This window comes from Equus caballus, chromosome 21 (genome assembly GCF_041296265.1).
Source record: "Equus caballus isolate H_3958 breed thoroughbred chromosome 21, TB-T2T, whole genome shotgun sequence".
NCBI lineage: Eukaryota > Metazoa > Chordata > Mammalia > Perissodactyla > Equidae > Equus > Equus caballus.
Genome location: NC_091704.1, coordinates 46,457,693 through 46,601,550, shown reverse-complemented (window position 1 = coordinate 46,601,550; position 143,858 = coordinate 46,457,693). Strand labels below are relative to the sequence as shown.

The 143,858-nt window shown below is 43.1% G+C and overlaps 3 protein-coding genes and 2 long non-coding RNA genes across 8 annotated transcripts; 3 read left to right on the top strand and 2 right to left on the bottom strand.

The window, feature by feature from the left end:
• Nucleotides 1-6,190: 6,190 nt before the first annotated feature.
• On the top strand, nucleotides 6,191-12,748 carry LOC138919822 (uncharacterized). The gene is made up of 3 exons (XR_011430392.1): nucleotides 6,191-6,270; nucleotides 8,889-9,064; nucleotides 10,847-12,748. It is a non-coding gene; the product is annotated as an uncharacterized lncRNA (long non-coding RNA).
• LOC138919820 (spermatogenesis-associated protein 31E1-like) lies at nucleotides 8,414-12,735 on the bottom strand. Its single transcript, XM_070246353.1, has 4 exons — nucleotides 11,603-12,735; nucleotides 10,780-10,840; nucleotides 10,243-10,303; nucleotides 8,414-9,969 (listed from the first exon to the last, which is right to left on the bottom strand). The coding sequence occupies exons 1-4, from the start codon at nucleotides 11,786-11,788 to the stop codon at nucleotides 8,514-8,516; spliced, it is 1,764 nt and encodes a 587-aa protein (XP_070102454.1). The 5' UTR covers nucleotides 11,789-12,735; the 3' UTR covers nucleotides 8,414-8,513.
• A 2,857-nt stretch (nucleotides 12,749-15,605) lies between the features above and the next one.
• On the bottom strand, nucleotides 15,606-19,457 carry LOC138919821 (spermatogenesis-associated protein 31E1-like). The gene is made up of 4 exons (XM_070246354.1): nucleotides 19,151-19,457; nucleotides 18,326-18,386; nucleotides 17,811-17,871; nucleotides 15,606-17,541 (listed from the first exon to the last, which is right to left on the bottom strand). Exons 1-4 carry the CDS (start codon nucleotides 19,334-19,336, stop codon nucleotides 16,497-16,499), a joined length of 1,353 nt encoding a protein of 450 aa, XP_070102455.1. The 5' UTR covers nucleotides 19,337-19,457; the 3' UTR covers nucleotides 15,606-16,496.
• A 33-nt stretch (nucleotides 19,458-19,490) lies between these two features.
• Nucleotides 19,491-24,044, top strand: LOC111769812 (uncharacterized). The gene is made up of 4 exons (XR_002802621.2): nucleotides 19,491-19,614; nucleotides 20,810-20,876; nucleotides 21,694-22,371; nucleotides 22,878-24,044. It is a non-coding gene; the product is annotated as an uncharacterized lncRNA (long non-coding RNA).
• Nucleotides 24,045-67,539: 43,495 nt separating this feature from the next.
• On the top strand, nucleotides 67,540-138,328 carry NPR3 (natriuretic peptide receptor 3). Of its 4 annotated transcripts, none has more exons than XM_070246351.1 (8): nucleotides 67,540-68,422; nucleotides 79,962-80,084; nucleotides 90,299-90,465; nucleotides 122,663-122,798; nucleotides 128,504-128,598; nucleotides 130,568-130,703; nucleotides 132,176-132,263; nucleotides 133,291-138,328. In XM_070246351.1, the coding sequence occupies exons 1-8, from the start codon at nucleotides 68,401-68,403 to the stop codon at nucleotides 133,400-133,402; spliced, it is 879 nt and encodes a 292-aa protein (XP_070102452.1). In that variant the 5' UTR covers nucleotides 67,540-68,400; the 3' UTR covers nucleotides 133,403-138,328. The 4 variants fall into 4 exon arrangements, with proteins under 4 accessions (XP_070102452.1, XP_005604379.2, XP_070102453.1 ...); XM_005604322.4 differs by having other exon boundaries at nucleotides 67,590-70,151; nucleotides 132,179-132,263; XM_070246352.1 differs by having other exon boundaries at nucleotides 67,647-68,422; nucleotides 132,179-132,263.
• The last annotated feature ends 5,530 nt before the right edge of the window (nucleotides 138,329-143,858 follow it).

Below are 143,858 nucleotides of genomic sequence, written 5' to 3'. Positions count from 1 at the left end.
GCTGTAAGTGAGATAAGAGTTTATAGATAAACTTTTAGCAATAATTAGTACATGGCATGGCATGTAACTTCCAAAATCTGTTTGGTAACTGAAAATTTGAAGTACTGCTAGGTGAAATTAAATGATAAAAAATTCACTGCATATCTGGGTCATTTTTAAATAAGATAACATATAGAAACATTATAGCTAAACACATCTAAGTTTATCTACTTTTGGCTTCTTATTACAGAGAAACTAAAATATGTGTGGGTCTATTAGTAAATATGTCTTGTATTTTATTAAAGATTGTACTATGAAGTAGCATGTTTCTGGAAATTATGAAAAGAGTTTAGAATGATAATATAAAAGACAGTTCATAACTGATTACTTTTTAGTTTTCACTAAGGTGTGTAAGGGCTAAAAATTCTACTAAAAATTAGTAAGGAAAGCATCTTTGTATTCAAGGAAAGTAAGATGTATGTTTTCAGTAAAGAAGGTATAAAGAATGGAAATATTTTTGTTTGTTTTGTTAAGAAAGATGAATTTTTCCTAAAGTACTAGACGGGAGAAAGAAAGGCATGGGAAAAATTCTGAATATAAAAAGAAAGTTATAGAAAGTCGTGGAAGAGCAACCCTAAAAGGAGTTCTTTGTATGGTCAATTGGGCTAAGATTGAAGTAAATCTCAGTAAGTAAGTGAGGTTTTCTTTTTTTTCTTGATTTTTTTTTTTCTGAGGAAGATTTGCCTGAGCTAACATCTTGTTGCCAATCTTCCTCTTTTTGCTGAGAAAGATTAGCCCTGTGCTAACATCTGTGGCAATCTCCCTCTATTTTGTATGTGGGTCACCGCCACAGCATGGCTGCCAATGAATGGTGTAGGTCCACACCTGGCAGCCAAACCCAAGGCTGCCAAAGCAGAACGTGCTGAACTTAACCTCTAGGCCACGGGGCCAGCTCCTCATACTTATTTAATATGGAATATTTAAGTTTTATTGTTTCCCTCAACTCTTCTCATCTTCACTCAGAAAGAGTGACACAAAAATTTAAACTGATTTATTATTTAAAATAAGTATAATAAAAGTATAAATAAACTTCTAAATAATGTGTTTTATGTTAGTAGCAATTATACTTCTGAAGTTAGAAAAGCTGCACAAAGACTTATGTGACATGCTGTACATACACACACAAACACACACACACACACACACACACACACACACACATGCATGGACACATTTGAACAGACCCATTCAGTATTTTCAAACACAAGAAATAAGCATTTTCTCATTTTATTTAAATTTTTTGTGTTGTCTTGACCCTATTTCTTCTTACTCTGCCTAAAATAGACTCTTTACTCTCCAGAGTTTAGACACATGTGTGGCCTGCCCAGAAGCCAGGCATGGGTCAGGCGAGCTAAAAGTTCTGCTCGTTAGAGTGGATGTTGGGACTGGGTCCATGGCCTGGGTTGGAGTCCAGTCTTAAGCAGCCCTTTCTGGGGTTTGCCCTCCCTGGTTTGCCCTACACGTGTTCTCTTTCTCAGAGGAGGCCTCACCTTCTCCTTCTTGCCTCCTCCAGGCCCCTGGAACCCCAAGTCTTGCTTGTACCTTATAGAGAGGGCACTCTGAGTCCTAGAGGAATTCCCTGGCGACATCATTGGACATCTTTTTGGCATTGGGAACTGAGGATTCACTTAGGGATTGTACTTTTCAATCACTACGTGTTAATTGTTCTGACTACTTGGAATATGGGCTTGAGAAGACAGTATGTTCTCTGATGGTCATAAAGGTTCACATGACTGTAATGGGAATGAGAGCATTTGAAGTCATTTGCTTGCACTGTCGTCAGTGCACATGTTCAAGAGCACACCTTTGGCATCTACTATTGCTTTTATGTGTCTTCAGCCTCTTCACGCCTTATGATATTTTCACTGGGACATGACAGTCCCCAGTGTGAACAGCTAAGTTACCTGGGGAGCATGGAACATGCCAATCTGGACAACTAGGGGCAATGGGGACCATGATGGGTCCTGCTTTCTGCTTCATTTGCAGGAGGACTGAGAGGTGGGTCTCATCTTGACCTCAAAAATCAGGCTTGGGCATGCAAGGAACCACCTTCCAATATGCCTCTGTGAGATCATATGTATTGATCTCTGCCCCCACTTCCTGGCACAGAGCTCCCCAAACCCTTGTCATTTCCAAGGTTAGAGGACTGTCTTTTGTTCTAATGTGGAGACTCTAGGTGAGCTCCTGGATGAGCACCGGTCACCAGAAAGATCAAGCCATGAGTAGAAGCTTGAATTTTTAGTTCCACCCCTCATTCCCTTGACTAAGGAGAAGGGCTGAAAATGGAGTTAATACTGATAATGCCTACATAAGGAAGCCTCCATAAAATCTCAAAAGTACACAGTTTGGAGAGCTTCCAGGTGGGTGAACACCTCCGCATTCCAGGAGAGTGATGCACCCCAACACCATGGGAGCAGAAGCTCATGCACTCAGGACCCTCTCAGACCAGGCCCAATGTATCTCTTCATCTGGATGTTCAGCTGGATCCTTTGTCATATCCTTTAATAAACTGGTAAATGTAAGTGTTTCCCTGAAATCTGTGAGCTGCTCTAGTAAATTAATGGAACCTGAGAAGGGGGTCATGGGAACCTCCGATCTGTAGAGACGTCAGATGGAAGTTGTGGGTAACTTGGGGACCTACTCTTTGTGATTTGTGTCTAAAGTGGGGTGGGAGCAGTCTTGATCCCTTAACTTGTGGGATATGACACTAGAGTGTCAGAATCGGGTTCAAAGGTAGGACACCCAGCTGGTGTCATGGAGAATTGCTTGGTGTGGGGAAGAAACCCCACACATTTGGTGAATGTGTCTGAAGTGAAGTGTTCTGTGTAATAGTAAAGGAGAAACACACCTGAGGTGGCGAACTGAGTTTTTCTCTACCTAGGAGGGAAAGACTGGGTTTTTCCAACACAGACTCCCAGCAGGCTACTGCTCTGCCAGGTGGTGAGCTCTGTGCAAGAGAACAGGAACTGGAGAGCTGGGGGAGCTGGTCACGTTAGCTTCATAGTTAGGTAAAAAGTTTGTTTTAGGTGCCATGCCTCTTCAATACTTGGGCTCCCTTTTCTGGAGAAACAAGAGGACCACATGGTTCTGGTGGCTTTCGAGGACACATTCATTTTCTGTGTGTGTGTTTTCGTCGACATATGTCTCCATCACAAACTTGGCTCTGCTGACACAAATCTTAACTGCTGTCCTTCCAACCGCTCATCGGTGTGATGAATACAAAGACAGTGACTCTTCCCTGGGTTAGCCCCTGCCCCATGGGTGCTGCAGATGAAGTGGACTCTTACCCACACTGCTGGGCCCGTCATAGCTCCCCAGGGGCTGTTACAGGCTGGGACAACCTTTTTGTGAGAGCTCTGCGTCTCGTCCTAGATGGGAAGACCTGGGTGCCTTTTGGCTTCCTCGCTCTTGTCACTCCAGATTTTACTATCATTCTTTCCCAATCCTCAGAGTGCCAGGAAGACCCTTCTTCCTGCATTTAACGAGCCCCTGGTTCTTGGGCATCCCTAGGGTCCTGGAAATTTTCCTGGGCTCTAATGTGGGCTTGAGTCACAGCTTTGCTGTACCACATGTTTCCATTGCTGGGAAGGAAAAGAAAGAAAAACAGCCCCAGAAAAGGAGAGGGAATTTCTATTTGGCAGTGTAGCTTTTTTTAAATTGTATTCATTGATCAGCCTGAAGTACATAAAACAAACAAATATACCCACACAGACACTTCACCTCGTGAAATTGAAGTTACCACAAATAACTCTCACATTCCATACGCAAGAAGTTCACGTAACAGTAGCACAGCCTTCTCAGAGCAAATGTGTGTGTGTCTCATTAGAGACCCTGAGTTACATTTCATAGTACATTTTGGTTGTCAGCCTTTATGAACCCGCTGCCCATCCTCTTTCCTAATTTCTGTGGAAGGAAGGTAAGTGGGGTACTGTGGGCTGATGGGAGAGTGCTGGGAGTATGGATTCAGTGGGCACAAAAAGAGCCATCACTGTGTGTGGCTCGCCCTTTGGACTTAAACATCTAGAAATCCACCTGAGAACAGAGGCATCATTTCCTGACTACAAATGATTGATTCTAGGAACCCTTTGTTACGTGAGTGCTTAGATATCCAATTTTATAGTTATTACACAATTACACATGCACACACCTACGGAAAGATAATCTATTACTTGATGAAAAAATAATCTTAGTTATACCAAAGAGGTATCATATAACTTGTGCTTATTACCTTAAGCTGATAAATATCCTTCCAATTTATGAATAAGTTTGATCACACAATAATTTGCTGCAGTTAACTCTCTTAGAAGTCACCAAAAGAATCTTTAAAGTCTTACTGAACAGATAAAACAACTTTACTCTTCATAAGTCAAACAAAGACCTTTTTCTGGAGCTGGGACGGAAATTCAAGTCTGCTACTTGATTGTCTCCTATCATCAAATAATGTAGGGACAAATTAAGAAACACACGGAAGCACATGAACAAAGAGAGCAGGCATACTGGGAAGTTAGTTATTTATTTACTTTGTAATTACAAACACTTATATAGCAGTTATGAAGTGTCAGGCATGGTTCCATTTAAAATATTGACTCTTGAATAGTTTAATAGTTCAAATGCGGCAGAAACAATAGATATCTGTAGGATCTGACACAAAAAAGAGCATCACTAGCATGTCTGAACATGGAATTACTGTGAGCAGTGGGTCAACCTGTAGCTCTGCATTCTGTCCAGACATTCTTACAGCACGTTCCCAGTGGATCACTTCTCACCGATACAGTCTGTGCGCTCACCACTTCTCAAGGTGCTAAGCATTGCAACCCTACTTTCCTGTTCTGATCAAGGTTTTCCTTTTCTCTGCACCTTCTAACAGTTCTTTAACATCCTAACCATGACTCAAAATCCAATTCTATAAATGCCTCCTTTAAAAGAATTTCAGAGAACCTTGCAAAGTCGATATGTCCACATGCATCATTCCACTTCTAGTAAACCTCTTTTAGCATTCGTTTGGTAGCAGAATCATCTATAGCTATGTCTTACTTTTGTCCTGGATCGCAGAGTTTTGGAGAGCAGGAACTACTTTGGAAAGATACAAGCAAAATGGAGGAATTTTGAGATTCTGTGGGCCCAGGCATACCTCTTCCAGAAAAGGCCTATGTAGGGTTTGAGCCATGTGACTTACTTGCCTAAGGTCATATGTCTAGTTTGTGGCACAGGTAGGCCTATCACAAAGTCTCTTGACTCTCAGTCCTGTGTTCTTGACCCCACAGAGCTCAACACAATTTTGACCTGATTGTCCTTCTATGATAAGGATGGCCTTCCAGTAAGCCAATGAGTAGATACTGGGCACTCAAATATGCCTAGCGTAGCAAACATAGGACTAAGGAAGAAATAAGGGAAAACTAAAAAGAACCTATAATGTACTTATTAATAGGCCACCAAATAGAAGTTTTTAGCCTTCATCCTTATAATAAAGTACCATTTTGAAGAAATATCCTAGTACTTTTCCTCATTTATGAACTGTAGATGATACAGGCTGTCACTAGATCTGAACAAAACACATGTGTTCACTTTAGTATCATAAATCTCATCTTCACTGTGCTATATTTTGCTTATGACTCGTTTACGAGTTGTGCATCTATGTTCATGAAGGAGATTGTGGTTTTTCTTGAAATGTGAGGCTCCTGGTCTCGTTAACAGCAATGCCACATCCTCCACTGCAGTCTCCGAGTTTGCCCATTTCTTTGGTTCCAGCCTTCTCTGCTAGGAAGCACAATGCTGATGTCTGCATTGGAACGTGCGGTATATTCCAGCAAGGTGGAGGCAATGAAAGAGCATGAGAGAAATCCACCAGTGCTTCAGATAAAGAAATGAAAATTCTTGGGGAAATGCAAATGGACACAAAAGCCATTAAAGAGAGTTGAGTTCCTGAAGGCAAGGTTGTTTTCACATTCAAAAGAATTAACCATTATTACAGATCATGTTAACAGAATGAATGAGAAAATCCAATGATCATCGCAGCCTTGAAGAAACAGTTGGTGCAATTCAATATTTTAGACGACTTATTTTCCCACTGCATCATATTCTTGACAATCTTAATTTAGCTTTCTTATATTTCACCAACTTTAAAGCTAACCCTGTTCGGTACTTGTTCTAGACCTCCGTGTCCATTTCTTGTGAAGACCTTAGGCATCTTTTTGAAGACGCCCCACCATAGATTTCCTGAAGATTCTCTGGGTGAGTACAGAAGTCACTATCTTCTAGGGAAGAGTGTAAGGAAATGGGGCCTCAATCAGGCATTCCCAGGGAGGCCAGCTGTTGGACAGTCTCTGTGGCGCAGCCTGGGACCTCACGGTACTGCTGAGGAAAGCAGAAACGAAAGGAACACCACTCGGGTGGCCGGCAGCTACTCAGAGCAAGGGTCTCAGCAGCTGCCTCCTGGGATCTGCAGACCAGAGGGGGAGCCATTCCTCCAAATGGGGACCAAGGGCTGGGAGCCATGACTGTGATCAGTGAGTCCCGCTTTCAGGCACTTCCGCACAAGAGTTCTGGGTCTGTTAGGGCCTCCTCACAGCCAGCTGCCCAGGTCAGGGACTGACATGACTCAGGCCTCACGCGTGTTCCCTGAATTGGCCTGCCTGCCAGCTCAGAGAGAGGATGAGGAGCGAATGTGTTTTAAAATGAAAATCAATCGGAAAGCTCTTCCAGGAAACCTGACCCAACTGGAATAGTGTCAATAGTAGAGGGGAACCCCTGGTATTAAATAAAGACCGCCCACCCCAAATTTAGGGAAATTGGATTGTTTCCCTGACATACACGATGATTTCTATCTCTGTCATAGCAGAAGACAGAAGTACAGGAATTGCCTGCTGCTCCGATATTAAGACGAGTTTCAGAAAGGTTCCCTTTGCTCTTCTATTCAGTAGAGAAGCGATAGGAAGGCCAGGAACACACTGACATTTTCTTGCTCTGTTGGGATTCATTGGATTCCGTTACCATTTAATCTAGTGATTCTGCGCTAGTATTCAAATGAGAAACTGAAGTTGTCTGTTCATTCACAAATAATTTGAGTCCACAGCAACGATGAGTTTCTTCTTAATTCAAGTGGAAATCCAGTTCATTCAGGGGACCTGCTCCATAGGTGTGGCTCTCTGTCTACTTAATGTTCTCTGGAGACGAAGAACAAAGAGCTTGTGACAGGTTAAAGGTCAGGGGTCTCCTGTCCAGATACGTTCTGATGGTGTTTTATTAAATGTGGTGATACCTGTCCCTCCCACGTCCTCGGCACCTGTCGTGCGTTAGGTAACGGCATTTTTTTCCTGAGGAAATGGCTCAATCTAAGATATGGTGTTAGGGTTACTCTCTCTGCCTGTTTCAGCCTTTCAACCTCTAATGCGTGTTGCATTCTTTCTAAGTTCCTGGAGGCGGGCCCATTTTCAAACCTTCGTTACTCATTGCCATTGATATTTACTGTGCAGAAAAATTTAGGTTCACACAAAAACCTTCACCAGAAGTTCATAGCAGCTTTACGCATAGGGGACAAAATTATAAAAACCAAAAACTGTCCTTCAGTAGGTAAGTGGTTAAACTCTGGTGGCACTTTGTCTCCTTCTCCCAGGTCCCACCCTACGTGCACAGTGTCCCATCATCAGATCCTGCCGCCACACACTCACCCCCCGGCTCCATTCCCCAGGAGGAGAAGGCAGGTGCAGGAGAGCAGGGCCCTGTGCTCCTCTGGGCAGAGGGGACAGGCCCGCAGCAGCCTCTGTGCTCCCCAACCGCCCACCCTCAGAGGCTGGAGCTCAGTCGTGGTCGTCGCTGCTGTTCCAGACTGTGACAAGGACAGAGGGAGGGCGACGCTGGGCTGAGGGGGTTGCGCAGGCCCGTCTCCATGGCAGCTTCAGCAGGGACAGAAGAAGCTCCTGGGGCAGCGTCATCTATTCCCACCAAGAGCTCGGGGTGCAGGGCAAGCTTTCCCTCTCCGGACTCAGGGCCAGCACTGCCCCACACTCCCCTCCCCGCCCTGTGACCTGTGAATCTGTCTCTACACTTCCTGGAGCCTCTGCAAACCCCCTCCCTACAGCCCCAGAAGCTCAAGGGCCAGAGAACGCAGGAGAGGACGGGTGGGGCCCATCCTGGGCTGGGGTCTAGAGGTTTTGCTCCTCTGGAAATATCCTAAAGCTTCCATTTGTTTTTGTAAGGATGGCGTGATGGGTACTTCGCGTGCAATGAGGGAGTTGGGGTCAGGGCGCGTGAGCCACGCTGCAGTCAGCCTCCCCGCATGGCCCTGTCCCTTCTGGAAGCCACAGCAGACACTCAGGGAGGGCGGAGCCTGACCCTGCTTCTACCCCTAGCAGGGCAAGACGGAGGCCACCAGGTCTCAGGAGAAAAAACATGTATTTGGGGAAAATTGGGGTTGGAAGTCACCATCAGCACAGAGGGTGAGGTAAGGAGAAAAACTAGAAGTCCTTGGCGAACCCTCAGTCTCTCTCCCAGTGCCCAGATAAAGGATGATACTGTCGATGGCGCCTGAACAGCCCTGCCATCCGACGCCGAGCTGCGTGTGACCCGTGCCTGGCTCTGGGCGGTGGCTGACGCGGGCTTGCCTTTGCAAGGGGCTCCTCTGGTGCTTCCTCCTTCTTGGGCCTCAGGCAGGGCAGGAAGCGTCTCAACATTTTTCTGAAAGGGCTGACGTGAAAAACCTCTTCTTTTTCAGGCAGGGCCTGGAGGGGTTTGGTCCCGAGGGCGTCTCCTGTTCCTCCGACCTGGCTCCAAGACTGGGACCCTGACTCGCCCTCCAGTGTTGCCACCCCACGGCAGGGCTCTGGTGACGCCCCACCTCCACTCTCTTTCAGAGGCTCGTTCCTGGCCATTGCTGACCCTGGACTCAGGTGTAGACGGCCTTGCTTGGCCCCCACGACCGTCCCGCTCTGCCCATTTCTGTCCGAGAGGCTGAATGCGAAGCTCGGAGAAGGCGGCCGGCCCTGCTGTCCCATCAGAGAGGCCTCAGAGGGCCCACAGCCATTGCCAGGTAGGGTCCCTCCCGGGGCCTTCTGGTTTTCCTCACTCACAGGTGAAGTTGAAGGGAGGGGATGGGCCAGGCGCAGAACTGATGCTTTTGTGGTCAAAGTCTTATGTTTCTCTCCTGGGTGGGGCTCAAGAGGTTTTCCCGAGAACTCTGCACTGTCGGCCTCCAAGCGGGTGCCAGAATCACGGGTGGCAGAGGAGGGAAAAGTAGACCGTGGAAGGGCCGAGGGTTGAGCCTCACTTGCGTTCAGATCAGCCGACTCCAAGGACAGGAGGGGTGGGCGCCAGCGGAAATTCAGCCCAGACGTGATACTGGGTGCTTCGAGCATCTGAGGGCTGCCTGGGTCGTCTTGTTCTTCTTTTTCCCAGGCCTTCGTTTGTGTTCTTTTCCTGATTTCCATCTTGAGCAGCTTTGGCGCATCAGGGTTGGCAACTGAGGGGCTATCCGTCTCTCCCTCCCTATGTGTGGGGCCTCCCCGGAATGAGGCTACTGGTCGGTGGCAGGACAGGTGCCCTTGCTGGGACTGGAGGTGTGCTGACCCGGGGAAGAACAAGACCTTGATCATGTTCCACCGGGAGAGGAACTCGACGCGCCAGCTCATGCGGCCGTGGCCTGAGTTGGGAAATGGCCAACAGGAGTGAGCTGGAGCTGTGCTCATGGCAGTAGTGTCCAGTGGGATTCCGGTCAAGTCAGCTGGAGGTTCTGCTGGCAGGGTGGAGGCCAGAGGTATAGGGGTGTGGGTCAGAGGACTCAGGGAATGTGCTGGAGTCACGGTGAGAGTAGCACCTGCCACAGGCTTTCCGCATGGCTGCTGGGCTCTGGCGTATGCTGTGTTGCTCGCCTCCCCAGGGTAGTCTTGACATGATGAGCGATGGGAGCATCCCTTGGAAGACAGCCTCCCTGGGGAGCTGCGGGAGACAGGAGGCACCAGCTGCAGCCGGGAGCAGAGGGGCCCGGGACAGCAGGGCAGTCCAGGCGGGGGTGGCCCCTTGGGAGCCATGGCCCTCCATGGCCCCACCTCCACTTCACCAAATTCTCCTGCTCTCCCTCACCGCAGGCCTTTGGCCACCCCTGTCCCCATGGCTCCCCTCCCAGCTCTGCCCCAATCTGCCTGCAGCCCTGGGGCCACACCAGAGACTCTGGGAGCAAGAAGTCCGGGAGAGAAGGGCAAGATCCCTTACCTGTGCGAAAGCGACACCTGCCCCCGCACTTCTGCCAGGCCCTTCCCAGCAGCTCTGGAAGCTAGAAATCCGGAGACTGGGTCACAGCACTGAAAGCGGGGCGGGGGCGGCGGGGGCGGTGGATAGGGCTCTTACAGGAGGCTGCGTGCACTGTGCCTTTAGGGGAGTCTGTTGGGAGGTCAGACTGTCGAACCTGGGCACCAGTGTCCAAGGCCACCGGATCCCTGATGGGGCTGGCAAGGCTGCTGATGGGTTGAGCTATGTCATTGACCACGCACTTCCACCTCCACCACAGCCCACATGCCCCGGCTGGACGAGACCCTGTTCCAGGCCCCTCCTGGCCCGGGCCCTGGTTCCCAGCACAGAATGTGGCAAGTCCTCAGGTTTTCGTCTCCCTCCCGCAAACCTCCCTGAGTGTTCTGTTTCCTGAGGGACGGGTTCTGCCCCTGGCATCCTCGAGCCCGTGGAGCTGGGCACTCAGGGACAGGAGATGGGGGGGCCAGCTCTGGGGCACGGGGCTGAATGGCAGGAGCTTACCTTTCAAAGCTCCCCTTTTCTTCCTGCTCCTGCTGCTCTTCCCCCTTGGCTCCACTTGACGCTGAAGTGAGAGAAAAAAGAAGCAGCTGTGGGGGCTCCCTCTCCTGTCTCTGGACCAGCCGTGGACACTTAGCGCTTATGAGGAAGATGACTGCCTACACTCAGCTCCTGGCGCCCGGGGGTGTTTCTTTCCTTTTACTCATTTTTGAAGTGGAGACTAGAACATGAAACGGATCTTTGGTGTCTTCCTTCTTTGGAGAACGTGAGGAAGGATGATTTTCTGTGTGAGACCCACCATGGATTTCTTTCATCACTGTTCCTCTGTTCAAGAATCACGCACATTCGCAGACGTCCAGAAACTTCTGAGCTTCCTCAGGGAGGACTCTGCTTCCCGAGGCCCGAGCCCCACTCCAGACCCTGCCTGGAGGCTCTCGGGGGCTCAGCACTGCCCTCAGATCAGTCCCGACAGAGGAAAGGCCTGCTCAAGACGCCTGCCCCAGGAAGGCGGTGGGGGAACCAGAGCTCAAGACCTGTCCTCCCACACAGATCCCACTCAGCATCCCTTCCTCAGCCTCTGGTCACTGGACTGGGGACTTTCCCTGGAGCCCTCTACCACACCTGGACTCCTGCTCTGAGATCTTCCGAGGGAAATCCTCGTGCCCTCTCTAATCCCTGCTCGCCCAGCCTGGCTTGTCCGTGGAAGGATGATGTTGTATTCTCTGCCAGTTCCGGAGTCCCTCTACTTTGATTCAGAATCTTGGAAATGACAGTGGAACAGAAGAGAGACTCATCTTCTGGTGGGTCTCTGCCCAGGGTTTCTTACCTTCCTTATGTTTCTGCGTTCACAAGGTGGTCGTGAGGATGGATTCCTCTGCAGGGAGGGAAGGCACAGGAGGAAGAGCCCCAGTCCACACAGGAAGGGGAGGATGGTCCCAATCACCCAGGAAGTGGAACTGGAGCTCGGCCAGGTAGCAAAGAGGCTTTTCAGAAACATGAGAGGATTCTGCATGTCTGAAACGCAGTGCTGCCCTCAGGCGACTGAGCTCTGGGAGTGGCTTGGAGATTATTACCCCAGGCCCCCATGACAGAAGTGCGGCCTTGTCACAAAGGGCTCTTGAGGGCTGGGGAGGGGACAGCAGGGGAGCAGGCTGGACCAGAGCCCCTCCCCCACCCTCTAGCCTACGTCTCCCTCCCTCTACCCTCCTGGGCCTTCTAGACCTTAGCTAGTTTTCTATGTCTTCCCCCTGGAAGCCAGAGGTCACCGGGTTCCTTGCGTCTCCTGGATTCTTGGTTTGAAGCCAGCTATCTCATGGCCTTCGAAAGTCTGAAGTTCTCCCAGGAATTTGATCTAGTTCCCAGGGATTCATACCCTGATCCTGCTCTGTCCTCAACTCTGATTGCTGTTTTCACCTCACCTAGTGACTTTGCGTGTGTGTGTGAGGACACTGAAGTGCCAGTCTCCTAGCTGATTTCAATTATGCAATTCAGTGTTATCGACTGTAGTCACCATGCCAGACATTAGAACCTCCGACGTTTCTCATCTGAGAGGTGAAAGTTTGTCTCCTTTTACCTGCCTCTCTCTATTTCCCCCACGCCACAGCCGCTGGCAACCACTTTTCTATTCTCTGTTTCTATGAGTTGACCTTTCTTTTATAGTTTTTCGAGTTCACATGTAAGTGACCCCAGGCAGTATCTGTGTTTCTATGTCTGGCTTGTTTCATTGAGCATAACGCCCACCAGGTTCATCCATGTTGCACAAATCTCAACTCCATTTGTCCACATAAGGTTTTCGTTTCATCAATCTGGAATTCCCATTTTATTTTATACTTATTTGGTTTTGATTATTAACATTGTTATTTTTTCCATCAACGTTTGCCATCTTGACTCAGAACGACTCACCCAAAAATTGAAATGAATCATTTATTATTTAACATAAGCATAATAAATACTTAAGGAATTAAACCTCCCAGTAATGTGTTTTATGTTAGTAGCATTTCTACTTCTGAAGTGAGAAAGCCTTCACCAAGACTTATGGGACACGCTGGACACACACACACACACAGACACACACACATACACAGGCATGGACACATTTGCACAGACCATTTCTGTATTTTCAAACCAGAGAATTAAGCATATTCTCATTTTCTTTAATCCTTTATGTTGTCTTGACACTGTTTCTTCTTATTCTGCCTAAAATAGACAGTCTTCAGTTTCCAGAGTTTAGACGGCTGTGTGGCCCACCCCGAAGCCGGGCACGGCTCAAGTGAGCTGAAGTGCTGCTCTTTAGAGCGGACGTTGGGGCCGGGTCCGTGGCCCGGGTTGGAGTCCAGTCTCAAGTAGGCCTTTCTGGTGTCCCTGGTTTGCCCTCCCCATGTTCTCTTTCTCAGAGTTGGCCTTGCCTTCCCCCTCCTGCCCGCTCTGGGCCCCTGGAGCCTCAAGTCTTGCCTGAACCTGTAGAAAGAGGGCCCTTTGAGTCCTAGAGGAATTCCCTGGTGACATCCTCGGACATCCCTTTTTCAGTGAGAACTGGGGGTTCACTTAGGGATAGTACTCTTTTGGTCAACATGTTAATTTTTCTGACCTGTTGGACAGGTAGTGCTTAGATATCCGATTTTACAGTTACTACACAACTACACATACACACACCTACGGAGAAATACTCTCTTACTTGATAATAAGGTAAGCTTACTTACACCAAAAGAATTAAGGTATATGTTGTTCTTACTAGCTTAATCTGATTCATACGTTCCCGATTTATGAATATGTGCGATCACAGAAGAATTTGCCTCAGAGTAACTCTCTTAGCAGCCGCCAAAATGATCTTTAATGTCTTTCTCAACAGTTTAAAACAACTTTATTCTTCTGAAATCCAACAAAGACCTTTTTCTGGAGCTGGGACTCCTAATTGGGACCCTGGGCTAGGGTATGACTGAGACCAGAGTCCCACATTCAGGCTCTCGCACACAAGAGTTCTGGACTCAGGGCCTCCTCACAGCCAGCTGCCCAGGTCAGGGACTGACTCGACTCAGGCCTCACGCGTGTTCCCTGAATTGGCCTGCCTCCCAGCTCAGAGAGAGGATGAGGAAGGCATGTGTTTTAAAATGTAAATCGATCAGAAAACTCTTCCAGAAAATCGAATGCAGCTGGAACAGTTTGTATAGTAGAGAGGAGCCCATGGTGTTAAATAAAGACCGCCCACCCCAAATTTAGGGTCATTGGATTCTTTCCCTGACATACATGATGATTGCTCTCTCTGTTCATAACAGAAGACAGAAGCACAGGAAGCGTCTGTGGCTCCGATATTAAGACGAGTTTCAGAAAGTTTCCCTTTGCTCTTCTATTCAATATTCCTTATTTCAGTAGGACCAGGAGAAGCCATAGGAAGGCCAGGAACACACTGACCTTTTCGTGCTCTGTTCGGATTCAGGGGATTCCGTTATCACTTAAGCTAGTGATTCTGCGCTAATATTCAAATGAGAAACCGAAGCAGTCTGTTCATTCACAAATGATTTGAGTCCACAGCAACGGTCAGTTTCTTCTTAATTCAAGTGGAAATCCAGTTCCTTCAGGGCACCTGCTCCATAGGTGTGGCTCTCTGTCTAATTAACGTTCGCTGCAGACAAACAAAGAGCTTCTGACAGGTTAAAGGTCAGGGGTCTCCTGTCCACATACATTCTGACAGTGTTTTATTAAATGTGGTGATACCTGTCCCTCCCACGTCCTTGGCATCTGTGCCGTGCGTTAGGTAATGGACTTTTCCTCAGGAAATGGCTCAAATCCAAGATACGGTGTTAGGTTTACTCTCTCTGCCCTGTTTCACCCTTTCAACCTCTAACACATGTTGCATTTCCTTGTGAGATCCTGGAGGCGGGCCCATTTTCAGACCTTCATGACTCATTGCCATTGATATTTACTGGGCAGAAAAATGTAAGTTCACACAGAAACCTTCACAAAGAAGTTCATGGCAGGTTTATTTATAAGCGGTAAAATTATAAAAATCAAAAAATATCATTCAGTAGGTAAGTGGTTAAACTCTAGTGGCACTTTGTCTCCTTCCCCCGTATCCCACCGTAGGCGCACAGTGTCCCACCATCAGATGGTGACCCCACACACTCACCCCCGGCTCCGTTCCCCAGGACGAGAAGGCAGGTGCAGGAGAGCAGGGCCCTGAGCACCTCTGGGCAGAGGGGTCAGGCCCACAGCAGCGTCCATGCTCCCCACCCGCCTGCCCCCAGAGCCGGGAGCACAGTCATCCTTGCGGCTGCTGCTCCAGACTGTGACAAGGACAGAGGGACGGTGACGCTGGGCCGAGAGGGATGCGCAGGCCCATCTCCATGGCAGCTTCAGCAGGGAGAGAAGCAGCTCCCGGGGCAGCGTCCTCACCTATTCCCACCAAGAGCTCGGGGTGCAGGGCAAGCTTCCTCACCCTCCGGACTCAGGGCCAGCCCTGCCCCACACTCCCGTCCCCACTCTGTGACCTGTGAACCTGTCTCTGCACTTCCTGGAGCCTCTGCAAAGCCCCTCCCCACAGCCCCACAAGTTCAAGGGCCAGAGAACGCAGGAGAGGACAGGCAGGGCCCATCCTGGGCTGGGCTCTTAGAGGTTTTGCTCATCTGGAAACAGCCCAAAGCTTCCGTTTGTTTTTGTAAGGACGGTGTGATGGGGACTTCAGGTGCAGTGGGGGAGTTGGGGTGAGGGCAGGTGAGCCACGCTGCAGTCAGCCTCCCCCCGTGGCCCTGTCCCTTCTGGAAGCCAAAGCAGACACTCAGGAAGGGCGGACCCGTTTTGACCACTAGCAGGGCACACACAGAAGCCACGACCTCTAAGGAGAAAAAAAGTGTATTTGGGGAAAATTGGGGTGGGAAGACACCATTAGCACAGAGGGTGGGATAAGGAGTAAAACTGGGTTTTCTGTTCCTCCACTTCCCCGATTGGGGAGATAAGCGTTCCTACCAGGAAAGGTGTGTCAGGCACAGTCTACTAATCCCAGGAGACACATATCTGAGGACAGCATGGCAGGGAACGGATTGGCTGAGGCAGCTGCCACACTCAGCCCAGGCTGGCAGGGTTTGGCTGGGCACCGCGGCTGCCTGGATTGCAAGGTCCAGTTGCCACGCCTGTTCTGATCCATTCCCTCGTAGTCGGACAGTTGTGGTCCCTGGAGGTAGGTTGGGGACTGTCCTCTGTCATTGTTCTTCTCTGGTCTGGGGAGGAGGGAACGTCGTGGTAACAGGTATGTCCAGCTTCGGAGGCCTGAAATGGTCTTCATGATGCTTCGACTGGGAGGCCAGAAGTTCTCGGCAAGCCTCAGTTTCTCTCCGGGGACGCAGACGAAGGATGTCACTGTCGATGGCGCCTGAACAGCCCCGCCATCCGACGCCGAGCTGTGTGTGACCTGTGCCTGGCTCTGGGCGGTGGCTGACGCGGGCTTGCCTTTGCAAGGGGATCCTCTGGTGCTTCCTCCTTGTTGGGCCTCAGGCAGGGCAGGAGGCGTCTCAACATTTTTCTGAAAGGGCTGTCGTGAAGGACCTCTTCCTTTTCAGGCAGGGCCTGGAGGGGTTTGGTCCCGGGGGTGTCTCCTATTCCCCCAACCTGGCTCCCAAACTGGGACCATGACTCCCCCTCCAGTGTTGCCACCCCACAGCAGGGCTCTGGTGAGGCCCCACCCCGACTCTCCTCCCGAGGCTCATTCCTGGCCACTGGGCACCCTGAACTCAGCTCTCGACGCCTTGCTCGGCCCCCACGAAGGTCCCACTCTGCCCTTTCCTCTCTGAGAGGCTGAATGGGAAGGTTGGAGAAGGCGGCCGGCCCTCCTGTCCCAAGAGAGATGCTTCCGAGGGCCCACTGCCTTCCCCAGGTAGGGTCCCTCCCAGGGCCTTCTGATCTTCCTCACACACAGGTGAGGGAGCGGGGAGGGGACGGGCCAGGCTGGGAACTGATGCTTTTGTTGTCAAAGTTAAGACTTTGTCACCCGGAGGAGGCTCAAGAGGTTTTCCCATGAAGGGTGCAAAGTCAGCTTTCGAGGGGGCCCCAGAATCACAGGTGGCTGCGGGGGGCAAAGGGGACCGTGGAAGGGCCGAGGGTTGAGCCTCACATGCTTTCAGATCTGCAGGCCCCAAGGACAGGAGGGGTAGGCCCCAGCGGAAATTCAGCCCAGACATGATACCGTGTGCTTCGAGCATCTGAGGAGTGCCCGGATCATCTTGTTCTTTTTCCCAGACCTCCGTTTGTATTCTGTCCGTGATTTCCGTCTCGAGCAGCTTCTGGACATCAGGGTTGGCAAGTGAGGGGCTATCAGTCTCTCCCTCCCTGTTTGTGGGGCCTCCCCAGAATGAGGTCACTGGTCGGTGGCAGGACAGGTGCCCTTGCTGGGACTCGAAGTGTGATGACACGGGGAAGAACCAGACCTTGATCGTGTTCCACCGGGAGAGGAACTCAATGTGACAACTCATGCGGCCGTGGCCTGGGTTGGGAAACGGCCAACAGGAGTGAGCTGGAGCTGAGCTCATGGCAACAGGGCCTAGGGGAGTTCTGGTCAAGGCCGATGGAGGTTCTGCTGCCAGAGTGGAGGCCAAAGGTAGAGTGCGCTGGGTCAGAAGGGCCAGAGAAAGTGCTGGAGTGGTGGTGAGAGGAGCACCTTCCACAGGCTTCCCGCATGGCTGGCGGACTCCAGCAGACGCTGCCTTGCACGCCTCCCCAGGGGAGTCTTGAGATGACAAGCGATGGAAGCATCCCTTACAAGACAGCCTCCCCGGGGAGCTGCGGGAAACAAGATGCAGGAGCTGTAGCCAGGAGCAGAGGGCCCTGGGACAGCAGGGCAGGCCAGGTGGGGGTGGCCCCTTGAGACCCACGGCCCTCCCTGGCCCTCCCTTCACTTCACCGAATTCTCCTGCTGTCCCTCACCCCAGGCCTCTTGCTACCCCCTGCCCCATGGGTCCCCTCCCAGCTCAGCCCCAAGCTGCCTGTGGCCCGGGGCACATCAGAGACTGCGAGGAAGAAGCCCAGGAGAGAAGGGCAAGATGCCTTACCTTTGCGAAAGGGACATCAGGCCCCCCACTTCTGCCAGGTCCTTCCGGCCAGCTCTGTAAGCTAGAAATCAGGACACTGGGTCACAGCGATGAAGGCGGGGGCCCAGGGCTCTTACAGGAGGCTGCGTGCAATGTGCCTTTAGGGGAGACCGTTTGAGGTCAGACTCTGGAGCCCAGGTACCAGTGCCCAAGGCCACGGGATCCTTGATGGGGATGGCAAGTCTGCAGGTGGGTTGAGGTTTGTCATTGACCAAGCACTTCAACCTCCACCACAGCCCACATGCCCCTGCTGGGCAACACCCTGTTCCAGACGCCTGCTGGCCAGGGCCTTAGTTCCCAGTACAGAATCTGGCAAGTCCTCAGGTTTTCATCTCCTTCCCGGCAGCCTCCCTGAGGGCTCTGTTTCCTGAGGGACAGGCTCTGCCCCTGGCATCCTCGAGCCCACGGAGCTGGGAGCTCAGGGACAGGAGGTGGAGGCCAGCTCTGGGGCACAGGGCTGAACGGCAGGAGCTTACCTTTCAGAGCTCCCCTTTTCTTCCTGCTCCTGCTGCTCCTCCCTCTCGGCTCCACTTGACGCTGAAATGAGAGAAAAAACAAGAAACTGAGGGGGCTGAGCGCCAAGGCTCCCTCTCCTCTCTCTGGACCAGCTGCAGACGCACAGCGTTTGTGAGCAAGATGACTGTCTACACTGAACTCCTGGGGCTCTGGGGCATTTCTTCCCGTTTACTTCCTTTTGAAGGGGATAATTGAACACAAAATGGACATTTGCTGTCTTCCTTCTTGGAGGATCATAAGAAGGTCCCCATGTGGGACCAGCATGCATCTTCTGTCACTGTTCCTCTGCTCAAGAAACGCGCACATTCTCAGATGTACAGAATCTTGTGAGCTTCCTCAGGGAGGACTTTGCTTCCTGAGGCTACAGCCCCACTCCAGGTCCTGCCCAGAGGCTCTCGGGGGCTCAGCTCTGCCCTCAGGTCAACCACGACAGAGAAAAAGGCCCGCCTGAGACCCCTGCCCCAGGAAGGTGGCCGGGGAACCAGTGCTCAGAGCTTGTCTTCCCACAGATCCCACTCAGCATCCCGTCCATGGCCGCTGGTCACTGGCCTGGGGACTTTCCCTGGAGCCCTCTAACACATCGGGATCCCTGCTCGAAGATCTTCGGATCGAAATCCTCGTGCCCACTCTCACCCCCGCCCACCCAACCTGGCTTGTCTCTAGAAGGATGATGTTCTATTCTTTCCCATCCCTGGAGTCTCTCTAGTTGATTCAGAGAAGTGGCAAGCACAGTAAAAAAGAAGAGAGACTCATCTTTTTGTGGGTCTCGGCCCAGGATTTCTTACCTTCCTGACGTTTCTCCTTTTGTAAGTTAGTTGTGAGGGCAGATTCCTTTTGGGGCAGGGAAAGAAGAGGAGGAAGAGCCCCAGTCCATACAGGATGCGGAGGATGGTCCCAATCACCCAGGAAGCGGAACTGGAGCTCAACCAGGTAGCAACAATGCTTTTTAGATCTAAGATAGGAGTTTCCATATCTCAGATACAGTTCTGCTCTCAGGCAACTGAGCACTGGGAGTGACTTGGAGATTAGAACCCCATGCCCTCATCATGGAACTGTGGCCGTGTCACAGGGGCTCCTGAGGGGGGGAGGCGAAAGGAGGGCAGCCGATTGGACCACAGCCCCTCCGCCACCAACTGGCCTCCAACTGCCTCCCTCCACCCTCCTGGGCCTTCTAGACCTTAGCTAGTTTTCTATGTCTTCCCCCTGGAAGCCAGATGTCACCCGCTTCCTTGCGTCTCCTGGATTCTTGGTTTGAACCCACCGATCTCATGGCCTTTGAAAGTCTGAAGTTCTCCCAGGAATTTGATCTAGTTCCCAGGGATTCATACACTCATTCTCCTCTGTCCTAACCTCCAATAGTTTTTCACCTTTCACATTGACTTTGTGTCTGTGAGAACATCGAAGTGCTTCTCTCTTAGCTGATTTCAACTGTAAAATTCAGTGTTGTCAACTCTAGTCACCACATCAGACTTTAGATCCTCAGAAGTTCTTGACATTAGAGTTGAAAGTTTGTCCCCTTTCACCTGCCTCTCCCCTTTTCCCCTGCCCCATACCCCTGGCAACCACCTTTCTACTTTCTGTTTATATAAGTTTGACCTTTTTTTTTTTTTTTTAAGATTTCACATGTAAGTGATATCATGCAGTGTTTGTCTTTCTGTCTCTGGTTTATTTCGTTGAGAATAATGCCCTTCAGCTTCTTATATGTTGGGGAAATCTCTGCTTCATTTTCCACATAACTTTTCTTTTTCCAAGGGATATTGGCCCTGTGCTAACTTCCATTGCCAATCTTCCTCCTTTTGCTTGAGGAAGATTGTCCATGAACTGATATCTGTGCCAATCTTCCTCTATTTTATGTAGGATGCTGCCACAGTGTGGCTTGATGAGCAGTGCTGGGTCCACACCTGGTATCTGAACCTGCAAACCCTCGGCCACTAAATTGGAGCATGCAAACTTAAACAGTCTGCCAATAGGCCGTCCCCCATAATAAGTTTTCTACTTTCATCTATCCAGAAGTAGAACTTTGTTTTATACTTATTTAATTTTGAATATTTAAGTTTTTATTGTTTCCATCAATCTTTGCCATTTTCACTCAGAACGAGTGACACAAAAATTCAAACTAACCATTTGCTATTATTTAAAATAATTACAATGAAAATATATTTAAATCTCCAAATAATGTGTTTTATATTAGTAGCATTTACATTTCTGAAGTTAGAAAAGCTTCACAAAGGCATAATTATGGGATATACTGTATGCACACACACACGTACTTCCACATACATGGACACATTTTCACAGACCAGTACTTTCAAACCCAAGAATTTAGCATTTTCTCATTTTCTTTAAATTCTTCATACATTGTCTTGACCCCAAGTAAATGAGTTTTAATGTCAAAAATAAGCTGATGCAAAAATTAAAATTTGGTTTTCTCTGTCTCTTAAAAGGATGATTTTCCTGGAGTGTTAGTCTGCTCTTGATAAAGAGGTTATACAAGGTTTTTCTTTAACTTTGGTAAGTTTACCTTTAGGACAGAATATCTATGTCTGTTAAAATAATTTTCTGTGTTCAAAAGGACTGAGGTTTCCCTATTAAGGTCTTTTTTTTTTCATGAGGAATATTAGCCATGAGCTAACATATGTGCCAATCTTCCTCCATTTTGCATGTGGATTGCCACCACAGCAAGGCTTGACACGTGGTGTATGTTCATGCCTGGGATATGAACCCGTGAACCCAGGCCACTGAAGCAGAATGCACTGGAGTTAACCACTATTGCAGGGGCCAAAATTTTAGGTGTTTTTTTTGACTGTTTTAACCCTCTCTTTGCCCTTGACTATTTCTGTTATCACTTTGATTGAATGGATAACTGAGCATTGTTTTGCAGTGAGCATTGTTTCCTATTTGACCAAGTGTTTAAAAACCTTTTGATATTTTTGGTAAGCTTCCCCCCAAATTCAAATTTTAAATGAAGTCTTTGTTTCAACCTGTAGGAAAAAAATTTTCCTTTGAGAATTTTCAGTTGACCCTGGGGCTACTCAAAGAAATTCATTCTCTCCCTTCCTATAAAGAATAAGATACTAAACTAATTAGGATTATTTTGTATGTTAGATTACATGGGAAGCCTTGCCAAATAAGTGAGGATAAACTTTCTTAGGTACTATTATGTGGCTAAATGATATTGATATAAATGTCTTAAAAATTATGCAACATTCCTAAAATTCTGATCTGTTCTGGTGGTCAACGATAATTCTTGTTATTATATTGAAGTGTTATATGTCACAGGATTAGCCAAGTTTGTCAATTACTCTTTTGTATCTTTTGTCATTTGCAGATAGTTGCTGTTTTACTTTCATAAATACGTTTTATCTTTGGAGATATTCAGGGAAAAGATTCTGACACTCTAAAATACAGGTGTCTGATAAACTTTCAGATCATAAAACTGAACTGGGTAAGAAACTACAGAACTCTAACAGAGAAACTGATGACTTCATGAAACTGCTAACAGAAGATTAAGATCAAGAATCGATTACAAGAATCAGGACTGAATGAACTGATGAGGATGATTATAATTTATATGACTTTTCATTTGCGATATTGCTGAGGTTTTAATGTTTTTTTTTCCAGATTTAAGGAAACTTTTTCTCTTAAGCTAACTATGACTTAAGCAATTTGCTAAATTATACATTTGGAGGAAAAATTGACACATTTATCTTTTTTCTCCCTGCCTGATCCCTCCAGAATTTGGAAACTCTTGATGAGTGAGTATTGTTTCCATGGCAATACAGTTATCTGCATAAGTTAAGTAAGTATCTGTTTTCCTTATAACAGGACACAATTGGAATCATTGTTATATCACCAAAGCTTTGACTGGAATATAATATTTGAGATAAATATCCAGATTCAGATATGACAAGACAGTTTTTGAGGAATAGATGTTGTCTTTATGGAATAAAGCCACTTGGAAATATCAGCCTGATACCTTCTTTATGATTCCCATCAACCTTACTAGGTGAGTAAAGAAGGTCACTTCCCTGACAGGTGACTGGAACCTCAGAATATTTTCGGGACCTTGAGAAAAGAGAGGAATTCACCCAAATCTATAGGTATTGAAGGAAGAGTCTGATGACAAGTCCTTGGCTTGGTTTTTCTGGCCTCAAGAGGCCTATAAAGTTCAATCTGGGACTCCCTATGAAAAGTTCCAGCAAAGCAGGTTTGAAAGAGCATATACAATTAATTGCTATTCTTACTGTACTTATACAAATAATTGGGAAAAGCTTATTGTCTTAATTGGATATATTTGGTAAAAATAAGGGTGATTTTAGACAGAAAAATTATCTTTCAATGAAAACTATAGTACACATTCATGGACATTAGGTTCTAGTTCTGATAATCATCTTTGAGGTTTTGTTTTATATCTGTTAACTGGAATGGGTCCTGAATTCTTCTAGTGTCCTGAGATATCTGGCTACAAATCTCCAAATGCATGTTTTCAATTTTTTCCATAATTTTCATTAGGAATCATTGAGAACTGAACTGCCCTTTTCCCTGAAAACTTGCAAACTGAAACTGGACAACCTAATATAAACTTAAGAAAGATCCATGCCTGTTGCTTGTGAGCCACTCAGAAAGATACCTGAACATGTATGACATCATTGGACACATTTCAAACTGTGAAAGATGCTTCGACTCTGACATCTACAAATCCTTTGACAGGCTGCTCCCTGGGCTCAGGAACTGGTCTATAATTTGCTCCAACCATCAACCTTGCTTTTCTTTTTGTTTCTCCAGAAATGTGTCATATTAAATACCTAGTTACTTGCTTACACAACATAGGCCTAAACTTGGGAGCCCACCTGCATCACCGTCTTACTAAGAGAGTGGATTAATGACATGGATCAACCTACACCCTTTATCAGTAGGAAGAAGCTGGAGCAGTCATCTCCCTATGTCCTTCAAGATTGAGGAATGAAGAACAAAAAGGGGGGATTTGTAAGCCACAGGCCTCCAGGATCAGTTCAAGTGACCCAATCTCTTATCAAGAAAGTTATTAAGAATTGTCTTTCAGAAAAACTGCAAAGTCACGTAGCCAGAGCATGCATGAAAGAAAAAGTTCTGACCTGAAATGACCACAGAACTAAAGACCTTCCTCCCCATGGAACCCTGGGACGCAGACATGATCAGAACTTGAATGTTAGACTCTTATCAGAAATGAGGGGTCCCTCATTCAGGAAGATCCAATGTTAAAATTCCTCCCCCACCCTGTCATAAATGTTTAGAACCTTACCATAAATGCTTGAAGCCTACCAATCAAAGCCTATCCCACCAGCATTTCTGCATGCCAGCCTGTTCTCCCTAACCTCTTAAATTTTGCCCCAAATCCTCAGTTGGGGAGACAGATCTGAGGGCACATGCCCCCTGTCTCCCTGCAGATTGATCTTGCAGAATAAAAGTTGACTTCTCCCCCAAAGGCCGATGCCACAATTAACTGGCTTGTTTATGTGCATCAGACACAGAACGCCAATTTTGCACTGTAACAGCAATGGGGCCTTTATCGAGTTGCTTAACTTCTCAGAGCCTCAATTTCTCATCTGTGGAAAGGGGATGATATTAGTAATAGTATTGCTGAAGTGAAATGAATGTTTTATCATATGTGAGCATGTATAGTAAACTCTGTATAAGGGATTATTCTTGCTTTTTTCTGTTTGGGAGCTAAGGACAATACAGTAAGACATGTAGCTAATCAAACTAGTCCATTATGTGGTGTAACGAGCTGTATTCCCATATGCACCAGTATTCACGAGCTTGTCCTTCCAGTCTTTGTTGTTTGGAATTTGTTTTATAACCATCCAGAAGGGTTTGAGAGGAAAGGTTTAGGTCATATTTTAGGAGCAGAAGGGTGCTGTAGAGAAAGAGCTTCTGTTCCAAGTGCTTTGATAGAAGCACAAGCACTGCCAAGCTCTAGGAAACCAAAGCAGCCTGTCCAGGTGGAGTGTGTGATGGAAAAGCAATTCTTCCTTTGATCTATTCTCTCTAAGCACCCTTCTATGCCTTGGGGGCTGTCTCTTTACTGCTATTGCTCCTTGAGGGTCCCTGCCTTCCACTCGTGTCTAATTAGGCCCTGGACTCTCTTAGGAAAAGCCCCAGGGTCAACCCACTCCCACAGCATAGAAATGTCTTTTGTCCCTTTCTCTCAAGGGTTTTTCTTATATTCTAAGCTGGTCTATAACATACATATTAGTGTAGCTTAGCTCAGCAAGTGAGAGAGGGCCAGTGTATTATGTCCCCAGTTACCCTCTAGGTTTTCTGACAGATGTCCTCCAGAGTCTAAGTGATTTGAAAGCAAGGTGACAAGTAGGTAAAGGAAGGCTTTGAAGGTTGGTCACTTTTGTCTTCTCTTAAATTTCAGCATGTAAATGGCATCCTAGTGGTTTTCTGCATACTGCTCCTTGGAAGTAGGACAGACAGGACAGAGCTTGGGGACTTTGTGTCCTTGGGCTTGATCAACGTCTCTGTTCAGAAGATGTGACATACTTGTGGTAAAGAGGTGTTCATGAAAGAGCACCTAAAATGAAGATGCCTGTTCTTATCCAAGGACAATAACAGACAAACATTTGCATGTGGGCAACAAAATCTTTCAATCCTATAACCTCTCTTGGTCTAGACCACCACTGGCCAATAGAACTTTATGTTTTAATTTTAAAGAATTACTAAAAATTAAGTAAATATCAAAAAATCTGTTTTGTGGTCACTTTAGCCACATTTCAAGCGCTCAAGTAGCTACCTGTGGCCAGTGGCTACCATTTTGGACAGCACAGGTATAGATTACACCCCTGTGAATGTAGGATGGACATTACTGTGCTCGTTTTATCCAATAATCAACATCTTGAGGCAGATAAGAGGTCATAGACTCAAAGGCCTTTAGGAGCCAGACAGATAAAGATGTGCTATGGGAATGGTGGGGACGGGGTCACACTGGAGAGTATATCCGTGTCCGAACAGCAGCTGTTACTCAGATTTAGCCAGTTGCTGCCATTTGGAAATGCAAGCCCACAGGTACCAGATCTTTACTCTTTTTCTGTTGCATTGATAATGGATTTTTAAAAACAACAATATAAAGGCTAAAAAACAACAAAAACCAAAAACCCCACAACAATCTAACCACATTGGAGCCTTGATATAGTCCACGAACCATGAAATTTCAAATCCTGCAGATGAACCAAAGTATTGCACCTGAAACAGCTTCTTTGTGGAGAGAGGAGCTTGTAGGAATGTCGGCTGTAGGAAGCCAGACCTTGGGCATAAGCTTCCAGAAATAGGCAGACTAAATAAAGGAGATTGTGGTAGAAGTAAAAGAAAAAACCCAAAAACCAAGCTACTTTTTTTTTTTAAGGGTCAAAAGTCAGAGAAGTTCCCACTATGTGCACAGGCTGATAGAGAACGATGGTAGGGCTTGGCCTCCAGATGTGAAAGAGCCCTAATAGAGAGAATGATTTTCCCCAACGATCCGAAGTGTTACTTGTCAACATTTCATCCACAGGCAAGGGAGAGGAATGGTGTTTCCATGCCCCAGTGCAGACAGTTGTTAGTTGACTCCCAAGTCTTCAATGTACAACTCCAAAATCATAGCATGGTAAGACATTTCAACAATACAAACATTTCAACAACAGGAATGGATGAGGGGAAAATACTTCAGTTTATAGAAACATCAATTATCTTAATGAATAATCATTCTGCTGTTCTGTGATGAAAGTTATTGCATATCCAAGTCAATCCATTGTTCTGACTTATAAGGATTAGAGACAGCTTTCAAATTATCAAAAGTAAAGAACATCATTTAGAAATACCTGTTTTACTAATTCAATACTGCAAAAAAAATTGCTATATCTTAAAGTTCAAGTTTCTTTAACCATCTGTATTACTAGATTGTATTTACTGTGTATTTTTGGTTCAGATACTTGAAGAAAAAATAGTTTATTTGTATTTCAAATTCCTGGGCTATGTCTTATTTATGACTCAGATGTTCTGCTGATTGTCTCAAGACTGCTGTTTTATAATATTTTTCTGACGTGATGCCAAGAATGTTACAAAAAAAAAAAAAACAGATTGAGAAACCTGAGTCAAACTGAGGCAAACGAGCAAATTTCATCCAAATGAAAATAGAATTGGCAGTTTTCAGCAAATATTTCAAATGGCTGGGTGTTTGTTTTATTAAATTTCACCATGTAAGCCAACATTTATTGACTGACTATTGCGTACCCTTTCTTAAGTGCCCTAGGGTTGGGATATAGGGATAAATTCAACACTCTCATTCTTACTCTCAGGAGGAGTGAAATTCAGAGACGCAGTCATTGGTATTTTCTTCTGAAGTTCAGTTGAAGTTGACAAATAATATTCAAGGGCCTAGTGTGTTCTAGACAACATGCTAAGCATTTGAAAGTCACTACAGGATGAAAACAGAAATACATAGCTTACTGAGTAGTACGGTAAAATACCTCCAAGGTGTTTACAGATACAAGAATTAAATTCTCTCAGAATGGGGATGTTTTCTGGAAAGGAAATGTTGCTGAACCACAGAGATGCTATCCTCTTTTGATCACGGAGTCCCTTTCCCCTTGGAGCTTTGGAACATATACTGCATTTTGTTCAAACCATCAGCGGGTTTGTTGAGATGTGTCTTTCCCCAGGGGGGTCAGCCCTTGGAGAACTTGCATTAGCTCATAAATACGTTAAATTTTAACAGGCACCTCAGCAAAGAGCAAGACTTTTCCAGGATCTAGGGGCCTGGCCTTCTGTATTACTCTGCATGGGCTGCCATAATGAAATACCACAGACCAGGTGGTTCAAACAACAGAAATTTATTTTCTCAGAGTTCTGGAGGCTGGAAGTCAAAGATCAAGGTGCCATCAGGTTGATTTCTGGCGAGGGCTCTCTTCCTGGCTTGTAGAGGGCCTCCTTCTGCTTGTGTCTTCAGATGGCCTCTTCCCTGTGTGCTGAAGGAGAGAGAGACCTTTGGTGTCTCTTCTTCTTCTTATAAGGACACCCGTCCTATAAGATTAGGGCCCCATCCTTATAACCTCATTTAACTTAAATCACCTCTTTAAAGGTTCTGTCTCCAAATACAGTCACATTGGTGGTTAGGGCTTCAACAGATGAATTCGGTGGGGGACACAATTCAAGCCATAACAACTTCTTCTATTTTACCTATCAGATAATTTCATCTAGGAAATAGTAGAGCCTGTAGCTAATTGTCCCCCAAATTTGTCAAAAAACAATAATTAGATCCTTCCAGGTTAACACTGGAAAGAGAATTTCCTGGAGAGGAGAAGCAGCTGGATCCTACATTCTTATTGTCTGTCCCCCATGTTCTACTGTCCTGTGGGAGATCTCTCCTGTATATCCCTGCCATCACCTCCATCCTTGGTGGGATAGGTGTGGGAGTGGGGAGTAGCACTTTCTTTTTAACAAAACTGGCCTAAATAGGAAGCATGACTCTTCCACTCCTGCCCAATAGCACAGCCAAGCCATGGTTACATCATCTAAGAGAAGCTTTTCTAAGAGCTAGGAAGTGACAAAAGGCTGAGAAGTACTGACTGCAATAGGAAGCACAATGATCCTTTGGCTAAATCTTCCTCATTTGTGGTCCACTGGAGGAGCTACCTTGCTCCCTAGTCCCTGGGGCATTAAAGATGCCTAAACCTTCCAAGTTCTGTCCCAAGAGAGAATTCCTATTTCCCATTTTCCCCCTAGCTGGTTACCCGAGCAGTCACCACCAATCTGTAGAGGAAGTCATGGAGGCAGAACCCCAACAAGATAACCAACATGATAACCAAAGGAATGCCCTCAACATTTTGTAACAGGATGGCCGTTTGCTGGGAGTTGTCACCCCTTTGTATCCATGGGTAAGTCACCTTTATCTTCCCAGCGCTCCAGATTAAGCACCAACATGTGCTAGGCACTCTTTGTGGGAAAAATTGCTTACACGTCTTATTTCTATCTGGGTCCTAGATGATCTCTTCTTTATTCCCTCTGTTCACTCTTGCATCATCCTTCCTTCCAAATGACAGAAATCCAGTGCCCCCACTAAAGATGTCAAAAGGGTTCAGACCACGTAATTATATCAGATCTTGCTTGCAGAGTTACTTTTTCACAGTTACTAACCAAACTCAGACAAAATGAAAACCCATCCTGAAATCCCTCTAGGCTTCCCCATAGTTGCACAGCAACGATGAAAGGACTGAAAGCTATATTTACACCTATGAGCATCTAATCTTTAAGACGATATTAAAAAAGTACTGTTTTTCATATGTGCGTTTTATCTACCAAATAAAAAGTTGATAGAAAATGTTTTAGTCTAGCAAAGGAGAATTTTAGCAGCAAAAACCAAGGTTTCATTTGTTTTCCTAAATCAGTTTAACCTGTAATTCTCAGCCTTCTGCCATCGCTCTTCAGAGCACGTCCCCCGTGTGAGATATGGGAGATGATGCCAATTCCACATTCAGCTGCTGACTCTCAGTGTACAGGATTCTTTGAGCATTCCCTTGAAGAACTTAACCCCTCTTCCTTAAAGAGAAAATTACAGAAAATTAGAGCACTGGTGTTCTGATCTTAGTTGAGACAAATATTCAAAAGGATTTTATTTTAAAACAGACAATGAGAGAAAAGGCCAGGAAGACAGATTTAATTTTTCCCTTGAAAATGTTTAATTTCTGTGATTCCAATTTTGAATATTTGGTCAAGGCCATAGCTATGAGAAAAACCTTTTCAATCTACTGATGTCCTTGAATTAAAACAAGCCTCTCAGTCATTCACTGATACAGCAAGCATTTATTAAGGGCCACCTGTATGCATAGCAGTACACCAGGCAGTTCTTGAGGGTTGGAGAAGGGGAAAGTGATGCCCTCCTTGCCTTCTGAGGGTTTGCAATCAGGACCCATGAGGGGTAAACGGTTCCCTCAAGGAGCCCACTTCAGTAGCATAGCCAGCTTGGTGGCCTGGGTGGGGAGAAGGGTGGCTGCGAGGTTTAGAGCAGTTTGGGACAAAGTGGGGTTGTGTGTCTTTTAGGACCTGAGCCGCTGGCTGATTCACAGCTATACGAAGTAGGATGTGAAGGGAGAATGCAGCTGCATGGCTCCCCGGGTTCAGAAGGAGATGTCAGAAGGAAAGCTATTTAGATGACTCAATAAGAAGAAGAGGTAGGAACCCAGGCTTCTTGATCAAATATGGCTTATTCCCAGGAGGATGCGGCAGGAACAAGAGAAAGTGGGGATAAAAGCATGCATACGTACATCAGTGCAAATACAGAAGAGTCTAAAAGGCAAATGGAATTGACTGGAAAGAGAAGACCTCAAGGTAAATGCCATCGGAATGAGCTGAAGAATATAGAAAGGCTCTAACACAGTACCCAGTAGATTCAGAATACCTATCCCGGAAAAGACTCAGAGGACTTTGTGACATTATGAAATCCATTTTTATTGTCCATAACACTCAATAATGCTTTTCAATCTCTGTGATCTTCCTTTTGCTATTAATCTCTCCCTCTCCCATCTATGGGAATTTCCCCCACTCATTTAACATTCCTTTGAGTCTTCAAAGCTTAGCTGATTGTTATTTTATCTGTAAGGTGGCAGTGTCTAACACAGTCAGTAGATGTCACTGTCGATTAGTTAAGGTGTCCATCCAAAGAAGCCCTTAGGTCAGAAACTTCACGTTCCCTTTGATGGATTTACTCTCTACTTGGTTGGCTCTATAAGGTCTAAAATCTGTGCATAGTGTTTACTCAAGACAGAGATGTAGCCACCTCTCCATTTCAGACATGACATTCAAGACGTGATTTGCCTGGGGTCTGTGATCACCGGCTTTCACTGGCCTCCAGCTGCACCACATTGCCTCATGCCCTAAGAAGCCACACTTGCCCTTCAAGGCTGATTCAATGGCATTTAATGGTATCTAACCCTGGCCCACTGCCCTCTGGACTTAGATCTTTAAGTTGTGGCCAAAATCTTAGCTCTGAAGATGGAGACAGGATCAGGTACCACATGGTCCTGAGCACAGGAGCCAGTCTGAATGTGTCCTGTCACTTGATAGCAGACAGACACTCTTCATCAGCTACTCAGGACTCCAGGCGCCAGGAAGTAAGTTGAGGTCAGGGAGTTTGTTTTATCTACTGATTTGGAAAAATATTTAGCCTCCCTGGAACAGGGATGTGCATTCCGTGTGCCTGAAGCCATGAAATTTGGCAAGTCCCATATCAGATGCCTAAAACTGTTATACAACTCAGTCTAATTTAGATTGTAAGGCTGCCAGAGGGAACCAGGTCTCTTCCTTGGTCCAAAAGTCCCCTCTGACAATTCTTAGGGCCCAACGATTCATATCAATGTATAATAATAATAACAATAATAATATTCATTGTCCAGATTAGACCTACAGTTCAAGACACGCAGCTTTGAATAATCAGAAGCTAGAATTTGGCCCAGGAGGGACATATGAGTACTTGTGCAATAATTTGCCATCCTACAAATGGAGACAAAGGTACCAGACAGTGTGAATTAGAAAGAAAACATCTCCACAACTAGAAGGACCTGCAACTAAGATATACAACTGTGTACGGCGGGGTTTGGGGAGACAAAGCAGGAAAAAAAAAAAAGATTGGATTGGCAACAGTTGTTAGCCCAGGTGCCAATCTTAAAAAAAAAAGAAAGAAAGAAAGAAAGAAAACATCTCCCAAACTTCTTCCACAATCAACTCTGGCAACCAGAAAAGAAAAGCCATCTTTCTTGTAATTTTTCAAAGACGAGGCCATTGCGTGTCTGATACTTTTTATTCCAAATTGTCTTAAAAAAATTTAGTTCTACTTAACTTTGCCTGGTATATATGAATCTGCAAGAGCAAGCGCTTAAAACTTTGTTCTCTGGGAAAGTAACACTTAAAATGGAAAAGCAAACTCAAGATCAGTAAGTCTAACCATCCAAAAGATTAATGATACCGGTGTTGCGTTTGTATATATGTGTATGGAATGTGGAAAGAGCCTAGGTTTTAGATTCAAATAGATCTGGATCCAACTTGTTACTCAGCAGATTCTTCAGTTTTCTCATGTCTATGTTGTCACATCAAAGTGTATGCTGTGGAACGCTAGTTTTGTAGAACAGGAAAGAAAGATCACAGGAAAAAAAAGAGAGAACTGAAGTTAAATAAGTTTGGGAAGTGCTAGGTTGAATAAAGTTCAGCTGCCTTTTTAATTGTAGGGTTGCTCAGAGCCTTTAATATATTAAAATATAATGAGAGTATGAAAGAGGAGAGCAATATATAAATTAAAACACAATGAATATCCAAGAGTTGCCCAAAATTATTTATGGTAACTTTTATTCCTGGAGCATGGAGTTCAGGAATTTAGGGTAATAATGACTACATTCTTCAGGACTCTCCAGGTTGCAAGTCATAGAGACCCAACACTAGCTTAGGCAAAAAGAAGAAACCATTTGCTCGGGTGACCAAATCAAAGGCGGGCCAAGGGTGGAGAGAGCCTCCTGGACAACTGGAGTAGCTTATAATAGTTAATATTTATTGTGAGACGACCATGTGCCAGGCATTGTTCAACGTGCTTCACATGTATTAATTTGTTCAATTACAACAGCCCCATGAGTTAAAGTACTATTATTATCTTCTTTTTACAAAAGTGGAAACTCAAGTTGAGAGAGGCTGTTTCCCAAGGTTAGCTAAGCAGTCTGACTCCAAGTCCACACATGAAACCACTATGCACTGTGTGTCTCCTAGGACTTAAATGCTGTCAAAGTTTATTTTCTCTGTGTGACTCTTGTGTCCTTGGGTCTATTTCATTCTCTTCAGGCAACTCTCCCCATGAGAGTAGAGACCTGGCTCCCACCTCTTAGCTTGTCCCCTCACCTGCTTCCCAGGAAAGTGCTCCTGCCCGTTAATGTTTTATGAAAACCATTCTGGAGAAGGACTATGATTAGCCCCTGACTTGAGGTCATCTACTCAATCTTGGTGGGCTGGTGTGTGGGGTTTTCTAACCAGCTCAGCTCACTGCCACTACTGTGGCCGGGAGAGTGAACAACTATGATTAGCCACATCCACCATATCAATATTGTCTTAATGTGGTAATGGGGAGCAATTCTCTGAAAGAAAGAAGGTGTGTTTTCCAGAAGTAGATGCCTGGGGCACTGATATTCTGAACTCTGATACACCCTGGGCTCTTTTAGGATCGAATGGCATATGTGTATAGAGCTTGCCAACACAGTTCTTGGCTCTGGAACAGGTTGTTGATTCATGGTGGCTTCTCTATTCAGGTTGCAGAAAAGAAAGACCCTCCTTTTAATGTGGGGATGCTAGATTAAGCAGGTGGAAGAAGTAGCTAGAAAGTGTGCTTTGTATAAAAGTCACAGAATTAGAAAGGACTTGACTGTCAGGTCAAGATGTAGGTCTCAGAGGTCAGGGCAAGCTGGAGGACAAATAAAACCAGGTCAGAAGTCCAGGGAATTGGAGCAGCAAGATCCAGATTTGTTATAAAGCACACACATGCTCAGATGGAACAGGCCAGGGGTCAATGTCCAGAAGTCCAATCGAAGCGAGAAGGCACAGACAGGGGTCTAACCAGGGAGGATGTCCAGCCCAAAGTGAGGTCTGGACGTACCTACTCGGGCTGGAGTGTAGGATCCCAGCTGGATGGAGGTCAGGGAGCAGTTCTCAGACATAGAACAGGGAGACAGAGAACAATGCCTCGGATTCCAAAATCAGGGATTGACTAGGTAGCCAAGTGATGCCAGAAGGAATTTCCTCCAATTCCCAGAAAGGAAAGTCAGCACAAACAACACCTTGATTTACTTCAACCAACTATACCCACAAATTCTAAAGGTCATCATTGACTTCTTGCAGGAATGGGTTGCCAAATCCCAAACAGTGCTAAGCCGGGGAGCCCTTGAGGGGCCAAGGGCTTCAGCTCTGATGGCAGTCTTCTTCAGGTCAGGCTTCATGTCAGCCAGCTTTGATCTCAGGATCCGTAAAGAGTGCTGTGCCTCCACTTTGTGATTATCCACAAGGTGGGTCTTCATCCACCTTTGGCATTGTTCATTTCACACTCCTGTTGTAACAAATTACCACAAACTCAGTGACTTAAAACAGCATGAGTTTATTATCTCACAGTTTGGGAGGTTCAGAAGTCAAAAATGGGTCTCCCTGGGTGTTGGAAAGGCTGTGTTCCTTCTGGGGGCTGTAGGGGAAGATCCCTTTCCAGCTTCTAGAGGCCGCCTGCATTCCTTGGTTCATGGCCCCTTCCTCCAGCTTCAAAGGCAGCAGCCTAGCATCTTCCGGTGTCTCTCTAACTCTGATCCTCCTGCCTCCCTCTTATGAAGACCCTTGTAATTGCAATGGACCCCACTCCTCTTCCAGATAATCCAGGATAATCACCTCTTCTCAAGGTTCTTAATTTAATCATAACTGCAAAGTCCCTTCTGCCATGTGAGGAAACATATTCACAGGTCTCAAGGATTAGATGTGGAAATATTTAGGGGGCCACTAAGCAAGGCGCCACAGCTGTCGCGTTCACCTTTAAACCTCCGAACAGCTTTGGCTGTTTGTCATATGCATGTATCCTTTCCACAATGCTCTCATCAGTCTGTTCCAGATTTTATAAGCACCCGCCTGGGTATCTGCAGGGTGAGAGCTGCATGCCCTGCATGTACTAGCTCTCTTTGTGGAGGAGGATGGGCTGGAAGGTATGTGCCGTTGCCCGAGTGAGGCTGGCTTCTGTAAGAGCCGGTGCGTGTGGTAGAGGCCCAGCTCACCCCGAGACCCCTTCCCGACAGTTACATTTTCCTTCACAAAGAGAAGAATTTCTCAGCAACCTCTGGTGCTAGCTACAGCTATACAAATCTGCCATTCTTAAGCAAGCTTCATAGAAGAGCAAATGGAATGGATAGATCTCTCTGGAAAAACTCTCATACCTGTGCTCCAGGAAAAATGCATGAGAATATTCATCACAGTCTTGTTTGTAATGGTGAAAAACTGCAAAAAACTAAAATTTCCTTCAGTAGCAGAATGGGTAGGTAAACTATTGACATACCCTACAGTAATCAGCATGAATGACTTAGAAGTATTAAAAATATAACGTTATGTGAAAAAAATCCCAGGTTATAGAATTATGTTGTTTATGTACATAGCAGATAAAAGTATAAAAACATGCTTGGAATGAAAAGACTCCAGCTTCAGAATAGTGGTTTCTTCTGCGTCGGAGCGAGGGAATGTCATTGGATGAGGCCATGTAAAGGACAGTGGCCACACTGGTAAATTTCACTTCTTTAACAAAAAAACTGAAGTGAATATGGCAAAATGAAAATATTTGTTACAGCTGAGTGAGAGGGATTATGTGTTTATTATGTCATTCTCTATACTCTTTCATATCATTTTGACATATTAATAATAAATCAATAATTAATTAAAAATCTCAACATAAGACATAATGGAGTTATTTGGATTACTTTTCAAAAGCAATTTTTTAAAAATAATGTAACATTAAAAAGAAATTCGAACTAGTCTCGTTATCGAGTCAAACCACGTGGTGAGCCAACGAGCGATTTACAGTTTTTCAACACTGTACTTTGACTTAAAAATTGATTTGGCATGCAAACTTCAACTCACTAATTGTTGTATGATTAGCAATTTGTCTACTTGTCTTTCTGAATGGCTTGTCAGTGAGAATATTGTCTCTTTCTTTCTTACAAAATTCCACTTGAAAAGGGGCTAAGGGGAATTTTCCACCAACAGTAATTCTTACTAAAAACCTCTGTAGTATGACACCTCCAGCATGAATTTGCTTTAGCAGGAGAAAGTCATTGTTCCAGAATTTTCTTCCCCAGGGACTTACGCAACAGATATTAATTTTCTCTGTGGAACTAGATGGAAACATAAGCTGGGTAAAATTTTTATAATGAGTACAGAATTATCTCTTCACTGTGGTGATATTGAATATGACTTTATCCAAATAACAGTAAGAGAATCCACCTTCACCAGTTCTACATTTCTGCCTTATGCAAAATGTTACCGACAAGTTTAAAGTCACTGCCATTTAGAAATTTAAGCCAATCTTCTTGCCTGTTCTTTTCTAGTCACCTAGTTACTCTGTACAGTCTTAACTCTGCAAGTATCATGTTGTACTCTTTCTCCAGTCTTCCCAGATTGCAAGGATGAGGTTGCTGACACCCTACAGGGAAGGAGAATTTCTGGGTGAAAAACAAGATTTTAAAGAGTTGAGGGAGTGGAGTCAGAAGTGAACATATCAAGGTTCTTATACAATTTCTTTGTTGTTCACTAAGTTAGAGCAGTACAGATAATACGTTCAGGGACACAGCTGGGCCATACAGCTCCTCTGTGCAAAGATTAAAATACAGCTCTTTCTCTGGGTGGACACAGCCTTAATCAGCCAGGTGCCCTTGCGCAGGACACAACCTGCCCAACCACGCATGGCGGCTCTGAGAGGGATTATCCATGGCATTGTACACATCTTAATATAGTAATATGAATATGCTACAAAGAATTTATTTATTTATTTATTTTGAGGAAGATTAGCCCTGAGCTAACATCCGTACCAGTCTTCCTCTAGTTTATATGTGGGACGCCTGCCATAGCACAGCTTGACAAGTAGTGTGTAGGTCCACATCCAGGATCCAAACCAGTGAGCCCCAGGCTGCTGAAGCAGAATGTGTGAACTTAACTGCTGTGCCACCGGGCTGGCCCCTGCTACAAACAATTTAAATGTGCAACCCCTTGCTTGATAGAAACATTTGCAGGTCTCTCTCCTCTGCACTTTCAGCAATATGCACGCAAATTTGTTTGGCTTTGCTGAGATGGCGTGTACAGTAAGAGGCATTTTCCTTCCTCTGAGCCTGTGCGTCTATTCAAACGGTTTGCGAGTCAGGACTGTTGAGTCATTTCTCACACTCACCCGTAGTTCCAATTATGATGCCCACAACAGAGCCTGGGGAGGGATGGTGGGAGCAGGCATCCTGGGCTTAAGCAGCAGAGGAATACAGCAGTACAATGGTAGATTGGTTCTGCCCACAGACAGCACCCTTGAGGAGAAATAAAGTAACTTGAGTGCCAAGCCTTGTCTTCCAAATACTTTTTTCAATGCCCACATGCAGTCTCATCCAGTTTGAATGTCAGCAGTCCCAGGCAACTGGAATTATGAAACTGAGTGAAGCCTGGCACAGGGACCTTCCTGTGGAGGGAATAAATGATGGGTTTCTTTTATTATTGAATACCCCTCCCAATAATTGGCCAGGATTAGAAAATTCCAAAAAGAAAGAGCTACAAGAAAAGCTGGAAATGTTTTTTTGAATTTTTTCAGACCACTGACTCTGTTTCAATCAGAATTAGTATTTCCACAAGAAATTTTAAAATACGTATATAATTTTGAAACAATCACACAGAAAAATTGCAAGTACAACACAGAGAACTTTTTCACCTCTGAGACTTGTCTTTTCCCCTTTGTAATTAGTAAGTATTTTGTGGGGAGAGACTCTGAAACTATGTGTGTAGCTTGTGTCTCATTCGTCTTACAATTCATTGATTGTTTTCTCAATATGAATATGGGCTCGTGTGTTTGGGCAATAATCGATTACTACCATAATTTATCTTGATAAATTGTTCTTGTTTTTGGCCCCCGTTCAGGCTGGCTTCTGTGTCCTTTTGGCATGTCCCTCACTCTGTGAGCACTTCTTGCTTTCTGGCATAACATGGTCCAGACTCATCTTTACATTCCCTGCCCCAGGGTGGAGTCAGTCATTTCCTCTCAAGGAGCCCTGGTTCCTTTGAGTGGAGAATGGTGTTTAGGATTCAAGATCTGGGTGCTACGTGTGCTCATTGCTACTGGTGTATTGTTGCTCCCAGGTCTTTTTGATGGCTGGATTCTCTCCCTCTTGATATATTTATGTATACAAACACACTTATGTCTATATTTCTCTACTTATATCTATTGAGAACCATGACTTCACACCAATACCTCCAATTCCAATCCATCACCATAGGCTTCAGGCATTCCTTCCCATATGTGTACCTCTCTTCTGCATGAGAAGCTTGGCTCCATTATCCTTATTTTATTTCCTCTTTTGATCAACCCTCTTGTATGTGACCAATCTAGCATCTCTGCTGCCATCCTTTCCTCTGCCCAGATGCCCTCCTTAGTCCCAGAGTGCTGACAGCCCTTGTCAGGCTGCCTTTCCACAAAGACATCCTCTCACCCTTGCCCCAACACCCTACCTGGGGCCTCCTCTGTGGGGGTGCCCTCCTCCTCAGGCTAGAGCTCTGGTGTGTCCTACTGGGCTGTCCCCATGTGTGACACTGTGTTCTCCTGGTGAGCTCTGATACACTGCTTGGGGCTATTATGGCTCTTCTCCCCAGTGATGAGGAAGCCTACCTTGTCCTGCCTCACCGGATAGCTTTAGGACTGAATTATTTGACAAGGAAAGCAGAAGAAGGAGCAGGAGGAGGAGCTGGAGGAGGAGGAGGAATTATATGCACTTTCACTAATAAAAAGCTCCTAACCCAACCTCACTAAATACATGTTGAGCCATTTTTAAAAATAACATTGATCTGAAGAAGTGCTACACTGTCGGCCTTCCCAGGGCGCCTTGTGTCTCTGCTCAGCCCTGGCTGTCAAGCCCTCTTATGGATGTCTCAGTTCCTTGCTTCTGTACGATCCCAGAGTACAATCCTAAGGAAGTAGCCTTCTCTCAGCTTCCTTTATCTTCCTGAGGCTTCATTGCAGAAATGCTCTACGATTTACCTTCATTTTCTATTTTCAACTATCCCACTTCCACCCCATTCCTCCTTTTCTAAAAATGCCTATCAGGGATGACTTGGGTTTACTGGGATCAACACTCTTGGGCTTGACAAAGAGATGTATAGCAGTAAAGGTTTGTTGCTAGAGTGTGTTCACCAGGATCTTGTGACTGAGTTGCTATACATGTTTATTCCTGAGTCTGGAGTCCTTTTTTCATAATTATTTTTGTCTTTTAAGACTTGGCATTGTACCTGGCGCTTAACAGGCAATCAGTGTGTTTGCGGGATTGTAACAAATGATCTTGACTGATACTATACTCCAAAGTTTGAACACTTGGTGAGCTGAAACTCGAAAAACTTGTTGTTTTCGGTCTCCTGAGTTTTAATTTGTTGAGTTGGCTGTTCCTTTGTTCTGGGGGAACTAGTCACAACAGGCTTTAGTAAAGAAAGTTGGAGCAAAGACCCTCTTCTGGAATGGAGAGGTATAAACTGAACCATTTGTCTAATTATGTACACAAGGACCATCACTGTGGGCAGAGCTGTCTTACCACCCGTTATCTTTGCTTCAGTGGGGCTTTTCTAGGTCCACATCTGGGCCATGATGTTTTGCATGTCACTGCTCCAAACACTGGAACAATATGTATTCTTGCTCCCAGGTCAGGAGGAGAGACCCCAAAGAGTCTGGGAATACACACAAGCCACAATCTTCTATTTCCTTATGCTGGAGCAGAGATGGAGCCAAGGAACTTTGCTTGAAGCAAAGGGACCTGGATGGGATTGTGGCTGACCCCACATTGTTATTAAAGATTGAATAACCTTGGCAGACCTGCTGATATAGAAATGTGTTCTGACGTCTTTCGGGGCTAAAGAACAAAACTACAGTCCTGGGGCTGGAGGTTGGAGTTTCCCCTGAAAGGAACGGACAGTCTGACCACCAGTTGTCCTGGAAAGAGGTCAGTCCTGGGGAAGGAGGTGGGAGCGTAAGAGGTGGGTCTTAGCAGAGGCAGAGGAAAGACTGTCTCTTTTCTCCAAGGCCTCAGGTCAGTTAGGCCTGGATGCTGACAAGTGGAGGTGTTCAGAACCCACATGTGGTGGTGAGGTGTGCTGGGCCATGTGACGTAAAGGCAGATGGGGGGGACCCAGAACAATGGGTAGCATTTTAATCTATTCTCTATGTTGTACTTTTCCATGACTTTTGAAATACACACACACATGCACAATTCAAGTCACCCAGATTGGAAAAAAAAAAATCCCTGGAGCTATGAGTAGAGTTCGTCTGTAAAATGAGGAAAATAGGACACATCACGTAGGATTGCTATGTGGATTAAGTGGGATAACCCATGTCAGAGTACCTGCGAAACTGCTCATGAAATGTGGGTTTCCTTTACTTTCCATAGTGAGCACTTTAGGAACTATTTCCAGGGAAGTTTCTGTCTCACACGCTCTGAGACTTGCCTTGAGCCCTTTACTCCAACCCAAAAAAAGCCAGTTCTTTATTCCACCATCCTTCATTTTGATAAACATGCTCATGTGTGGCAGGGTGGCTCATAGCATTTAATTATCTAGTTCATCCATCATAATTGTAAGGAAACAATGACATAGAGTAAAATGATGAAATGTCAAGGTGACAAGGACTTCAGAGATGATCTAATTGGGTTTCACAACAGGGCTACGTTGATTTTCTGATGGAACAATTCTCTGTTGTGTGGGACTGTCCTCCTCCTTACAGGGCACTTTACGTTCTTGATTCCCTTAGTTTCATGACAATCAAAAAACACCACATACACTTCCAGATGCCCCCAGGTGGGAGAAAATCATATTCCTGGGGAGAACCACTAAGACATTCATTTTCGCTCAAAGATAGGTAGGCCTGAAGAGGTCACATGACTTGCCAAAATTACAGGGTAGATCAGAGAACCAGAAAAGAAACTAAGTCCTATAACTCCTACTGGTAAATCTTATTATTCTCTTTACCCAGATTGAGAAACTGAAATTCAGAATGGTTAAGGACATCCCTTAGATCAGGCAGTTCACGAATGGCTAAACTTGTGTTCAGCCCCAGACCCGGTTGTCCTCAAAGTCCACCCTTTATGCTCCATCACATGATGCTCCTAAACTAGCCCATGTCCAGTAAGAAAACGAAGACCTGGCATGCTTGGAACTTTCTACAGGACATTTCCTCCACCCTTGACTCAAACCAACAAAGGGATAATTCATAGATTTGCTGATATTTCTAAAATTTTCTAATTTTTCTTACATAAGTTACTATAAAAGTAACGTTTTAAAGTGATAGATGTTGCAGAAATCTCTAACTTTTTTTGATTATTACCCAAGTATTAACTCATTTTGAATTTTCCAAGTAATTAAACTTGCCCAAACCTACATTCTTTCAGTATGACTAACTTCAACACAGGAGTTTTCATACAGAGATATAGAATGTTGACAGAACATTTTCCCCTAAACGAATTACTGTTAAAAGCAAATTCTTTGAATTTCTGACTGTGGACATTAAGGATAATTGTATGTTGCATAAAATGAAACTAAATACTAAGAAGAGGCTTCTGTGTAGTCTCTCTTCACATCCCTAGAACATTAACTAGTTCTGTTAATCTACATAATCAGAATTATTCTGACATTTGGAACTAGCACACACAGGATTACTTTTTTTTTTTGCTTTTTTGGAAGATTGGCCTTGAGCTAACAACTGTTGCCAATCTTTGGTGTTTTTTCTTCTTCTCCCCAAAGCTCCCCAGTACATGATTGTATATTCTAGTTGTAGGTCCTTCTAGTTCTGCTATGTGGGATGCCACCTCAGCATGGCCTGATGAGCAGTGCTAGGTCTGTGCTCAGGATCCAAACGGTGAAAACCCTGGGCCACTGAAGCTGAGTGTGTGAACTTAACCACTCGGCCATGGCCCAGCCCCTGCTTTTTTTTAATATGGGTGATACGAGAGCTATTCTTCACTGAAATATTCATAGCACTATTTGTTCATGCTTCCAATACACTTGTAAACAAGGCATAGTTATAAATTAAAGAGACTAATTCTACCAGTGACAATCAAAATCCTTCTCATTGTTATAGTAGAGATGGTCACCCAGGTAATCCATAACATGCTGACATTAAGCTTTTTGAGATTATTTTAGAAATATAAGTGCAAAATTTAAACATTCTTGGAGGACTCATTTCACATATGAAAGCATTTCTTTTCAGCTATCAGTACTCTGTTCTTTTTTTTGGATGCATAATTCTTAATCTAACTCAGCCACATAATTTAGAAAAATTTAGAACTTACTTAGAAAGTCAATGCATGTAAAATTTGGTTATTGTTGAGTTGATCTTTCTAAATAGAGCAGAATGTCATTTTAGTCTTACTGGATCAGAAATATTTCAGAATCAAGTACAGTGTTTCACAATCACTAGAAAGTAAAATTCTCCACATGCGCATTTACTCAGAAGAATAGCTAGATAATTATAAGCAATTTCATAACTAGAGGAATGGTCTGAATCCCAACCTCTACTCATGAACTCAATTTACATGTTTTTTAATACAATTTGACAAGCATATTAATGCATTCGTAGAAACTGGAGCTTTCACTTACTTGATAGAGATTATCAACAACTGTAAGGTGTTTTTCCCCTTTAAGTACAGTTTGCAGAATATCAATGGAATAAGAACTATCAATACATATGAAAATTTTGCACCAAATACATATGTAGGAATTTGTAGCAGCAAATCATTGTAATACCCTTCGAAGTGTTCATCTTAGGAGGCCACACTCTTATTCTAAGGATGATGTCATTGCTCTAAACCACCGTTTCTCAAACTGGGAGTCATGTTCCCTGGGGTTCCAAGGATACAGTCTCAGAAATCCATGAGTTCTCCATAAAAAGCTTAAAAGTTGCATTAATATTTTGAAGATAATCTCAAAAATTTTAATATCAGTATGTTGCTGATCATCTGAGTGACCATTTCATAACTGGGTACTGCCAAGAATTATTATGCCTCTGTTTGCATTTGTGTTTCTGATTTATTAACATCAAATAACATTACTCTAATTATCATGGGTTAATAAGAAAAGAACACAGAGATTTTCACACCAAGTGAAGACCAAGTAATGACCTGGCCCTGCTGTCTCAAGGTTTCCCGGTGGATTGAAGGGATAAGAGTGGTGGGAGAATTGAGTCATCACAAGGCATGCAATGGCATAGCAATGCTGAACTCCCAAATGCCTGCAGTATAGCAGTCAGGACTATATTCACATTGAGAGAGCAGCTCAGTTTCAAAAAAATACCATCTGTCGAGTTAAACTTTTGAAAGTAATTTGAATTATATTGGTTTTGTCATTTTGCTTGAATTGAATTTTAAAATTTGTTGTGGCTTTATAATTTTATAAGTGCTCTAAATCCCAAGGATTTTTACCCTTAGTTTTATGTTTGTGCACATCTAAGTAACATTGCAGTAAAAAGTAGTTTAAGACAACACCAGATGGCTCATAGAAGCTTTTCCTTTAAAATCTTTTATTTGTTTATTTTATTAAAAGTGGACCTTTTGAGAAACAGTGCTGTAAATGTTTTGGATTTTTCTTCGGGAATTGCCTCTATCGTGCATTTCTTTGAATGTTTTCAATAGTATAAATCTTTCTTCTCTTATCATGGACGTGTTTAAAGTCATCGTAGCATTTTCTATTTGCCTGCCTAACACCCATGAAGTCTTCTTGCAGTCACTGCCCCTCGGTTTTCCTTTCTGGAATTCAGTCTTGGTGGAACTGTCAATCATGGTGCCCCATCCCTCCTCCACCCCCACCTCCTGGCCTAGGGCTGGACAGGGGATCCAAATGATGTCAGTCAGATTCTCACTGGAATTTGAGGCTTGAAGCAGAGTGACACAAGGACTGAAAATAGTTGAAGCTGATTCATCCCAACAGTGGAGGCCCAATGAGGCTGTCCGTTACTTCCTGTTACTCTGTTCCCGCATTTTGCCTGAATTCTGTCCTTACCAAGATTTACTGATCACCTGTTGCTTTAATTCTGTGGGCTAAACATACCTTTCAACAAATACTTTTATTTATTTATTAAAAAAATTGTTTTTTGCTGAGGAAGACTCATACTGAACTAACATCTATGCCAATCTTCCTCCATTTTGTATAAGGGGCACTGCCAGAGCATGGCCACCAATGAGTGGTGTAGGTCCATACCTGGGATCCGAACCTGGGCCATCAAAGTGGAGTGTGTGGAACTTACCCACTAGGCCATGGGGCTGGCCCCCGAATCTCTTTATTTTAGATAAATTTAGCCACAGTTGGTTTCTGTTACATGCTACCAATCTTGGAGTCATAAGACTGAAGTCTGGTCAAAAAAGTTGTTGATAATGCTAAGAAATTTTGTTTTGGGTCAACAAAATAACGTGGAAATAAAGTCATATGTGTAGCATTTATTGGAGCTCCTCATCTGGCTATTCATTCTGTAAACACTGTTGAAAGAAGCCGTGGAGATTGGCCACTTTAGTGTCAAATAGAGCTCGATCTCTCACTTAGCAGCTGTGCGTTACCTTGAGCATGTTACTTAAACTCTCTAAGCCTCAGTTTCCTTATAGGTAAATTTGGGATAAGAATAGTATATACCACAAGGTATTGTTGTGAAGATTAAATGAGATAAGGTATATAAAACATATAGTAAACATTCAAAATATAAAGTATTATTGTTATTATAATTTTGATATGCTTTATGGGATAGTCATTGAGCTACATGCTGGGGATGCAAAAATAATAAGTTAAATCCAGTCATATTCTTCTTGGAAAGAACATTGACTTTGTTTGAAGAAGTACACTAATATTCTCCTTCAGGTGGAAAGGAAGGAATTAATCTTAATTAATAGTTGAGTGAGGAAGGGAAGAGAAATTAGCCAAAGAATGACAGAGTGGAGATTTTAGAGTGAATAGTGATGTAATATGATTCAGCCTGTGTAAAATGAGGGGAAATTGTCCTCTCTGTTTTAATTCTGGTGTTCTTTGTGGGATTATTGAACTAAAGGACAATACCCAGTTATAATTTACGTTAGTTCATTTTATTCTCAGAAAAAAGATCCTTGAATCAGGATTTTGGGATTAGGATATTTACGTTCAAGAAGCACAGACATTGCTTCCTTGATGGGGTGAGGGGAGAATGGGACATGGGTAATTCATGGCATGCAGTGGCATCATGACTCAAATTATCACTGCATGATACCAAGAAGTGAAGTGCAGGTGGAGGGAGAGGCTTGGGGAGATCAAGTGGCTGTGGGACTTAGTTGCTATAGTGATAGTAGTGTTTGTAAAGATTGCGGAGTCACCTGGCTTCTGAGAACCCTAGATGGTACAAGAGAAATGAAAAGCTATGAATGTAGATTTAAGAATACACACAGGGAACCAGGGGGCCTCCATGACAGCTTTGAAGGAATGCTTCATCTTCTGTAATTGCAGGCTTGATACAGCTGAGGGGTAAAGGGTGAAAAGTTACAGTGCCAATGAAATGCTTCAACCTGCCAGCCTTCTGACCCTAGGGTAAGGATACTGGTGAGGCTGGAGTAGGACATGGCTTGAAGACATTTGGGCAGACATGGACGAGGCTGAGAACTTTGAACCTGTAAATTCCCCTTAACTCCTTTGCCAGCGGAAGAAACCCCATCCCTTTCCGAGGGAACAAGCTTTCCTCTGCTAAAAGCCTTTTAAATGGGAAATCCTGGCAATTGCCTCCCAAACTAACGTCACCACTCCTTGCCTCTAGGTCCATAACAAGAGTCAAAACTTAACTCTTCCTGCTGCAGAGGCACTAAGGCAGGTCTGGCAAGAGAGAGGTTATACAGAGAGTTACAAGATGTCACTGATGGGTGTTGACAAGAGTCTGGGGAGCATATGCAAGAGTGGATTCTAAAGGTGTTAAATAGACCAAAAAGGACAGCATTTAAGGCTCTTTTGGCCTGACTTTATTAACATTGGATCACTCATCCAGGCTTCTAGAATTAATGTGTTGGCTTTAGTGTGCTAAATTGGCTAATCAAAATCTGGACTCAGCAGTGGCATGGCAGATTGCATTTTCTAAGGTATTTGGAATGTGTATCCCATCCCACAGGCTTAGCCCTAGGGCTGAGTCAGTTCTCTGCTCTCTATCACAGCATAGTTTGGAGGAATGCTGATCATTTTGATATCCCGTCAGTGATGGAATTATGATAATGGGACTTGGTGGTCAGGAAGTAGCAAACGCCTTTGATGCCTTAGTAAGACACATGCATTTCACAGAATGAAAAATAAGCCCTGAGAAAGATTAGAGCTTTGCCATCTTTCTAGATGTCCAGTGACCTGGTCATTTTGGGATATTCCTTGTAAAGCTAGAGACATTTTGTTGCACCTTGCCTAGCTCACCGCTAAGGATGAGGTCCAAAGCTTGGGGAACCTCTTTGGATTTTGGAGGCATATCTATCCCATTTGGGCCTGCCGCTTTGACTCATTTCCTGGGCAACTCATAGGGTGCCAGGTTTGAATGATGCCTTGGATAAGAAATGGTTCTGCAGCAGGTCTGGGCTGTGATCCCAGCTGCCCTGCCACTTGAACCTTACGACCCAGTAGAACCAACAGTAGGAGGGGATTTCCTTGGGGAAGAAATTCCAGTATAATAAAAATAAATAATATTTTTATTTTCTCACTTTTGTAAAATAACACATGCTTGGTATAGAACCTTTAAGTATACAAATAAGAAGAAAGAAGAAAATAAATCAACTATAACCCACAAGCCATGTCACTGTGGATCCTAGCTCGGTGCATAGCCTCCCAGTCTTTTTTTTTATGTGTGTTAATTTCTTTTTTTTCAGTAAAGCAGATATTATAGAACAAGGAGTTTTGTGACTTACATTTTTCATTACATATATTGAAAGCACTTCCCACCTTACTCTTTATTCTTTAGCAGCATTATTTTGAATACCTAGCTCCTGTTTCTTTGTGTGGTTATCTCATGATTTCCATAATCTCTTAGCTTCGGAGGTTTGGGTTGTTTTCAATTTCCTGCTTTGATGACAGCTATCAACACATTTTAATTCTTATTCCTCTAAAGTAGAATCATGAACTAAAAAAGAAAGAAAACTATCTGAAAAGTTATATACTTTTAAATGAAAAATATTAATGTGGAAAGAAATCTATATATTTACATTTCACTGGGGAGGAGGTGGGGAAAGCATCCATGTGTCCTTATAATAATGCACAACTTCCTGAACCTGATTATCCTTCTGTGATTTAGGTGGTTAGTTCAGTAACACACCCCACCAGTATTGAGCAATGTCTGGGACAGAACCACTTGTAAAATCCAGATTGCATGGATTTCCTCTGTGTTTCCCATTAAGAGTTGATTAACACCAAATAGCAGGTCTAACGTGACATTTTGTTTTTGGTTAACTCTGCCTGAGAACAGCTTGTCTATTACTTACCTTCTGTATGAGTCATGATTTTTATTTTCTATGTCTGATAATGCTTTGACGTCTTGGGGGGACCTGCTGGCTGGAGAGAGACTGACCCTCCCAGGGCCAGCTGATTCCTAGAGATAGCAATGACTCTCCTGTGAGCAGCCCTTCATAAGCAAATCAAGCAATCCAAAGCCCATACCCCCAACTGCCTCCTTTATCTAATTCTCCTCTACCAACCAACGTTTCCTCTTCCCTATATCAGGTCCCAGACAACTGGAGAACCCCCATAACCCAAACCCCCACAGAATTATTCAAACTATTTAACCCTAAACTTGCTCAAACTTGTCTATCGTGTTTTCCCATTCCTTCCCTCAGAAACCACAATAAAAGCTCTGGGCCATACTTTCTCCTTTGCTCCTTCTGCCTCCTGACTGACTGACCTTGGTGCTTTCCCATGTAGCCCTGCATGCTGTGCTGGGCCCCTTTCTCTTGGGAAATGTAAGTAATAAATTCTTCTTTCAAAGGCACTTGTCTCTGTGTCTGTCACATCACCATACCTGATTAAAACAAATCCCTGGTACATGTTAGAACACCTTTCTTCTCTCCTTAACCATAAACATTCTAAAGCTGCCCAGATCCCAATTCTATGCCCATCCTCAGTGTGCTTTCCCCGTTTATAGCAACACCCATTCAGGGCTGTGTGCATCTGAGGTTTTAGGATCACCCAAACCCGGAGGCTCTGTACACCGTGTGGACAAATTTTTTTCCATAAATACAGAATACCCTTTGGGTATTGCAATTTGTCTCTTATTTTTCTTGGTTTTTAACTAGGTCTTCATGTTTTTTTCTTGGTTTTTAACTAGGTCTTCATGTTTTTTTCTTGTTCAAAAGAAGAAAACATGCATTATTTTGCTTCATCTTCTTTGAATAGCTGCATGAAACAAGAGGCCCCCTGGATTTTATATGATGCAAATATGTCTGCGGCTACCCAAATATAAATTTCACACAATGTGAATCTTTCTCCAAAGCCCAGTAACTTGACATGTAAAAGATGTGTCAGCCAAGCTTCTGTTTGATCTCCATAGCTCTGGTGGCTTAAAAATAACTCCCATTGAGAAACAGAAGAGCATCTGCTCACAATGAGTCTGGGTAACATGGGGACATCCAAGAAAACAAGTGATTCACTAGGAAAGGAGAAATCAAACAAAAATAGAACCCAAGGGCTTAAGTACATATTAAAAAACATTTTTCTGCAAAATAAGCTTGGTAGATTTTTTAAAAAATGACTTATTTGATAAATGCTGAGTTTAGAAAATTTGTAAAATTAAGTCAAACATTAAATCATTGCCGAATAATACCCCTACGCACTTCAGGCTCAGAACAAAAGTCCCCAAAGCTCTTAATAACATAATGTATGATAAGACAATAGGACATCATATTGAGGAGTGATAGAGTCACGATGCCTTGGTTCTTGGCTTGACTTCATTTGGTGGCAATGGGCATTCACTTACCTTTCCAGGCTTTCCTTCATCTATGAAATGAAAGGATTGGACTGGCTGCATTCTTTAAGTTCTAAAATTCTAACATGTTAATAATTTACTTGAGATTCTTTCTATGACTATGCCAAGCACATCCTTAGGTCTTTATCTAGAAAATCCCCCTGGCAGAGACCTTTCGTCTTAATTTATTAGCAGTACCTAACTCTTTTGATATAGCTGAACTATAGATACACACACTTCCATTGTAAATAAAGAAATGAAAAAAAAAGATTAATGGCTAAAATGGAAAACTCTTTGACAATGATTCTTTCAAGGAGAGGACGGTAGGTGATGTTCAGCACGGTTATGGAGCCAAGGAGCCCACCATTTTGGTCGGCTCAGATTTGCTCCTCAATTGGAAGTTGGCAGTTGACACAGGCAAGTTCAACCCTCGTTCTGGTTGAATCCAAACTTCTTGTTTTGCCTGTGGAACGCTCCTTAGGAATATGGGCTTCAGAGTTAAGCAACTAGGTTCAAATTCCAGGCCTGCCACATACCTGTGTGACTACAGATTAATTATTCCATTGTTTGAAGGTTCAGTTTCATCATCTCTAAAATGGAACTGATAACAGTGCTTACTTCAGAGAGTTATTGTGAGGACTAGATGAGATAATGCCTGCAGAGCACTTAACAGTGTCTCATTCTTACTCTGTTGGTCTAGTTGTGAAATCTCACTCCTCTCGGTTATTTGAACTTTCAGTGGCTTTCCAGTGAAATTCCTTTTTGCTGAAGAGAACCTGTTTAGTTTGGTTTTCCCCAGAAGCAGACCCTGAGAAAAGAATTTGAAAACAGGTGGTTTACTTGGGAGGTGCAGAAAATGTTGGTTAGGCAAGTGGAGAAATGACGTGGCGAAGAGAAGGCAGCTAAGAAAGGGAATATAGTCACGGCTACCACTGTGGGCTCCCGAAATGGATCCTACAGAGGAACTCCAGGAAACTGCAGGGACATGGGTCTTAGAGTTGTCTCCCTCGTGGGGCAGGCACTGGGGTATTTCTATAGTCCTATCCTCAGGGCTGTTCTGGGGTTGCTCAAAGTCTGGCCCTTCCGGCTGCCATTAGAACAGGCAGGGCAGCCTTCTTCTGCTTTGGGCAAAGCCTCCAGTCAAAGAGATGCAGGTACTGGCAGCTGACTCTGGGCTGAGGCACATGGAGGTGGTAAGGCCCGAGTGACATGGGCAAGGTGCTGACAGCATCTGCTACAGGCCTAGAGCCAGTTCCAGTTGCTTGAGAATCAGAACCAGGACTGAGACACACCATAAGCAGGGCTGCAGCCAGGCTGCCTCTCTCAGGTCAATGATGCCAACATCACTTGACTTCCTGACATATGCGTGTCTTCCTAATAGTCTCAGCCACCCAGGTGCCCCTCCTTCCAGATTACTGTCCATGACAAGAACAGGCCAGATAGCTGTGTGCTGGCTGAGAGGAAGTGGAGAGCGAAAAGGCTGTCTCTGACTTGATTTCCACAGTGGAAGGCAGAGCACTGAATCCTACCTATATCATCCTAAAATTGGGAAGGGTTGGGGTTGGGGAGGCTGTTGGCCAAAAAACCTGACAAATAGTCATTGCAGCCATCATTTTGACATCTCAATTTTCACCCTCAATGGTATCCCCATGCTTCACAGCCAAACAAGAAAACCTGCCGAACATGAGGAATTACTCCTCATGTAATTAAAGTACATTCACCCTTTCTCTTAAGGAAGAACAACAAAATCATACCTTTTGTAGTAACCAGCTTCTGGATCAAGATTTCTCGATAGGGTTCATTATTTATCTAATTCTGTGGCGATATCCCCTCAATATTCCATAACTGATGGACCACATTATAAAGTTATCACCACGGCACACCCCAAATATGATAATGGAGTAAACAGAGAGAAAAAAGGGAAAGTGGGTGAAATACATAAACAGACTTAGGATAGAGTAAGAATAGAAACAGATGGAAAGATTAGCACCCTCATATCTGTACCAAATCAAGAGTAACTGGGTTTAGAGGACTTCACCATGCCATAGTCCCTCTGTCTCTAGCCAGTGGCTCAGTTAGTGCTCTTTACCCACTGAGCTGACACAAAACCTTTAATCCATGGGGATGGGCTTCCTTGGCCCTGGAACACAGGAGTTCCAGTAGTCATTCATTGTTTTCTCATCACTGGTACTGTCATGTGAGGAGGCACCCCAGGGGAACCCCTGGATTCCATTCATGTTTCTTCCTGTTCCTGCTGCGTTTTAGCATACATAGTGCCCCTTGATAGTCAAGATCAACCCTTCCGGCCAATTTAGGACTAGTTTAGAACTCACTCCATTTTTTGCGTGTTTGCCCATTGGCATGAAGATCCTGAGTAGCCACTGTCAATGTAGAATCATTCCTTTCTGGATTCAAAACCAGCAGAACCCAGAGTCACAGGGATAGTAGCATAAATTTTGAACGTAGATCACTGGGAGTAATAATTAAAGATAATAATCCCATTTGTGTCCCTTGATTCCCAGATCCATGTATTCTGGCTGTGGGAGCAACAGTAACATATATTGATTGAACCTTTAATAGGTCATGAAGGGGGTTGTTGAGTGGCAGCCATAACTTGAGAGTCTACTTGTAGCTGATGCTAATATACTTTGCAGCACTGTCTATAAACAAGGCTTGTTTTTTCTCTGTTTTCAGTGAACTGGCCAGAATACACTTCCTACAAGGCCAAAGGTGTAAAATAAGAAAGAAGTATCAGTAGGGAAGGAGTATCATTATGGAAGGAGTATTTAGTATTTATTCAGGGAGTGTGAAAAACTTTCCCATGAACCTTCAGGATCTGTTGGGCCTGACCTTATACATACTTCTTTCACTTGGTGTGGGGTACTGCTGGGCATGTTTGACTTTGCGTTAAGGGGCTAGATAAAACTCAGTTCGTGATGGACAGCTCAGATCACATAATTACTTAGTGGTTCGTGGTCAGACACTCAGTCTCCATCAGGGTCCAGCAGCAAGCCGAGGGATGTTTCCCACAAGGAGAGCATTTACTTGCTCCAACTCTTGGGCCAGCTATTGTGATTCTTCTAATGAAGCTTGTCATAGGTTCTAGATAGTATCTCCATCTTCCACAGACACTCCAAGAATCTCCTAGATCATAATAGCAAGTAGCAGACTGCTTACCCCTCGGCCCAGACCTGTTAGAGAGCTTGCTTTTACTTTGGGCCCCACTTAAAGCTAGCAGTCTTTCATCCAGTTAACCTGGGTCATTGTAGCAAACCCAAACAAAGTACATGGTCCTCTAAAATTCAAAAAAGCCCAGCAAGTGAAATATATCTTTATTTCTCAAGGGTAGGGAGCACCAGATGCATAAATTTGCCCTTTATTTTAGAGTGAATAACCCTTGTCCTTTATTTTAGAGTGGACATGTATGCATTTTATAGGATCTCTCTTCTGTCTTTACCTAAGCATATACTTTAAATGGTCTGAATAGTATTCATCATGCTATGTTTCCAGGTACCCTTAGAATGCTAAAAAGTACTTGATCAGTGTGGTGACCTATGAGATATCAAGATGGTCAAGGTCCCTGAAAAATTAATTATGTTTCAGGCTAGTGAGTTTACATACATCTGAGGAGTTGTCACAAAACTGTACTGCTTTCTGGGGCCTGTGGCCGGGTGGTTAAATTCATGCACTCCTCTTTGGTGGCCCAGAGTTTTGTTGGTTTGGATCCTGGGTGTGGACCTATCACCGCTCATCAAGCCATGTTGAGGCGGTGTCCCACATAGCGAGCCAGAAGGATCTACAAGTAGAACAGACAGGCTTTGGGGAGAAGAAAAAAAAAGAAGATTGGCAGCAGATGTTAGCTCAGGTGCCAAGCTGTAAAAAAAAAAAAGTGTACTGCTTTCCCTGCAAGGTCAAAGAAACTTGATCTGAGGTTTTTCATTTATTGGGTTAGAGCTGGGGACAGCAAATTACAACTTTCTGACTGTTTTTATAAATAAAGTTTTATTGGAATGCAGTCACACCCATTCAGTGATGGATTTTCTGGGGCTGCTTTCATGCTACAACGGCAGAGTTGGGTAGTTGAGACAGATGCTCTATGGCCCCAAAGTCTAAAATATTTCCTATTTGCCCCTTTACAGAAAAAGTTTGCTAACTCCAGGGTTGGAGAAACAACTTGTTAAGTCAATAATTGCATGACAGCTTCAGGGGCTGTTTGGTTTGCTGATATCTGTTTAGACAACTACAAATACTGCCTGCACCTGAGTAAACATCAAATAATTCACCGTCATTTTCCCAAGACTAATCTCTTTTCCTTCCAGCCAAGTTGGACATATAAATGGACATATGATAGGAATCATCCTCTTTCTGCACTTACAAAAAGTATTTCATGATGGCTCCAATCTCTGTAATTCTCAGAAATGCAGAATTGCTTTTGGTTTCCTATTTTGGAAAGGAGGGGAAGCCCTAGAGGCTCCACTTGGAATAAGGACTATTGTAGTAGATGAGACCATGTGTTAGGAAGCCAAAGCGAGTATTCTTAAGTTGCTGAGATTGTCTATATTTTTAGTAATCATAAGCTAATGTGGTGGTCCCCTTGGACTCCTGGTGAGGTGGATATGGTTAAAAGAAAAGCCAGTATTTCATATGTCCTCCATGATCTCTGCTGTGATTGGTAGACAGCAGTGATAATCTGGGAACTCTGGGAGTTAGAATTCCCATAGAGTCAGTGTACAATAGTTTCCCAAAGTTTTGGGTATTTCTCTTTTTTTCTCGTGCATGGTTATGCTGATGAGCAGCTGCAGGTCCCTCTGGAGAAGAATAGGAAGGAGAATCATAGTAGCCACTTGTGGTGTTACTTCAGGTTCCTTTTCCGATGGAACCCAGATTTTTCTTCACCGTCTGGGAATGGATTCAGGACTAAAAATTGGGCAAGGTGTTGCTACTCTTAAGTTACTGTTAGGACTTGGTGTTTTTCTAATTCAAATCAAGTAGGACCTTAGCAGTCTGGATTTGTATGTTTTTCTAGGGACCAAATAAATAAAAAATTGCCGAAGTTCCATGTGGGTTGGAACACTTTGATTACAATGATGACTTTACTGCCTGTAATAGCAGGAATGGGAGGAAGATAAGCAAAGTGCCTTGGATACAAAATTTAAGGAGGCATCAGTCTCAGGGTAACACGAGTGCCAAGCCCTTCACTGGCACAACCTGGAGAGTGAATGTCTCCTTATATTTTGTGTCCTAGGTGCCTTGATTGCCTCACCCTAGTCCTGGTCCTGTATAATAGTAATCATGTGTTTCTACTTTACCTCTGATTGTTAAGTGCTGCTTCTTGCTCTCCAACATCTCTAACATATTGGATTCTTTCATTCCCGTTAATATTGAAGAGGTTATTTCAATGGCAGTGTCTCCCTAGCTATAGTGAATGTGTGTTGTGCTTCCAGATCACCCCTTTAGGAGAGAGGCTCTCAGAGCTCTAGTAGCTCGGAATGTTGGTACTGAGGGCTGTTAGCTGAGCTGCTCTCCAGGAATTGCATTCGGCTGAAGAAAGCTACTTCATCCAAGATCACTCCCCTCCCTGGGGTCAGGCTTCCATGTGGAGCTGGACACCTTGCTTCAAAATTGGGCATTCTAATTCCAGAATTCTTGGTGGGATTGCATTGCAGTTCAACCCCTCCCTCTGCCTAATCCTCCTGCCTCCAGTCACCCATATATGTTGACCATAAGAACATTAACCAGTAACTTCCTGCATGCAAATCTCCTCTCAGAGTGTGTTTCCTGGAGAACCACATAATGACAGTTGGTTTCCAGGAGAACCACATAATGGAAGAAGATCAGTATACCTTCTTCCAAAATCTCTTTGTCTTCAATATTCAAATCTTCTTCCTTCTAAACTCTGACCATTGAGTCATACCATTAATCTTTTCCTATCGTGCCAATTAGGATTAAGTTCAGTTGCATAGAACAGAGGAAGCAGACTCTACAATGAGATGTGGAGCAGCATCACCTTCCATCTGACTGGCATTGAGGACAGCATCATTGGTGGCAGGTGGAATACTGATTGCCCCTGGCTTGCCATAGTTGTACATTCATTAAAACTTCCAGGGGCTGGCCCCGTGTCCGAGTGGTTAAGTTCTTGTGCTCTGCTGCAGGCGGCCCAGTGTTTCGTTGGTTTGAATCCTGGGCGTGGACATGGCACCGCTCACCAAACCACGCTGAGGCGGCGTCCCACATGCCACAACTAGAAGGGCCCGCAACGAAGAATATACAACTATGTACCGGGGCGCTTTGGGGAGAAAAAGGAAAAAAATAAAACCTTTAAAAAAAAAACCCAAAAAGGGGCTGGCCCCGTGGCCGAGCAGTTAAGTTCGCGCGCTCCGCTGTAGGCGGCCCAGTGTTTCGTTGGTTCGAATCCTGGGCGCGGACATGACACTGCTCATCAAACCACGCTGAGGCAGCGTCCCACATGCCACAACTAGATGGACACACAACGAAGAATGTACAACTATGTACCAGGGGGCTTTGGGGAGAAAAAGGAAAAAATAAAATCTTTAAAAAAAAAAAAAAAAAAAAAAAAAAAAAAAAAAAAAAAAAAAACCCAAAAAAACTTTCACTGCTGGTGTAGTGGGATAGGACACTGGTGGACTGTGGAAAGGAATGCAGAGGTAGGAGCGGTACCACAGGTGTTTGAGAAGTTTGGTGGAAGTAGTAATTATGAGAACTGTGGAACTGGATGGCTATTCCTGGGGGCAATTAATGAAATAGAGTAAGACAATGAAAAACTGAGGGGTATTAATCACTAATTAAAGGCTAAGTGGGAAAGACAGAGGGCCTCTTTGGCAGCATATAAAGGGACTCCTCCCGCACCTAAAGGGCAGAAAAACCTAAGGATCAGGCCTAGAGCATCATTATAAGAATAATAGTGCCCCAGAGGTGGTTGAAGTTTCAACATTCACCACGGTCAGAGCCCTGATTGGGAGAGTGGTCCCCTATGACATGGGATGGGGAAATCTGGGTCAACGTATTAGGAAATCTTGAATCCCAGATTCCTTCAAACCTCCTGAGCCTGCAGAGAGGCCTTACTACTTCTTGTTAAAGGACCGTGTTCCCCGCCTGCTTGAAAACAATGCAGAAGCCTCTGCCATGTAAGACAGTATGAAGCCCCCTTGAGATCTACACCCATCTCCTATCCTGGCCACCGGGCCAATAATTAGGGTTAAATCACAATAAAACTCAGCAGTGGAAGTCCTGGGCCTGCTAAAGAAGGATAGGGACTCTACGTGGAAGGAACTGCAGGAACTCACCAACAAGTACTAGTAGCAGCTGGGAGAATTTATGCAGCCTGGATCCTGAGGATACTGACTGAAGGGAAGTTAGAACATACAGGAGTTCATCATGGGAGCGTTCTTTTGTGATAGATGATTTAACACCTTTGGCAATGATCCTGGGAAATGATATCTCTTGGAAGTTGGAAGAAAGGGAAGGACCCCCACCAAGTGAACTAGAGATTCTAGAACTGCTGTGGCAGACAGTGGAAAAGCAGATCAGAAGGTTCAGAGAAGACGGCGTGCTAGAGTGGGCATACAGTCTAAGGCCAGAAAGCCCACTAGCTGATTACATTCTGGGGAAGGGCCCGGAGAACAGTCCATTTGTCAAATTAAAGAATGCTCTAGTGAGAGGACACCAGATTCACTGAGATTCTCATTGGTATTTGTCCCTGTTGGACAGGGCTGATGATAGGAGATGTTGATACAGAACTGGGCTTCCCAAAAACAAGGGGATAATAGGATTACAAAATAGTAATGACCAGCTGGTTTTTAATCGTCAGAACAATGAGGCTACAAAATCGGAGTGGCAGGAGAGTGAGTGGGTCTGACCTCTAAGAAGTCTACAGAGTTGGTTAACAGAAGATGTCTTCCCTTGGAGCAAGACAAATGGCAGGAAATAAGGGGATTGCTTAATTTATGCAATCAAGAGAAATCAAGGTTGGATAATAGAAAGGCTGAATGCAGCCAGACCAAAAAGTCATGGTCCCTTGCTCAGTTTCCAGACCTAAGCTGTTTCAAGACCCAGAACCACTGAATTAAGAAGAGGCCATGTCTCCAGGAGGAAGGACCCTGCAACATCATGGTAAATGTATGTGGTAATGATTCCCCTAGTCGTTTCCCAGAGAGATCCATGGCCATTTGCTAAGATAACCAGTTGCTGGCAAAAAGAGAATACCCAAACATTTCAAGGACTGTTGGACATAGGTACAAGTTGACATTGCTGTCTGGGGACCCAAAGCATTTTTGTGGACCACTTTTATAGAGGGGGCAAATGGGAGACCAGGTAATAAATGGAGTCCTGACTCTGGTCCATGTCACAGTGGGTCTGCTGGGTGTATAAACGCACCAGTGAGGACAGTCCTCAAAAGAATTTTGTGTATAACAGGAAAGAACAAAAGGAAAATAATACCAAGTTTAAAGAAGCCACAAACAGCCCAATTTACGTAATACAAATTATTCACCCTACCTTTATGTACTAGTTAGGATTAGGCTCATATGTATTGACCAAAAACTCAAAGAATGGCATAAAAATATACATTTATTCATTCTTGTAAAAGAAGCCTGCTGGTCTATCATCAGGGACTCAGACACTGATTTTTACTTTCTTCTTTTTTTTGGTAATATTGTATAAATTTCAGGTGTACATCATTACATTTTGACTTCTGTGTAGACAACATCGTGTTTACCACCAAAGTCTAGCTGCCAAATGCTGAATTTTCTACTCTGCCATCCTTAGCATGAGGGCTCCATCCTCAAAGTCATTGCATAGTCTAATATGACTGCTAGAGTTCCAGCCATCATGTACATATTCCAGGAAGGAAGAAGAGAAAGGGCCAAGGACCTTAGGGTATGCTCTCCCTTGGAAGAGCCTTCCTGGAACTTTTACCCAACTTCCACTTACATTGATCAGCCACACTTAGTTTCACATGGCCTTACTTAGTGTCAAGGGAGGTTAATTAATATAGTCTTTCAACAGAGAAGACTGTTGCCTTGAATAAAATGGGATCCCGCTAATAAGGACAAGAGGGAGAATGGGTATTGGATGGACAGCTAGCTCTCTCTGCCACAGATTGCTTCCAGGGCTCAGAAGCCCTATTCAGTAGATGTCCTTTAGCTCCAACCTGGCAAAAGCTCGAAGCTACATTGCCTGTATTTTGTCTGTACCCGGAGCTTCTCTCCAGTCTCCATAAGGAGGTGTCATCTTAGAGCTGATTACCTCTGTCCTCCCTCAGTCTCCCGGGCTGGCTCAGGCCAGAAGAGCTAAATACCTCTCTGGGCTTGTCCTACTTGCTTATGGTTTTTGGCCAGAGAGTCATACCTCTTCCCTAGGTGACTCCCAGTAAAACTCACCATTTTAGTGTAGTATGCTGAGGAACTGTCCTCTAGCATGGTCGATTTTTATTTAATGGCCCCCAGTAAATCGTGCATGTGGTACTCTCTTAGGAATTGCCTTCCCATGTTGACTCTGGGCTCGGCCATGTGACATGAGTTGGCCAATGAGACATCAATAAATGTCAAGCCAGAGACTTGATGTGTGCTACTGCACTGGGGCTTGCCTTCTTGGACCACCTCTGCGTAAGGAACCCAGGCCATCTTGTTGGAGATGCTACATGGATGAGAACTGTTCCAGCTAATAGCCCCAGCTAATCCCCAGGCATATGAGTGAGGCCGTCTTGGACCTTCCAGACCCAGATAAGCTGCCAGATGATTGTAGCCATGTGAGCAACCCTAGATGAAATACCAGACGAACGATCCAGCTGAGCTTACTTGCAGAATCATGAGTAAATAAATGGCGCTCTTTTAAGCCATTAAATTTTGAAGTGGTCTCTTATGGAGAAATAGAAGACTGAAACATCTTGGATATTACTCAGAGAAGTTATGGCTTGGGTAGTGTTATGGGTCGGTGATACTCCCTAACCACAAGGCTGTGGTTTTAAGAATAAGCACTCGTAAGCACTTGTTTTATTTGATCATCCAGCATCCATTTCTCCCTCTTTAGGTAGTAACAATGGAATTTTACTTAGGACAATCAACGATTCAATTCTCACATGCAGTTCCTTTGGCTTCAGTGTTTGGACAGGGCGAGGTAGGTGACCTAATTCAGACAAATAAAGGTCAGGTCCCGATCTTTTCTCCAAACTCTCTTTTCATCTAGAAGACAGACTCCGAAGTTATGAAGGATCCGAGGAAGCTGGTTCAGCCTTCCTCTTTGGTAATGGAGATACACTAAACAGGCATCAGAAACATACTGAGTTTTTACTGCAAAGAAGTTCCTGAAGGAAACCCTCAAGTAGAACTGGTGGGAGTGTAAGCTGATGCTGCCATTCTGCAGAGTAACCTGGCCATAATAAGTCAAATAAAATATACCTTTGACCTGGCAACATAAACCCCAGGGAAACTCTTATACAAGTCCATGGGGAGACACAGATGAAGATCTTCAACAGAGCAGTTTCTGGTAGCAGAGAATTAACACATGCATCAAAAGCTACTAGAACGTACAAAATACAAAATATGGTAGAATACTATGCAGCATTCAAAAATAATGATGTATGTCAGTGAGACGGCAGGCTAGGAGGCCCCAGTGCCCATCTCCCCATAAAAATAACAAAAACAATAAATAAACAACTTTAAACTGATGAAAACAGCTCTGGGAAAGCTCTGGACTACAATGAAGAAGGAGTAGAAACTCGACGGAGCTCAAAAACTGAGGATGGCAGTGCAGAAAAGTGTAGGAGGCATTTTGCCTGCATCATCCCATCCCCTGGTCCAAAGCAGCTAGGTGTCAAAAGTGATCCCCCAGGAGGGGTTTTACCCCACGGGGAAAAGGAGAGCAGGAGAACCCCAGCAAGCCTCACTGCCGTGGGCGTGGCGGCCTTTGCTACTGAGCACCCCCACAGTCTTCAACAACGCTGAGCCCAGCTGAGAGAGCTTCCCAGACTCCCCACAGCTGTGTCTCCTCCCCAGGGCTGGAGCTGACACTGTGGGACATACTAAAGGCCGTATATGACAAGCCCACAGCTAACATCATACTCAATGGTGTAGAATTAAAAGCCTTTCCTTTAAGATCAGGAATAAGACAAGGATGCCCACTCTCACCATTTCCATTTAATACTGGAAGTCCTAGCCACAGAAATTAGGCAAGGAAAAGAAACGGAAGGCATCCAAATTTAAGAGGAGGAAGTAAAGTTATCTCTGCAGATGACAGGATCTTATATATAGAAAACCCTAAAGACTCCACTAAATCCAGTCAGAACTAACAAATGAATTCCGTAAAGTTGCAGGATACAAATACACAAGAATCAGTTGTGTTTCTATACACTAACAATGAACTATCTGAAAGAGAAGTTAAGAAAGCAATCCCACTTACAATGGCATCAAAAACAATAAAATATTTAGGAATAAATTAGTCAAAGAGGCAAAGGACCTGTACAATGAAAACTATAAGACATTGATAAGGAAATTGAAGAAGACACAAGCAAATGGAAAAGATATCCCGTGTTCTTGGATTAGAAGAATATTGTTAAAATGTCCATACTATCCAAAGCAATCTACAGGTTCAATACAATCTCTATCAAAATTCCAATGGCGTTTTTCACAGAAATAGAAAAAACTATCCTAAAAGTGGTATAGAACCCCAAAAGACCCCCCCAATAGCCAAACCAATCCTGTGAAAGAAGAACGAAGCTGGAGGCATCATACTTCGTGATTTCAAACTATAATACAAAGCCATAATAATTAAAAGAGTATGGTTCTGGCATAGAAACAGGCACATAGACCAGTGGATCAGAATTGAGAGCCCATAAATAAATCCACGAATATGTGGTTAACTAATCTTTGACAAGGACACCAAAAATACATGATGGAGAAAGGATAGTCTCTTCAATAAATGGTTTGGGAAAATTGGGTATCTACATGCAAAAGAATAAAATTGGAATCCCTATCTTACACCATTCACAAAAATTAACTCAAAATGGATTAAACACTTAAATGTAAGACCTGAAAATGTAAGACTCCTGGGAGAAAACAGGGGAAAAACTCCTTGACATTGGTCTTGGCAATGATTTCTTGGGTCAGACACCAAAAGCACAAACAACAAAAGCTAAAATAAACAAGTGAGACGATATCAAACTAAAAAGCTCCTGCACAGAGTAGGAAACATTCAATAAACTGAAAAGGCAACTGATGGATTGGGAGAAAATATTTGTAAATCATTTATCTGATAAGGAGTTAATACCCAAAATACATAAGAGACTCATAAAATTCTTTTTTTTTTTTTTTTAAAGATTGGCACCTGAGCTAACAACTGTTGCCAATCTTTCTTTTTTTTCGTTTTTTTCTGCTTTATCTCCTCAAATCCTCCCTGGTACATAGTTGTATATCTTAGTTGCAGGTCCTTCTAGTTGTGGCATGTGGGACATCGCCTCAACGTAGCCTGACCAGCGGTGCCATGTCTGTGCCCAGGATCCTAACCAGTGAAACCCTGGGCCACCGCAGCAGAGCATGTGAACTTAACCACTTGGCAACAGGGCCAGCCCCGAGACTTGTACAATTCTTTAGCAAAAAAGCAAATGATCAATTAAAAAGTGGACAAAGGACCTGAATAGACTTTTTTTTCCAAAAAAGATACACAAACGGCCAATAGGTATTTGAAAAACCGCTCGACAGCACTAATCATCAGGAAAATACAAATCGAAACTACACTGAGATATCACTTCACACCTGTTAGGATGGCTCTTATGAAAAAGACAGAAGATAAATGGCAAGGAGGTGGAGAAAAGGGAACCCTTGTGCACTGTTGGTGGGAATGTAAATTGGTGCAGCCACTATGGAAAACAGTATGGCGGTTTCTCAAAAAATAAAAAATAGAACTACCATATGATCCAGCAATCCCAATCCTGGGGATATATCCAAAGGAAATGAAATCAGTATCTCGAAGAGATATCTACATTCCCATGTTCAGTACAGCGTTATTCACAATAGCAAAGATATTGAAACAACCTAAATGTCCTCCGACGGATGAATGAGGAATAAAAATGTGAGATATATATAAATACACATGCGATGGAATATTACAATGAATATATGATGGAATGTTGTTCAGCCATAAAAAGAAGCAAATCCTACCATTTGTGACAACATGGATGAAACTGGAAGGCATTACGCTGCGTGAAATGTCAGACAATGACAAATAATGTGTGGTATCATTTATATGTGGAATTAAAAAAAAGCTGATTCCACAGAAACAGAATAGAATGGTGGTTGCCAGGTGCTGGAGAGAAGGGAAAATGGGGAGATGTAGGCCAAAGGGTACAAAGTTTCCATTCTAAGAAGAAGAAGTTCTGAGGATCAAATGTACAGCTTGGTGACTGTAGTTAATAGCACGGTCTTGTATACTGGAAAGTTGCTCAGATTTTAAGTATATTCACAACATATGCAGAAAAACAGTTAACTGCAAGAGGTGATATATGTGTAATTATCTTGATCATGGTAACTATTCTTCAATGTATATGTCTATCTCATCATCATGTTGTACACTTTAAATATGTATAATTATATTTGTCAATTATTCCTCAATAAAGTTGGGGAAAAAAGAGATTACCAGTTCTAAAAATCAAACAAAAGAATAATGTAGGTTTGTCACCTGAGAGTTAAGATCTATCCACGTTATTCTCTGTGAAAATAGCATAATACAGTTTCTATATTGGAAAAAACACATGCACACACAAGAAACACTCTTTTTCAAGAATATAGCCCTTTCTATGGCATATATTAAACACATAAAGAAGAGCCTATGGAGTAAAAGAAATGTGAAGAGAGCAATGAAGGGGAGACATTAAAATATGACAAGAACTTCGCAGATTGATGATGAATGTGCCAAGAATTGAGGATTTGGCTAATTAAAAAATTTGTACCTAAGGTTAAAGAAAACCCCAAAGAGATTCACTAGAATATGAATGATATGCAATTTGAGACAATTTGTACACTTACATAACTTGGATACAAGAAATTGCTCAAGTAGAAAGTCATTTTCACGTCATATCTCAAAGACTTCCAAGAGTTGCAAAGCAATGGATTGGGGTTAAAAATGTCCTTACTAATTTTTCCCAGGCACTTAGTAAACGGAAAAAGAACAGAAAGGCTGAAAAGAGAGTATTTTTGTAGGATGGACGAAGAGAAAAGAAGAACATTTCATGTCAAAGGAGTTACCAACAATTGGAAAGTAACAATGTCAGCTTGACGAAACAATTTTCTCCACTAACGTCAGGGCGAAATTTGATGTCACAACCTGATCACCAAAAATATGAGAGGGCAAATGTCAAGAATTTTCCTGATGTTTTCCTCATGGCATTCTATTCTATTTTAGTCTCATGCATCAGCTATCCAAGATTTCATACCTACTGGAATGTACTTGCTGGAAAGAAAGAAAAAACTATATCTCACAACATTGGCACAAAATGTAACAAAAATTTTCCTTATCACCTTTAATTCCCGTTCATAGCATTACAGAAGATAATGTACTGATTTTTTTTCAGGATATTGTATTTTTCGTATTAGCAAGAAAATAATCAAGAATTAAGTGATGAGGTGTTGGTATATCAATGTGTTAAGGCCTCTTAAAGTTGGTATTTAGGATCTTCAGCTTCTTACATTGTTTGCATAAGCAGAAATCCAATGTGACCATATCTGAATGTTCTGAAAACTATGATTTTAGAATTTACATATATGAGCTAATTTGTTTTTGAGCTATCTATTTTTTCCTTTCATTGCTTCATTATTTCTCTTCTACACTCTGTTTTATAGTAATCTTTGCATTCTTTGGATTTATCATTGGTGAAATAAAATGTCAAATGCCTTCTATATCATTCTAGAAGGACAGAATGCAGGATTAAAGGAAAAAAACCCCAGCCCCCATGGAGTTTATCTCCTTATGGATTAATGCTGGTTAACTGAGAGTATAAACTGTTCAATAATGTGATGTAATAACACCAGGAAAATTATTTTTATAAGACGTTTTTGAAATTTGATATATTTTTGTCCTGATAATGTTTCTCTTAAACATAGCACATTTGACTGTTATAACATGACTATCACATAGATTTAAATATAACTTGAGTCAAATCTCATCCCCAAACAAAATAAATGAATGTCTGACAATAAGTTTAAGCAGAACACCATAGTCTTTGACACAGTGTGGCTGTTTATTAAAAGGTTGAGTTGAACAAGAGCATTAAGCCCTGAGCTTGGTATTTTTATAGCCCTGGTATTTAGCACATTAGGATACATTCTATTCTTTTCTCATTATTTATGATAATACCCCTGCTCTAGAAATCACATACATTCTTTCCAGCACAATCCTCTTTTGCTTCCATATGATCTGCATATTGCTACCACTCATGCTCAAAGTCCTGCCCCTAGGCACAGCCACTTCTATTTTTCCCCTTTTTAAAAAAATCGCTCTCTGACATATCCCTGTCTCTCCTCACTCCCTTTTAGTTCTCTCAGGCTGGAGGCAGCCTGAGTTTCTGGAGGAGCGCTGGAGCTGTTAAAGGCAGCGGTGGGGTGGCAAATGGCTCCTTCCTACTCTCTTTGCTGCACTGTGGAGAGGAAAGAATATCGATCAAGCTCTCATCTCAAGCTGACCAGGAGTGTCTGAGGTTGAGGATCCAGGGCCAACGTCAAAGTGATTGCCAAAAGGGCTCCCCCAGGGAAGCCACTGTCACCAAACAAATATTAAGTAAGGTCTGTTGTGGTTAGGCAATAGATAATTCCAGACGAGTTACCCATAGGCCATATCTTTTAGGGTTTTGAATTCATTCTTTCATTCCATAAGCACTCTGGAACGCTTGCTTGGTATAGTACTCTTTACCAGACGTTTAAGGGAATGTAATAAGAAGAGCTGCCATTTATTAATTCCCTACTGTATGCAAGGCACTTTGCATGTATTGTTTATGATCCTTACCTCCACCACCAGGATGATATTATCTCCATTTTAGAAGTGATAAAATTGGGGAAAGTGAGGAAACTGAAGGTCAACTAGCTGAGGTGATAATGTATGGACACGTCTGTAAGGCCTCTGAGTGTGCGCTCTTTCCACAGGAAAGAAAAAAGCCGGATCCAAGAGAGTGGGCCCCAATGGCTTTGCATTTTGCCCTGAGGAAAATTTCCCAAAATTCTATGTTATATTTTTATGTGCCTTCTCAAATCCTTTCCGGAATAATGCAGTGTACAACTAAATAAACCAATTAAATATAGTCTGTATTGGTATGCATGAATTGGGGCACATACACTAGTTTTTGTGAATGTAATAATCTACATTAAATAACTTCTATAAATCAATGATACAATTATGTGGCTTGCAAATCCTAGAAAACCTCACGCCACTACTCAGGTTAAATCACAGAGCAGCCCTACATTTTTCGGAAGTCTTTCTATGTCACTTTGTCTCAGAACATCTCCAAAGAAATGAAAAGAGATTGTAGCTGATGGAAACCCAAGTGGATAGTATTTCAGAAAGATCTGACCATAAGGAGATAAATCTCCTAGAATAAGTTTTCCAGAGAATCCCTCAGAGCCACATTTAACTACAGTTGCTGATGAAATTGAATCATAAATTTAAATAGAAAAAATATGTAATTACTATTGTTTATAGGGCTGGCAAAAAATATATAGATTTGTATAATAGAAGAAAATGGGTCAATTAACAGAGTTGCTGCTAGTGACAGCTAAAACCTAGAAGCAAAGTTTTAATTTAAAGTTTTGGTCTTCATTGATTTTCCTCCCATGTCTCGAATGGTTCCCTCTAAAACATCAACTATGTGTTAAAAATAAAATCTCAACATACCGGATTACAGAAATGTTCTTGAATTATGTGTAATATTCTTTCATCTTTTCTGCCTCTAGGGGGAAGTGTGTTTTCAACAATTCTGTCCCCACAAGGTATTTTCTTTGTGAGCCACAGGCTTCACAGCGGTGTTCTTCAATGTGACTTCAGGGCTGGCTTAACAAGGGACAAGAGATTCTCTTTGAAAATCTGGAAGAGTTCTTCCTTTAGAAGGTGCTGCCAGGATTCTAAGGGAGAAGGTCGTACAGACTATTAGAGTTGGTGGAAAAAACTTCTGATAGCATTTCTAGCACATTTCAAAAAATTGCGTGATGAGGTACCCTATATATTGCCGTCTTTCCTGGTGGCAGAGGAATCACATATGGACACTGGTTTCATTTCACAGAGTAGGAAAACAGTTGAATACTTTATAGAAAACTTGCCACCTTATTTTAGTAACTTAAAGTTTAAAAAATATAGTTTGTGGATACTGATGAAAATATTTCTAAATCCTATAAAAAGTCTACTAGCTTCTGTATTATCATGTTTAGGGCTAAGACCGCCTTTCATTTGGCTAGTTTTATTTTATTTTGCACTGTTTCCCTGTAACTTTCTTTTGTTTTCATTCAGCAACTGTAGCTAGAAAGAACTCACTCAGTGAAAGGGTTAGCAATCTTTTGAATGTTAAAAAAAAGTGCTTCTTTAAAAAAAAGAATTTCAGTGTTTTACAGAATCGAAAGGAGCAATATTTAAAATTGAGTCCAAGGGATGTTATTTCTATTTTCTTTTTTTTCTTCTTTCTTGGTTTGATTCATCTTTATGATCATAATGCTGCAAAAAATTCTATTATAATCTTTTAGTAATTTTCTTACTGTGTTGTGTATCCTCAAAAATTAGCTCCATATAAAATAAAATTTTGATATAAAGAATGTTATTACTTAATGAAAATTAGGTTTGTTCCCAACCCTCTTTTACATAGTATAGTAGGTGGTGCGTTTTATTTCTAATCCAATCCCACTTAAGAAAATTCTTAGGAGATGAAGAGGTATTTAAGAGTGCCATGTATATCCTTTGGCCTAGATTCTTCATGTAGAGAGGGAAGGGTGTCAGGCTGGGTGACTTCTAAAATAATTTCCAGTCCTACGTTTGGAGAACTCCATGATATTCATAATATTTACACAAACTTTTAGCTTCTTGGGAAAAATCTAATTTGATGGGAAGTAAACAAACTCATAACACTAAAAGCCATATGCTTAGATTATTTGGTGGGTCTTCTTATAATCTTGTGCATATTTTCCTTTGAAAAACATTTTTAAAAATCCTTATTTCTATAAAGTAAATGTTATGGGGATACAATGTACAGCATGGTGACTATAGTTAATCATGCTGTATGGCATATTTGAAAGTTGCTAAGAGTAGATCTTAAAAGTTCTCATCACAGGAAAAAAAATTTTGTAACTGAGATAACAGATGTTACACTTAGTGTGGTGATCATTTCGCAATATATACAAATATCCAATGGTTATGTTGTACACCTGAAACAAATATAATGTTACATGGCAATTATAACTCAAAAAAAAATCCTAATTTCTGCTCATTGCAAAAATTTAAGGGGTGTTTTGAGCATCAGCAAAAGTCTGTAACACTGGCTTTTCTTGTTCTCCTGTCTAGTGTGCGGGCTCTTCCCTTCCACAGCTTGGTTTGTCGGTGCTCTTGAGTGACAAGCTGGAAGTTGAGAGCTCTGATCCAAAGGCCACCGAGAGCCTGGACACTCGCTCACACGTAAACGCTCTGCCCTGCCGGTGACCCTCGGCGCGGCTGGGCAGCGCCTGGAAGGGGAGAGGCGTTCACGCCAGAGGCCGCTGAAACCTCAGACTCTCCGAATAAGCCCACGCTACCCAGTATGCAGAATCATATCGCCATTGGCCGGTGCTCCCCAGACACAGGGCATAGCGAGCAGTAATAGGAAACCCTGGTGCCTTCACGTCTCCTGGCAACTAGTTTTGAAATCCATTAAGACCTTTGGAATTCGAGATTTAGCCCTTGTTCGTTCTTTCTCTCTTTCCTTCCTTTCCTTCTTACTCTCTTTCTCCCTCCCTTCCTTCATTCTGCCCAGGAGTTTAGGGATGACTTAATTGTTGGGAAACTCTAAATCTCAATTTCCAGTGTGTGCGGATTACCCTCTCTGTGGAATTAAATTTTATGCAGATGCCCCTTTTCCTACTGATTAGCAGCTCTAATTAAGAAAGCGACAGTTCTCGCAGGAGTTAGAAGGTCCTACCTGAAGATTCAGGGTTACGTAATCTGAAGTCTAAACGACCCAGAGGAGGACACGTTACCCACAGTAACATTAACGGTGTCAGAAAGAGCTATAAGGAGGGTGCCGTTCATAGCGACCGACGCTGGCGCCTGAAGTTGCCACATCTCTGGAAACCCCCATTTGCCTTCTCACCGTCACAGGTGAGAGGTCTTGCTCTCTCAGGCCTCGGCTTAAACAACAAAAACATACGCAGCGCCTGGGGAGGCGGCACTGGGGATACGAGTCGGCTTCAAGTTTCTGCCGAAAGAGGGCGCTGGTCTAAGACTAATAGAAATCCGTGGACAGGGACGCCCAGTCAAATGAAAGACCACTTAAAAACATTTTCAATTTATTTTAATTTGCGGGACTTAAGTGTCAGAATCCTCCCGTCCACTATAGCAGTTCACATCGCAAATGACCTCGGGGTGTTAGCACGTTCAGAGGGTCAAGTTCCATTCGAACCTGCCCTGAAGCGCGGAGGACCCCGGCAAGGCTCCTCTGGCCACGGACTTCCTCACGGCCGTTTCCATCTCTGTTCCATCTCTTGTCTCCACTGCTGTTGTGGATGTGACCAGCGGCTGGACTGGGTTTCCGACGCAGGACCTCTCGCTTTCCAGAACCGCGAGCACAGAGTCTAGCGCGCCCCCGAGGAGAAGCGGCTGGATTTCCGAGCGCAGGGGCTGGACCGGAGCGTGCGCGTGCACCCAGGGGACCCTCGGAGTATCGATTTAGGGAGAAGATCGCTTTATTTAGTTACCTGGTTTAGCAAACAAAGCCCAGAGGACGCCTTGGAGATGCTTTTCAAGCCTTTTGCCACCTCCAGAAGCGGAATCGTTCTCCCGCCTCTGGGAGCAACAAGTTTCGCTTTTCTGCTCGCAATGCGCCCGCGGAATGTCTGCGCGCGGGGACGCTGGAGTCCCCGCAACGCTGCGACTCCAGCGCGAACCCGCTTGGCCGGGGGGGGGGGAGAAGCCTGGCGCGAAAAGGAGGAGGGCGGGAGAAGGATGGGCGCCAGTTAACGCCCGGGCTAGTTGGACGTTCCAGGTCGGCGATCGAGCCGTCTGCACTGGGACCTTTGTCCCTGTTCCCTGACCTTGCGCCAGGGGACAGAAAGGTCGGGTGCCTGCCCAGAGTTGGCGCGTCAGGAGGTAATGTGGCCGGAGTGCGAAAGAGGTGAGAGGGAGCAGGACCTGCGGAATTTTGCAACGAAGCTACCAATTTCTAGGACCACCCCCTTTCTCTAATCCTTTTGTGTTTTGCTTTTTTTTTTGCACGGTGTATGTGTGCCTGCGCGCATTTCTTTACTTTCCAACATTTCCTTTTTAAAGCCCGGAACAGGAGAGAGCGCTGCCGCGTGCGGGGCGGGGGAGAGGCGGGGACCCCGGAGGCGGTGCGGTGCGGGCTCCTGCCCCTGCTGAAGTGGGCCACTGCGGCTTTAAGGAAAATGCGGAGGGCTGGCGAGGAGTGGGGGTTAGGGACAGGGGAGGGGTGGGAAGGGTAGGGGTGCGGGGAGGAGCCCTGATGTAAGAATGTTAATGACAGGCTCCCCCAGCCCAGCCCCCCCACCCCCACCCGCTGGAAATACAAGGCCGGCCTCGGCGCGCCATGTGTGGTAACACGCTCCGCCGCTGCCACGCTATTTAAACGCGGGCTATGGATCCAGGAACCGGCGCGAATCAATGAGATCAAACGCGAGGGAGATGCACCGTCAATTACAAGCACTGGGACAAGTCTAACTTTTTTTTCTTTTACAAATACGCTTTCAAAAGCAATCTTTGCAACGCCCAAATAGGAAGCCATCTCTGAGCAAAATAGTATATATAAAGGGAGGACGAATATATATATTTATAAGTATATATATAAATATATTGCAGGCATACAGGTTTACACCCGGTGAACTTTTTCTTCTTTTTCTTTTATTTTCTTTCTTTCTTTCTTCTTTTTTTTTTTTAAAAACGAGTGAGATTGCAAAGAAGGACTCTTCCTCTCTATCTTTTGGCAAGTTAGTGGAGGGGGTATTCTGTTTTCTTAGAGCGCCCAAGGGGGCGCAGGGACCTGGGAGAGAAGAGTGGGGAGGAAAGAGGAAGGGTGGGTGGGGGGCAGAGGGCGAGTCAGCAGCGAGGGTAGGCGCTTTCCTGCGGCACGATGCCGTCCCTGCTGGTGCTCACTTTGTCCGCGTGCGTCCTGCTCAGCTGGGCGTTGCTGGCTGGCAGCACGGGTGGCGGTGGCGGCGGGGGCGCGGGCCCGGGCGGCGGGCGCCGGGAGAGAGAGGCACTGCCGCCTCAGAAGATCGAGGTGCTGGTGCTGTTGCCCCAAGACGATTCGTACCTGTTCTCCCTGGCCCGGGTGCGGCCGGCCATCGAATACGCGCTGCGCAGCGTGGAGGGCAACGGGACCGGGCGGCGGCTTCTGCCACCCGGCACTCGCTTCCAGGTGGCCTACGAAGACTCAGACTGCGGCAACCGCGCACTCTTCAGCCTGGTGGACCGCGTGGCGGCGGCGCGGGGCGCCAAGCCGGACCTTATCCTGGGGCCGGTGTGCGAGTATGCGGCGGCACCGGTGGCCCGGCTTGCAGCGCACTGGGACCTGCCCATGCTGTCGGCCGGGGCACTGGCCGCCGGCTTCCAGCATAAGGACACTGAATACTCACACCTCACGCGCGTGGCGCCCGCGTACTCCAAGATGGGCGAGATGATGCTCGCCTTGTTCCGTCACCACCAGTGGAGCCGTGCCGCGCTGGTCTACAGCGACGACAGGCTGGAGCGGAACTGCTACTTCACCCTCGAGGGGGTCCACGAGGTCTTCCAGGAGGAGGGCTTGCACACGTCCGCCTACAATTTCGATGAGACCAAAGACTTGGACTTGGACGACATCGTGCGCTACATCCAGGCCAGTGAGCGAGGTGAGCAGAAGCGCGCTCCTGTCCCCCGGCCCTAACCCAACCGCTCTCTGCGACTCTCCCTACACAGCGGTCCGCTCTTCTGCAGACCGCACTACCCCCTGCGGCACTGAAGACCTGGGGAGGGCGCGCATGGGGTCTCCCCTGGGTATGCGCTGCCTGGCTGCGACGACCTTTGACCACCGCTCCTTGCGGTCGCGGGGTGTACGTAGAGGGTCCTGGGGAGGTGATGGAACCTGGGGGAGGGGCATCTGAGCCCGTAGTTTCCGTGTGCCCATGCCCAGGTCTGACAGGTGCCGCCTGAGTATTTTTTCCTCGCTTCCCCTTCACTGGCGCCGGGCTGACGATTAGGGGCTCACTCCCAGTGCCCTGCCCCAGCCAGGGTGTGAAAGCGTGCAGAGGCCGAAAGAACTTGTTACCCGGTCGTTTCCCGACGTGCGCCCTCTCCTAGTACGGAAGTGCATGCAGACGCGCTACAGCGAGCGCGCCGCCACTTGGCTAGCTGGGGTCTCGGGGTTGCCTGGCTGCTCCTTCCACAGATCCCAGCGTTCTTTAAAAGGCTCATTGTATCGCCCTTCTTATTCCTTCCATGGCCCCTCTAGCCCTTTATAAACGAGCTCCTGTGGTTTGTACCAAAAATGCCTCTCTGTGTCTGGACTCAGGCGACACTCACTTTCCCCAGCGCGTTCGGCATCACGGTCTCTAAAGCGTCAGGAGCGAGGCTTTGCGAAAGCGCGCGCTGGAGAAGCAGCACTGAACCTCCTTTCCACGGGACCCCCAAGTTTTCTCCGCGGGTCTGTGACGGTTCGAATAACCACCAAACTGGACAAAGAGTTCAAGGCTGAGGATGGTGGCTCTGGCTACAGGGAGCGGGAGGAGAAGCGGGTGGTCGCGGATACGTAAGCGCGGAAGCCCCGGGTGCGGCCGGTTGTACTGTGGAGCACACTGCCGGAAGGCGGGCTGAGATCCCAGCGTAGCGCAGTTCCCTCTTTCCGGGTGTCAGGTTTGGCGTGCACAACGCTCGGGGAATCTCGCCCCGGCTTCCCCTCGGCGCGCACGCGCCTGGATTGTCGCTGGCGCAATTTGGGCAAAGCTCCCCACGACACCACGAGGGGGGACCCAAGGGGAGAGGGGCTGAGTCAGGAGTGGGGCTCCCACCTGGGCGCTGCCGGTGGGAGGCAGCGCAGCCGGAGGCTGGGGGGCCTCTGGAACAGGTGGGAATGGGCAGAGGCGCCACGGAGGATGGCGCCGCGGCCGTCCCTCTTCCCAATTTGGCCACCTTGGATTCGGAGTGAACGCACTCTTTAGAGCGCAGAGGCGGGAGGTGTTGACAGTGGGGATGCATGGCCAAATTTTAAGCGTTCGAACTCCAGGCTGTCTGCGCCGATTCCCTGCCAGCCAAGCAGGCGGGGCGCCGGCTTTGCTGATGATGAAAAAGGGCACTTGTATCCAACGGCTGCGGACTCGCCACGCCCAGCTGAGAAACCCACATCTACTTCTCTCCCTTTTCTCAGTCCCCAGGTTACTGTAGACCCCTGCAGACCTTGGGCTGCTCTGTTCCCCCCGGAAGCCGATTCTTTAGCTCTCAGCGTTTGAGGGCCTGGAGCTAAGAGTCGGAGACTTCGCTGGAGCGGCTGGCGATGGGGGTGTGTCCCCCTACGGGCGAGATCCGCGGTCTGCCAGCGCGTCTGTGCTGCCGCCGCCGTGGAGGGCTCCATGCGGGCAGTGACCCCTGCACACGTGGCCTGGGATTCATCGTCGGCCCAGATGAGGGCAGATCTTGGCCACCATGCCCCTCAGCCTCACAATGGTGTGGCTGAGGCCAGTGGGGAGTGAGGGCGTCAGTGCCCTGGTGGGCCTGGGGACTTCAGAAAGCTTGGGCCACAGTCTGCTGCTGCTCATGATTTTTTAATTACATGTTCCCAAGTCTCTTTGCTTTTTTTCTTTTCTTCCAAGTTTGGATTTAGTGGTGACAGTTTGCTCAGCTGACCTGCATGTTTTACAGGTGATAAGGTTCCCATTCTTACTCTAAAATATATTTCCAACAGCGACTTGGCAGATGTTCAGAAGTGGAAAATAAAATAGTTTCTTGCCTAAGCCCGCGGCCCACCGAAATTCGCTACTCTCTGGAGAGAAAGTGGCTGGATACAAAGCTCTCTGGGGATCTTTCATCTTTTACTAATCACCATTACTTCCCTATAAGCGATTAATGGGTTAAATCGGGGTTCAGTAGAGGGGTTCAGTGGAGTTGGATGTGCGGAGCGCCTGTCCTGGCTCAGGCATTCACTGGCAGGAAGCCTGGGCTGCTACTAAACCTCTTTACCTCGGCTTCTCGGGTAAAGTGGGGGTAGTCGGGGTACTCCCATCTTGGAGACGCTGGGAGGATTAAATGAGTTAACACACAGAATGCACTGGAACTATGCCAGATGCATACTCAGTGCTCAGTAAACGTGAGGTTTTATTATATTTTACATATATGATGATAATCCCCATTACCAGAAGGAGAGGGCAGGCCTGGGGGCAAGACCCCTGGGCTGAGTAGATGTTCTGGATTTGGGGTCTCCATTCAGCTGCTGTGTGGCCTGTGCAAGTCACTCACCTTCTCTAAGGCTGAATTTCCTCTTCTGTTAGTGAGGCAGATGACAATCAGGCCTCATCAAATTGACATTAAGTGGTTGTGATTTGTGCTCACTTAAGTGTAAAAACGTACCCGACCATATTTTTGTCTTTGAAAATTCCAGGGGCCCACCTGGTGGTGCAGCGGTTAAGTTTGCATGTTCTGCTTTGGCGGCCCGGGTTCACCGGTTCGGCTCCCAGGTGGGGACATGACACTGCTTGGCACGCCATGCTGTGGTAGGCATCCCACATATAAAGTAGAGGAAGATGGGCACAGATGTTAGCTCAGGGCCAGTCTTCCTCAGCAAAAAGAGGAGGATTGGCGGCAGATGTTAGCTCAGGGCTAATCTTCCTCAAAAAAAGAAAATTCCATATGAAACTTCATAGAACTAGAGAGTTTACCCCTTTTGGAGATTACATTTTTAGCACTGTTTTGGACTTAAATTCATCTTTAAAATCAGATCACAAATGTTTGACTCTCTCACAGGGTAAAACCTGATGATGCCACCCTCCCAAATAATAATATGACTAAAAAATACCATTTGGCTATCTGCTGTACTGCAGAATGAAAAACTGAGGGATATTAATCATTCATTTCAGGGATTTTCCATCAAAGTCAATAATTAAAAAATTTTGTTTCTCTCATGTCTTTCGCTAATATATAGTATCACCAGAATACACACACCTGAGTATATATTATTTTTAAAAATAATGACCTTTATTTAAAATGGATTCCCTCATACCCTCATCTACTGCCCTCAGTATTCCACACTCAATGATCAATTTATTTTTAAAAAGGCAAGTTTAAAAACAAATATTATTTTCAAGCAATAAAAGCCAGTAGTTGTTTTGTTTATACACCTTATAAGATGCAGAACTAGAAGTATTGTACACACAAACATTTTTGTATGAAGGGCTGTAGTTTTATCCTTTTAGTTAGTAATATGTCATTAATCTGGGCCTGCACAACAACTGTAGAGATAACAATACTTAATCAGCACAAGAGTCATTTATTTTTAGAATTAGGCTGGAGTAAATGACCCTGTGGTTGATCAGTAGACCGTTTAAGCAAAGAACCCACGATAAGTGTAAAATAACTAACACACAGCAGGGGAAGACGTGACACAAGTCTTTTTAGGAGCAAGAGTTTCCCATCTCCCACTCCCCCTTTCTTACTTCCCAGAGGCAACTGTTTTCAACTCTTGTAGCTGTTTCTGTGAGTATTTGACTTCACACCTCTACATAACATGTTACTTTTGATTTTTTCGGTTTTGGGTCTTATCTCTTGTCATCCCAGGGAAGATGATGACTTAGTTCTCTTTTACTGCCTGTTAACCACACACTCAAGCTTTCCTTCCAGTCATCCTTCCAACATGGTGTGTCAAAACATTTAGTTAGCTCGGTGTTCAGTGTCTATATTATTATCACCTTCTGAATCCTACTTGTAGCTGAGCTGTATAGACTACTATGATGACATTTTCTTTATTGTCCTACTTGTTTTCCTTGAGGTTAAAAACAAATTCTGTTTTTGTTTGCTTAGTTTCCTATGGGCTTATAACTAAATCATCTACCAATTCTCTGTTTTAAGCCTCCTGTGTTGTTCCAGTTTGGTTATTTTCTAAGCATGCTGCACAGTTGTCACTCTGGGTTCTTTCTTCAACACCCTCCTGCAACTCCCATCGCCTCTCTCTCTCTCGGACTAGATCCCTGTGTGTTCTTCTTTCTTGGTTTATACTCTTGTTTTGGTGGAGCACATCCTCCAGGAGCTTTCTGAGAAAGGATGGATGAGAGTTAAAGTTTGAGACCTTTCACGACTGAAAATTTCTTCCTCCTACCCTTATACATAATTATACAATTGTAGGTTGGAAATCATCTTCCCTCAGAATTTGAAGGATTGTCTTCTAAATTCCAGTGTTGCTATTAGGAAGCTTGAATTGATGCAGATTCTTGACCTATTGTTTATCTATTTCTTTTTCTAGAATTTTTCAGAACCTTCTCTTTGCTCCCAATGTTTTAACCTTTCATTATCATGTACTTTCATGCCAGTTATTTTGCTTTATGCATGTTACGATATTGTAGGGTAAGCCTCTTCAGTTCAGAAACTCACGTCTTTTAGTTCTGGGAAAATTTCTTAAATTATGTCTTTTATCCCCTTCATTTTCTCTGTTCTCTCTCTCTAGAATTTGTTTTGTTTGGATGTTAGTCTTCCTGGATTGAGACACTACTGTTCTTATCCTTTTTTTCCTGTTTACCACCTCTCTTTTTTGAAAAAATTTCTCTCACTTAGATATTTCTTTGACTACCCCCAAAGTTACTATATTGAGGTTCTTCTTCTTTTTTTTTTTTTGCTAAGGAAGATTTGCCCTGAGCTAACATCTGCTGCCAATCTTCCTCTTTTTCTCTGTGAGCCACCACCACAGCATGGCCACTGACAAACGAGTAGTGTAGGTTCGTGCCTGGGAACTGAACCCGGGCCGCTGAAATAGAGCACACTGAACTGAACTTAATCACCAGCTCACTGGGGCTGGCCTCTGAGTTTTAGTTTTTAATTTCTGCTATCATATTTTCAGTTTGAAGTGTATGGCATATCTTGCTTTGCTTCCACAAAGTAAGATCTCTTTTCCCTTCTAAGTTTAGACTTAAATATAAGATGGATGCAGGAGTCAGATGGACAATATGAAAATACTGTTTTTATCACTGATAAAACCTATTGGAGAATATGGATCTAGATCTGTCACCAAAAGGGCCTCCTTGCTATTATTTCCCCTTAGAATTAGTCACGGTCATCCAGTAAATCACAAATAGCGCTGCAGACCCCCATTCCAGGACAGGCCCCTTGCCACATGACAGAAGTCACCCATAACGTGCGCTCTCTGCAAGCAGACAAACCCCAAAGAGGAGGGAAGAGAGGCTGAGTCCAGTATGCCCTGTGGTTTCTTCTAGTTTCACCAATCTGACAACGCACTCCTTTTCCTCCAGGGAGGTGGGGGAGAGGGATAGATGAAGACACGTTGAGAGATGAGGAGTGTCACCCTGTTGGACGTTGCTCCAGATGGAAACCTGAGACTGGGAGAAAGACATTCCCCTAACTCACCTTTGCTACTTAGAGTGTTTTTGGCTCTCTGAAGTGACTTCTACAGCTACCCCTTTGCACTTCTCTCTGCTGTTCTCAGTGATTTCAGGAACGTGTTGCAATGGGGAGAAGCCACTTACAGAGGCACTGTGAGAATCAGATAGTGGAGGATGACATGGAACGTCACAAGTTCTTTGACCAGGAGGAAAAAATAGAGCAGAATGATGAAAAGTCTATCCAGAAACTTCAAATCACACCATCATTCCCCCTGTCCAAAATTTAACAATTTGACTAAAAAAAGTTAGTATTTATATATTTAAATATACCTAAATACAGCAGAAATTGCTTTTCCCTCCACTTTTTCTTTTTTTAATTGTGGCAAAATACACATAATATAAAATTTGCCATCTTAATCATGTTTAAGTGTACAGTTCAATGGCATTAAGCACATTTACACTGTTGTGAACCCATCACCACTGTCCATCTCCAGACTTATTTTTATCTTGCAAAACTGAAATTGTGTGCACATTAAACACTAACTCCACATTGCCTGCACCCCCAGCCCCTGGCAACCCCCATTCTCCTTCTGCCTCTATGAACTTGACTGCGCTAGGTACCTCATATAAGTGGAATCGTGCAGTATTTGTCTTTTTGTGACTGGCTTATTCACTTAGCATAATGTCTTCCAGGTTCATCCATGCTGTCGCATGTGTCAGAATTTCACTCCTTTTTAAGGCTGAATAATATTCCATTTCAGGTGTACATCAGAGTGAGTCGCTATTTATCTACATTATGAAATGATCACCACACTAAGTCTAGTTACCATCTGTCAACATACAAAGTTATTGCAATATTATTGGCTATACTCCCTATGCTGTACACCACATCCCCATGACCTATTTATTTTATAACTGGAAATTTTTTACCCCTTAATCCCCTGCACCTATTTCACCCGCTCCCTGCAACCCTTTCCCCCTCTGGCATCCACTAGTTTGTTTCCTGTATTAAGAGTCTGTTTCTGTTTAGTTCTGTTTGTTCCTTTGTTTGCTAGATTCCACATATAAGTGAGATCATAAGAAGTTGTCTTAACTGGCCTCCACTTAAGCAGCTTGCAGGATTAGTGATGCTCTGTCTTTCTCCATAAACTGTGTTGACTGTTGATGAACACTGGTAACTCGCGTACTTCTCTTGAGTATGTCCACACTTCTCACACTTGTCCATATACTTTCCAAGAGTTGTCCCCAAATCTGTTTATGCCAGTTGTGCTTATTTGTCATAAGTACATAATTTAATTTGTTGTTATATCAACTGATGAAACATGAGTAGGAAGAGAAAGCTATTTCAGTGAAAAGTATTTTAGACCTTCTGATAGATTGCTAAAAATACTTGCTGTTGAATTTGGCATGAATAAAACAGCTATAACAGATTAGGTAGCATCCTACAAATCTAGAAGGATTCTGCATTCTTACTGTTTTGTGAGTGTCCTTAAATGCTTGCTGCAACTTAAACTGGACGATAATGTGCATTATGGGTTTGTTTTATGGAAGAAAAACAATACCCTGCCTATGAACTTGGAAGTCAGGGTTTCCTTTTGAGAGTTGAACTGCATGGTCAACACAAAATGGATGAGATCTAAAGAAATCAAAGTCTGCTCAGATAGACACAATGCTGCTCTGGGTCACTTTGACTCAGTCCAAGCAGGTACTGACATTCAAAGAAGGAATGTGTCCAGCAGAAGGGGTTGGTCTTGGTGGTGATGAGGATAGAGGGAAGAAGATGGGCCAGGCCTGTAAAAACAGAAAAAGAAGTGAGAGCAAGGTCAGTGTTGGGCAGAGCCCATCCAGGACTTAGGGAAGCCTTGCTCCAGCCTGAGGACACAGCCTGTTTGGTCCTGGGCCAGGTGTAGCTCTCAGCTGGATGCTTAGGGTTATCAAGGCCTGATGTCTTTGGATACCTGAATCCTCCTACTGATGTCCCTGATTCTGATTTCATCCTCACTAACATCCTAATTTGGCTCCTCAGTTAGCATGCCCAGGTACATGTTGACACAAACATGTTGTGTCCTCACTGATACAAACATTCTGGTCCTCACTGAAATTAAGTAATCTGTATTTCAGATTATCTAAAAATATCTGAGTTAGGTTATTGGCACTCTGCCCCCAGGCAGTGACTCTCCTCTTTACATGCCGACAGAAGCAAGTTCTGTGTCTGGGGGGTTAGAGCCAGACTCCAGACAATGATCAATTGATCAAAAAATGATGATGGCTGCAGGGGCCAGTCCACCAGTGCTTCCTGGAGCGTCCTGGAGCTGCCCACTCTCGGAATCCACGCTCTTCGAACTTGACCAGTCTCAGCCCCTTATCCAAATTAAAACAAGGATCTAAGTCATAACAAGTAAGGAGAAGTTTCTTCGAAAGCTTCCTCACTGAGGCATCTTGGAATTTGACTATTTATCCCAAATATAAAACCGTATCTCCAGTCACAAACAACACCTAATCCCACAGTTATAGATCTGTACGAGTTTGGATTGTTTTAAAAACTTGTCCAGAGCTTTCACCTTGTACACCAAGTCCTCTGGTAGTAAGAAATGTCAGAGTCATGATCTAACGCTTTGAATTAACATGAGCAGTAAACTAAATATCCACGAGCGGCTGCCCCTCCACGTGGCTTGCCAAGGCAGCTTTGGCACAGCCTGAAGTTTGTTTTACATCTTTCAGCACCCGCATGTCGGAGGGCTGGCATGCATGACGAGAACGTGGTTATGGCGCCCAGGCCTCTCTGGGTCTCCTCTCCTCCGTGTATGCAGCAGAACACAGTGGTCCCCGTCCTGGGGCCTGGGAGCCATCAACAGCGATCCAATTAACTGGATAATGGCCAGGTCCCCACTTCACTCCAGCCTGTTGTACCCCTTTGTGGCGGGCAACCATACTCGGGAGCTGCTTAAAGCCTCTCAAATCTGACAGTGTGGCTATAAACTGAGAGAACATGAGGAGGGGGCTGGAATCTTGTTAACGATTTCCTATAGATGTTGAGGCAGCTTGAGAAAAAGGGTTCAAAAGTCAGACAGCAGAAAACCTATTCCACTCATTGCATCCTCTGATTTGCTAAATGAATGCTCTCCCTAAAACCATCTGGTTTGCTTTTTCAGGAAAATGTATTTACCATGCTATTAAGTATAAAAAGCAGTGACACTCTTCACTGCCTTAAATTGGGCAAATCTGGTGATTTAGTTGAAGTACTTTTTTCAAAAAACTTTATTTTGAAATAACTTTACACTTTTGGAAAAGATGTAAGAAGGTATAAAGAACCTCTGTATAGCCTTCACCCAGATTTTTACAAATTAACATTCTGCCACATGTGCTTTATCACTCCAAATCCTCTCTCCCCCTCAATACATACACACACTGATATTATCTTTTTATGAACTATTTGAGAGTAAGTACAACCATCCTGCTTCTTTACCCTGAAATACGCAAGTGTGTGTTTCCTTAGAACAAGGGCATTCGCTTATATAACCACAGTATAATTTTGAAAAGCAAGAACTCTAACACAAATGCAATACTATTATCTAATTAACAGACCTTATTCAGATTTCTCCAGTTGTCTCAATAATGCCCTTTATAAGGCAACACTTTTATTATTATTATTTTTTAAGGTCCAGGGTCCAGTGCGGGATCACACATTACATTCAGTTTTCTGTTCCTCTAAGTCTCTCTCAGTCTAGAACGTTTCCTCAGCCTGACTTCGTTTTTCACGAAATTGACCCTTTTAGAGAGCATAGGCCCACTATTCCACACTCTGTTCCCCAAGCTGGCTTTGGGGCTGCTTCCTTCTGATTAGATTCAGGTTGCCCATTTTGACGTCTTTGGCCCTGGGTGTATTACCTTAGGAGGCTCATGAGTCTGTTCCCACGGGTGGTGATGTTGGCTTGCATCGCTTTGTTATGGCGGCCACCGCTGGAGTTCTCCACTGTAAAGTTACTGTTCTTTCCCTATGTAATTCTGAGCTACTTAAGGACTTAGGTAAGTACCCTGTTCTTGTCAGGCGGCCCCCACTGGTTTCAGCGCCCTCGCTGTCCTCTGTGAAGGGGCGTCTCACGCGTGTTGTTTGTTCCTCCCTCCCAGTGGTGATCATGTGTGCGAGCAGCGACACCATCCGGGGCATCATGCTGGCAGCGCACAGGCACGGGATGACCAGCGGAGACTACGCCTTCTTCAACATCGAACTCTTCAACAGTTCTTCCTACGGTAACTCCGCTTCCGGTTCCCCTCCCCCTGCTAGGGCATCAAAAAGGGGTTGTGAGAAAGAGAAAGCGCCAATAATTTGAGTTACCTCGATGGACTTGATTTCCATAAATAGGATTTTAGAAATTTGTAATTCTGAACACTCCCACGACTTCTCGTAAGTTCTCAAGCTTTTCTTCTCCGAGAACTCAACTAGAGCAAAAAGATACCAGTACTGATCACCGGTGCCGAGTGATTTGTCTGGGAGTGAGCTGAGCGCTCCAAGGGATCATAAATCCAGGCCTTAAGGACCCTGCCTGGTCTGTTTCCAACTGGAGGTTGTCATCATGATGGGCTGTTGGAATAATTTTAGTGAGATTTGGGCAGAATTTTTAACAGAACGGAATAGATTAGAAATATCAATGTAATAGAATAGAACATGTTGAAGTGTGTCACATGTAGCATAAGTATTGCTTTATAAAACTTTTATTTCGGTAATATAATTGCATGTTCGTGTGTATATATTTATGCATGTTACACATATGTTTGTCATGGGCCACACTGTGGAATAAATAAAATAACCATTACTGTAAAGTGAAGTAAACAACTTTGAAAGCCACTGCTCTGAGCCCCACTTCCTTCCAGATTACTGCTCCTTAGTCCTCTTCTGTATACGTAGAAGTCTGAAAGCCACCAACATATATGATTGAAATGGACCTGGGGAAGTTCCCAAGTTTCTTTGGATGCAGGGTGTTTAAGGAGGCCATCAAGATCACAGGTACAAAGCGTTTTCCCCCAGATGTGGTTAGGGCTCTCTCTGAAGTAGACCCTGTAGGGCTATGGAACGTTTTCTCGGAGACCGCACCCTGGCTGTTATAGAGGAGCTGTAAGTGCGCATGTTACAGATGGCATGCTTGTGCTGAGCGCCCCTTCCCAGTTCTTGCTGTTCAGATACAGTTAGACAAGATCTAAACCTTAAAACATATACTTTGGTTTCCTGCTCTGATATCTTAGTTTACTAAAGCAGTATATCATTGTGCACAAACAGATGATAAAATATACTTCTCAGGGGGGTAAAGAAAAGTTAGTGAAACAAATGTAGCCTCTGCCTCCTGTCTGGATAAAATTGGAAATCTGAGGCTTGCAGGATACATACCCATTTTTTCGCTCCTTCCTGTCGTGATCATGTTTTTCCTTCTTTACACAGAAGACTAGTGTTTTCTCTTCTTGACCCAATATCAGAATGTAATTACATTATTGGCTACAGTATTGAGTTCATTGGTATAATGGTATAGACTGGTGACAAATGAGAAACTTTTATTCTGAGTTTTGCAAGATTGCAATTGCAAATATAGAATTTGGAGGCAATGCATGTGAATGCACATTATAAATGGGCAATTGCAACACAAGTATTAGCTACTGGAATTCCTTTCATCTACAGATAAAGCTTGTATTACTAGTCCCTGCTAATTACAATACATGAGTATTGTAGAAAATTTGGGAAACAGGAAAGCAAAGAAGAAAATAAATTACCATAATTCTGCCACCCAGATAAAAGTACATTGATATTTAGAAGTGTGTATATCCTATTGGATAAAAAAATATATTTTACAAAGAATATTTTTCATTAAAATGATCATTCTATTTATAGTATGGCTACATAGTATTTTATAATGACAATTTGTCATCTTAATCAGCCTCTTATTTTCCCATATTTGTGGTGTTCCCAGCTTTTTGCTATTAGGAACAATGCTATATTGGGTGGCCTTGCATATGCATGTGTGGCACACACACACACACACTCACTTATATATATATTTATATATATATTATCTGTAAGATAAATTTCCAGGAGTAGAATTTCTGGGTCAAAGGTTATGTGCATTTAAGTTTTGGTGGATATTGCTAAGTTACCCCTTAAAGAGGTTTACCAAATTATACTTTTGCAACAATGTATGAGCTTGTCTGTTTTCCTATATCCTTGTCAACCCTGCACATCTAACTTCTAAATCATTTTATTTGTTTGAATTTCTTTTTATGTCCATAAGCAAAGGTTTGAAGTTTCTTCTTCAGTTGTTATATAGAAAAGCTGTGTTTTCCTTTATCTAGTTTGCAAGAATTTCACATATTAAGTCCTCTGTTCCAATGGTTTTTATATCACTTTCAAATAATAATAACAGTTTTTTCTCCATTTTGATGGTTGAATGTTTTGTATCCTTTTCTTTCCTTATTGCAATGGCAAGAGCCCCCAGAATAATATATAGCACTGGTGATACTTCAACTTCTGACTTCTTCTCTTGAAGCCGATGTTAAAGCATCCTTTTATTTCTGGCTTAATAGGTGTGGTTTTCAAAATCAGGAATGAGTGACGAATGTTATCAAATACATTTGACCTATACTTTTAATAAATTTCCTAATATGAGCCATTAGAGTATCCTTGGAATTAAACATACTTTGTCATGATGATTTTTTTAGATATGTTGCTGATTTTAAGTTTTTAACATTTTATTTAATATTTTTGAATCTGTATTCATGAGACTGGACAATAGTTTTCTTGTCTTGAGGTGGTATTGCCAGATTTTAATATCAGGTTTATATTAACTTTATGCAATTGATTGGGACACTTTCCATTGTGTTTATGCTCTAGAACAGTTTATATCATACCGATATTCTTATATACCATGAGAATATTCCTTGAAAGATGGAAACAATTCAACTCTGTATCTGGATCTAACTTCGTTTAGGCAGTAATTTTTGGAAAACTTAAAAAAAATTATTTTCAAATAATTTTAGGCTTACAGAAAAGTTGCAAAAATAATAGAGTTCATGTATACTTTTTACCCAGATTCCTCTAACGTTAACAATTTAAATAACCATAGTACAGTTATCAAAATAAGAAAATTAACGTTGGTACAATGCTACTAACTAGACTACAGGCCTTATTTGAAATTTACCACTTTAATGCTTTTTGTGTTCCAGGATCCAGTCCAGGATCCCACATTCCAGTTAGCTGTTGTGTCTCCTTAATCTCCTCCAATCTGTTCTGGTTTCTCAATCTCTCCTGTCTTTCATGACCCGACACTTTCGATAAGTGTGTTATTTTGTAGAATGTCTCTCAATTTGGATTTATCTGGTGTTTTTGCATGATAAGACTGAGTTTATACATTTTTTGCAAGAATTTTACAAAAGTGATGTTGTGTCCTCACTGCGTGACATCAGTGCATAAGAAATCGTATATCTGTATCTGTATGACTTATTGGTAGTTATGTTTGGACAACTTTTTCAAACTTAGTTTTCCATGAGTTCAGTTTTTCTTGAAAATTTAATTGTATAGGTTATACAGTGTGCTCTTACACAGTCTACAAGGTATCCTTGGTGTTTCTGATTAGATCCTTTCTTTTCCCTTTTACGGCACAGTTGCTCAAGCTCTGGGCTCTGGTGTCAGTCTGCTTGAGAGGCTGTGCCACATACTTGCTCTTGGCAAATTGATGTAACCCTGCTCTCCCCCTCAAGCTTTAGTTTCTTCTACTGATAATAATAGTACTTACCTCATGGCATGAGTAGTAAGTGAGGTGACGTATGTGAGATACATAGCAAACTTCTTGGAACATAATGAGTGTTTAATAAATCTTAGCTATATTTATTACTAGCCTTAGTTTACTTTGATGATTACACATAATAATTTAAAAATGAAAAGTTAAGTTTGTACATTTTTCTGTGGTGTAGTTTTATGGATAGATCTAGGGCCATACATTCTATTACCAAATTAATCAACTTTTATCTAATACATCCTAATGACCTGGATGCATTAGGAATTATATCTGCATGCAAATAACCAACACTGTTAACTGTAGTGATTTAAACAAATGTAGGGGTTTATTCTCTCACCTGTAAGAAGTCCAGAGGTGGGCAGAGCATCCGCCAGAGCAGGGATGTGGTTCCACAATGTCATCAGGGATCCAAGCTCCTTCTGTTTTTCTGCTCCCTCAACCTTAGTGAATGGTATCCATCCTCAAGATCACAAGACAGTGACTGGGGCTCCAGGGATCATGTCTTAATTTGAGACCAGACAAAGGGGAGAAGAGGAGAAGCAAAAAGAGATCCTCTTAGTTGATTCAATTCTGTTTGAAGGGTTCTCTAGGGCCCCGCTCGTCAACTTCTGCTTCCACATCATTGGCTACCCCCAGTTGCAAGGGAGGCTAGGAAATGTGTGCTTTTAGCTGGATTCACTGCTCCCCCAAATCAAAGTAGGAATCTGTTATTAAGGAAGAAGGGACAATGGATGTAGGGAGGCAACTGCCCACCTTTGCCACAGACCCTGAAGCATCCTTCCTCCTCAGAGTAGAAGCAATCAGCAGAATCTTACGGCAGGCAGAGTGACCTAGACCAAGGTTCTGGCGTCCGTCTCTGAGATCTTGTGCCCTAAGAATCAGATATGTGTTCATGAAAAGTTCGTCAACATCCTCCTCTCCCTGTGCTTCCTCACACCAAACCCTACACCAGTTCCAGAAAAAGTCTCTATTTTAATTAGTACTTACTTGACTTTGGATTTTCAAAAAACATATTGCTAGTGTATCCATATTTACTTATTACTAGATTGTTTGGTCTTGGTGAGCACTCCCCAAAATTCTCAGATTTGCCCAAATTATATTGTCACAGGAGTTCAGAATATATTATGGGGGAATTCAAGTGATGGAAAATAAGACTGAATGGATAGATTTAAAGAAAATGTAGAGAGAAGGTGATCTATATGGTCCTATAGAGTTTTTAATAGTACCTACTGGCATTGTCGTTCATTGGCATTCCCTTAGGATGTAAGTTAGGTGGAAAATTATCTGGGTGATCGTTTCCGGGACTGTCAAGATTAGTTGTAGGGCGTTCCTGCCTTCCCGAGAACTCAGAGGGCACTAACTGTGGGGAGGATGGGAGTGTAGTAGAGTGAAGTGATGCACGTAAATTATTTCACTTGCTAAAAATGGAAAAATAGCAGAAGAACTGGTGAGGGATTGGATTTATTAGGTTTTGCTATAAAAGTGATATTTGCACATTGAAGTAAGTTTGGGACAATGAGAAAAGAGAAAAGAATTCTCACACAGTCCTTCAACTGTAACGGTTATTAAACCACATTTAGACACTTCCTCTTCTGATCTTTCTTCCTCTGCTACTTTTTTTAAAACATTTTTGTCATCGCACTGCATTTGCAGTTTTTTTTTTTTTTAAGATTTTTAAAATTTTTTTCCTTTTTCTCCCCAAAGCCCCCCGGTACATAGTTGTATATTCTTAGTTGTGGCATGTGGAACGCCACCTCAGCGTGGTCTGATGAGCAGTGCCATGTCCATGCCCAGGATTCAAACCGATGAAACACTGGGCCACCTGCAGCGGAGTGCACGAACTTAACCACTCGGCCATGGGGCCAGCCCCTGCATTTGCAGTTTTAAACCTTGGAACCCCAAAGTCTGAACATAGAGCAGGCACGGCACCAGCATTTGGAGTCTGCCTTGTGTGTGAATCCTGCTTCTGTTGCTTATTAGCTAAGTGACTTTGGGGATGTTAATCTCCTTGAGCCTCAGTTTCCTCATCTGTAAGATGAGAATCATACTTAGAGTTTCTATGAGGATTAAAGAATGAAATCTACAGGCAAAGCCATGCACAATGGCATCCCCCAGTAAGCGGTGCTCTTATTACTGATGGGAGGAACTGGATCAGCCTCGCTCATGGCAAGCATGTAACACCTGGGCATTTGGAGAGGGTGGCATGAGGCAAGGAGGCTGGTACTGTTCTCTCACTTAAATGGCCATCAGAGTTCAAGAGCTGTAGTGCCATGTGTCCAGACCAGGTGAACTCCAGGCATTCATTTCTTGGATGTATTCTCTGATGTCTCAACTAGTTATTCAGCCCACAGTTACTGAAAGCCTACTATGTGCTGGGTCCTTGGTAAGTACTGAGAGCTTCAGGATGACATAGTCATCCCAGCATAGGCACCCTTGCCAGCGCCGGCTCCCTGGCCACCAGGCTTTCTGAGCACAGGGCTTGGTGCTGAGCAGGTTGTTCTTCTCTCACAGATGTTCTGTACGTTTCTCACTCTAGATGCAAGCTTGGGACTCCCTGATGTTTAAAACAAAACAAAACAAAGCAAAGCAAAGCAAATTCATTTTCCCATAGTCCTGAAACAGCTGCAACAAATCACCTTCTCTGCTCTACTTTTCACTAGCAGACTTCTTCTTCTCTTCTTAATTCCGTGTTCAGGAGCGTTGTCAGAATATGACATGAGTACCCACCACTCCTCTGAAAGTGCTCTCCTCAAGGTCACCAATGGCCCCCTCATACCAAAGCCCTTAGCTTCAGCTCAGACCATGCCTCCATGCCTCTAAAGCAGTGCTGTTCAGTGGAACTTTCTGTGATGCTGTCTGTGTTCTATTTTGTGTTGCCCAGTATGGTAGCCACTAGCCTCATGTGGCTATTGAGTACATGAAATGTGACAAGTGTGACTGAGAAACTGAGTGTTTAGTTTTATTTAATTTTCATTAATTTAAGTTTAAATAGTCACTCGTAGCTAGTGGCTACTATATTAGACAGCACAGTTCTTGAGCATTCATCATTGATTCCATCCATTTGTTTCTGGAAACCCTGTGCTCTTAGCTTTGGTGGCATGGCATTCCTTGTTCTGTTAGCGCCTCTCTGTCTCTCTTACTTGTCCTGCCCACCAAGAACAGCAGCCCCAAAGTGCCTATGCTCAACCCTTCTCCCTTCTCTGTCTGCCCTCTCTTTCCAGTGCCGTCCATCCCTGGGTTCTAACTAGAAGCCGTAAGGAAATGACATCCAGCACTCTCTCCAGTCCTCACTCCTTTCTGGCTTCAGACCACTCTTTCCAACCCCAGCCTGGTGTAGTCAGTCACCTTGGATTGACCGTGGCCCTAACTGAAATCGTTATTATTTCCACATCCACCTACCCCTCCTTCTCCATCTGGCTCTGCTCTTTCCTCTAGCGACAGGCGGTTTTCCTTTCCTCTTTGGCGTCATCGGTGACGCGCCTCCCTCTCTGTTGTCTCTCACTCCCTAACTCTAGTAGAGTCTTGAGATTCCTCTTGCACAGTCCTCTGCTTCCATTCTGAAGGGCTCTCCCTCCTTTTATGATTATAAAAGCAGTAAATATTTATGACTGAAAATTCACTAGGTTCAGAGAAACACAAAACAAGAAAAGAAAAGAAAAGAAAACTTGCCCTGATTCTAACCACCCAGACAACCATGTTTAATTTTTTGGGTATGTCTTCCCACATGTAACCTCTCGTAACCTCTTGCCTGGATTACTGTGGCTGTGAACGCTCCGTGTCTCCCCACTCTAATCCATTGCTATTTCCCAAGGCATGATTCTGATCATGTCATTCTTCTGTTCCGCTCATAAATCTCCAGAGGCACCCAGTTGTCTACTGAATTAAATTTGTCCTCACTGATGTGGCGCCATGCCAAGCCGACCTCTGCTTTCCTAGCATTCAACAGCTCTGTATGGGAGATGTTATTGACCCGTTAAAATAAGAAACACCCACAAAAGCAGGAAGTCATGGTATTGCTTAAGGTTATGACTAGATACCTAGTTAGTTTGGCTTAAATTTATTAAGTGCTATTGTTTCCATTCTTTTTTCCTTTTCTTTTTTTGGTGAGGAAGATTGGCCCTGAGCTAACATCTGTTGCCAATCTTCCTCCTTTTGCTTGAGGAAGATTGTTGGTGAGCTACCTTCTGTGACAGTCTTCTATTTTGTATGTGGGATGCCACCACAGCATGGTTTGATGAGCAGTGCCTAGGTCCATGCCTGGGATTCAAATTTGTGAAGCCCAGGCCACTAAAGTGGGGCACACAAACTTAACCACTATGCCACTGAGCCAGGCCCCTCTATTCTTTTTTCTAGAAAATAAAACCCCAAAGTTATTATCTTTCAGATTGTGGTAGATAGAGTTATTGTACTGGATTTCACTTCCTTCAAAATAAAAGTATTTTTCTTATTTTAGTAACTGAGGTAGTTGCTGTTTCCAGTTCTATGTGTATTTTCTAATTACACAGCATAAAACCCTATAGGGCTGATTATTTCCTTTCTTATGCCCCCAGAGAGAACTCTTTCCCAGAGCTGAGAAACTCTGACCTCTTCTTAAGAAACATCGCTTCTGTCTTGAGTCTTGATACCTCAACCCAATTAAAAATGAATCAATAAATATTGATTGCAGGCCTATAAGAAATGAGTTTCTCCATGGGATGAAGATGTTCTGGAAATCTTAGAATTTGGGGTCTTCCTGGCAAATGGATTTGGCCCCTTCAGAAAGGCCATGTTGTCTGTGTTTTGAGCACCCAGCTGGGTTTACCTGGCCGACGGCCAGTGCTGCGCATGCTGTGGCCTCCTCGGTGTGGGCGTTTGGGAGGTTTCCTAGGGGAGGAGGAGGACTTTGTCAAGTTTTGTTTGTTGGCCTGAAATTTAATCTCGTGCTCATTGAGAACAGATCTAGCCCTTAATGAATTCTGTCCTCAGCTCTGTCTTGCTTATCTTTTAACAGCTCCCTGGCACATAGTAAGCAATTAATAAATGGTTGCTATTATAAGGATTATGATTATATGGATGTCTCCACAAACAAATTCTTTGTCTCTGCCTTTTCTCATGCTCCAGACCGAGGTTCCCAGCTGCCTACTGGATGTCATACACATTTGCACCTTTGCCTGTGCTGTAGGCTCTGCCAAGCATGCCTTTCCACCTCCTCTCCTCCTATTAAAATCCTATTCACACATTTAGGACCAGGCTGACGCCGCCTGCTCACATGAAACCTTCCTTCCTTGGAGCTCGTAGTTTCTTCCTCTATACTCGGCATTGTTCTTTGTACCATCCAGCCACCCCTGTAGCGAGCTGTTACCTGTAATAACTTCAGTTGTTTACATGTCCATCTCTACATCCCTCTCGTGAAGGTGGTGGAGACTGTTCGAGACATTTATGGTGCCCTCTGTGGCTGTCACAGAACCTCGCATGCAGTACATTGTTAGTCGATGGTGTGTGTTTTAAGTTGTGATCGAAATTCCAAAGCCACCAATTCTTTATTGAACTTTTTCTGTAAGAATAGAGCGAGTGCCATGGGACCCTGGCTGACACTCCAGAGACATCCTCACTGCTCAGCTTCTGGCCTTGGGCTGTCTTCTGTGGACTGGGGGCTCGGAGGAAACAAATGACTTTGGTGTTGGACTCCAGCAGGATGAGTTCCTCTGTGTGTTTGCAGAGATCTCCAGGAATCACAATGATAATTCCCAGAAACAACAGCTTATTGTCAAAAGTTAGAGGTCTACATTTCCTTTTGGGGCCCTACAGGCCACCTGTTTTCTCAAAATGAAATAATAAAGAGAAGAGTAATGATTCTTATCCACGTAATTTGCCTTTGCTTTTGTGAAAGGGAGAGCTGTGGGGCAGCCAGGTAGCCAGCTGCTAAATGCCTTGATTTCCTCATCTGTAAAATGGAGAGGATAATTGGACCTGCAACGTGGGGTCTTGTGAGGATTAAATGAGTCTGAACATGTAAAGTGCTCAATAAATAGGGCTTTAATTATTCTGTCTGTGCCCAATGAATGTTAGCAATTTTCATTTTATTACTATTGACGCACTGATGAACAGTGTCCAATAATTTTTTATGATGTTCCAGGACTAGAAAGATACAAATCCTCATGTTTACCTAAGCTACTTTCACTCTGAAGAGATTCCAGAAATATTTCAAGAAATATCCATCTCAAACTTTTTTCTTTTAACAGCGCCAGCTTTGTCATACTTGTGCCTGTCTGTTGTCATACATAGGCATTCCTGCCATTCCACATCCGCATAACAGCAGGTTTATTGTACCACAGTAACAACTTGGTTGACCTCCGCAGTTGATCGTAGGTATTACAAAATAAGTGTGAATGGAAAGGAATAAAAACTTACTTCTTGCTCCTGCAGTGCTGCAATTGGGGTGAAAATACGGTGACATGGTTATTATAAGGCAATTAACACAGTGCTTTTCTTTCTCTCTCACATTTCAAAGGAACATGTGTCCAAGGGGCCTTCTTGCCCTTTGAGGGTCTTGACATTGCCACATCACATCCAAGTGCAAAACTATGACAATACCTCTTGCCCCATCTGCCAAAAGTAACATGTAGAGACACATCACAGTTGTAAAGGGAGAATGGCCCCTTTATGGTGACTACTTTGGAATTATAAATATTTTTGTTTCTCTCATAGGAGATGGCTCTTGGAAGAGAGGAGACAAACACGACTTTGAAGCTAAGCAAGCATACTCATCCCTCCAAACAATCACTCTACTGAGGACAGTGAAACCTGAGTTCGAGAAGTTTTCCATGGAGGTGAAAAGTTCTGTTGAGAAGCAAGGGCTCAATGAAGAGGATTATGTAAGTGCTTGATTACGAGCCTAGACCCTCAGCATCCTGAAAACAGTCTTCTAATTAGATCAGCGGTGACAAAGTGTCCCATTCTGAACCATTCAGAAATTCCTAGGTTCAGGTCTGCGTGTCGCCGAGCTTTCTGTCTGTTTTCCTGGCCAGTTTTCCTCCCTCCGCCTTCCTTCCCTTGGGTCCCCAGCCTCCCCCCGCCGCCCTTTGCTTACGCCTTTCCAAGTGCTGCAGGAAGGAAAATTGCTTTTTGTGGGTACTTGTGTTCTCATGCTGAGCAGCTGTCTGCAGACTTCCATCACCTCTTGGCTAGGAGCATCTTGGGGAAGAAAGAGGGATGAAGGAGTGCCAAAGTTTTGCATGCCTAATTTTTCCAAAGCTTGGTGGCAGAAGATATTTTGGGTTTGAGAAGGATCTTTCTTTTGAGAATCTGTCTTAGCTCTTTGGCAAATCTGCTCCTCTCCTGTGGCAGTGTCCTTGCCTTCTGCTGCAAGCTCTTTCCTCCTCAGGTGTTCCAGAGTTTCCCACTCCATTAGTTCTCTTGTTACTGACGCGTCTTCAAAGAGTGGACTAGAATCAGAGACTTAGGCCAGGCTAAGGATCAAGCAGAAGAACTCATGTAAGAGGCGGCACGAAGACAGCTGACCACTCCTCACTTGGTGCCATTGTTTTGCTGCCTCTGGCACACCTTGCTGTGTGACCCCTCAAGCCTCTGTGTCACTCCTGCAAATCATTTCTCAGAGCAGGATGAACAGTGGGCCCCTCAGGCTGGTTGGGTAGGTGTATTGGCTTTCAAAACTCTTTTCTCCGTAGTCCAAAGCAGAAAAGGAGCACCTTCTTCATGACAGGTATGTGGCTTTATCCGCCTGCCCAAGGTGGATGATGACCAGCTTCGTAAGAGATGGTCATTTCCAAACAGGGCCTCTCACAATTCTTTGTCTGAAGTACTGCAGGGTACAGGCATTGGTCTCAGACAGACTGCATTCAGAGCCTGGATCTAGCACTTCCTAGCTGTGCGATCTGGGGCAAATTACTCAGTCTCCCTGATCCATATTACTCCTCCCTGCTGAGAAGATTACAGATAATCTGTCTGAAGCATTTTGTACTATCCAGTCAAAAATTGGAACTCAATAAATAGTGCCTCTTTTGCATTATTGTTATAAGATTATAACTGCCTTCATAGGAATTTGCTATCCAATAACATGCAAAGTGTCTTATAAGCATATGTATTAACATGTTAAATGTTATATGTATTATACACACACATCATTCAAAATAGCTTTTCATTTTCTAAATCAACTCTGTCCAGTAGATATGTAATGTAAGCCACATATGTAATTTAAAATTTTCTAGTAGCCGCATTAAAAAAAGTTAACCAGGTGAAATTAATTTTAATAATACATTTTATTTAACTCAAATATCAAAAGGGCCGGCCCTGTGGTGCAGCAGTTAAGTGCGCATGTTCTGCTATGGTGGCCCGGGGTTCGCCCATTTGGATCCCAGGTGCAGACATGGCACCGCTTGGCAAGCCATGCTGTGGTGGGCATCTCACATATAAAGTAGAGGAAGATGGGCACAGATGTTAGCTCAGGGCCAGTCTTCCTCAGCAAAAAGAGGGGGATTGGCAGATGTTAGCTCAGGTGTTACCTCAAAAAAAAAATTACATTTAATTAATGTAAAAATTACAAGTGAGATTGTATATTCTTTTTATTGTACAAAGTCTTTGAAATCCAGGGTGTATTTCACCCTTACATGATATCTTAATTCAGTTCAAGTGCTTAGTAGCCGTATGTAACTTGTGGCTACTATATTGGACAGCATGTTCGGAATTATGCAAGAAGTAGGGTTTCTGCAATAGAGCCCAAGTTTAGGGAAACCTGTGATAGTATTGTCATCATCCAAACGTTTTGCCTCAGGAATATTAAAGAACACATAGAGCGTGGAGCTTCCTTCACTAGTGCTCCCGAAGGGGGCCTGGGTCAATACTGAAAACATCTAAGTCTTTTACATATGTCACTATAACCATTGTAATCTGTGTTTATAAGTAAGCAGGTGAGACATTGAGTTGACAGTGACAATGAACCATTTACTAGATTCATATTAATTTATTAATTTTCTGGTTTAAAAACTCAAAAATGATATCATTTTGTCTGGCCTCCTTCCTGAGGTGGTTGAACTTCAAGTATTTCAGTATAGGCTGTGCTCGTTGGGCAACGGTTGGCATTCCAACACACTACTGGGTAAGTCTTCTTGGCCATCAGTTATTTTGTGTCCAGAATATTAAATCTTATTTTAATGGTAGCCTAAGCAAAATCTCATTGGGAAGGTATACCTCCTACAAAGATCCATAATACATTCCAAACCAAAGGCTAGTGCTTTAGAGAATATTTGTAGTCATAGATTATAATACTGCTTCTCTCTGATGGTGGGATCATTAAAACTGATTTTATAAATAAAAATTTTATTTTTATAATTTTAAGTAGAAATCAAGCTCGTTAGAATAACTTATTCCAGTTCTGAAGATGTGTCCATCTTTCATATTTATGTGCATTTTAGTTAGATCCTTTTGCGTGCCAGTTGCAGATGTTTATTAGGTTAGTTTAGATACGTGGTTGTGGGGAGTCTTGTGGAAGAGCAAGTTATGCGAGCCAGAGAAGCAGGAGCCTGGTGTGGCTGGGCTTCACAGATGCTGGACCTTAGTCTAATGCAGCAGGAGATGCTTGACAAGACCAGCAAGCCTTGGTGGCCTTCATTCTAGGACTCAGCTCTTTTCTAGGTCATTCTGCTTTTCCTATTTATTCTAACGGATTGTCTCATCTGCTTACTTAGAACTTCAGTTTGTGACACTCATCATGGACTCTTCAGCCCCTGCTGTCAATCTCAGATCCAGCGACTTTGATGGACTCTCTTATTAGTTCTCTAATTTACCACACATGTTCTAGGCAATCACATCACCTGTGAATAGTGATGATTTTATTTTCAATTCTTCTCCTAAGTACACTTAGTTAAATTAAGCATATTAAATTAAATTAAGTATAATTAATTAACTTACAACTTTTAATGGCACTGGCTAGGATCCCAGTACAGTATTGAATGTAAGCAGTGATAGTGGGCATCCTTGCCTTGTTCTTAACTTTAAAATGAAGAGCTTATAACAGATTTTATATCTGTTTATATCACCATTTAAGCATGATGTTTACTGTGGGGTTTTGGGGAGAATCTATTAGATTATGGAGGTTTCTTTTTATTCCTGTGGGTGAAGTTTTGTTTTGTTTTGGCATAATTACACCTTTTATTAGGAAAACTGAAACAAAAATAGAACAACAAGCATCAAGGTTTATATAATGTAGGTTAAGGAAAGGCTTTGGACACAGGTTTCTATTGTAGGCATTATAAGTTGTATGATATCCCTGACTCTGCATCATATATGTTAGTATCACATTCATCATATTAGCATATTAGCAGTACCTTTGGAAAGGTTGTGATTTTTTTCAAAAGGCAGAAATTTGAGACTTTAAAATTTTTATAAGGCTATACCGGAACATTGGAAGGATAGACTAGTTATGATTTTTAAAATGAAATTGTTATTATATATTTTTAACTTACCAAATTTTGATGGATTAATGCAATTTTGTTTACATAAAATTGATATCCTCTCCCTTTTTCTCTCTCTCTCCCTCCCTCTTTCTCTCCCTTTCTCCTTTTCTCTTTCTCCCTCCCTCCTTCTCCCCCTTTTTCCCTTCCTCCATGTCCACCTCTTGCCCTCTGTTTTAAAAATTGACTTTTTTCTTGAGATAATTGCAGAATTACATGCAGTTATAAGATGCAATACAGAGAGATTGCTTGGTGACATTTTGGAAAATGATACATACGATCACAATACAGATATTGACCCTGATGCAATGCACTGATCTTACTCAGGTTTCCTCAGTTTTATTTGTACTCGTGTGTGTGTGTGTGTGTGTCTATGTGCGTATTAAGGTCTTTTCAATTTTATCACCTGTGTAGGTTGGGGTGTTTGAATTTTACCAAATGCCCTTCCTAAATCTATTGAGATAATCAGAGATTTTTTTCTTTATTCTGTTATATGTCTTGAGTTGCATTACTAGATTTTTCTTTTTTTCCAGTTTTATTGAGATATAATTGACATATAACATTGTATAAGTTTAAAGTGTACAACATAATGATTTGACAGATGTATGTATTGTGAAATGATTGCCGCAAGTTTACTTAACATCTATAACCTCACATAGTTACAAATATTGTTTTTGTGGATGAGAACTTTCAAGATCTACTCTCTTAGTAACTTTCAAATATACAGTACAGTGTTAGCTATAGTCACCATGCTGTACATTACATGCCTAGAGCTTATATATCTTATAACTGGAAGTTTGTACCTGTTGGCCACCTTCATTGCTAGATTTTTCTAATTTTAACCATCTCTGCACTCCTGGCATAATTCCGGTCTCTCTATACCTTGAGACTTTGAGCTTCTCTATTTCCTAGGTCATATTTTGGAGACTATAATTGTGGTTGAACCTATATATGTTTGCCTGGGTGGAGCTTTCCAGGTTGGGTTGTCTCTAAGGCTATTGGCATCCTGTAGATTAGCATCTCTGGGTCAAATATTCACTCCTGTTCCACTCTTTTCTGGTCAGTGGTTGGTGGGGGCCTGTGTGTAGTGTGATAGAAAATATGATTGCTTAGGGCTGGGTTATCATCGGGGCTGTGGGGGTTGCGTGTACTGTAATGGTCTAGCTACTAGAACATGTATCTTATGACAGTGTTTCCACCCTTCCTATGGATAATATAATATTTTGTAAAGTGCATTTGTTCTCTTACTAGTGAACCTGATGGAAACCTATTCCATTTTGATACCTCATGTTTTAACAGGGCCCAGTGGCCACCACTGGAGACAGTATTGCCTAGGGGTTAAATATGCGGGCTTGGGGTTTCAGAGACCTGGCCCTGCCTGGCTCTAGGCACATTTCAGAAACTCTGTGCCTTAGTTTACTGACTATAAAATAGGGATAATAATTTTAAACTGACAAAATTGTTGAAAGAACTCAAGAATTGTATGTAAATAATGTTTAACACAATGCCAGGCACTTAGTAAATATTCAATGGCTGTAGCTATTATTTCTCTTCCTTTTGTTTCTTATACTCCAGACTAAGGTAGAGGATGCTCCTGCATGCCTAATGCACCTAGGACTCCTACTCATCCTTCAGGTCTGAACTCTGATACCACCTTCTCAAGACCGTCTTTCCTGACACTCCAGACTGTCATGGCAGTCTGCTCCTTTCCCTCATGCACACTTCTCCGGTTGTAGTCACACACATATATGTGAGATTTTCTAATTAACTTGGTCCTCTTCTGCCAGAGTGTTAACTCTGCAAGAGCAGGAACCATGTCTGTTTCTGCCCACTCTTGCATCCCCTTACTGTAAGCTTGGCACACAAGAAGGAGCCCATAAAAGGAAGCTTTTATTATTATGTGTATTATTTTAGTTATTACTAAACCAAAGGAGATGGAATCCAGTCTGCTCCCTGTACAGTGGGGGAAACTGAGGCCCAGGGAGGTGAGGTAGCCTTTCCACATGTAACCAGTATACTGCATTCAATACAGTGTTGGGTGGTGACAGAGTCCTGTACCTAGACCTTATCAGGTACACAAAGCCAGGGGTTCAGTTTCATTTATACTGTGGGAGATGGTGTTGGGGGATAGTAATGGGTTTTCGCAACAAAATGGGGTTCTGAAGACCTCTGGGCAGGTCATCAGAAATCTAAAGTTAGAAGTCAAGCCCCACTGGAGAGGGCCTCAAGTATCAGTGGACTCTCAGCATGGCTCTGACAAGTGTTTGTCAAGTGCCTGTCTGGCCTTCTCTGGTGGTTTTATTGGGTGGCCCACATGTGCAGTGGCTCTCACTCAAGGGTATCTTAATGGAGGTGTTTGGCTTCTGCCATGCGAGTGGTTCCAATTCTGGAGCACTGGTATTTGGTTTTAGAATGTGCTGTGTGGTGGCCAAGCCAGGATTAGTTGCATCCCCTGACTCCTAGTTCAGTGACTTTCTTTTTCCACTACATCAGTCTGACCCTTTTAATAACAATGTGCCCGATATGGGGGCAAACCCATGACCTGAAGATTAAATGTCTCGGGCCCTACAAGTGAACCTGGCAGGCAACACAGGCTGAAGTATTTCTTTCCTTTCCCTGCACCCTGCCTGCTCAAATACATACTTTCAAGATACCAGCTTCTCTTTCCTCTTTCACGCACTTGGCAAAGTCCGGCTGGGACTCTCCTCTTCATCTGCAGCAACTTGTTTCCCCTGTTTTCTTATGAAGTATAAACCATCATTTCCTGGACCATCAGATGCTGTGTATTGAGTGCCCCAGGGAACACGGCTGTGAGCTTGATCCTGGACCATGCAGTAGTCCAATACGGGGTGGGATCCTCATCGCCTAAAAATACTTAAGCAGGTGTATAAATATGTATGGCTATGAGCTCTGGGAGCCCACAGGAGCTGCATTCCTATGCCAGCACGGACGCAAAACATCACGCACCTCTGTGTAAAGCACTCTGACACACTGATGGTACTCAAAGAGGTCTGGACAGTTTATCTTGTAGCAGACCAAATGTGGCACATATGTGAAAATATCTATGTTTCTAGAGAAAGGAAACCAAACACAGTAGAGTGGGTTCACTTAGTTCTTTAGTAGGAAGCTCCTTCCAGATTCATCCAAGTTTCTGTGACCTCTTTAAATGGATGAGGGTTTCTTGACTTAGGGCGCATTAACTCTTATAATTATGTTCAAAATTTTTTGTGTAAGTACACATGTGTTTATTTCTGGAGAGAGGGGCCAGCATCCCTCATCTGATTCTTAATGGTGTCAGTGTTACAAAAAGTTAAGAATCATTGAATTAGACCAGGGCTAGTCAGCGTAGCATTTGCCCAATTGTTGTCTCAAGTCCTATTTATTCACATGGGTAGGGTCCAACATTGTTCTTGCAGGGCTACGTTGAAAAATCATTCCCATGGAAGAAAATGAAGAAATACCTAAGTGCGCTAATATTTCATAATCTTACATTCTAAGACCATTTAGTTTTATTTCTGAGATGACAGAGATACTAATCCTTTTATTCCTTCCTTCCTTCTGGACTAGGGAGTCAGTCTAGTCTTTCCAATTCCTGGGGTTTTCACATTATGTCTTAAAGAGATAAGTCAAGTTTGTCCCTGCTACTATTTCTCAGTTTAGATGAGCCAATGTTAGAGACATCTTTTCCCCTCTGGCAGCCTCTCTGACTTCTCAGTCCTGTAAATCCCGCTCTTGGCTTCCCTCCATTCTCCCTATTATGTTTGGCACTTCTGAGACCCATTGACTGGCTGGCCCTTTAACAGCTGACGCTGCCCTTGGGTGATGCTCACCTTGGTTCCCTGATGTTGTTTAAATCAAAATAATATATGACTTTCGACATTGAATACAATGAATTCAAAAAGACCCAAAATGAATTAAAAGTAAACTCGTGGTACTAAGAGTTAGAGATAAACGTGAGTCTCCACTTTTGCTCTTCTCCACTTGCAACTCTCATTCCTTAGAGGCAATAATCCTTAGTGTTTCTATCGGCGGCTTCTGCTGTTTCTCTCCACATTTCTAAAATAGCTGATTTATATTGCTGTTTTTAATATTAAAATTTTTGATATTCTCTCTCGATTTTCTAAAATGGAAAAAGACTTAGCTCCTTTACACACTCTTCCTCTACAAATACTTTCTTTTCCTCCCCTTCTCCCAATATTTTATAACATAGTTTTTAAGTAAAGGTAGCTTCAGAAACTAAAATTGGAAGAAAAGCTAAAATCAAAAACCTTTTCAGAGCTCTTATTATTATGACCATATGTATATTTACTGCAGAACTATGTCATGCTATGATTACGCTTCCTCTCTGTGTAGCTTTTTGTCAATCATTTTGTTAATCATTTGTTAATAATTTCCTTGGTTTTCTGTTTGCTTCCATATAGTTCTCACTATTTTATTCTCATTCCCTCGGTAAAAAATTTTATTTAGGTGATGATGTTAGGTTTTTATTTTGAGCCCTTTGTCTTTGTGCTCCAGTTTAGAGTAATTGCTTCCTTCAATGTCAACCTGGAAGTGTCCTTTAGTTCTCTCTTGTATTGGATCCCTTTTTTCTTGGACATCAAATCTCTTTCTTTGTTGAATTTCACCTTCGTTTTGAAGGACAAGACAGTATGAGTGGAAAATCTTTTGAGACACTGCGTATCAGAAAACATTTTGGCTTAATTTTATTTAATTGATTATTGATTACTGTATTGTTGATTGTCTCAGTCAGAGTCTATTTAGGAAAATAGTGTTTACACTAAGTAATTCAACAGAAGGAATTTAATAGGAGAAACTAACTTTAAGGTGAAGGAAGAGCTGAAGTGCCAAATAAAAGAGTAAGGTAAGCCAGAAATTAGCAACAGCAAAAAATTATTACCACCTCTAGAGCTAGAAGGACCAGGGAAGAGAGTTTTACCAGGACCCAAGAGTTGGGGCTGCTCATTAGGAGCTAGAAGTGTGGAAGAAAAGCAGCCTCTGCCAGAGATGCAACCTAAGGCAGAGAGAGAAAGGGAGAAATATCCTGGCTTTTCCCTTCTTCCTGGCTCTTCCACCAGTGTTTCTTGTTGGCTGAACCAACCAGAAGTCAGCTGACAGGGAAATGCAGCCTGAAGGATTCATCCTCCTTTGACATAGAGCAGAACGAAGCAGATGTAGAGAGGGAAATGAATTGGAAACCAAATAGGCAGACAGTTGGCTCACTGGTGTTCTGAAATTTCACAGTGCTGTGTCTTGGTGAGGGTCTTTTAAAATCTTTGTGCTGGTCACTTTGCTTTTTCTGGAAATTTTAAAGTTAGATGTCGGCTCTCCCCAGTTGATTCTCTAATTTTCTCTCTTCTTTTCCAACCCTGCCTTTTTCTTTTACTTTCTGAGAGATTGCCTCAACTTTATCTTCCAAACTGTCTATTGAATTTTTGATTTCTGCTACCATATTTTTAATTTCCAAGAGCTCTCTCTTGTTCTCTGAGTGCCTCTCTTTTTAAAAAATAGTACCCTGACTTGGTTTCGTGGATGCGGTATCTTATCTTTCTAAGTGTAACCTTTTATCCGTGCTAGAATATGCTTCTTTTACATTTTAACTTATTGGAAGTTGGGATTCGTTTTATAATTGGTGTGCTGTCATCATTTAATAAGTAGAATTTTTTTCCCTAAGGGCGCATAAAACAAAGATGCTTCTTGCAATTGATGGTATCTTACGTTTGCTGAGATAAGGGTGTTTTTTTGTTTGTTTGTTTTCTTTTACTTCCTGCATTGCCTATTTCTTTCAGGTTCCTTTTTTTAAATATTAATTTTGACTTCTTTCTCTTTCATAATACAAGCTTTTCTTAAATTGTTGGTAATTCTTAGCTGTCTGTTTATATTTAGGGGTGAGCCACTAAAGAGCTCTCCAGAAGCTCTGTGTGTACTGGAACTTGTCTAGTGCTGGACTTTATTGTAGGGTGAAAGATGTCAAGCTAGCTTTTTCAAAAAGGGTCGTCCCAAACATGATTATCTGGAGATTGTTTCTCTTAGGCTGGTCAGTTTCACTAAAGAATTCTCCTCCAAACCCTTCCTTAGGGTCATAAGGCTGCCCTGCCCAGAGTGGGAGAGTCTCATCTTTAGGATTGTAGACTTTTCACTTAAACCTCATTTCCACTTTTATGCTTCACTCAATCTCCAGCTGTTCCTGGTACCCATTCAGATCTTCTTTGCGTCAACATCTTCAGACAATAAATCTCCTGTCTTCTGCCTGGATGGGAAAGGGCACTTTCTTCTCTGTGTAAGGTTTAGGGGTGGGAGACATCTGACTTTTAAGTACTCCTTATACAGACTTTCAACTAATCCCGCTATTGTCAACGCCACTGCATCCCTACCTCCAGAGGTAACTGGTGTCTCCAATGCTGGAGCCTCTGGGCTGGGATTTTTTGCTTCTTGTTGGAGTTCCCTGCCGTGCTCCTGTGCACACTTCGGTTTTAGTTTTTCAGGTGTATTGGGTCCCCAACTGGGTGTATTCCAACTTCCAAAATTTTGTTGAGGTTTCTCATCTACTATTTCTTTCCTATACTCTCTTGACTTGTGAGTTTACACCTTAAAAAATTCATTTATTGTTGTTGTACTGGGGATTTTGAAGGGAATGAGTGTTTAAATGGCTGTGATTTACCAGAAGCCTCTCTGGATTGTTAAATCTAGTACCATGCAAGTGTTCAGAGATGGTGGTGCCATCTTGTTTTCTTTGGTGGGGACATGGTGGTGGTGGTAATCTTGTTACATTCAAAGCAAGGAAGGAAGAGGGAAAGAGAGAGTATGTGTTTGAGAGAGGGAGCCAGCATGTTTCTTTTGGTGCAAAATGTTCTAGCTCCTTTAGAAATTCCCATTTGGTTATCCCTCCCAGTAGCTACTTTTTCTTGATTTGCCAGCTCAGTGCTTGCCTTCTTACCCCCATGTTTACAACAATACTTCCTCACTAAGGAGAGGGTTGTTCTGTTACAGGTTTGTCATCCTTGTGGATGAAGATCTTATCTTACTTTATGTCCAGGGCTAGCCTGTGTCCCTTAGTATAGTTCTTATGCCAGTTTCCTTTGAAAAAGGAACATATAGGCCAGTTCCAGTGGCCTAGTGGTTAAATTCAGTGTGCTCCACTTCAGTAGCCTGGGTTTGGTTCCCAAGTGCAGACCTACACCACTCGTCTGTCAGTCGTCATGCTGTGGTGGCAGCTCATATACAAAAAAAAAAAAAAAAAAAAGAGGGGGACCGGCCTGGTGGTGCAGAAGTCTGCACGTTCTGCTTCAGTGGCCCAGGGTTCGCAGGTTCAGATCCTGGGTGCGATGCTCGTTAAGCCATGCTGTGGCAGGTGTCCCACATATAAAGTAGAGGAAGATGGGCACAGATGTTAGCTCAGGGCCAGCCTTCCTCAGCAAAAAGAGGAGGATTGGCAGCAGATGTTAGCTCAGGGTTAATCTTCCTTAAAAAAAAAAAGGGGGAAGATTGGCAGTGGATGTTAGCTCAAGGGGAATCTTCCTCAGTGGAAAAAAAAAAAAGAAAAAGGAACATATGTAGGAACATCATCTAGGAATCCTGTTGCCACTGTACATAGAAGTTTAGGTTTTAAAGTGGATTTTTAAGAAGCCAAGTAAACTCAGTTTTAAGGTTAAAAAATGGGATATTTACATAAAAATAATTGGACCTATTTGTGTCCTGGCAGGTTATTGTAATTTATCACAATGTAGTGGTAGCAATTTATACCCTTTCTAGAATCTATTAGAACTCTTTCGTTGTAAAACAAAATACTTCAGAAAAAAGTTGAAGAAGATTTGAAGACATAAACTTGTTGAGAGGGTGCCAGTGTGGGGCTCGGTTACCTTCTAAAGCTAGTTTTGATAGCAGAGCCCATCTCTGAAAAGGACCCACCCCTAATAATCTTCAGTGTTGCAGACAGCATCATTCTAGAGCCGAAGACAATCCAGCTGGCAAAGGAGCTTTCGGAGAGAGAGAAGAGCTCCTGACCTTGGACTAGTTCAGTGGACTTGGGCTGAGAAAGCCCTTGGTTGGGTCCCTTTACTTCTTAGGGCTTCTTCCTCTGCTGTAAAACCAGAGGTTTGGGCCACCACCTCAAGGGGCTTTCCCATTCCCAGGTTTCTGTTATTGCATGTTGAAAGTGTTTGTCTAACTTTAGTCTTAATTTAGAGGCTGCATTTCATTGTCATTATGTGAGTATGGAACTTATCCTTTACTGAAAAATCACAGCGTAGCCATCATCACAAACCCACCTCCTCTCCTGCCCTCCCCGCCCATTTTAGGAGAATTTTATGACAATAAAGTATTCTGCTGCTGGTAACATTACATCAGAGAAGTTTCTTGGACATTTTCCTTACTCCAACTTTCCAATACAAAGGATCAACTTTTCTTCAGCTCTGAACTGGTCACCATTCTATGGCATGTAACTGTATATGCAAAACTCTCGTTTATGTCCCCAAATTAAGTGATTGCAATCTTCTGTGTCCCAGTTTGCATTTGCAGAGATGCAGCTGCAAGTGTAGTTTTGCAAACACAAAATTAGAGCCTAGTTTTTAAGAGTGGATCAGAAGCGTTTTTTTAGTATTTCTCCAATTAATCTCAGAGATGGCTTTTTTTTGGTGGTTGTTAAAGAAAAGTGTTTTAGTTATAAAGAATGTGTGAAGTCCATTTTTTATGAAATAATGCTGCATCCTTAGTACTTTGGCTTTCAAATTCAGTTTCATAACTCTTAATGCGACCTCTGTTCTTGACTTCGGGTAGATTTTGGTAAATGCTGTTTTTATTTCTAACCAGGTATTCTGAGCAGGGGTGATTTTATAATCTTGGATATTTGCTCGTTTGAGGTTAGCGGGCCACCCATAGCTTGTTTTTTCTCCTTATTTCGTAGTTGAGAAATTGACTAATTAAACAAATACTTCGGCAGTGTTCGACGCACAGCAGTATTGTTGAGAGATGGGATGTGTCTGTGGGCTTTCCCTCTCTCCCAGGTCTTCCTCTGACGCTCAGAAATGAAATGGGAGCCTGAGAAGCAGGCGGTTTATCTAGCCAAGGTATTTGAACAGAGACAGGGTTTAATAAATCATTGTTTAGATAGGCCAGACATTACATTTTGGAAAGGCCAAAATGTTCAAAAACAACGCTCTCGTTTCCTTCAATGAGGGGAAGGCCAGGCAGAAAAGCTGCTTAAACCAGCTTGGGTTTTGACACTGGTTTTGCCCGTTAGCAGCGTGGGAGGTGACATCCCTTGAAAAGTTATCAGATCATCAATAAAATCTTGGCCAGACACTTCACCCCCTCTTGTCTTACATAATATCATTTAATTGGAACTGTATACTCTTACTGAAATTTTAAAAAGTTAGCTAGTCAGTGAGACTAATGAAGGAAAAAAGATACAAGCCATATTCGCCCCCTCCCTGTGCACAGGCAGGCTTCTGTGTCTGCTGGAGCTCTATCGGAATAGCAGACTCCCCCTCTGCACTCCCATCCCCCGCATGCCCTCGCCTCTTTCTTTAAAGTCAGCCAAGGAATAATTTGTCCAAATGAAAAGGCTCTTTCAGGCACTGGACGGCTTTGCTAATTGTATTTGAAAGAATAAAAGCAAACCACAAGTAAGCTTTTAACAAAAGAAATATAATGAGTTCACATACCAACATATTAATAAGATTAGTTTTATTAGAAAAATGTAATCAGGCGGACCGGGCACTGCAAGAGGAATGGCTTGTTAAAAGCCTTTCTTTTTTTCCAGCTAAAGAATTGTCAGTTGGCTTTCAAAATGTTTAAATAAAGATGTACTGAAATCTAAAAAAATACATCGCTTTCATTTTCTTGAAATAAAAAGGAAAATTGCTTTAAAATTGTTTATTCCTGTAACTTTTAAATCAGCTTTAGTTGTGCTAAATTCGAATATTTAAAAAACTTGAGAATCTTCTGATTAAAGTATTTTTTGTCTCATTGTACATGAGTATCCATTTGTTTGTGATTGTGACATATTGGCAGGTGTGGATTTATTAATTGCAAAAATCCTATTGAACTGGTACAATTTGAAAATGCTCAAAGAAGAACCCCACTACCTATGAAAAATAACTTTTCCACGCAATAGGCTTCATTCTGACCTTTCAAAAGACAATCACTGGGTGGTTTTTTTCCCGTTATGTGCCATGATGTAATTTCAGTTAGAAAGATATCTTGCAATAATGGTGCCAATATACTCAAATATGCATGACTGAAATAGCAATGCAGTGTGGAAATACGTTTCACAATTGAAAGACTAGGCTGTTTTACTTTTTTTTTTTTCCCTCTGTATTGTCACTGTATGGAGTGGAAGGGTGTTTCAGTGCATTTGGCCAAATTCTTCACAATGGAAACACAAATTAAATACTTTTTAGAATAGTCAGATCACTTAAAATATGGACTGTGGACACATTGGCAGTTCAGCTTGCAGAAAGAGCATGCATCAGCTTTAACAATTGTATCCATTAGCATAAATGAAGGCGCACAGGGCAAAATCCTAGGGGCTGAAAGGCTCAGATTTCTTTTTTCTGCCTTTCTCCCTGCTTCCCATGCCTCTGTGCTCCTGGGGCCTCAGAGTCTCAGCATCCTTCTTTTTCTACTTGGTGAGGAACTCATTTACACAAAGATGTTGGGGTTTCAGTAAACCAGCTTTACCAGGACATTGCATTCAAATGACAAACCTGGAAAAGCAAAGCTTAAAGTCAGCGAACCTAGAGGTGGTATTTTGCTGTGAGGTGGAGGAGATGAGAGAGTATCTCTTATGCCAGGATTCATTCTTTCTATAAAAGAGCTCTGCTTGGGACACATTGCTTTAGTTAGACCACCCCACAGCTAGAGCAGTGTGGTACTTTCAGAACTTCAACTCCCTAGCACGAAGCTTTGCATTTTACCAATAGAGCAGCAGCAAAAGGACTCTGCATTTCACATAATTTGACAGGAACCAGAAAGGAATGCCCGTATGTTCAGCCTTCCAGCTTGGAAGAAGGGAGGCTTCCAGGCCCCTGCCAGCTTCCTTGGTCACTGCACTAACAGAGGACTCTGGTGTTTGACGCTGACAGCAGCCACAGGTCTTTAAAGTCCTGAGGCAGAGTTCTGCTTCATAAGGCCTGGCCATTGATGCTGCTTTCCGTGTGGGTGGATGTGGCAGAGAAGCCCAAGGTAGTGGTTCAATAAATATTAATTGATGGGCATTAAAACAATCAGTGACCCCAGGGCATGCCACCTTATGTGCCAGAGACTTTAATCTGTGAAATGGAGAAAACCACAATGAGTTGCTCTTGGAAGTTATGAAAAATGATTGTAAAGGGGTTTTATAAGCTTAAGCGCTTTGAGTGATAGCGTCCAAAGAAAACAGCCCTAGCAGCTGAGAGCAGAACATCCCCAAGGCCCTGCAAGCAGTGTGCAGTAGCAGTTTTAAATGACATCTTTTCTGGGGTCCAGCCAATTGGTAAAACAGGGGAACTAGAATAATATATTGCTGGGGACTCAACCCCCTTCCCAGTTATGAAATTCGAAAGTAGCTCAAGCTGTAGGAAATTATTTTGGATTAGTCTTTATCTTCTGATTTTTTCTTTCCCCTCCCTGGAGTGAGCTTGCTTCATTTTGTAAAGTTCTAAAAAGCTTGCTCTCACAGGCTTTGATTTGGGGGTAGGGAAGAGGTGAGCAGAGGATTTTTTTTTGAGGACCTTTATTAGTTATTTTTTTTTACCCTGTTATCCCTTTGTGGGATGATTAGTAAATCACTGAAGTCAGATAGCTGTGTTTCTAGCCTATCCCAAAGATCTTACAGAGGTTTAATTTATTAGTAAACAGTCCTGCGTCAGACTGGCACCCTAGTTTGCGCCTTGTTGCCCTGTGAGTTACAATTATTTCAATTTTAGGCTGTTTTTCCTTTCCTGTACTCAGCAGTGACATATATTTATGGTAATCATGTGTCCAGGAATTTCTAGGGTAGAACAGATTTCAGATTCGGTTCATAGGCCCTCTAGGTGCGCGTGTATTCTTGTTGATTGCTTGACCCCATGAATTGCCATGCATACAGTTGAACCTGTAGATGGTTATTGATTGAGCCGCTATGCATACCATCGCCCGCTTACCAAGCCCCTCCTTTGGGCAAGGCATTCTGCTGGGTCTTGTGAGGACAATTCAGCACCTGTGTGCGTTGCTCTTGAAGGATGGATAAGAAGAGATGGGTACAGATGAGCCTCTTAAGTGAGGCAAATGCAGGGAATCCAAGCTCAGAAGTACGAATGCATCAGACACATCTGGGGAATAGTGAGCAAAATAACTAGGCTTGACTGGAGGGATTTCATAGAGAAGTGATTTGGAAAAGTCTCTCTTTTTTGAAACTTGCTCCTCCTTGGCTGTCAACACACCCCCGTCTCCAAGTTCTCTGCCTACATTGCAGACTTCGTAGTTTCCTTTCATGACTCCTCTTTTCCACTTGCTCCACAAATATTAGTGTTTCCCAGGGTTCTTCCCTTGTCCCTTTTCTCTCTAAACACCATTTCTGGACAGCTCCTCCACTTGCTTGGGTGGGATGTTCACCTCTATGTGAATAAGACCTAAATTTATATCTCCAACTCCAGCCTTCCTCTGAGTGGCAGGCCCCCACTTCCAATTTCCCACTGGCACCACTGCCTGTCTGTGTCTACCTGTCTCATCCTTTCATTGGGAACTGCTCCATTCTGGACCAAGCCTAGAGGGGGAGTCAAAGAGGATGGGAGTTTGAGTTCAAAGAAATTGTTCAGCACACAGAAGGAAGTGGGAAGTAGGAGATTGTAGTCAAAAACAGATTTTCAAGGATTTTCAAAGTAGAACAGTTCCAGGTGATGATAAGATCTCGGGTCTTGCTACTCAAAGGGTGGTCTATGGACTAGCGGTATCAGCATCACTTGGGAGATTGTAGAAATGAGGAGTCTTCGTGCCCCATCCCTCAGACCTACTGGATCTGAATCAGAGTCTGCACTTGAACAAGATTCTTGGGTGAACTGTACACACTTTATAGTCTGAGCATTGTTCTAGGGTGTGTGCATGAGAGTGAGTTCATGAAATTGAGTGGAGTTGAAATACACTGAATAATGGTGATTAGGGAACCAAGAAGCTAGGGTGTGGAATGAATGGCAAATGCACAAGGACGCTGAAATGGCCCAGGATGAATGCAATAATGTGGGTGGAGAGGAAGAATGTGAGCTGACTGGCAGTCTCCTTAATGCATTCATTATGCCCTGGGAGTGAGGGAGGGTCCTTGGGTCAGATGACAGTGATATTTGATGTCTCAGTTCTTTGATAAGAGGGTCTGTGATTAGGATTTCGCCCCTTTAAGTTCTTTGTCTCAGCTCTTACAAACATACAGCAGGTCCTTAAATGATGACAAATTGACTTTCTGAGCAGTGATATAAGCCTTTTTTTCTGGCTTTATGTCAATTTACAGATTTTTTTTTTAAAGCAAACCTGGAGCTGACTTTAACAATCTGGTATCCAATATTACCTTTTTCCTCCTTTGATCTTATTTTCTTGACAGTTAATTAAAAATGTGTTTGTCAGGGCAAACGTCCTCATTCTTTTTTCTCCCTCCTGATATGTAATAACATCTTGGAAATCTTATTCATCTTAGAGAAATCGTAAGAAGTCTTTGGAAGGAGAGGCTGATATACTTGGTGCTGCATCCCTGGGTGTGAGTTTGGCCTTTAGGGAGGTGCCTTGAATGATAAACAAGTTAGGACTGATGATGAAGGTGCTGGTTTGGAGTGAGGACACCTGAGTTCCACTTGCAGCTCTGTCTTACTATCCATGCAGCATCGAGTGAATCAGGCAACTATTGTGGGCTTCAGTTTCTCCTTCACACAATACGCTGGTTGGACTATGTGAGCTATAAATTCCCGTCAAGTTGTAAACTTTTGTGACTCTGTCATTCTTTTAGGCTGTTAGGAATGCTTGTGAGGTTAAAATAATGCAACTCCCAGGGCTGGCCCCGTGGCCGAGTGGTTAGGTTCGCGCACTCCGCTGCAGGCGGCCCAGTGTTTCGTCGGTTCGAATCCTGGGCGCGGACATGGCACTGCTCGTCAGACCACGCTGAGGCAGCGTCCCACATGCCACAACTAGAGGAACCCACAACGAAGAATACACAACTATGTACCGGGGGGGCTTTGGGGAGAAAAGGGAAAAAATAAAATCTTAAAAAAAAAAAATAATAATAATGCAACTCCCTAAGACATATACCCAGGGGTCTCTCTTGTATTGTGGCCAATATACTTATTAAGCTCAGTATCATTCCACCTTTCAAAATATTGGGGGTATCTCCATGATTCAAAATCGTGATGCATCTGCATCTAGAAAACTCTGCATCATTTTGGTAACTTTCTTAAGAGGAATGAGTCTCCTCACATTCATAGAGTATGTTAGCCCTAAACGTTTTAAAAAAGAAATAGAGTATCTTTTAGTTGCCCAAGGGAGTGAAACAATTTTCTTTTGGAATAGACTCAAAAAGATCAGTCTCTTCAAAAAGTGTAATAAGGTGAAGCATGATCCAACCTTGTGAAGACTATTGGGCATCTCTGGAAATTTGAAGACAACTGAATTCTCCAACTGTGGACCTGAAGGGGTACTTTCAGGATAATTACAAGGAATGACTATTTTTCCTGGTAGTTAGTAAGCATGTGAAACTCGTTACTTGCATAGTTTCCATAAGCTGTATTACAATGGATTCCAAAATGATTTAGATCAGTTCATTATGATGGATCCCAAATGGGATTAGGGGTGCGTCGATTGTTTGGTGTGTTGCCCTATTCTTTGAGGTTGATACTTGAGATCTACAAATAGCTTTCTTTAAAAAAATCATTGGTTGAAAAGTTAAAAAAAATTTGATTCAATGACAGAAAACACAGAACTGGACTAGACAAAACATGCGTATTGACCTTATTATTATGTATTTTCATATGTTCTAATAGCACCAATTGTGGAAAAGTTTCCACAATTTTCCAGGCTTGGATTAATAAACATTAATAGATTAATAAAGAAAACTTTTTGTTGTGCGAAATTTTAAATATATATAACAATAGGGAGCCCAGCAGAGTGAAGCTCCATGTCCCTGTCACTCAGCTTCAACAATTATCAACTCAGTCTAATTTCATCTGTAACCTTTTCTCCACCCTCGCTCCAAGTCCCTGATAATTTTGAAACAAATCCAAGGCGTCCTCATTTCATCTGTAAATATTTTTGTGTGTATCTAAAAGATAGGGCTCTTTATTATTTTGTTAAAATAAAATTTATATACAATGGAATCCATAGCTCTTACTTGTACAGTTTGATCAGCTTTGATAAATGTGTATGTCTATGCAACTACCACTCCAATCAAGATGTAGGAGATTTGCATGACTACATACAGTTCCTTCGTGTCCCTTTCCAATCAATTCCCACCCCTATAAGCAACCACTCTCCTTCCCCCCCCCCGATTTATTGAGGTACAATTGACGAATAAAATCGTATAAATTTAAGGTGTAAACATAATGATTTGACACACGTATATATTGTGAAATGATTACCACAATAAAGTTAGTTAACATATCCATCATCCATCACCTCATATAGTTATCCTTTTTTTGGTGGTGAGAACATTTAAAATTTACTTTCTTAGGAAATTACAAGTATACAATACAGTATTCTTAACTATAGTCACCATGCTGTACATTAGATCCCCAGAACTTATTCATCTTATAACTGAAAGTTTGTACCCTTTGACCAATATCTCCCCATTTGCCCCACACTCCAGCCCCTGGCAAACTATTTCATTCAACTCTGTTTCTATGAATTTGACTTCTTTAGATCCCAACATATAAGTGAGATCATACAGTATTTGACTTTCTCGGTCTAGCTTGTTTCACTTAGCATAATGCCCTCCAGAGTCATCCATGTTGCCACAAATGGCAGGATTTCCTTCTTTTTTATGGCCAAATAACATTGTGCACATATATATATATATAAAAATATGCAAATATATCTCATTTTCTTTATCCATTCATCTGTTGACAGACACAGGTTGTTTCCATGTTTTGGCTATTGTGAATAATGCTGCAGTGAACATGGGCTGCTGATATCTCTTTGAGATACTGATTTCATTTCCTTCAGATATATACCCAGAAGTGGAATTGCTGGATCATATGGCCGTTCTATTTTTAACTTTTGAGAAAGCTCTATACTGTTTTCCATAAAGGCTGTATCAATTTACATTCCCACCGACAGTGCACATGGTTTCCTTTTTCTCCACATTCTCTCCAATGCATGTTATCTCTCTCTCTCTTCTTTGAAAAATAATAACCGTCCTAACAGGTGTGAACTGATATCTCATTTTGGTTTTGATTTACATTTCCTTGATGATTAGTGATGCTGAGTACCTTTTCATGTACCTGTTGGCCATCTGTATCTGGCTCCCTTGCCAAAGATTAGTTGACCATATATGTGTGGGTTTATTTCTGGGCTCTTAATGCTGTTTTCTTGGTCTGTGTGTCTGTTTTTGTGCCAGTACCGTACTGTTCTGATTGCTATAGCTTTGTAATATAGTTTGAAATCAGGAAGTGTGATGCCTCCAACTTTGTTCTTCTTTCTCAAGATTGCTTTGCCTATGGGGGTCTTTTGTAATTCCATACAAATTGTAGGATAGTTTTTTCTATTTCTGTGAAAAATGCCATTGGAACTTTGGTAGGCATTGCATTGAGTCTACAGATTCCTTTGGGTGGAATGGATATTTTAACAATATTAATTCCTCTAATCCAAGAACACAGGATATCTTTTCCATTTATTGTGTCTTTAATTTCTTTCATCGATGTCTCATAGTTTTCAGTGTACAGATCTTTCACTTTTTTGGTTAAATTTATTCCTAAGTATTTTATAGTTTTGATGTAACTACTCTTCTTATTTCTATTACCATACATTTATTTTGCCCATTCTTGAATTCATATAGCACATACTGTGTGAGCAGAATCATGAAGTGTATACATTTGTGACTGGTTTCTTTCACTCTATATACTGCTTTTGAGATTTTGCGTGAATAAATATTCATTCTTCTTCTTTCTTTAAATTGCTGAGTAATATTTCATTGCACAAATACACCATAATTTGTTTATTTATTCTCCTGTTGATGGACATTTATTTTTCCTTCCCCCCCCCCCCCCCCCCCCCCCGGTTTGGGACTGTTATGACTAAAGCTGCAGTGAGCATTCTGATAAAAGTCTTTGTGTGAACATATGTTTTCATTTCTGTTGCGTAAATACCTAGGAATGGAATTGCTGGCTTGTAGCATAGATGTATGTTTAACTTTATAAGAAGCTGCCAGAGTAGTATTGTTTTACATTCGCACTGGCAATATATGAGAGTTATGCTTGTTCTACAATCTTATTCACATTTGATTGTCAGCTTTTTGATTTTAGCTATTCTGATGGGTGTGAAATGGTGTCATATTGTGATTTTAAATTGTATCCCCCTGGTACCTAGTGATTTGTGAGCCTCTTTTCATGTGCTTGTTGGCTACTTCACTTTTGTGATCTGTCTCCTGAAGTATTTTGCCCATTTTTAAATTGGGTTATTAATCTTTTCTGTTATTGACTTGAAGAGTTCTTTTTTTGATATGCTTGATATGTCAGATATAAGTATAATGAATATTTCTCTCAGGCTTTCACTTGCTTTTTCGTATTTTTAATGGTGCTTTTTGATGAGCAGAGTTTTTTTTATGTTGGTGAAGTCTTTTTTTATATGTTTAGTGCTTTTTTTGTATCCTCTTTAAGAAAATTTGCCAACCCCAAAGACACAAAGACATTCCTTTTTTTTTCTTTGAGAGCTTTATAGTTTTAGTTTTTGTGTTTAGATCTCTGATCCATCTCAGATGAATTTTTGTATATACTGAGAGGTAGGAATCAAATTTTAGTTTTTTCCTGTATTTTTATCAATTTTGCTTATCACCATATGTTGAAAAGACTTTGTTTTTCCCATCGAATTGCTCAAGTGCTGTGGCCAAAACTCAGATGACTGCATAAATGTGGTTTTTGGACTCTTTTTTCTGTTTCACCATTGATCTGTTTGCCTGTTCTTACACCAATTTCAGACTGTCTTGAATACTGTAGCTTTAGAGTATATCTTGAAATCTGGTAATGTGAGTCCTCTAATTTGTTCTTCTCTTTTAAGAAAGTTTTGCCTAGTCTAAGTTCTTTCCTTTTTCGATATAAATTTTAGAATCAACTTGTCAATTTCTACAAAACACCTTCCTGGGATTTTTTATTTGGATTGTATTGAACTGTAGACCAATTTGGGGAAAAATTGACATCTTAAAAATATTGAGTCTTCCAATCCATGAACACGGTATACCTCTCTATGTAACTGAGTCTTCTTTAATTTTTCTCGGTAATGTTTGTAATTTTCTATGTGGCAGTTCTGCATATCTTTGATTAAGTTAATTGCTAATAATTTTATGTCTTTTGATATTGTTGTAAACAGAATAAAAAATTCATTTTCCAATTGTTTGTTGGTAGTGTATAGGAATATAATTGGTTTTGTATGTTGGTTTTGTATTATTTCTGTTTTTTAGATAGGGATGTTTACTATTGATATATCTTTAAGATCATGGACTCAGTCTGCTTTTAAGCCTATCCAATAAATATTTCTTTTTCAAAATTGTACTTCTCGGTTCTAGAATATCCTTTTGGTATTTTTTTTTCTGCTTCCATTTCTCTGCTGAGATTCCCCATGTGGTCACTCTTTTGGGCCATCTTTTTCTTCAAGTCCTTGAACATATTTATAATAGCTGCTTCAAAGTCCTTATCTGCTAATTCCAACATTTGGCTCATCTCAGGGTCAGTTTCTGTTCACTATATTTTTTTTGACTATAGGTCACCTCCATTGCCCCTCTATTTCTAGTATTTTCGATTTTTATACTGGATATTGTAAATGATATATTGCAGAGATTATATTCAGTTATGTTCCTCTGAAGAGTAATTTTTGTTCTAGCAGGGAGTTATGCTGACTGACCACTTTGAACTTTTGGAAAGTTGGTTTTCTTTTTTCTCAAGAAGAAAGAAAGTGGTTCTCTTTTGGTTTTGCTCTTAGTCTTAGGATGAATCCTTAGTCTTTGGACATAGTCTTTACTCCTAAGGTGCAGCCCACATAGGGTTTTACTGGGAAGCCTGAGGTATTACCCAAGTTCCTCTAACTTGGTGGTATTAAGCTCCACACTTCTGTGCAGAAGGTAACAGTTCAGATGTTCTTTAACTTCTTCAGCCTTCCAGCTGTTGCTTTCTCCTGGATTCCTTGGTATCTTCCACGTGTGTGTGCAGTTTAGGAATCAACCAAGGATAATAGAAATTTATGGACAGATTTGGGCCCTCCCTTCTCTGTGGCTCTCTTCTCCCTGTGGTTTACTTCCTCATCATATGTCCTCGATATCAGCTCTGAACTACAGCCTCTGACCTCTAAAGGCAAGAAGGTTGTAACTTTCTGCTTGAGTTCTGCCTGCTCTGTGCCTCCTGGACCAGGTACAGCACCCTCAGAGGAACTGAGTTCTCATACAGTGTGGTCCCTTGCTTCAAGGGTCACATTGACCTTGAACTCCAACTTCTGCCTGCTTTTGGCCACTTTCCTGTGCTTTCATTAGTTCTTTTTAAAATATTTTATCCAAAGTATATAATTGCTTTTTGTGAAGTTAAACTGATAAAAACTACCCTGCCACTACTGGAACTCTGTTTTCAAAAACATAACCATAATAGTATTATCACACCTGAAAATTTCCAATAATTCCTTAATTTCATCAATAGACAGTGTTCAAAATGTAGGAAATTAAGTTTTTTGCAAGACAGATGATATTTAGTTTAGTTTGTTTTCTTGGTAGCAAACTTAAAAAAAAGTTCACTCATTCACTGGCTGAGAATTATATTGTTAGTTTCAGTATGAGCATCCTGTATTGGTGTTAAAACCTAGAAGTCCTTCCCTTAGCAATAGCTATTGAACCAATTTTTATGGCAATCCCAACTACATGGGACCCAGTCATGAGCAAAGAAGTGTGTGAAAAGGCCTTTGAGCTGCTAAAACTGACATATAAGCTATTAATTTATCATAGAAGAATCTCTCCTCACTCAGGACCTATTTACCCCCCATTTTAAGTATGACTATCACATGCTTTGCAATTTCTTTCTCCAGCTTACAGAACATTAGTAGTAGGAAGCATAAGAGAGGAGGATGACATGCTAGAGGCAGGCACAGTGAGAGTAGCAGGTAGTGACAGGTGCCAGTGGAGTCAACTCAAGTGAGTGCAGTCTCCGTATTAGAGGCAGGGATAGGTCCTAGGGAAACTAAGATACCTCCCATATGGCTTGCACATCAAGGAGCTTGTGTAGCGTCGGGGTATACAGATGTGCAAAAGTGTACGGTAGACTAGTGAGTGAAATAATACAAGTTTGCACTAAGAACGCTTGTGGAAGAAAGGAGGAATTGGGTGGTTCAGGGAAGGCTCCAGCAAGAACAAGTTTGAGTGGCTCACAGAAGGTTCATATATCCATTTGGGTCCTGGAAGGAAATAGAAGACAGATTGAAAGGAAATGAAAGAGAACTTGATAAACATACTATTACACAGGTATGTGCAGAGTTAAGGAGAGTCGGCAAAGGATGGCAACAAACTCCAGGGCTTGCAAAAGTGGGAAGCTGTTGCCACCTTTAGACCAGAATGGGCAAGAGGAAGGAGAGGTTACTGGAATTTGCAAGGCCTTTGGCAGCTTGGGAGAGCCACCTGTGACATCTGTGGAGGAGTGCAGCCCCTGACATCCTGAAGTTTATCTCCTTCTGCCCTCCCATCTCCTGCTGAATCCAACCAGAAGCCAGAGGACAAGGAGAGCCAGTTGATGTTGTCCATATATGTCAACCTACCAGGGCACAGGGCTGACTGGAGAAGGACGAAAGGTGGATCTGGAGGGGATAACCTGAGAATATCCTGCAAAGTTGAGTAGGAGTTTGCTTTGGATGAGACAAGGCCCAAGGGGAGGCCGTTCCAAGCCCCAGGGGCTAATGCGTGAAGGTACCTCATGGCGTGCTCAGAGAATCCAAGAGATTTTGTAAAGAGTAGGGCATAGAGTCCATTTAGGCATGTAGCTATTAATGGAGAGTGTTCTTCACCATCCTGAAGCATTTAGACTTAATTCTTTAGCTGTTGAGAACCCTGCAGGTCACCAGTAGGAAGGACTGGATGAGGAGATGCAAAAGAATCAGCAGCCAAGGGAAGGAAGCATGCCAGGAAGGGAGAAAGGTCCCAGCTCATATTCTGTCAGCATAGAAGAAGAAAGATTATCTAGAAACATACAAGTCTGGTGTCAGTATTGTGTAAACAGCACAATACATTCTTCAGTAGTGATGGAGGCTGGTGCACTGTTCATTATCATAGCCTTGCGTATAGAGAATCTCAATAAGGTAATATGACATTCAGCATATTTCTGTTACCAAGGCAGGAATGCATGTGGTTCATTTTAGAAGCATGTCCATCAAAAGTGTTTATATTATTGAAAAAGTTTTGATACTTAGAGAAATAACATTTAAGAACCTGGAATGTTTGCTTATGTGAAACATCTTTTTTTCCGGATGAGGCTGGGTAAATGAAGCTTTGCTACATTTATTATTATTTATCAAGGTTATTACTATTTTCAAGAATTAAGACCATACAGAATAAAGACCCTACAAAACAAAACTTATCATACTTCATATTGAGTGCTAGTTAGAAAACATTAAATCAGTAGATTTTTATTACCTGGTTTGGTTGCTGATGTGCTTGGAGTAGACAGGTCTCTGAAGTAGGACTCTGGTCATACACATTCAGCTTGTTTACATGCTCCTTTGGCATAACAGGACTTTTTGGTTGTAGCTGGGGCAGGGTCAACTTCAGCTAAGTCCATGGCTTACCAGAAATCCTGATTCATTTGGTCTGAGTTATGCTGTATTAGCTGCTGGTTTAAAGATTTGCTTAAGAGATGAGGGACAATTAGCTTGTTGTCCCATGTCCCCTCTCCTCCTTTCTTATTCCATCTTCTGTCCTCTTATTCCCTCTCCAGGTGTGGGTTCTGTCCCTCCCTCACCCTGAAGTACGTTGACAATCTTGGTCTTCTCTTTTGGACTATCATTGGTCTTTCCAGCCTACACACTCAACTTGTAGAGTGACCCAAGTATTGGCCGATTACAAACAGACGCTCGAGCACAAAGCTGTTTTCCAATATTAGCTGCCTGAACGTGTGTGTCAATAGGATAAATGTCATAACTAGCCAAGCCTGATTTGGACCCCTTCTTAAGAACTTGCCCACCCAACATTTTCTGGAGTTTTGACCCCATCCACTGACCAAGATCTCTTCTTTCTGTTAGGATGTTAGTCAGCGTCTCGCTCATAGGATAATAACGGTACCGATCTATGAACGTTTTGTAAGGACTAAATGCAATAAAACTTGTGTTTACCCAGCTCCTAGCATATGGCACATGTTCAATAAAAGTTAGCTGTTATAATTATAAATAAGGAGACTGCTTGACTTTGTTCAATCTAGCATTTTGTAAACATGTTTAATCACAATGCTACTATTTCTAGAGCCATCCGTTAACATTTTAAGGACCGCTGCTTCTATGGAACACAGCTTGGGAAACTCTGAATTAAGAACTGAACAAAAATTAAGCTGCTAGCTGTTCACAGTGAGTGACTAAATCAGTAATGCTTAAACTAGGAGTTGGGGTTCTGGATCTGAGCTCAGTCCTTACCACACCTTGAAATCGCTTAAATAAAAGGGGAGAGGGTTCATTTTAAGACATGAAACAGAAATGAAAAGAGGTGGTCCTTATCCAAAGCCTGGACTTTTGCTCATCTCTTAATTGTAATCACATCTCCAAGAGGACTCAGGAAATTCAGGGAAAGCTGTTTGAAGTTCTCAGCACCAGCTTAAAAGGACATCATCAAGTTGGATAAATTAGGATTTACATGCTCCTTCTGATTTCGGCCTTTCAGAAATAATAAGGTCAGAAACCGTGCCCCGGTGTTCCCTTGTCTCCATCTCCTTTTGGTTTGGTCACCCCTCTTCCTGTCTTGGGTCTACCTCACCTCTTGGTGAGCATTGCACCAAAACTCCCATAGGGTTTTGGTTTATGGGTTTGTTCCCCTTGACATTATGCCTGGCAGGAACACAGAACCTTGGGAAGAGAGGCCGTTAAGTGTCCAGAGCAGTCTGTGGGGGTCGGGTCACCAGTCTTTCCAGAGGAACATCTGGTCGGGCACTGGTGGGACGTCAAGGCCAAGGACAGATATCACTCACTTGATCCTCTGAAAGCCAGAGAGAATTATGTCATTATGTATGTGCATTTCTCAACTAAGCCTTCAAGCCTGATAGTTGATGAGAAGCATCTGTACATGATGTGTGTTTGACACATTCAAAGGGCAAATATATCAGATGGCTGAATTCACTGCATGAGCACTGGGGGAATTATTTAAAGTCATTTTTATTTGCTTGTGCTCCACATCCACCAATTTCAAGAGTCTAATTCCATGGAATTCTCCTCTTTCTTATTGTTCCCTATGAGCAGGCCCCAAAGTGGCTCTACTTGCTGAGGTTTCTTCGTGTAAATGATGCCATGTGCCAGCACTCTGGTGCCTGTGCTCAGCCTCCACTGCTGCTCCAACCATTAAAAGGGCAGCTGGCTGCTGTAATATGGGAGACGAATGAGGGGTCTTAACTTGACCAGAGTTGCTTTTCTTCAATGATCTATTTTGTTTCAGGTGATAAGAGAGAGAAAAATCTGCTTCTATTGGCAGGCAGCCACACTTTAGGCCATTACGGCATTGCTACAGGGGCAGAGCTGAGCCCAGGATGGAGACAGTTATTCAGGCAACCTAGGGCAAACCTCCATCCCAAATAAGTCATAACTTCAGTATGGGGAGAAAGAAATCTGCTAGACAGTATGAGGATGCTTCGGCCAAGCACAGGGCTGCACCCTGGCTCTCTCCCTGATCTGTCCCTCACTGTTAGTAAGCCACTTGTCCTTTGCATTTCCTCAGAGTTCAACTAGGATAGGGATGAAGATTTTCAACCTAACTTTCCTCAAGGCCAAAATAAGTCAATAAGTGACCAAGTGTGAATTCCACGAAGGCAGGCTCGTATAGAAGAGCAGACATTGGGGTGTCTGTCAGTAAGAGTGAGAATTCCCTGTTTTGGGTGTTGAGGAGGTTGTGATATTACTAGGTTTATGGAAGTTCCTGCTGTTTCTATAATTTTGGACTTTTAATTTCATGATTCAAAAGAAAATTGAAAGAAAACAGATAGTATCTATGTTTTTATTATATGGAGGTCATATGTACAGTGTTCATCAAATGCATAATATTCTTTAACATTTCACCTACCCAGGCAGCATGCCCAGACCATTTCCTTCTGTGGTCCACCTTCTCAAGTGGCCCAGGAGGGCAGGACAAGTTCATTTTCAGGGTCTTATTACTAATCAGACAAGGTGATGCTGCCACTGCTCCTGCTGTGATAGGGAAAGGCAGGTCCTGCACCCATCTCTCCTCTTACCTGTCTGCCATCAAAATTTCCTTGTCTCCTATCTCCCCTTCAACTGGATGGGAGGTCAAGGGTCATGTCTTTTTCAAAAGACTCTTGAGGATGCTGCCCAACACCCTCATCTTCCGTCATTTGCATTGGGAACCACTGGTTTGTGGTAAGGAAGATGGAACCACTGCGTGACATGCTTGAGTTCATGTGGATACCGCAAAGTGAAACCCCAGGACAGTGTAGCCTTGCATTTAACTTTGGTAGCTTTCTTCCACTCATCTCTATCTGAGAGCTTTACAGCCTTTCTCAGATATCTAGATGAACTGGGAGCTGGATTGCTGCCGTGTTATTCACTCTCCCTTTCCAGAACAGCTGAGGCAGGCAGCATTCTTTGCTTACTTGTTTGGAACACTAGCACCGAGGAATTCGTCTATGAATCTGCCTCTCCAAAGAGAAATGAGCAAGACTCTACTCACTGTCACAGGTTGGAGCCATGTCATGAATGGCAAGTCTTTATGCTCAGTTAAAAAATAACAAGATTTCTATTCATCTTTCCCCACGATAGAGGATTTTAAAAGAAACACTAATAAACAGGCATGACTGACAGGTGCTATCAGAGAGGAAGGCCAATGACGAAAATAGTGTTCTTTTGTTTGGAATACCTGCTGCTGGCCAGCTACAGAGAACAAAATCAAGAGAATTGAGATGAAGTGATGGAAAAGTTAACGCCAGCTTGCTACCTTGTTCTGTCAAACTTCCCAGAGAGAGTGGAAGATGGTGAATGATTTCCATCTTGTTTGAATGACAGACACTTTATTTGATACATAGCACAAACAATTATTACTCTGAAGCCTTCCCCTCATGGTGGTCCACTTCACAACTGCCTTGTGTAGAGTCCATCCACGTGTACCTATGGAGCAGTTTGGTGGAGATTGTAAACTCCCTGGGCTCAGGAACTGTTCTCTTAACTCTGTTCAGCATCTAGCAGGGGAATGGTTGCACTTAGGAATTTAATTAAGACTAATGACAGTAAGAAGGACTTTCTGGCTAGAAGTGATGCTAAATAGAAAAGATCGCTCAGGTGAGGGAATCTTATTTTCTGGGATCAGTAACAATAGCATGACCTGTCAGTCAGGACTTTGAGGTTCAAGTGTTCTGACCAGGTGTTCTGACCAGAGGCAGAGGGACAGGCCAGATGGCCTTGTTCATTTTTGCCTGGAGGTCCAGTGAAAAGTGTTGGCAACTTAAAACTGGATTTTTTTCTCTCTCATTTATTTATTTTTTAATTTGTGCTTCCAATTTTCACTGTCTATAATGTGCTAATGGGCTTTCCTCCCATTAAAAACACGTGTGGATGTGAGATGTTCTCCTCGAGAAAACACGGTCTCTAGGGTTTTGCTCCTGGCTTGAGGTCCTATGAGGTAGGTGTTATGAAACTCCCCCGCAGCAGGCTGGGGTGCCAGCGAACCTCACAGGGGATCATTAGCTCTCCTGCTAATTTTGGTAGGAGAGGGAGACACTCAGCCACTTTAAGAGGAAAGAAGGTAAATTTTGTGATTCATTTGGAAATCAAGATAGAATGAGTTTTCAGACCTGGGTGTGCGTTCAGAGCCTGTCTGTTCTCTTCTACCATCAAACCTATTAGGACAAAAGTAATCCAGGTTCATGTTTCTCAGCTAGATAATCATCCTTCCCATCCTGGATTGCAGTGGGGCAGCTCAGAGGACGTATCAAGAAGGAAGGATGGGGAAGGGCCAGAGAGGAGGTGGTGCTGGGGCACACGTCCTGTGCTTTGGGTGGCTGACGGCAGCATGGTGGTGCTGGGTTATGATTTGAGAAGGAATCAGGAGGAGAAGGAAGAGAGGAGGATAGGTGATGCCCAGCAGCTGATACTTCACAATTTAAGGAGGGGTTGTCTGAGGCTAAGGACTCTAAGGAGTATAGAGGGAACAACCCACAATTACAAAGTGCAGGAAGACTGGGGACAGTGATGCTCTTTTGGTCTTCAAAATAAGGAGAGAATTAGACCAGAGTTTTTCTCAGGCACCTTACATCTCCCATATCCATGATTCTGTAACTTCCTTCTCTAGCATGGTGGTTTTGATACAGTTATCAAATAGGAGATGGTTCTTTTGAAAAAATTATTTTTATTATGGCCTGAGAATTAAATTACACATCTAAAGTCCACTTACTAGAACTTAATTCGTGAGCATGCATACTTTACAAACCATGATTACTTCATGGCCCAAGTGAAGATTTCGTATTCCATTGGAAAATTGAATTAGCATAGCCAAATCAGCGGAAAATTATCTTTGACTAGTAGATGTTATTTGTATACCGTTCTTCTTTGCCTAAGAAAATGATGATTCTGAGACTTAAGTTTGATGGCTAAGAGTAAGAGCCACTGTCTACTATTTGCATTCATGGTCTCAGGAACTGTTTTAGATGTTTTACATGCATTGGTTCATTTAATCCCCAGAAGAGCTCTATGGGATGAGTACGTCCTAAACCCCCATTTAACCAATGAGGAAATTGAAGATTAGAGAGATTAAGTAACATGTCAGGGCTAGGATTAGACTTTGGGTCCAGTGGCTAACTAAGGGCTCCCCTGTGAACCAGCACTCTCTTCTGCTTTCCACCTCTCCCAGAGGGTCAGCGGAATGGCCAGCTTGGGCTACACCTGTCATACTTGTTCAGAATTACGGGCATGACATTGTGGTGCCAAAATATGAACAAGGTGGTGCAGAAACACAGCTAGGAAGTGGCAGAGCTGGGTAGTGAGTCCAGGCTCTTTAACCATTATTCTAAACTGCCCCTGAGCCATAGGCTTTGGCAAATCTGAAATATTTACTTCTGTGATGGAAACAAGACTTACTGTTCTTAGGGGGTGGGATGGGGCCAAGTAGAACTGGAGGTTGAGCCATGTCTTCTGTGAATGTTGTGTATTTGAACCAGGTGATGCAGCTCTCTTCCTACAGGATCTCTTTCTAGGGATGGGGCAGGGAATGCCCTGCACAAAGGCTCACTGTGGTCATCTGCAGGTTGCCCAGTTCATTCTGCTGCATGGCATTCCATTCTTGACACTTACTCATGAAATAAGAAAGTTTGAATTGTTTTTGTACTTTTGTACAGAATTTGTAAGCTATTCAGTGTTGCAAGATTGTATTTGCTCATTTCATGTTCAATGAGTGTTACAACTGGTTTAAATCTGATATTAGAACTTGCCAAATGGTACTTATAGAAAGAAACAAGGCTTAAAGAGATTAAATGAATTCCCCAAGTTCACGTGAAGCTGTAAGTTTCTTGAGTGCCAGGGCTTGAATTACTCGAGCCAGGATTCAACTGGGATAAATCAATATCCAGGCCTGTTTCCGTTCCTCTTCTTCAAGCTTGGCAGGGGGTGGAGGTAGGGAATCGTCAGATACATATGAACCACTCTGAACACAAATTGGGAGGAGAAACTGAGATGCTATTGCTGATAGAAGAGAGGACACAAATGCCAGGCAGGCAGGAATGGCAGTACCTACTCCTCTTTGCATCTTTAGCACTCTGGGAGGCATTTAATAGTATTTGAGTATGAATGAATGGATCCCTACTGTTGTTTTAGTCATGTTCCACGTTCAGAGCATGGAGAGATCACAGGGCCATTGAAGATGGAAAAGACTTCAAGGGAGAGGTTGGTTTCAAGTTGGCTCGAGGTAGAGAGCAGATGTGGGAAGAAAGAGGGTACCTGTGCAGAGGGAACTAGGGAAAGGCGGATGCACCTGGAATACTTAACCAAGTCTACAGGTACAGTTTTCTTGACCTCTGTAGTATCTTGTCTGCTTTCCAAATTCCCAAACTGGGAAAGGCTTTTCCTTACTAAGCCAATGCCAGGAAAACTGTGGCATTTTTCTTGTTAGCTACCCTTTTGTCCACCTCTGCCATTGCTATGGGCCTGGAGTTAACCATTTTTTGTTAACCATTTTGATTTGCTTACGTAGTTCCTGAACATGAGTCGTTTGGTGTTTGGGCTCACCCAACTGGGCTTTTCTTTCCAGGTTAACATGTTTGTGGAAGGATTCCATGATGCCATCCTCCTCTACGTCTTGGCTTTACATGAAGTACTCAGAGCTGGTTATAGCAAGAAGGATGGAGGGAAAATTATCCAGCAGACTTGGAACAGAACATTTGAAGGTGAGGATTCAGTCTATAAGGTGACAACACTCTATCGCTGATCGAGCTGCTTCTTTCCTGGTTCTGTTTTTTCTCTTTGACAACTGTGGGACTTTGCCAGTGTCTTGCTTTTCTCAGCTGTAAAGTAAGGATAATAAGTCGAGATCCACCCACCTCACAGGTGTTGTGGAAATTAAATGAGATAAAGCTCGTGAAAGTGCTTTGAAAGAGTCCCACTGAGATAGGAAGTGCCTTGTCTCCTTCTGCTGGTTAGGTAACAACGTTGTGCTTCTTAAAATTAAATTTATCACAGGCCTCATTCACAACAGATAATCAGTTTGTCAAGAGTTCTGTGATCCGTTTTAAAAGGAGTAATCCCAGATATACATTCCTCTGTTCGAACCTAGGTGGGTTGAGATGATGGGAGGTCCGCCTGAGCCCTCTGCTTTAATTTTATTTTCAGTTTCCTCTTTTTTTTTTTAAAGATTGGCGCCTGAGCTAGCAACTGTTGCGGATCTTTTTTTCCTGCTTTTTCTACCCAAATCCCCCCAGTGCATAGTTGTATATTTTAGTTGTGGGTCCTTCTATTGTGGCATGCGGGATGCCACCTCAGCATGGCCCAACGAGCAGTGCCAAGTCTGTGCCCAGGATCTGAAGCGGTGAAACCCTGGGCTGCCGAAGCGGAGCACGGGAACTTAACCACTCGGCCATGGGCCAGCCCCTATTTTATTTTTAAAATGATGAATATTAGCTGTTGCTTTTTTTTAAGAACAGAGAAGTGTAAGAACAACAACCAAAAAAATGGCCCATCATCTCATCATTCAAGCAACTTCTGTTGACTTTTAAAAATGTACAAGAAGGAGACTGTTCCTGGCTGGAAAATTTAAACAGTACAAAAATGTACAAAATGAAAAGTGAAAGTTTTCCTTCCCACCCTAGGCTCCTCTCCCCACTGTAATCACTATTAACGATTTCCTATGATTCGGTCTAAAAATATTTTGTGCCTTCTGCCAGAGCATATGAATTTGTATGTCTTATCGAAAAAACTTACATGAAAGGGCTCATACCGTGAATGCCATTCTTCATCTTTGCCTTCTTACTTGCATGTTAAGTAAAAGAATGTTCCATATGAGCACTCATAGATTCAACATGTTTTTAAATGATAGTTCCACATTTTCCCACCATATGGCTGTGTAAGAATTTCTCTAGCCGGTCTTCTATTGATGGAGACTTCAGTTGCTTACAGTTTTTGCTATTATGCAAAATGCTATCATGAGCACATTACACGTCCTGATGGATTTTTGTGAGTACATCCAACATGGAATATTCCTACTCATGGGATTTCTGGATTCAAAAGTGTGTTAGTGCCTTTTAAAGTGTGTTAGATATTGCCAAATAGCTTACAGAAAGATCTACTAGTCTGTATTCTTACCAACAGTAAATCAGAGTGCTGGTGGGGCCAGCTTGGTGGCACAGTGGTTAAGTTCACCTGCTCTGCTTCGGCGGCCCAGGGTTCCGTGGTTTGGATCCCGGGTGCAGACATGGTACCGCTTAGCAAGCCATGCTGTGGTAGGCGTCCCACATATGAAGAAGAGGAAGATAGGCACAGATGTTAGCTCAGGGCCAGTCTTCCTCAGCAAAAAGAGGAGTATTGCTGGCAGCTGTTAGCTTGGGGCTAATGTTCCTCAAAAAAAAAAGAGTGCTGGTTTCCTCTTACCTCACCAACACTGAAAGAAAATTAACATGAGACTCAATATGGGAATGATCCAGCTGCTGGAGCTCTGCAGATATCAACTTCATATTCATTCATTATTCATCAAATATTCATTAATGGATGTGCCAGGCACTGTTTAAAGGGCTGAGGATTCACCAGTGAACTGAAAATGTTCCCTGTAAGCAACTGAGCTTACGTGGTAGTGGGGGGACCTGGCGATAAATAAATACTCCGACCAGGGGCTGTAAAATAATGCAGTGTAGGGAGGTAGAGAGTGACAGGATGGGTATGGTGGAACTGCTAAATGAATAGAGTTGTCAGGGAAGGCCTCTCTAATAAGTGGCAGTTGAGTAGAAATCTGAGGGAAGTGAAAGAAATTATGTAGATGTTTAGGAGAGAACATTTAAAGGGAGTAGCCAACGCAGAGACCCTGAGTGTGTCTGGTGGGAGAGGGCTGAGTGTCCTTGGAGGAGCAAGGAGCCTGTGTGGCTGCAGCAGAGCGCATGAGGGGCAGTGTGGGACGAGCCGAAGTCAGAGCAGTCACCCTGGGGGAGACTGAAAGCCACCAGAGAGTTTCGAGGGACATCATCTGTCTTGAATGTTTAAAAGACGTGCGTATGGGAGCTATGTGGACAATGGACTGTAGTATACTGATGGGCATCATTTGGGAACCACTGGCATAGAGTTCCTGCATCCTAACCACTGACTAGTAACCTCAGTCCTCTGGGCTTCTCTTTCATCACTTGTGCTAAGCAGGTTGAACTAGGTGATGCCTGACAGGGGCCCTTTCAGTTCTGTATCGTGCTAACTCTTCCTTAGAGCCCTTTAATGCATTGTGAGCTATGCATGTATTTATTTGCAATCCAACTAAATGAAATTTTTCAGGAGGGCAGGAACAAGTACTGCCAAGTCTAGATTTTGGGCGTTCCTATCCCCTCCACTGCCCAAGCCTGCCCTCAGTTATCAGAAAGGACAGAACAGTACAGAGAGGTCAAGTTCCAGCTAGAGTTGACCGGGCAGTAGCTCTGGTGACAAGTGGTGGAGTTCATTTCTTCTTGGTAGTTTTAGTGAGTGCCACATCTTATTCGAAACTAGAGTGGCATCTGTTTTAACTTTAGACAGATTGTAGGACATGATCAACTCTGCCTCCAGTATTGTCTTGCTTAATCTTTGACTACCTCAGCTAGGGGCTGGAGTCAAACAGGATAATCCAGGGGGCATATTAGGACAGAGTCACATTTCCCAGAAGTTGTGTCTAATACACTGAGAAACCGGCATGTGTGGACACAACCTCGGTAGGCCACATCCTGTTCTTAGCTATTCCTCACTACGTGGTGTGGTCATTTGTTCTTGGTCTTCTGAGGGAGGTTGTTAAGGGAAGGGCAGGTGTCCACAATGGCTGGAATTCAGTTTTGTTTAGAGCCAGGGCATGGACTGAAGTTTCCCATAGACCATCTCGATGACTCCTTTCTAGGGCCAGGTCTACACAGGCAATATGAAATTAACCCTGAAACAATCATCTGTATAGTTCGGTCTAAACTTAAAATCCCATTTGTCCAAATGTAAAGATAATTGAAGCCAAAGTAAGTTTTAAGCTTGAATTGTTTGTAGAACTCATTTTATTTGCTAAACAATGATCAATCTGAAGGTAGCCCCCAAAAGAACTCTAAGAAAAACCTTAACCTTCCTAAAATTAAAAACAATTTTAATTTTAATGGCCACTGTAAGTGACCATTAAGTTGTCAAGGGAAAAATACTCTGGATGTTCTTTGACAAGTTTGGGTTTTATTGCTGTGAAACCTATGATCAACTCTCAAGGCTTTCAATAAATGGCCTAGGAAGAAGCTGAATTTCCTCTCTATGTGAGAGGTCAGAGCGAGAAGGTAAATAGGGCTGTGGCTCAAACCTTGAGCTCCATGACAGGCCAGTAGAAATGAGGGTGGAAAGTCTCATTACTTATGTACAGGAAAATTCTACTGTCAGCCTGACAATCTCACCTTAAGTACAATACTCTTAGGTGAAATCTCACTTGCTAATCGGCCACCCTGAGGGTTCTCACCCCATTTCTTGGCAGAATTGTAATAGCTTAAAGTGTAATGAGGTCTTGGATTACTAGGGCCACCTTGTTTTATAAAATACTCTGCAAAACACTTAGCAGAACACACCATCATAGACACCTCTGAACAGATTGACAAATGGTTTTGGATAGCCAGTATATTTGGAGAAGGATATATTTTTTAAAAAATGGTGTTTATCAGCAAAAGTTTTATAGGCTGTCAAGGATAAACAAGTTTGAGAAAGATGTATCCTTTGTAACCAGTCTACATTAAGAAGACAGAAAATCAAGATGAATGGTAGCTCCATTCTCTTTCCGGCAAAGTAGACCGAAGTCTGGAAAAATCAGTGGGCCTTCAAACCACAACCCAAAGGACAGTAAACCCAAATGCCTGCCCTCTTCAAACCACACTAGAGGATGGAACTTTCCCTTGGGATCCTTCTTCTCAGACATTCGTTTTGGAGAGAACCAAATCAATAGAAACACCAATTAAGAATTACGCTGAACTCTACCACACTTTAAAATGGAAGAAAACAAATAGCCTTGGTTAGTTAGAATGTGGCTGAAATATGCATTCTCTTAGTTAATAAAAATTACAATATAGACATATTTAATATCAACTAACGTTACATATTTGCTTTTACTGACCAGCTGCTCTAAGCCACCATTGCTAGCCAAAGCAAATTCAAATCCTTTGTGTGGGCACCCAGGACTCTCTGTCCTCTGGGCCAGCCTGTTCCAGCCTTGCATCTCATGCTCCCCTCCACACGCGTGGGCTACCTTCCCAGGAACCGCAGGGTCCCTCTGGTTCCTTTTGGCTTCTGCGCCTTTGTACATACTAACAAGGCCAGCCTTTCTGGCTAGAATATTCCCACTCCCTGATGGCTGCTTGTCCAAATCATAGACTTCCTCCAGTGTCCCTAGAAAAGACCTACTCCTTTCCTGAGTCCTCCATAAGTCTCCAACTAGATGTGCCAGCGCCTCCTCTGAGTGATGTGGGCACGGTCAGCGGTCTTCTCCCAGATTCCAGGCACAGCCAGAGTAATAGGAACAATAGAAGAAAACAACTAACTTCTCTTAAACCTGTGTTGAAATTGCTTTCCCTGCTTCCATGTCATCTCATGTCATCTTCTCAACAGCTTCTTGGCTGGGAGGTACTACTATGCATCTTTCACACTCATGGAGATAGGCTCAGAGCACTAAGTCCTTGCCCAACGTCACAGAACTAGTAAATGTGGTGGCTGGGATTCAAATGCAGGCAGTTGAATTCTGGTGCCAACATGCTGAATCCCTAGGCCGGGCTGCCCGTGTCTTGAGTGGAGAATGTGTCTGATTCATCTTTACCTCAGCTGCAGCATTGTGGTAATCACCCAGAAAACATCTGGATAAACAATGAATGAGGGAACACAGTCAGATAAAGACCAGCTCTTCTTCAGCTCTTGGCTCCCCAACGCCTGAAGCAGGCGCTCTCCTCTCCCGTGCATCAGAGGAGCCCGTAGCAGAGCACATTCACTGCGGCCTGAAACTGCAATGAGTTTTCTATTATAATGTTGGTCTGGTGAGAACACGACCCCATGACAAGTACCACACCATGAATGTACCACACTGCACTTCTCACTCTTTGCATTTTTTTTTAATTAATACAAAACTCTGGGATAAGCATGCTGCTTTCAGGATTAACCTTATTTTTTTTTTTTTTAACATATTACCCCAAGAAGGTCATTTATTTCTTTTTCTTTTCATTTTTAAATGGAGAAATGTTAAGAATTTAGGAATGCAGACATAGATGAAATTACAATGTCTTTCCAAATGCCAACAAAAATGCTCAGAGTCTGATGAGATTCCCTGTGGCATGAGTTTGTTTAAAAAATCCTGTCCATTCATTTTCTTGTTTTTTTTGGCGGACAGAGGTATTTTAAGTAACTAACTTGGCGTTTTTCACATCTCCTCCTCGAGGTATTGCTGGGCAGGTGTCCATAGATGCCAATGGAGACCGCTATGGGGATTTCTCCGTGATCGCCATGACTGACACGGAAGCGGGCACCCAGGAGGTGAGCACACGAGACTCCTGCCCCAGCTGCCCCTTCTGCTTGTTGAGATTCCAAGGAATGCATTTGTCCTGGTGTCCAAAGACCCCCCCCGCCCCAGAGCAGCCTCCATGTAAAAATGAGCTGAAAATCCGGGGGTTTCCAAGTAGGGTGGGCTCACTTCTGGGTGAGGGTATCAGCGAAGACTTCCAGACGTGGTTCCATGTTTATCTTAAGTGGGGAAAGCCTACCTTTCAAGTGGGCAAGGATCACATCTCACGCCTCAGATGCTGAACAGGACCATCGGCTAAAAGAGGTAAAGAGAAACTGTATTTATTTCCTCCCTTAAAATTTGGAAATTTTTTTGGTTGGAGGGATTATAGACCAGACTCGGGTTAATATTTCAAAAGATAATGGGGTTTCAGGACAGCATCATGAAGAGAAAAGTACCCTGGATGCAGGATGAGTCTCTGACACTTACTGGGGTGTGAGCTCTCTGCCTCAGTTTCCTCAGTTGTAAGGTGGAAATCATCACATCTTCCTTGCCGATCTCACATGATTATTGTGAGCAGCAGATAAAATGAAACTTAGAAAAATACTGTGTAAACTTTAGATGATAAATATTTGAATAAACATTATATAGAGATGCAGTGTTTCAGGTCAAATAATGCTGCTTGCTCTGTGCCTCCTTGATGGCTCTTGCCCAGCCTCATTGCGCCCATGGCACTTCATGTGACCTGGCACATGGGACCTGCTGTTTTTCTCTTAGTACGCACACAGATGCCTGGCCTTTCCAGGAGGGGCTGAGCCAGTGGACCAGCACTTGCTACATTTACTGAGTGATTTTGCCCCTTAGAGTAGCTGGGTCTCATAGTATGTTCTAGACTCCCCCCTCTGCAAAAGGTGGGTTGTAATAGTCCATTACAGGGTTGCTGTGAGGATTCAGGAAGAATGTGTGCAAAGCACTTGGTAAGGGCTTAGTCCCGGCCAGTGATTGTTATATTTTGGTGATTATCTAGAATTCTTTTTACTATGACATGAAATAGTCTTTGAGATGCTGCTGGGCCTCCCTCAGGAGAGAGAGGGGAGGAGATGTCACAGGCCTCTCAGGAGCAGGACAAAAGAGAAGCAGATCCTGAGACCCTGAGTGAGAAGGGACTTCTAATCAGGACTTGGGAGCTGACTGAACAGAAACTGAGGGGTGAACCTTGAACTGAGCCATAAACGGATACTGATTTTCCAGGGCCAAGGGAGCCAACTGAAAAAGAGAGGTCAGCCTGGAAATGGGGATGTAAATAGGATACATTCATCAGAGAGAAGAGTGTGTAACCCCTGAAGCAGGATGGGGAATAGTCTTCCAACCAGAAGAGAGTGAAACAGGAAGTTCCTAAAGATGTTCTTTAATGCTTTAATAACATCCTGAGCTGACTGAGTGGTGTGAGGCTGTGTACCATAATATGCTTACCCTGGGTAGAAAGTGGACCTTGACACTCCCTCACACCTCCCTGAAAGTAACTTGGGCCTCACAAATGGCTGACCGTATGGGATTCTCTGTGGCAGATGAGTGGAGCAGCTCCCTATCCCATGAATAAGGGAAAAGCCATGAATTCCAAGGTTATTATTTCCTATATAACCACTTTCCCCGCCATGTTGAGCCACTGTTCTCCCTAAATTATACCCACTTTAAGAGCATCATTGGCGACGCAAATCTTGACTTACAAAGTCCTCAGAAACACACCCTGACAGTCAGTGTGAAGGCTAGGGGAGCCCACCCCACGCCCCTGTTCTTCTGAAACACATGCTCTTGACCAGCCTGGCAGGGGTGATTTGATGATGTGCAGGCCATCTGGCTTCCTTGGCCCCCACACAGCCCTTTTAGATCAGGCTGTGCATTTTTGGCAGCAGCAGTGCAAGGCTCTGAGCTTTCTGCCTCCTTTGGAGACAGATAAAGTTGTCTTTTCAGTTTGCGTATTTGTTTTTTGCCTTTATATAGGTTATTGGTGATTACTTTGGAAAAGAAGGTCGTTTTGAAATGCGGCCAAACATCAAATATCCTTGGGGACCTTTGAAACTGAGAATAGATGAAACTAGAATTGTGGAGCACGCAAACAGCTCTCCTTGCAAATCATGTAAGTTTACAGACTTAATCTGCTCTTTGTTTCATCATCTGTAGTATTGGCATAATGCAAGTTTAAAAGACAGGAGTTATCCAAAAGCACAGCTTCTGAAAGTTCAGATTTCTTTCTCTGATGTGGCAAAACCCAAGGGAACAATTCACAGACTGGCATCCTGTCTTCATCAGAGGCTTCTAGGTGTTTCTTCCCTTCCATCCTTTTCCAAAGTGGTAGACAGCTTCTCCTTCTTTTTATGTCTCTTACTATAAAGTCTTAGTATTTGAGGTTTCCACTTTTAGGGAAAATCAAATACTAAATGTCACTCACTCATTTACCTCTTGTAGCAAGTCTCATTCTGATTCTCAGAGTTTGTGGTTCTCCTCCTGCCCCTCAGAACCAAACAGATAATGTTCCTTAAACACCTACAAATTTACAAATTGACAAATAAATATAAAATCTGTTATTTATGAGCAGCCTCACCAGAAATATAGAAGCAAGTGGGCATTCTTGTAAGGAACTTACAAATAGGAGAATTGTTGGAAATCATTGCTTTAGAGAGACCATTTTATAAGGTAGTGAGGGAGGACAAAGTGACTATCGATTTTTCAGGTCAGTCGGTCACTTTCAGCTAATATATGTATGCTCATTATTTTGGGACCAACCTTCAGACTCTGAGGAATTTATGTGTATGCAATAATTACAGGAAGGAGTAAGGCAGAAATTTAAGAACATAGTCTCTGGAGTTATTGGGTCTGGATTTGAAATCCTACCCTTGTCACTTCCTGGTTTTGTGACCCTAGGAGTGTTCCTTTACCTCCTTAAACTTCCGTTTTCCCCATATGTAAAAGGAAAGAAATGCACGCAACTCTTAGGGCTGTTTTGAGGATTAAATGAGATAATGCACTAAAAGCTGTGCACTGAGCTGTTTATTTAAAGCTAGCTATCATTTTTATGTAATAACTAGGACACTGCTGAACTTGATTGTTTCAAATTGTTATTCACATTTTCACAAAGCTATATAGGACATTTTGACATGAAACTCCGGCTTTGGTGAGAGAACATCTAAAAACAGAACATTAACCCAATGAATTTTTCACCAAATCTCCCAGCACTTTGAAGTGTCACCATCCATCTGTGAAAAGAAGTGCTGGGTCCGTTCCAATGGTCTGCCAGTTGTCTTCTCTGACTATGAACTCAGAGCCTGGATAGATCTGAAAACTGCCGTTTCCAGTTTTCCTCAAACCCTTCTTGAGCCTACTTTGTTCCCATGGTGCTCACTCGTGTGTTCATTCATCTAGTACTTTCTCATATGCTTCTTAAGCTTTGCACTTGAAAAAAAAAAGTGAATGTGCAGGATTCCCTAGGAAACCTCCTAAGAAGAAAGGAAAATTTGCCTCAAGCGGGAAACCGAGAAACACCTTCCAGTGAATGAAACTTGACATTTCTATTTCTCAAAATGCACTCTGATTATCTGTTTCTTTTTCAAGCAGGCGGCCTAGAAGAATCAGCCGTGACAGGAATCGTTGTGGGGGCCCTACTAGGAGCTGGTTTGCTAATGGCCTTCTACTTTTTCAGGTTAGGACCGCTTTTTAAAGTTTTCAAGTTCACTCTCCTTTTTTGACCTGGTCACTCGCCTTTGCGTGATCCTCCTTGTGACTTGTCCATATTTTGATTTTACCCAAAATCACGCTAGCTGAAAGAACCAAGCCACTGTTTTGGTGTGATCCCTGGTGTGGTGGTCAGTGGGTTAGCATACTGGGTAGTGGGTCAGGCGTTTCTGTTGCATCTCCCTGTGGGCCACAGAGTCACTGCTATCCTTCGATCAAAAATATTCTGACCTGAATTCCTACCGCCCACCAAATGCTTCAGTGGAGAGGGATTTGGATAAAGGGGCAATCAACTGCCCCATTCTCAGGATTCCTCCAATTCAGAAATAGGTGCCTGAGTTCACCTTCTGAAGAGGAAGATGTAACACCAAGCAGTCTGTACCCTCAGGCTGGTCTTTGCTCAGTATTTTGAGAACCCATATGCTTAGTTGCTACTGTGGTTAAGCCCACGGCTGGTAAAAATGTAATCTTGATGTGTGTTCAAGATACCAATAGTTTCATACCACGAGAGTGGTCCATTCCTTTGTAATCTTTGGTGGTTGAGTTTGTGGCTTATTCTTAAGTCATTAGACCAGGATTTCTTCATTTCTGCTTGGAAGTGAAACTCTGGGTGCATGTGGTTCTTGGTGGGAACAATTGTATTCCTGTTCCTTTGGTCACAGTACACTTAATCTGATCTTTATCTAGGGCATGTCCTGGGAGTTGGGGAGAATTTCTGTGGCAGAACAGACAAGGCTTAACCCACAAGGCACCCGGGAAAGAAGGGGAAGGCTTGTTCTATGGCATTTCGAAGGGCAGGCCAATTTTCCTCCTTGAATAGGGCATCATGCCTTGGGGCACACTACTTTAATCTCTGACCACGGTTTCATATTCTGTCACTTCTCATTTATCAACCCAAACCCAGATGTCCCTTGAGGGCATTCTTTGTAAGAGAAACCATAGTATTTGGTAGCCAAGTGATGTTTTATTACTACATTCACTTTCCCTTTACCCAGGAAGAAATACAGAATAACCATTGAGAGGCGAAACCAGCAAGAAGAAAGTAACATTGGAAAACATCGGGAGTTACGGGAAGATTCCATCAGATCCCATTTTTCGGTGGCTTAAAAGGAAGTCTTTTCTTTCAGCCTGAGATTCTTTAAGGAGATAGATGGGATGAAAGACATCAATGGAACAGAAGGGGCGCTCTTGAAGAACTCATTCTTTTAAGCAGTTAGTCATTTCATTTTAAAATTTCTTTAGAAGCTCAGGAATTATTATTAATCACCATATGCCTCCCGGCCTTTCATCTCACGACAAACACATATAAGAATATAATGTCATTCTGTTAAATGTTCATAGTGTTTCAAGGGCATATGATTAGATTTATGTTTTGAAAATTTGATGTCTCCGTATCTTGATGGCTTTTGGGGGCCTTTCACACAAGGCCAGGGAATGTGGTTTTCTTAAATGAAATGTTTATGGCTAGAATAAAATCATTTTTACAAGTAGAGTATACTCGGAAAGAATTTAACACCCAAGAAGAGGAAAATGTAGTGAAAATCTCAAGGTTGGACATACAGCATTCCTTTCTATAGCGCTGGCAGACAGATTCGAGGTTGAGGATTGCTCTGTCCACTGTGTTCATTCAGGTCCTGACTTCATATCTCAGAAAAGGATTTGTCTCTGTCTCCTTCAGTGTCTCATAAAAGCTGCTCTGGAAAGTTGTAACTGTTAATGAGATAAGAGGATTTATACAAAAAGCAAATCTAAAACGTTTCATTTTTTAATGTAAAAAAAAGAGCCCTATTTCACGCTAACATTTTATTTTTAAGTATTTTTATCTTATATTTTGCTATTAGAAAATGTGTCTATTTTTTCATTTTGAAGATTAAATTTCACTTATATTTTAAAAGCGTGGGTGAAGTGTACAACAAACCAACAATGATGGAAGATGCTTCTCTTTTTCTCCCTGTTTCCCTCTCCCCCTTGGCCATAGCCAAATCTAATTGCTGCTGTAATTATGAAGATCTAGAAATGTATTTGGATTACAGATGCCACAGGAATACATCAATTTGCCTGTTTTAAATGCAGGTTGTTTTAGCATAGATCCCTTCTAATTCTGGCCAAGTGATGAGTTTTAAGATCACAGGTGAAACTTACTAGAACTAAGTATGGTTTTGTAAAGGGAGACAGCCCTTTTTGCTCCAGAACAACTTTATAGAGAGTTAAAACTTGACAGTAAGCACAGAAATGATAAATTAAAAAAAAATGTGTACATGATATTTTACCAAAATTTGCAGTGATGGTTTTGGTTAAAAGAGAGAATCTAAAAGCCACTATATTCCCTTTCAGTTCCCTCCACAGCTTTGTAGTCATCCACTAATAACCTGTTAACAGGGGGTGGGTGTGGATAGAAGCAATCTGGATAAAACTGAGTAAATATTTATTGAATATCTACTTTGCACCCGGTACTCTGCATGTAGGTTTAAACTCAGGTTGCCACTTTCATTTTTAATTTGTGGAGGAAATAGACAGTGAGGGAAGAATGGGAAGTTACCGGATTAGTGGACCATCATGTAATTATGTCAGTAGAGTCTTTCCTCAATAAGATTTTGAGCATCTGGAAAATAGTTTTAAAAACTATCTTAATGTCTATGAGAGATCATGCATAGGGAGGAAGATAGGGAAATTTAAGAAAATAAGGGAAAATAGGAATCTGAGCAATTCCTTTTAGTAATGGAGGGTGTAGTTCCCACAGGGGATGGTGGAGTCAGAGTGAGGGAGAGCTGCGTGTCCTGGAAGTTGGTTTGAGCGTGTTTCGCTGGAGGAGTCTGCCTCTGTCACTCTTGTGTGAGCCAGTCAAAGTGAATGGGTTATTTCTGCGGGAGGCACATTTCCCTTCTATTGTTTAAAAATGGGACACAGGCAGCTGGAGAATATGATAAAAGAATTAATTATGATCAACTGAAACAACTATGTTGTAGTTTTCCATGCTGGATGCAAAGGAAAAAGTGCTGAATTCAAAAAAGGATGGAAAAAGAAGGCAAGAAAGGCAAGTTCCAGAAATTCTAATGTAGGAAGAGAGTTTGGGAAGTGAAATCCAGGAAGGCAAAACGTTAACAGCTCAGGACTCTGCTAAGTGAAAAGAGAATGGAAGGTTTGCATCCATCTATTTTTGTGAATTGAGAGCTTGAGAAACTTGGTTAAGTTTTGAAAACTCCCTTAAGTTGGAAACATTTGCTAAAAGTGTAGGTGTTTGGCCCAAGGCTACCCTGGGTTAAGACCTCTGGAGATTATAATTTAGGATTTAAGTTCCTAACTGCTAAGCAACATCTTTGACAACTAGTCATTCATACTCTGCCAGTAGCCACATATCGTACAGTAAAATAAATAGGGCTTTAGTTCTTAAATCATTCTATTAATTTTTACCCTGGAATCCAGGGTGTTCAGATTTTAAAAGGGATACTTTATCAGTATTTTCTCATCTGGCCAGACATAAGCTGACATTGTTACAGGTCAAAATGAATATATACTTTTTGTATATTCTAATGGTGTTGGAAATAAGTATAGATTTTATGGTCATCATTGTCACCTTCTTAGATTTTTTTTTCTTGACTCCGAAATGAAAGCTTTCTCCAGATGATCACTTCTATCCAGAAAGAACTTTCTGTATGGAGTGCATATCTTCCCCCAGACTGACCACAGGTCCCGCGAGGAAGCCCCTGTAAACATTACATTTCTCGGAAGAACCATCAGCTTGTCCTTTCCTGAACCACAGGCATGGTTCCACCGGCTTTAAAGTAGTTCTTTACATTTCAGAAGCTGTGTTTAATGGAGTGAGGGCAGAAATGTATGGAAAGAGAATGCCTCCTTTTCTCCTCTTCCTTAATTTCAAAGACTTTTGCTTTGGAATGTCCGGTCACTTTTCCGTATTCACAGGCTTCTGGGATCATTAACTTATTCAAGGCACCTGTGCCCTCTTTGACCCTAATTTACCACTTTCCTGTGGTTGTCCCTGATTTGGGGAATGTAAGATACACTGTTGGCAGTGAAATTAAGGCCTTGCGTAGACCTCACACAGACAGTGATAGGAATTCAGAAAGTAGGTTCCAGTGACATCACCACTTTCTTGTGAGTAAATATACAGTGGCTGTGTGTGGAAGCCTCTTTAGGAGCCCAAACAGAATATTATGCCACTGGTATTAAGGGAGTGTTTGTAAACTGAAAGGAATACACACGCATGTTTCTTGGAACACAAAGAACTCAGATCCTGAGTGGATACAGTCATAAAGCCAAATGCCAACCAAAATTAGGCTCCTCGATCTCTGTTTTGTGGCTCTTGTTTAGTTGTGCCCTATGGCTCAGTATTTCATGAGGAAGCGGATAATGTGCTGAACTTCTTCAGTGGCAAAACCTGAAACTGTCTAAAAACATGGAATGTGTTTTAGGGGCCAGTGTGGAAGCAGAGAGAAAGAGATGGTGCCGTTCAGAGAGATTTGTTTCTTTTCAGATCTCGAGAGCTAAAGAATAACCAATAATTTAGTCCCTCTTCAACAGCCAGACTCAGCAAGGAGCTTGGGACACACCCAGCAAGAAGAATCAGGAGCTTGGTCCTCCAAAAGAAAGAGAAGTGGGTAGTATTGCAAGCTGCCACCATCTTTACCACTCCATCCTCCCCCACTCCCACCATCCATCATGGCTCCAAAGACGCATTGGCATCTTGCCCATGCAGGTAGAAGAAACTTGGGAGTAGGACCTCCAGACTTCCTCAGAGCAAAAGAAGACAAAACAGTGCTGGCTGTAAGAATGCAGCTGGCTTTTGATCAGAACCCTTATGCTAACTTGACCACACACACTCTTGGGGCAGTTCAAGCCTGTGATGTGCGTATGCTCCAGGAAGCCTGGCTTGGTTGTCAGCGTGTAGAGCTCACAAATATCTCTTGCAGGCGTACCCTACAGCTAGACTCTAGGATGAAAGTGACTTTCAAAAGGTGCTGGATTTGAGTTTGTTCAAATTTCTCATTAACCACTAATGTTAATTCATACCAGAGGCAAAGCAATTCTAAACCAGCTGATGCTGTTAGGTTCGTGTTTTAAGCTACTTCAAACACAGTGAAAGGGTTGCAATGGGAGCCAAGTCTCAGAAGTAAAAATCCATATGTTCTAATAGCTCTTTGATGTATCAGGTGTGGGATGATTCCTCCGGGAGAAATTTGAATCAGCAGAATTAAGTGTTAACGAAAATCCTGCATTGCTTTGATTCACATATTTAAAGACCTAGATTTCTATGCACAAGGAATAAAGGGCCCATTCACCAAATGCAAGTCACAACATAAACTACCAAATTGTTTTTTATTTGCTAGGAACACAAAGCTGTCATTGCACATAATAATTGGGCAGAGAAGGTTGAGAAAAAGGAAAATTTGGGTTTTGAAACAGGATGTCCTATTTATCATTCAATGCCAAGATTTGAAAATGTTCAGTGTGGTGTGGCTTATTTATAAGACAGCAATGAGGAGCCCTAAAAGCCTGGAGATGCTGTGAGTTTCCAGACCTTTTTGCTGGGTCCTGGGAATCCGAGCTTTGTTCCCTGTGCATGGTGAATAATTGAAACCAAGAGGACACGGTGTAGACACTGTGGAAGATTACTTCCGCAGCCCATGTCTTCTGGGCCCTATTATTCATTGTTAATTTAAATACAGGACTACCAAAACATAGAAACCTACCATGAGTCTGGTAGAAAAACAAAAGTAAAAGCTGCACAAGCTACATACAGTTTATTATTCTAATGTAAGTAGAACTATCTGCATATAATGTGATTTAATTTATTGTTGTTTTGTGTAGAAAATGAAAATTAATGACTGTGGATATGACCCCTGTTTTGTATAATATATTTTATTTCTGGTGCAAACTGGTCATTTAAAGTATCTACTTCATTTGGTGTTTGGATATAAATGTGTATGTGTTCTTGTAAATGTTTCTATTAAGCAAGAATGCCACATGCTCACAGTATAACAATGTGTTCTCATTAAAAAATACATCCCACAGAAACCTTTTCCTGTTTATAATTCAGCCAACATACGCGGCGCATATCCATATTCTCTGAGGACTTCCTGTTCTCCTGGGACGAGTGTAACTAAAAGATCAATTGGTGGATGTGATGAATTGCACTATTTGAACGGTACCCGTGAAAGAACTCAAGAATTTCTTCCCAGCAAAGGGAAATTTGCAGAAATAAGAAAAGAATATATTGTTAAAATGAGGGGTAAACCTTGAATTGGCAGGTAAGGGAAGAAATCTTCATGAATAATACTGTCTTCAGTCTGTACAACTTGAGAACACCATATAGCTACACAGGACTCATGTCCCTTGCCCACTTGGACTGGGTCCTAAATCAGTTTTGTCAATCTAAAGTGGTCCTTGGGTTCTAGGGTACTAAGCAAACTAACCAGCATCTCCAGGTGCCTCTGGGTTGTAAAAAGCTGCTTCACTATCTGGGAAGTTACTTGTGATTTATTTTAAGCCCAAGAAACACATAGCAATTCTTGTGGTTGGAGCAATGTTCCCCTGGTCCTGCTGCTGCTGTACTGCCCAATGAAATCCTCTGACAACACCATAAATGCACTCACATTAGGTACCCATTTGAAAAGAATTTGCCAGTGAGAAGATTCTGCAGCAGGATGCGAATTCGAGGGGTGGGGGTGGGAGTTGGGGGCAGTGCAGGAATGAAGGGTGGGACCAGGAAACCTCCAGGAAACACAGGATGTCTTAGTCCACTCCAGCTGCTATGATGCAATGCCACAGACTGAGGAGCTTATACAACAGAGGTTTATTTCTCACAATTCTAAAGGACTTTGTTCCGGTGAGGGCTTTCTTCCTGGCTTCTAGATGGCTGCCCTCTTGCTGTTTCCTCATATGGCCTTTCTGGGGGGGCGGGGGGGGGGGGCGGTGTACAGAAGGGGCGGGGGAGAGAGGGCCTCTCTGGTGTCTCTTCTTCTAAGGATGCTAATCCTATGGGATCAGGGCCCCACCTTTATGACCTCATTTAATGTTAATTACTTCCTTAGAGGCCCCATCTCCAAATACAGCCACACTGGGGGTTTGGGCCTCAACATAAGAATTTTAGGGGGAGACAAACCTTCAGTCCATAACACAGAGTATTACCACTACTTTCCCATATCACCTTGGGGACCGTGGCCTCCTTGAATGTTTCCACCTATGTCTTACCTCCCCATCTCCCTCTGAACATCTGCATGCATACCCAACATCCCATGATGAGCCAAAGATGCTCATGACTGTGGCTGGTCAGGGTATGTCCCCTGGAGGAGCCCTAGGGAACTCCAAACACCATTGACTTAGGGCTCTGCCCTAACCCTAAATCATGGGCTTCTGGGGTTGACATAAATAGCAGCTACTATTGGGAGAGGTACCAATGGCTATGTGTACTTTTAAAAAATAGCAATTTAATAAGCCGTTTATTAATGCCAAACTAGAATCAAGAAAAATAATTTCTTTTGCAGGCCTTGTGCATCCCTGACCATCATGAGCTGCTGAAGCTCTATCCTTCCCGCTTCATAGATGAGGACACTCTGGAGCCAGACTCCTCAGGTTCATAGCCTGGCTCTGATACTTGTGGCTGTGCAACCTGAGCGTAAATGGGGGCAATTATACTCTCAACCTCACCAGGCTGTTGTGAGGACTTCAAACTTAGAAACTACCTGGTGCATGATGAATATTAAATAGAAGGATGGTACTCTCCTGTCTCCTTGGATAAGGAGACAAGAGCCTCATTTGGCCATTTTTGAGGGCTTTCATAACAAGGTCATCAAGACAAGTGCTTGATGAGAAGTAGTCTCACTCTCTTGGAAGATGAGAAGAGAGAGAGTGAGGAGGAAGAGCTCCATTTTCTGTATGCTGTCCTCCTCCCAAAGGGTCCAGACAAGGGCCAAGAAGGGGACAGTGATGACCACATTGCCTTTGAAGCTCTCAGAGGACCAGGCAATTTCTTCATTCAAATCTGTTTTCTCCTCATAGCAGAGGTGCCATAGCTGGACCGGCACGTCATACCTGCCGCGCACGCCTGCGCTCTACCCCTGGCTGAGATGGCCCTAAAAGCTGCTCCCTGGACTTCATCGCCCCGGACAATGACACTAGCTGCTGTGATCAGTGAGAGCAGCGCCTACTCCCTCACAACACAGAGGGCCCTCATGTGCCCTGAAGATCACCTTTCCCCGCTGGGGCTGCCCTCGCCCCATGTCTCCCCTGAGAATGCTGGGATTTTGTCCCAAATGCGACAGTGGCACCTCATAAAGGTGTTAGTGGGCGAGAGGATTTCCCATTGTAGACAATAGGAGTTTTATTCCCCTGCCACTCCAGTGGGCCAAGAGAGACCAGGCGTCATGAAGCCTGGTGGAAAATGACCACATCAAAGTCACAAAGTTCCTAGGGCTTACAGGGACCTTCACTTCCCAGGCCCAGCAGCCCCACAGACCAGGAGAGAGACAAAACCACTCTTCTGAAAGCGCCTCAGACAGTTCAGAAAGAGGATCAGGCAAGGCAGATCTGGGAGGCTGCATTCCAGGCTGTGTCACCCGCTCTGCCTCCCTTAGTGCAGTGGCCAGTGCTGGGTATCCTCTGGCTGGGTGGACTGGCCCCATGGAATGCTTGAGAAGAACCAGCTGAGTGAGAGAGCTGTGGTCCCCCTGCAGGAGTGTCCTGGGGAGTGTCAAAAGTATTTTATGCTTTCAGACAAAAACTCAGCAGTGGAAGTTATCTAAATAGAATTTGCCACCTGGTATCTTAACTGTACACTACTATATGACTATTCTTAGCATTTTGTTCAGAAGGAAAATGAAGAATGAGCAAGGGGCCAGCCCAGTGGCTCAGCGGTTAAGTACACATGTTCCACTTTGGTGGCCCTGGGTTCACCAGTTCGGATCCTGGGTGCGCACCTATACACTGCTTATCAAGTCGTGCTGTGGTGGGCGTCCCACATATAAAGTAGAAGATGGGCACGGATGTTAGCTCAGGGCTAGTTTTCCTCAAAAGAAAAAAAAATGAGCAAGAGTGCGTGCCCTTCTCAATTCAATAATGGTAGCTATTCATTGAGAGCTCTCCACATGCCAAGACTGGGCTGAGCACCTTAAATGTGTTCATTTATTTAACCACATACAGTTACCCACGTGTCTCTCCTATGACATAGGTCTATGGTCATCCTCCTCACTTAGAAGTGTGTAAACTGAGGCACAGAGAGGCTAAGTAACTTGCCTAAGGTCTCCTGGCTAGCAAGTGGCAGAGCTGGGGTCTGAATCAGGCTGCCTGCTCTAGACCACGACTATGCCAAACTGCTTCTTCCAGTAGATAGTGGTCGTTTTCAGTGTTCTACAAGTAGACCTTGCTTCCTTTCCATCACCTCCCACACCCAGTCAGACTCCCATCCATCTCTTCCTCTCCATTTTCCCCGCCATTAATCAAGGCCTCTACCACCTTACTCCCAAATTAGCAGGGAATAGCCTCCGACTCTTCGCCTTATTTCTAAGCTCTCTTCTTTCACTCATTTTTCTCACCACTGCCATGTCAGTCTTCCTCAAACACCGCTTCGATAGTGTTACTCTCTTGCTCAATAACCTTTAATGACTCCCATTCCTCACAAGTCAGATTCCATGTTCTGTGCCTGGTGTTCACAACCCTACTCCCTCAATCTTACTTTACCAACTTATTATTCACTATTCCTTTGGTTCAGTCAAATTGTGCTGAAATTGACTTAGATGGATTTACTTGTCACCCACGAAACATTCCCAGCCTTCACCTTTTTATTCCCACTGTTCCTGCTGCCTGGAAAACCCTTTGCTTTCTAACCAGGTCCATCCTTTATCTGCAGTTCACATTCCAGTCCCTGAGCACCTTAACCTCAGATGAGCTCTACCTTACTTTGTGGCATTGTCTTGGGGGTTATGAGTGGGTGATCTGCAGATGCGTTTTGGTGGCCAGCTAGTGTGTAGAGAAAAAAAAGAAGGAATTTGAGTGCCTTTCGATGGTGCAAATGCTCTTCAATTTGCCAGAACCCCTACACACCCACTGTTCTGACATTCAGCTTTCTTCGCTCATTTAAGTCAGGTCTTAAGGGCTTATAAACTCTCTTGTACAGTTAATTGGGCAGTCATGGAGAGCTTTGTACCATCTCTTCTATTGCTGCTTCATTTATCCTTTTAACATCATAACTTCCAAGCTATTGATCTACAAAGAATTCCCTGACACTTTAGATCTGTGTCTCTCTCCCTAGTCTCTTCGTCAGGTACTAAGTGGTTCCAGAATTAAATATTTCCTTTACCGGGGAAATTATTACCCAAAGAAACTCCACACAGTTTTTGTAATGTTAATACTCACTCCATAATGTTTCGTTTTTGTGACATTTTCTTAAAACTGAGATATTCTTAGATAGCCTCCCACAAGAAGGACTCTGGAGCTTAAGTCCCTGCTTTTCTATTTACTTTTTGTGGCTTCCCAGCAAACCACAGGCGTTTCTCAGCCTCAGTTTCCTCTTTTGTACAATCAGAAGAACAGTTACTACTTTGTAGGGTTTTCAAGTTATGCCTGCTATGCAGCAGAGGCTCGATAAAGGGGACCTAGTACTATTTTCATGAGGCAACCTTACATAGCGCCTCAAGTTCTTGGGTTCCTGGTGTCAAGACTGGCCCATAAACTGAGGCCCTGGGGTCTTGCTGGCATGTGACCTTGCCATAGAGATGCATCCTTTCTAATCCTTATCCTCATTTTATAGACAGGGGTCCTGAGGTGTGCACAGGATCATGGGTGTGAGGTTCCTGGCGCAGAGCAGTGATGATGGCTCATATCTGTGGTGTGGACTCTCCGCCAGGCGCTGCTCTAAGCCCTGTATCTCACGCAGTCCCCGCCACAGCCCTGTGAGGCAAGCACTGTAGTTATCTCTGACACACACAGGGCTTAAACACCTCGCCCTGGTCACCCAGCCAGGAAGCGACAGAGCCAGGGTGTGAAAGTGGGGAATCTGGCTCCAGAGCCCAAGTGCTTATCTGCTCTGACGTACGACAGAGACACCCCCAGTGTTGTCACTCGCACACTAGGAGAGCCTGGACGACCCTCAAAGATCCTCCCGGCTTCAAGCCTCTGTTGCCCACTGCCCTGTCAGGTATCAATCGTGATGACAAGAAAAACTAGTGCCTTTACAGCAGAATTTAGGACTGTAGCTCAGAGCTTCCCAACACCACCTTCAGACTGGAGTCAATCCAGGGAGTTTTGCCACTTTGTGCGGAAATAAGAAAAATTAGGACCATAACTGGGAAATGTTCGTAAATATAAATTGATTCAATATTTAAAGCTTTGGCTTTCTTTCTGAGATTATGACTTTATAATTCTGTGTCTGAGTTGTGAAAATACCTTTTCTAGTATCAAATGGTAGTGATAACAGTGGGTTTTTGTTCTTTTAGTTTTTTACTTGACAAAATAAAAAGTTGGCAAACAATGGTTGAAATCCATGAGATTCATCAGTCTAGAAACATTGCGTTAGTCTGTTGTCTGATGACATTACAGAAGGTTCACTTGT

Bases quoted from the DNA above. Each gene is read 5' to 3' on its own strand.
- NPR3 (XM_001500398.6), top strand. From the start codon at position 69,395: ATGCCGTCCCTGCTGGTGCTCACTTTGTCCGCGTGCGTCCTGCTCAGC. The intron at 80,085-90,298 runs GTAACTCCGCTT...TTTCTCTCATAG, and splicing joins CTTCAACAGTTCTTCCTACG to GAGATGGCTCTTGGAAGAGA. The intron at 128,599-130,567 runs GTGAGCACACGA...GCCTTTATATAG, and splicing joins CGGAAGCGGGCACCCAGGAG to GTTATTGGTGATTACTTTGG.
- LOC138919821 (XM_070246354.1), bottom strand. From the start codon at position 19,336: ATGGAAACTCCTATCTTAGATCTAAAAAGCATTGTTGCTACCTGGTTG. The intron at 18,387-19,150 runs GTAAGAAATCCT...CTCTCATTTCAG, and splicing joins AAAGGAGAAACGTCAGGAAG to CGTCAAGTGGAGCCGAGAGG. The intron at 17,872-18,325 runs GTAAGCTCCTGC...CCTGATTTCTAG, and splicing joins GAAAAGGGGAGCTCTGAAAG to CTTACAGAGCTGGCCGGAAG.
- LOC138919820 (XM_070246353.1), bottom strand. From the start codon at position 11,788: ATGCAGAATCCTCTCATGTTTCTGAAAAGCCTCTTTGCTACCTGGCCG. The intron at 10,841-11,602 runs GTAAGAAACCCT...CTCTCACTTCAG, and splicing joins AACGCAGAAACATAAGGAAG to CGTCAAGTGGAGCCAAGGGG. The intron at 9,970-10,242 runs GTAAGGGATCTT...TGTCTCCCGCAG, and splicing joins CAGGTGTCGCTTTCGCACAG to CTCCCCAGGGAGGCTGTCTT.